This window comes from Cupressus sempervirens, chromosome 1 (assembly GCF_028749045.1).
Source record: "Cupressus sempervirens isolate cs-2001-9-10 chromosome 1, ASM2874904v1, whole genome shotgun sequence".
Taxonomy (NCBI): domain Eukaryota; kingdom Viridiplantae; phylum Streptophyta; class Pinopsida; order Cupressales; family Cupressaceae; genus Cupressus; species Cupressus sempervirens.
Genome location: NC_143118.1, coordinates 715,921,668 through 716,065,846, shown reverse-complemented (window position 1 = coordinate 716,065,846; position 144,179 = coordinate 715,921,668).

The following is a 144,179-nucleotide window of genomic DNA, read 5'->3' as shown; positions in this document are numbered from 1 at the left end:
CTGATTACACATATCATTATCTAATAAATTCAATGAAAGAGGCATGTATAGTTTGGTGTAATTTTTTATGTAAAAGAATTAGTAACAGAGAAGAATAGAAGTATATCCCACATTATGTTTTCAACAAGAAGTTGAAACTAGTGATTCATGATTTGCATTGTCACAAAGATGATCCCATGATTTTGTATCTCATTTTTTAATTTTTTAATTTGGAACTTCTTGTATTCATGTAGTTGATGCTTCAGGTGTAATGGATTGATGTTCCTTAAAATGAGTGTTCCTAAAATAGGGTGTTGGTGCTTCCTAGAGTTGTAACTCTAAAAGATTTTCCCAAGAGGCCAATAATGTTTCAGATTCAAAGTGATTTTTTACCCCAAGGGATTTTCCACTATAAACATTGTATAATTTTTTCTTTTAATTCTATTGTTCATGTTTCATAAACATATGTTATAATTGTAAACGTTTGAAAAAAAAAAGTTTCAAGTAACCACTGATACAACCCCACTCTTATTAGGGTATGTGCAAGTTCATGGTGTGCCGAAAAGTGGCGATCTAAAAAATTTGTATTTCTAAAATATCTCAAACCATTTCAAAATTTGATGAAATGAAAAGGGTTTCTTAAGAATTTTCTTATCTTTCCATAAATGTAAGGTTTGTAAAATTATGAGTTTAGTAAGTAACTATTACTTATTTTCTAATGGAGTTACATATAAAGTGCTAATTGAGATACTAATAAAGTGCTGATTGAGATACTACTTGAAAAACAACTATAACATTCAAATGGTACAAAAAAAATTTAATCCAAAAGATGCCTCACATTCTATGTTTCTTTTACTATAAGGAAAAAAAAAATGAAAAATTGAATTTTATAGAGTTTTGAATTAGTTAAGGTGGTCAGACACAAGAGTTTTTTTATTCCAAAAATTCTAAAGTCAAAAATTAATTAACTATTATTTATTTAGAATAAAAATACCCACAAATATGTGTCACATCCAGGCATGAGTCTACTTCTTATATCTAGAATATTATTAAAAAATATTATGTCATGCCCAAAACATAAGGGCATAAACACACACAATTTTTTTTTAAAATTTTTTTAAAGAAAAATGATTAGATAAGATAACAATGGTCACAAGAGATTTTATAGTTTAACTATAATGGAATCAATTGTTCGAGTAGCTTAAAATTTGGATTACCATAGATACTTTGGAGATAGATACAAGTTCCCTAGAAGGTTACAACTCAGTGAATGCTACATAAGAGGGTTATATATAGCCTGAACTAAAAGTTTCTAATAAATCAATTAATTAAATAAAACAAATAATTCCATTAAACTAAAGTCATAATCTATCAATTAATTTCAATGATACAATTTAATTATGAGAATAAAACCCCTAACCCTAAAGATGGTTTAATTGGCTAGCCCCTCTAATTAACTTAATAACTTGATCGACATTACAATCTAACCCACTAAACAAAAAAAGAATCTGAAACTAAAGAAGGCCGAATAAAATTTTACTATACCACCAAGCTAACTACGAATATAATTTTGATCAAAACCTAAACTAACTCATTATCTTATCACTTACATTTGAAAATGAAGTTTAAATTAAATTCAAAATCTATAATTTAATCTACACTTCAATTGAAACTATCATAAATGTAAATCTACATTAATAAGCCCAGTAACTCAATCTAACAATGTTCACAATGGTATAAAACTAATTAGTAACACACTTAAATTTATTTTATGTTAAAACTTTTTAAATTAGAAGCCCAAAGGACTTAACTAAATAATATAATCATCAAACATTCACATAGCTAAACTTTATTAAATCTAACCTAAAAGACATCTTTTTGATAAAACTATAATTAAATAATCAATATAATTAATTAAAATAGGAACTATAATCCTAACATTAATTTAACCAAATTTATTATCTTCGTTCTTACCACCTAAATAAATTACAAACAAAATGATGATAATATACATCAATAATATGCTAAACTTAAATTCACTAATTGATAAATAAACCAATTAACTTAGACTAAGAATCTTAGCTCATTCTACTAATACAATTAATTCTAATTGACTCAATAATAATAAAAAATATTAACTAATACTAGTTAAACAAAACTAACTAAATAATCAAAGACACTCCTAACATGAAATTCAATAAAACTAATCTTAATACAATCCTAAGCTACCTACCACCTAAATAACCTACATCCCCTTGCTAGCCAAGTGGCCTAGCCACCACTTGGCTCCCTCCCATCTAATCCCATGCTGCCCAAGGTACCTTCACGCTGACCTAGGTCTGTCAGCGTAGACCTACCCCTTCTTGGCCCTTGCATGAGTTGGGGTTTCAGCAAGGAAGATTGTGTATGGGGTGTAAGGTGTATAGTGGGGTAGGTGGAAGGGAAGAAGTAAATGCAAGTTTTTTTTTTTTTTTTAACCATATCATTTTGTCCCCTTGTTAGTGGTACGGTATGGTATAGTACCCATACACAGGTGGGTGGAAGTTACCATGCCTTGAGCTTAATGGGAAGGGTTAACAAGTTAGAAAATGGGGGGAATACAAATAGTTAATGCCAAAAAGTTAGTTTGGTGGAAGTTTTAAAAAAGAGTTATTAAATTATATATATTACTTTCCACCATAATATTCATATATATATGAACAAGAATTATGAATAAGGGTTATTTTAATGGGGAATCAAGAAGAGAATATGCTCTGTTGTCTCATGAATTAAATTTACTTGCACCTACAATTTCCAGAGAGCAATTTTGCTCCTAGGTGTGTATATTTTGTTTTGTGTCAAGTTCCATTTTTGAAGCCAATTTGACTAAGTGTTGGCATAGATCTTTTTGATATATATTCATCTTTATCTCATTAGTGCATTCTAATCTAATGACAACATGGATTGCTATAACAAGTATCATGTTCCAAGGTTATGCAAGGGGTATGTTTGTGTCTTACATCTTATAATTTATGATTTATTTGTTCATTACACCACAAGGTGAATCTTCCTTCTTTCTGAATTTAAGGAATACATGATCTCTAGATCAATTGTTTATATTCAAAATGAAACTTGGCAATGAAGGAGTTAACTTTGTGAATCTTATCAAGGAATTATGAACCTACATTCAGAATTCAAAAGGTGATGAATAATTCTTATCAAATTCAATTGTATTACTAATGGAGCTTAACAATGAATGTACTAGCTTGGTGATCACAATGTAGGATTATCATTATAACATGTTATTGTTCAAAACATTGAAATGAAACTTCAACACATCCATTTTCCTTTCATTATCATAATTGAAACTCAGAATTTCCCAATTTAAGACATTAACTATCATTCTAATTTCTCACATACATATACCAAAATTTGGAACCACATGAGAGCATTGCAAGGAAATTTCATAATCTTTTCTTTCCTCTATTATTCATCCTGGTTCAATGCTCCATCGAGAAAGAACTAGTAAGAAAGCCCGATGTCTTTGCAACTATATCAAATTCAATTACAATTTACATAATATTACAATTCATTGAATCTTCTTGAAGGATTCCACAAGATAACTTTTATCAAATGTCTTCATTGCATCAAGGGTAAACATGGAAGAGACAAGAACCAACATGGAGATAAACAACACAAGGAGATAAGCAAATTAAACATGCATTCCTACCCAGTTGCACGATAGGTCCAACAATGGACCAATATAGGGGAAAGGTGGATTCTCTCAATAGGAGAAGTCAATAACCATACCTTCACCTAGCCCTTTTGGGGCTAAAACTACAAGAATTTCCTTTCTTTCACAAGGCCCTTTTACGGCTATATCCACAAGAATTTTTATTCTTTTCCACATTCAAGAATTCTCAATAACAACAAGGTATGGGATGAAAAGTAGGGGCCCATACACCCTACCCTTTCTCCCTCCTCTCTCCATGAGAGGAGACTCTACACTATTGAGGTCCAACTAATGCCCTTTCCCCAAGCATGGCCACTTCTTCCCTATCAAAGGGTGAGTGTTGCCAAAAACATCCCCATGAAAATCTCTCAAAATCAATCAACACACCAAGAAGGCATATGAATAACATCAAAAGAAAACAAGATAAAATCCCTCCCAAATCCACCCCCAACACACAACAAGAAATGCAAAATTACATAATGTCACCAACATGATTCAAGCAAGATTCAAAATATGAACACATATGAAGAACCATTCATGGAGTGAATAACTCCTACCTTCATAAAGATTTATGGCAATGGTGGTTTGAGAAGAGCTTCCCTTTCTTCCTTCAATCTTCAAGACTTCCTCCAAAACTAGAGGATTGCGTGACAAAACTAAACTCCCCCAAAAATGCCTCTAAGTATAGTGCTTAACTCCACTAAGCTTCAAGTAACTTAAGATGGAGGTTTGGTTTCACTAACCCAGGTAAAGAGCAACCCATTTTCGAAATCAGCCTATAATAGGGTTTTTAAGAGACCCTAAGAGTCAACCTAGGAGGCTAAAGGGTTGGAAAGTACCCCCACCCATACCCTTACCCATAGGGGTACTTAAATTTAATGTTTTCTAAGCCTTTAAAGGCTTATTTGGAACAATTAAAGGTTAGGATAATAGTAAGATCAAATTACAACCCTTTAAAGAATTACAATATAAAGTTAGCACAAAATTAACAAGTAGTTTAGCTCCGCTTTTCCGTTGAGTTGTCTTAGCTAATTTTCTTGCACACTCATTGCACACATCAGTAGGTCCAAAACCACATGCATAATGTGAATTACATATTAGAGGAATTATATGAATAAAAACTTCCATTTCTTAATAAATAGTCATTTATCTAATTCTACTCATATTTCTAACCTTTCGACTTGCATAACCAAATGTGTTAGTGTTGCATATATTTTCTTCATCGTTATGCATATTTATAAGCATTAAATGACAAAATCAAATAACTGAAGTAAACATCACAAATCATAAAAATAGCTTAACAATGTTCAATGTATCCAATAATGTTCTGACATAACAAGCATGAGTATCAAAATAAAAATGTATCATTGGTGCTAGGATGGGTAGGGGCGAGGCCTCACATCCTCCCCCACTAGGCAAGAACTTCCTCTTGGAGTTCATAAAAAAGATAAGGGTACTATGCTCGCATCTGTGTTGTATCCTCCCAAGAAGCTTTAACCTCATCATAGCAATCCCACTATACTCTAACTTGGTCCAACTCTCTACCTCGAAGTACTAGGGTCCGTCGGGAAATAATACGAATGGGCTGTAGCACTAACTGGCCATTCGACTCCACCTTCAAAGCATCCCAATCTATAATATGAGACTCATCATAAATGTATCCTCTAAGTATGGAAATGTGAAACACATCGTGGATGCATGATAGGCTAGGTGGCAGGGCTAAGTGGTAGGCAATTGGTCCTATCCTCTCTAGGATCTCAAACGGTCTGACAAATCAGGGTGCCAACTTAGAGCCCTTTCCGAATTGAATCAAACTCTTATGTGGCCGCACCCTCAAGAAAACTCTATCACCAACCTGATACTCCTGATCTATCCTCTTCGCATCTGCATACTTCTTCTGTCAATCCTGTGCCTCTCTCAGGCACTGTCTAATCAGAGTCACCTGCTGCTCCATCTCATTAACCAACTGAGAGCCAATAGATACTCGGTCCTCGATCCTGTCCCAACTCAACGGCATCCTGCAAGGTCTTCCATACAAGGCCTCATAAGGCGGCATACCTATGGAAGAATGGTGCCAATTGTTATAGGAAAACTCAACAAGGTGTAGGTATTCCTCCCACTTGACCTGACAGTCCATCATGTACATACGCAACATGTCCTCCAAAACCTAATTCACTTACTCAATTTTCCCATCGGTCTGAGGATGGTACGCTATACTGAAATTGAGCTTAGTACCCAATGCCAACTGCAACTCTCTCCAAAAAGATGTGGTGAACAAAGAGTCTCTATCAGAGATGATCTTACGGGGAATGCCATGAAGTCTAACAATATCCCATAGAAATACCTGTGCTATGTTCTATGCTATATATGTAGTACACACAGGAGAGAAGTGGGAAACCTTGGTCAATGTGTCAACTGTCACCAAAATGGCATCATGGCGATGAGATGACAAGGGAAGACCAACAATAAAGTCCATAGATATAACATCCCACTTCCACTCAGCGATCTTGTGAGGTTGAAGGAGCCCACCAGGATGTCGATGCTCTGCCTTCACCCTCTGACACTTGAGGCATCTCACAACTATGTTAGCAATCTGCACTCTCATGCATGGCCAATGATATAACTACCTCAAATCTGCATGTAACTTCTTAACATCGGGGTACGCTGCATAAGGTGCTCTGTGAGCCTCAAGTATAATGAACTCACACAATCCCCAAGTGGAAGGTACATACATATGTCCTCTATGGCGCAAGAGTCCATCGGACTCCAAGGAAAACTCTAATTACTTCCCTTCTAAGGGTCTCTAAGAATGCACCACCTAACTAACCTCTAAATAAAGCTCATCGGCTCACAAGTGCTGAAGAATCCTTTCCCTCAAATCAGTACAAGTAGTCATAGATGATAACTCATGGTGCCTTCTACTTAAGGCATCTGCAACTACATTCTCCTTCCCTTTGATGTAATGAACATTAAAATCGTACTCACAAAGGAACTCCATCCACCTTCTCTACCTAGCATTAAGGTTTAGCTGTGTGAATATGTACTGTAAGCTCTGGTGGTCAGAATGGAGCTCAAATCTATGACCCAATGGAAAGTGTCACCACCTCACTAAGGCATGAACCACTGCCGCAAGCTCTAGGTCATGAGTAGGGTAGTTGATTTCATGAGTCTTCAACTTCCTAGACTCAAAGGAAATGGGTCGGCCATCCTGCATAAGGACTACCCCTATACCATCCAAAGATGCATCAATGCACACCACGAAGTCCACAGATGGGTTTGGTATTGCAAGAATCGGTGCACTCATGAGGGCTCTCTTGAGTTCTTGAAAAGCTCTATCACAGTTCTCTGTCCACTCATACTTCTTTCCCTTCCTTTGAAGAGATGTGATGGGATGTACCAATCTGGAGAATCCTGCAATGAAGCGTCGATAATACCCTGCTAGTCCCATAAAGCTCCTCACCTTAGTGACACTAGTGGGTGCCGGCCAATCCATGATGGCCCTAATCTTTGATGGGTCTACTGAGACACCATTGCCTGATATGACATGACCCAAATAATGTATCTTAGGTCTAAAGAATGCACACTTTGACAAGCTGCCAAACAACTGGTTCTCCCTCAATTTCTGCAATACCTGACTCAAGTGCTCTTCGTGCTCCTTCTCATCTCATGAATAAATCAAGATGTCATCCAAGAAAAAAACCACAAACTTATCCAAAAAGGTATGAAATACTCCATTCATGAGGCTCATGAATATAGCTGGAGCATTCGTGAGGCCAAATGGTACCATAGTGAACTCGTAGTGACCATACCTAGTACAAAATGTAGTCTTAGGAATATCACTATCCACAATCCTCAATTGATGATAACCTGACTTGAGATCAATCTTCAAAAATACTTGAGCACCCTGCAACTGATCAAAGAGGTCATCAATCCTAGGAAGAGGGTATCGGTTCTTGATGGTTACTTTGTTCAATTGCCGATAATCAATACACAACCTAAGTGATTCGTCCTTCTTCTTAATGAAGATCACTAGTGTGCCCCAAGGTGACACACTAGGTCAAATATGCCCCTTCTCTAAGAGTTCCTCCAGTTGAATCTTAAGTTCACTAAGCTCATGAGTAGTCATCCTTTACAGTGCTCTCAACACTAGTTCTGCTCTTGGCACAAGGTCAATATGGAAATCCACTACCCTAGGTGGGGGCCTACCAGGGAGCTCTGAAGGAAATAAATTTGCAAACTCCTGCAAAATAGGAAAATCATCAAGGGATGGCTCCCCCTCTAGATCTTCCTCCCTGTCACTGATGGTGATCATGAACAACTGACATCCTTTTCACATGCACCATCTAAGTTGCATAGTGGAAATCATACGAAGGGATATGGGTCTCTTAACCCCAAAGATCACTCTAGAGATACCATACTCATCCACACATTCCACTCTCTTTTGTCGACAGTCCATCTTGGCGCTGTGGGCATACAGCTAATCCATGCCAAGAATAGCATCAGAAGAACCTAGAGGGGTAATACGTAGATTAGACATCGTGGACATATCTCCAATCTGAATCGGGAAACTATGCACCATGGACTGACTGACACTCTGGCTCTTGAGGCTAACTTTACCTCCCAAATGACATCCTAACTAACTGCCACTAGCCCGCAATGCTCCACGATGAAAGGAGATATAAATGAATCAGTAGCTCTAGAATCAAATAAAATAGTAACTATGCTACCTTGTATACTACCTGTAGCCTCAATAACCATGGCCTGATGCTCGGCCTGGTGGTTGTCAACTGCTGCAAAAACTCTATGAGATCTGCCTACATCACCAACTGTTGGCTCCAAAAAAGCCCCTCTCTGACCGCTAGAGGACTGTCCCTGATAACACTCTCTAGCAATATGCCCCATGCCACCCCAAGTGTAACATGGTTCTCATTTATAGGATCGAGCACCCTGTGATCCCGACTGTTGTGGGCCTCTTGACCTGCTAGATCCACTGAATCCACCCCTAGAAGACTGTGGAGTCTTCGCTGGCTATGACTATGGGGCCTGTACTTTCTGATCCTACCTCAGACCTTGTGAATGCCATTGCTTGGGCTTGGAGCCCTGATAACCCTGTGAGGGTTTCTACTGATGCTGCTGCTGCTGGGGTTTCTACTGCTAAGGCTGTTGGCCCTTAGAGGACCCTATTGTGTAGTTTTGATTCCCTTGCCAAGGGGTTTTTTGCTAGGTAGAGTTTTGATTCTGAGACCGATCCCATGACTCCTGTCTACCTTGAGTGTCCTCTGTCACTAGTGCCATCTCAACAACCTGTCTGAAGGTGGTAGGAAAGGCCATACGAACTAGACCCTGAAGTGAGAAATTTAGGCCCATGATAAATCGATGCACTCATAGTTTCTTGTCCTCCATGTACTCGACATAAGGAAGGAGCTTGAGAAACTTGCTCTCATATTGAGCCATGATGAGACCCCTCTGATGTAGTGAATGAAATTCCTCTATCTGCTTCTACTTGAAATGCTCAAACAAGTACCTCTCCCTAAACCTATCTAGGAATGACTCCCAGGTGAGGGTATCCATGCTCACTCCTTCAATGGTCTCCTCCTGATGCCACCAATTTGAGGCATCACCTCTCAACTGATGAACTGCTAGTCATGCCTTTAGATTACTCCCATACAGACATAATCCAAAGCACTGTTGTAGGCTCTATAGCCATGCCTCTACTACTGTCCCCTTAGTGGAACTGGTAAATTCCTTGATATCATCTCCTATATGTCTAAGAGGTCTATCAAGTGGGGTTCCTCTCTGGTGTATTAACTCTTCCTCGTGCTCACCCTATCCTTCTAACTATCTCGACGGGGGACTCCTAGTCCTCTCTCTGACTCTGGGTCCGCCTCCTCTGGGTCCCTCTGCTTCCACAACTAGAATCTGTTGACCTGGCTGAATTACAGGTCATACTCTCTGCTGGACTACATCGATCAAAGTCTGAAGTGCATCTATAATGTCCTGGTTTGGGTTTGGTGGTGGTGGAGGTGGAGGTCCATCCTCCTGTCCTGCTCTACCACCTCTTGTCCTACGACCTCTACCTCGTTGGTTACTCCATGTAACAGGAGCCATCATACACAATTAAAGTTTTTAGTTAAGTTCAAAAGCATAATGGTCTGAGGTTCCTAGTGTTGAAACATAGGCTCTGATACCAAAATTTCATGCCCAAAATATAAGGGCATAAACACACACAATTTTTCTTTTTTTTTAAAGAACAATGATTAGATAAGATAACAATGGTCACAAGAGATTTTATAGTTTAACTATAATGGAATCAATTGTTCGAGTAGCTTAAAATTTGGATTACCATAGATACTTTGGAGATAGATACAAGTTCCCTAGAAGGTTACAACTCAATGAATGCTACATAAGAGGGTTATATATAGCATGAATTGAAAGTTTCTAATAAATCAATTAATTAAATAAAACAAATAATTCCATTAAACTAAAGTCATAATCCATCAATTAATTTTAATGATACAATTTAATTATGAGAATAAAACCCCTAACCCTAAAGATGGTTTAATTGGCTAGCCCCTCTAATTAACTTAATAACTTGATTGACATTACAATCTAACCCACTAAACAAAAAAAGAATTCGAAACTAAAGAAGGCTGAATAAAATTTTACTATACCACCAAGCTAACTATGAATATAATTTTGATCAAAACCTAAACTAACTCATTATCTTATCACTTACATTGGAAAATGAAGTTTAAATTAAATTCAAAATCTATAATTTAATCTACACTTCAATTGAAACTATCATAAATGTAAACCTACATTAATAAGCCCAGTAACTCAATCTAACAATGTTCACAATGGTATAAAACTAATTAGTAACACACTTAAATTTATTTTACGTTAAAACCTTTTAAATTAGAAGCCCAAAGGACTTAACTAAATAATATAATCATCAAACATTCACATAACTAAACTTTATTAAATCTAACCTAAAAGACATCTTTTTGATAAAACTATAATTAAATAATCAATATAATTAATTAAAATAGGAACTATAATCCTAACATTAATTTAACCAAATTTATTATCTTCGTTCTTACCACCTAAATAAATTACAAACAAATGATGATAATATAAATCAATAATATGCTAAACTTAAATTCACTAATTGATAAATAAACCAATTAACTTAGACTAAGAATCTTAGCTCATTCTACTAATACAATTAATTCTAATTGACTCAATAATTAAAAAAAATATTAACTAATACTAGTTAAACAAAACTAACTAAATAATCAAAGACACTCCTAACATGAAATTCACTAAAACTAATCTTAATACTATCCTAAGCTACCTACCACCTAAATAACCTACATCCCCTTGTTAGCCAAGTGGCCCAGCGACCACTTGGCTCCCTCCCATCTAATCCCATGCTGCCCAAGGTACCTTCACGCTGACCTATGTCTGTCAGCGTAGACCTGCCCCTTCTTCGCCCTTGCGTGAGTTGGGGTTTCAGCAAGGAAGATTGCATATGGGGGGGTAAGGTGTATGGTGGGGTAGGTGGAAGGGAGGAAGTAAATGCAAGTTTTTTTTTAATTTTAAACCATATCATTGTGTCGCCTTGTCAGTGGTACAGTAGGGTATAGTACCCATACGCAAGTGGATGGAAGTTTTCATGCCTTGAGTTTAATGGGAAGGGTTAACAAGTTAGAAAATGCGGGGAATACAAATAGTTAATGCCAAAAAGTTAGTTTGGTGGAAGTTTAAAAAAAGAGTTATTAAATTATATATATATTTCTTTCCACCATAATATTGATATATATATATATATATATATGAACAAGAATTATGAATAAGGGTTATTTTAAAGGGGAATCAGGAAGAGAATATGCTATGTTGTCTCATGAATTAAATTTACTTGCACATACAATTTCTAGAGAGCAATTTTGCTCCTGGGTGTGTATATTTTGTTTTGTGTCAAGTTCCATTTTTGAAGCCAATTTGACTAAGTGTTGGCATAGATCTTTTTGATATATATTCATCTTTATCTCATTAGTGCATTCTAATCTAATGACAACATGGATTGCTATAACAAGTATCATGGTCCAATGTTATGCAAGGGGTATGTTTGTGTCTTACATCTTATAATTTATGATTTATTTGTTCATTACACCACAAGGTGAATCTTCCTTCTTTCTGAATTTAAGGAATACATGATCTCTAGATCAATTGTTTATATTCAAAATGAAACTTGGCAATGAAGGAGTTAACTTTGTGAATCTTATCAAGGAATTATGAACCTACATTTAGAATTCAAAAGGTGATGAATAATTCTTATCAAATTCAATTGTATTACTAATGGAGCTTAACAATGAATGTACTAGCTTGGTGATCACAATGTAGGATTATTATTATAACATGTTATTGTTCAAAACATTGAAATGAAACTTCAACACATCCATTTGCCTTTCATTATCATAATTTAAACTTAGAATTTCCCAATTTAAGACATTAACTATCATTCTAATTTCTCACATACATATACCAAAATTTGGAACCACATAAGAGCATTGCAAGGAAATTTCATAATCTTTTCTTTTCTCAATTATTCATCCTGGTTCAAGGCTCCATCGGGAAAGAACCAGTAAGAAAACCCAATGTCTTTGCCACTCTATCAAATTCAATTACAACTTACATAATATTACAATTCATTGAATTTTCTTCAAGGATTCCACAAGAGAACTTTTATCAAATGTCTTCATTGCATCAAGGGTAAACATGGAAGAGACAAGAACCAACATGGAGATAAACAATACAAGGAGATAAGAAAATTAAACATGCATTCCCACCCAGTTGTAGGATAGGTCCAACAATGGACCAATATAGGGGAAAGGTGGATTTTCTCAATAGGAGAAGTCAATCACCATACCTTCACCTAGCCCTTTAGGGGCTAAAACTACAAGAATTTCCTTTCTTTCATAAGGCCCTTTCGAGGCTATATCCACAAGGATTTTCATTCTTTTCCACATTTAATAATTCTCAATAACACAAGGTATGTGATGACAAGTAGGGGCCAATACACCCTACCCTTTCTCCCTCCTTTCTCCATGAGAGGAGACTCTACACTATTGAGGTCCAACTAATGCCCTTTCCCCAAGCATGGCCACTTCTTCCCTATCGAAGGGTGAGTGTTGCCAAAAACATCCCCATGAAAATCTCTCAAAAATAATCAACACAGCAAGAAGGCATATGAATAACATCAAAAGAAAACAAGATAAAATCCCTCCCAAATCCACCCCCAACACACAACAATAAATGCAAAACTACATAATGTCACCAACATGATTCAAGCAAGATTCAAGATATGATCACACATGAAGAACCATTGATGGAGTGAAGAACTCCTACCTTCATAAAGATTTTTGGCAATGATGGTTTGAGAAAAGCTTCCCTTTCTTCCTTCAATCTTCAAGACTTCCTCCAAAACTAGAGGATTGGGTGAAAAAACTAAACTCCCCCAAAAATGCCTCTAAGTATGGTCCTTAACTCCACTAAGCTTCAAGTAACTCAAGATGGAGGTTTGGTTTCACTAACCCAAGTAAAGAGCAACCCATTTTGGAAATCAGCCTATAATAGGGTTTTTAAGAGACCCTAAGAGTCAACCTAGGTGGCTAAAGGGTTGGAAAGTACCCCCACCCATACCCTTACCCATAGGGGTACTTAAATTTAATATTTTCTAAGCCTTTAAAGGCTTATTTGGAACAATTAAAGGTTAGGATAATAATAAGATCAAATTACAACCCTTTAAAGAATTACAATATAAAGTTAGCACAAAATTAACAAGTAGTTTAGTTTCGCTTTTTCATTGAGTTGTCTCGGCTAATTTTCCTGCACACTCATTGCACACATTAGTAGGTCCAAAACCATATGCATAGTGTGAATTACATATTAGAGGAATTATATGAATAAAAACATTCATTTATTAATAAATAGTCATTTATCTAATTCTACTCATATTTCTAACCTTTCGACTTGCATAACCAAATGTGTTAGTTTTGCATACATTTTCTTCATCGTTATGCATATTTATAAGCATTAAATGACAAAATCAAATAACTGAAGTAAACATCACACATTGTAAAAATAGCTTAACAATGTTCAATGTGTTGAATAATGTTTTGACATAACAAGCATGAGTATCAAAATAACAATGTATCATCGGTGCTAGGATGGGTCAGGGTGAGGCCTCACATATTATCATTTGATTTTGATTAAGGTGTTCAGACATACATCTACTTCTTATTTTTGTTCTGATATTTTTGTAATATTGCACTAAAATTCAAAATTTTGACCAATCAATTTTTTATTTTTTTGAGATAAGTCCTAGTAGTTTAGAAACTAGATTCAATTTTCTAGAGATTTTTTTCTCTCAATTGCATGTCAAGTTAACATAACCCTAATTTTCTAATATTTTATTGCCACTTAAGGGCATAGTTTGGTTGACCATGATCCTGCACATACCCATTAGTATTTGTATTCATATTCCAACATATCTATATACATACATACATAAATACATACATATATGTATATGTGTGTGTATATATATACACGTATATGTTGGAAATATAAGATAGGTTAGGTTACTGAGAGGGGAGGGGTGAATTGATAACCTATAAAGCTTAATCTTAATTCACCAATTAATCCTTCATATCTATTTTGTTCCTTCATAAATTTAGCCTATTAAGGCTTACAATGATCACTTCTAATGATCTACCCTATTAGGAGAAATAAGGACAGCTAGGTACACCATACAAAAGGATATATAAACATAGAGTGAAGTATGTAAGTGATAAAGAGATTTATAAAAGAATTTTAAGTCTACTTTGTGAAAGGATTTAACTATGCCACCTATTAGGATGAATCAGTGGCTGATTTGCAATCTATAACATTGATTTTTTGAATGATATTCCTTTGGAGTGTAATGATCACATTATTGTAATGGATAAATCTTTGTTGGTCCATATACAACTTGTAGCCTTCTTACTTCACACTTCTGCTATTATATATATTTCTATCATACCATTCCATTACTACTTTAGATATGATACAATATATTACATATATAGCAATCTAATTTACAATTCATCAAAGTTAGCTACAATAGATGTTTCACCAACATACACAAAGTCAACGCAACTATAGTACTCAAGTTCTAAAGATAAAATTGGTGAGGTTTTAACACTCAACGACCATTATCAATGCTTGTAATCATCATGCACTTGATAGATATAGAAGCTTGGCTCATACTAATCACTTCCAAGTAGCCTGAACTTGGTCTACACTAGTGACTCAGTGAACACTGCAAAATTTGGCATATAAATTGAATCACTTGGTTGAGAGTACATAGGTTGGTCAACACTATCACTATTAGCTCAGTATAGATTGAATCACTTGGATGACACTACATAGCTTGATCAATACTAGATTCACATTATTGAAGCTACAAACTCAGTAAACACTAGAGGGCTCAATTTTGCACTAAGAAACTCGATAAATACTATGAATCTTAGTTTATATTAATAATCTCCAACTTGGTAGATAATGCTTGGTACAAATTGAATATTGTGCCTAGAACTTGGTAGCAATTGTAGAACTCAGCAAAACCTAAATTACTTAGTTAACATTGTAAACTACAAGATAAGCTTGGTAGCTAATCACCACCTAATTAATTGTGTGTGTTACAAATAAAAAAACTTGAATATAATGTCAACAATATCCTCACTTGGCATTAGTCACAAAAACACTTATCAATCAAAACTGAATTCTCAAAAAGTTCAAAATTATTTTTAGTCTCCATCTTGTGTCATCAAATTGACGACATACTTTCTTTTTGAGATTTTTCAAAATCACTTTTGTAAGAGATGTTTATTTGAATATTTCTACATGTATATGTATAATAGTATGGTGCTCCCTTATAAATATATATTCAACATACTTTACATGCTATATACATATGTCTCATGACTTTCTATTACATCTACTCATCTTCTCCCCTTTTATTGAATCATCACATATTCTCCCCTTTTACATATTCTCCCTATTTTTGACATAAATGCCAAAGGTGTATGCTATATGATTATGCCAAAATGTAACAAGAAGTTAGAATGTACCTTTAAAATTAGTGACATTATCTTGTCCCAATTTTCTTGCAACACCTTGTTTTTATATAATGCAATCTAAACTTATGTTGATAACTCCACCATGTGATTAGCTATGGATAAGTTATTTTCATGGATGAGAGTTTTGGCAAGTGTAGTGTATTTCTGTAATGCATCCATGTTTGAAAGAATCATGCCTTATATGTCTACAAATTTGGCCCTTATCCTAGATTCTTCCCTTAGGAATTCTTATTTCATATCAATTAAGAATCTAATCTTTGTGTAATGAGTAGAACTATAGCTCGAGTCAAGTGACAACTGGTGTACACTCACCTTCACGTCTTCATCTATCTTGGAGAGTTTATCTCTAATTTTTGAGTAAATATAGATCTATCACATAGTTTATTGAATAGAGAAGTGACAATGTTGGTGTTGGAATACTTTAGAATAATTGAGGGGGTGGTGGGTGAATAAGTTATCTAAGGTCTAGATGTATAAACAAAGCTTTTCATAGCTTAGAGAACTCATAAAACATTTATCTTCATCATGCATGCATCCATAAGATTCTCAATTAAGATGTAGCCAAAGGAACACTACAACCATTGAGTGTCTACAATTGAGGACTTGTAAGTGGACCTTAATGTTAACCTAAAACCAGTAAATTCATGGAGTTTTTACAAAAAGATGTCAACTCTTCACCAATAAGATGGTCTAGGACCATCATCATAGATCTTGTCAGTGCTAAGGTGAGTGAGTGACTTGAAAACTAATAAGAAGTAATGAGAATATGATGACATTGGTAAATGAATAGTTACACAAACAAGATAATATATATGATCAGTAGTTGCCAATAGAAAAAGAAAACCCTAAAATTGGAATAACCAAGTGAGAGAGAGGAAATCAAGTAAGTATGCCAACTAAGGTGCGACATAGGAGAATAAGTAACACTGACCTATAAAGGGTAATGACATTGATTAAACAAGTTGATTAAGGTAATAAGAATATGTCATAAAAAGAACTAATCTAAGAACCAAAGAAGTATAATTATAGAAATATTTATTGAATACATTATTCGTGATAAACCATTCTTACTGCCAAGAGACTAGGAATGCTACAATGCACCTCAACATTCTAGGTATAAATGACAACCATCCCTAGGTTCCATGTTTTATGCAAGGAGGTTTGACCAAGTTTAAAAAGGAACATTGCCTTAATTTATATCTCACCTTGCTGACATAAGCACCTCCTCTCATTTAAGGGGACAATGTGCTTCCCTAGGAAGTAGGTGACTTGGAAGGGATGTGAAGTGGTAGCAAAAATAGCACATGGAATTCTAGATGCATTAGGAGGAAGTAAATTCCATGGGATCAGATAGAATATTGGGAATTAATGATTGTTTGTAAAGGAAGGAAGGTTAGTTGTTTTATAGTGTTAAAAAAAATGTTAGGGTATAGGTATTTAGTTAGGAGTGAATAAATCATAAGTTAGCCAAGGGGTGAGTTAGTAATATCTTTAAATTTTTAGTAAATGGTAAATTATTAAATATTAATGGATGGTTAGTCACTAAATAGTGACCATATAGAAATCAAACTATGGTGTAATATAATTTTGACCTTCTCTATATTTGCTAAATAAGCATTGATAGTTACATAAATATGCTAGTAATAATAATATTATATTTTCTTAGTCTACATATTATTTTTATCTAATAAATTCTACACACACACACACACACACACACACACACACACACACACACACACACACACACACACACACACAAACACACACACATATAAAGTATATGCAATGTTGACAACCTTTATCGATATATGAAGACAAAGTTTAACAAGAAAGAACAATCATAAAGATATTTAGTGATGTTTTTATTGTAATATATAGATTTTGATTTATCCAAATAATGGTTATAATTCACCAATGATATATAAACTTAAGCTTGGAATTCTAGGTTGAATTATCCAAACTTTTATATTAGGGGTCATTGCGATATGGGATTCAACTCTACCACACTCTCATAATAGGTGTATGTGCATCTTGTAATTCTAAGAAACCTAAAAATAACCTAAAAATAAATGAATAAATAAAAGTGTCTATATTCAAGTATAGTTTCCTCATCAATTTAATTATTAATAGACTCCATGTATCAATCAAATTATTTGTTATTTTATAACACCAACTTATCATTAAATCATACATTTAAGTCAACCAACCTATACCATCAGCTCTGAGGTAGTGGTGGAAGTAGAATGTTCCCTTTGGACATGACTATTCTCTCAGCCCTAAATAGATATATGTTGACTCTTAATTAATTAGGGTCCATGTTGTAGCAAGAATGTAACAATATATGTTTTTCCAAATGTTAGTTAACATATAAAATAAGAATACATTTTTTTTAATTTTTTAAATAGTGTGTTTTTGCCCTAAGATTTTGGGCATGACATTCCTCCCCAACCAGGTATGAACTTCCTCTTGGAGTTCATAAAAAAGATATGGGTATTGTGCCTTCATTTGAGCTACATCCTCCAATGAAGCTGTGACCTCATCATAACAATCCCATTAGACCCTAACTTGGTCCAGCTCTCTACCTCGAAGTGTGAGGGTCCATCAAGCCAAAATGTGAATGGGCTCCAATGTCATCTACCCATCTGACTCCACTTGCAAAGCAACCTAATCTATGATGTGAGACTCATCATATATATACTTCCTTAATATAGATACATGAAATACATCATGAATACATGACAGGCTAGGTGGCAGGGCTAAATGATAAGCAATTGGTCTTATGTGCTCCAAAATCTCAAAGGGGCCCACAAAATGAGGTGTTAACTTAGAGACCTTTACAAAATAGATTGGAATCTTATGTGGTCACACCCTCAAAAATACTTTATCTCCAAACATGTAGTCTCTATCCATCCTCTTTGCATCTGCATATTTCTTCTATCTATCTTGGGCTTCTCTGAAGTATTGTCTAATCAAAACTACTTATTGCTCCATGTCCTTAACCAACTATGGCCCTATAGATACCCTATCTTCTATCCTATCCCAACTCATGAGTGTCCTACAAGGCCTACCATATAAGGCTTGATAAGGTGGCATGCTTATAGAAGTGTGATGCCCATTGTTATAGGAAAATTATGCTAGGTGAAGGTACTCTTCCCACTTGAACTAATGGTCCATCACATACATTCATAACATATCCTTAAGGATCTGGTTAACTCTCTTTGTTTTCCCATCTTTTTGAGAATGATAAGCAGTGCTAAACTTGAGCTTGGTACCCAGTGCTATCTACAACTCCTTCCAAAAGGATGATGTAAATAAGGAGTCTCTATTAGATATTATCTTACAAGGAATGCCATGGAGTCTAACAATATCTTGTAAGAATAATTGTACCACTGCACGTGTTGTGAAAGTGGTATAGACTGGTGAAAAGTGAGCAACTTTAGTCAAAGTGTCAACTGTCACCATAATGACATCATGATGTCGAGAAGACATTGGAAGACCCACAATAAAATCCATGGAGATAGTGTCTGACTTCCACTCGAGTATTTTTGACACTCTAGGCACCTTGCAATGATGTTAACAATCTGCATTCTCATCCCTGCCCAGTGATATAATTGCCTCAAATCTGCATGAAGCTTCTTAACAACTAGATGTGCTGCATAGGGTGCTCTGTAAGCCTCCAAAATAATGAACTCTTGTAAGTCTCCTATAGAGGGTACATAAATTCACCCCTTATGTCATAATAGACCCTCAACATCTAATGAATAATCTAGAAATTTACCCTCAGGAGGTCTCTGAGATTGGGCTATCTAAAAAAATTCTACATAGAACTCATCCTCTGGCAAGTGATGCATAATGTGCTCCCTCAAGTCCATGTTAGTAACCATTGAAGTGAGTTCATGATGCCATCTAATCAAAGCATTTGCCACCATGTTCTCCTTAAGCTTAATGTAATGTACATCAAAATCATACTCACATAGGAACTCCATCCATCTCCATTGCCTAGCATTAAGATTTGGGTGTGTGAAAATATACTACAAGCTCTAGTGATTTGAATGAATTTCAAATCATCACACTAGAAGGAAATGGTGCCACCATGCCAATGCATGGACCACTACTACAAGCTTGAGATCATGAGTAGGGTAATTAAGCTCATGCCCCTTGAGTTTTCTCAACTCATAAGCTATGACTTGACCCTCTTGCATAAGGATTGCTCCAATTCCATCCAAGAAAGCATCTGTGCATACTACAAAATCCTTTGAGGGGTTAGGTACTGCTAAAATGGGTGCACTAGTGAGTGCTCTCTTGAGCTTCTGAAAGGCTTCTTCACACTTTTCTATCCACTCAAACTTTTTCCCCTTTCTTTGAAGAGAGGTAATAGGGTGAGCTACCTTAGAGAAACTTGCCACAAACCATCTATAGTATCTTGCTAATCCCATGAAACTTCTAACCTTCAAGACATTGGTAGGGGTTGGCCAATCCATGATGGCTCTGATCTTGGATGGGTCTATCGAGATCCCATCCCTTGATATTATGTGACCCAAATAATGCACTTCCCATTTGATAAAGGCACACTCTGACAAGCTACCATAGAGATGATTATACCTCAATTGTTGCAATACCTATCGTAGGTGCTCTTCATGTTCCTTCTCATCACAAGAATAATCCAATATATCATCAAGGAACACTACTAAAAACTTTTCTAGGATGTTGAGATAATGGGTGTTGCACACATTGCATAATATTATTATTTTATTATTTTATTTTATTATGTAATGTTGTACCTAGATGGACGTGCAACATGTAAAGATTGCCATGGAATATTCTTGATGAGTTGTATTGTAACATTGTGATAATATTTGATGTAATTATTTAATATTGGGGAAAAGAATTAAATACCCAATATTAAATGTGGGGTCAGTGGGTTAGGTAGCACATGGTTTATGTAATACCACTTGGTGGTTTTGTGGGACTTGCTACTATATAAGCAGCCACAAGGGTAGTTGTTGTAGAGAAAGAGAGAAAAAAGAGTGACAAGGAGAAGACAAAAGGCAAGAGTCAAGCGAGACAAGGCTTGAAGGTTAGCCAAGGGAGCATTTGTGAAGGTTGAAAGCATGGCATGAGATGTGTGGATTCATGCTTGTTCACATAGTTTGCTCGGTTGTGGCTATGGCCATGAAGGCTTCCATGGTTGTATGGAAATGATATTTTTTGCTAAATAATACATGGTGATGGATGCTTTTGGAGCCTGGGTTTTTCCCTCAATGAGGATTTCCCAGGGTATATCTTGTGTCACAATTTTGTGGGTATGTTGTCTTTTCTCTTGCATGTGGATTTTAATTCGGTATTTATTTTTAGATCTATTATGGGTTATGTAGAAACGGTTATATTCTTTATTGCCAAGTTTCCTTACAAGTGGTATCAGAACTATGGTTTTATTATTGTAACCCTAGATTCAATCCATGGGAATGCATGAGAGAATTAAAGAAAGGGCAAGATATATGAATGATTTATTGCAAATCTAAGGGTTTTGGATTTGCTGTTATGATGGGATGTTAAAAAGATTTGGGCATGTGAAATTGTTGGACAAAAAGATTTTTTCAGATGTTTCATTTAAATGAGGGTTTTGGGGGGTAGCTTGCAAAAATGACCTCCTGGGTAAAAACAAACCTTACCATTGGATTCGGGTCGACATTTTCATAAAATTTGATATATAATATGCCCTAGTTTGGCCATGTTCAGAGGAAATGAAAGAGTTTTTTAGTTTCAGCCCATGATGGCTGTCAAATTTAATCCCGTCGGAATTTTTGTCACTAAAAAAAAAATTTAAAAAAATTAAAAATCGTACTGAAAATGGTAAAAAGACTGTCTTAGTAAAACGGCCATAACTTTCTCTTAGAATATTAGATTTTAGAGTTCTTATAGGCGTTGGAAAGCTAATTTAGAGCACTACAAGATGATGTAGGTTTGGTTCTATGATTTTGAAATTTTGTTAGGTTTTTAGAGCCCTAAAGTCAGATGTTATTTATTTTGAGCACGGATTAGGGTATAACTTGGGCATACAGAGTCAGATTTTGGACTTCAAGTAGTCAACGGAAAGCTCTTGGAGAGCTCTACAAATTGGTTCAAATTTGGTGCAGGTTTGGCATGATTTATTTGTTGATATATTGATCTGAACAATTTATGGTATATATTTTGACTATGGTAACATTATGAGTTTATGGCATTGGAGATTTAAGTTTTGATGTCATTGTATACTCAGTTCATATTTCAGTTTGGTCTCATGATGATATGGTTATCAATGTTTGGATTTGAATATGCATGATGACTTGTTGGGTCTACAAGTTGTGCAATGTTGTAAGCGGTCTATACTTACAGGTTGCATTTATGGCTTGGTTATGGGTTGTCTTTGCCCATTGATCTTTCATTATTGATGCATATTCAGATTGGTGGCTTGGATTTGGGTTGTCTATGCCCTAAGTCACATGATTTTATCTTCATGTAGAAGGGATGAGATGTTGTTACTAGGTACAGTCATGGCAGAGGATTGTGGTTGACTATGTTGATAGGTTGGACACTTTGAGAGCCAGATGCTCAGTTCATGGATGTGATCATGGTGTCATGAATTTTGGCATGACATGATTGGTTATATAGGTACATCCTTGATGTTCATTAGCTTGGATTTCTGATTCAGTTATGGTGGTATATCTTCTTGGTTGAGGATCATGGTTATTTGGTTTCTTTTGAAGAACTCCTGATGTGCACTTTGAGTTCTTTGATACTTTGATGCCTTGGTTGATTCTCATGGTTAGAGGATGGGTTTTCATCATGATGTCATGGATAGCTTGGATACACAGTTTAGTGGGAGCTTGTGACAGTGATGGGGTGATAGTGCAGGATTAGTTCCTAGTTTGGTTTATATCTTCTTGGTTTGGAGAGGATGGATTTTATGATTCCATAGGTGACTTGGTACCATGGTTGAGTGGGAGTTTTTTTGGCATTGATATATTTATTGAGTGTTTGCAAATGTTGGAGGTTTGTCTTAGATCCTGTTTCTGCAGAAGCGTCTTTGACATTTGCATGGTGCACTTGTTATCTTCATGGTGTTTGAAGATGGTTAGATCTTAAGGACTCATGGGGTTCTTGGTTATCTTCATGGTGTGTGGAGATGGTTCTTCCCTGTATGTGGAGATGGTTTTCTTCATGGTGTGTGGAGATGGTTGCATCTTGAGGACTCATAGGGTTCTTGGCAAAGGTGTGGTTTATGTTTTTATTTGGCATGTTATCCTTGGTGTGAGGATGGTTTCATTATTATGTCATGGTATACTCTTGATACGCATTTAGAGTTGTGACATGTTATGGTGTGTTCATGTGGAGCATGTTATATGTTTGGTTGAGATGGTTAGATCATGTTGTCATGTTTATATTCCTGAGGCCATGGTTGGAACTTTGACATTGATGTTGGTTTAGTTTCTTGGTATTGAGTACACTGATCATAAGCTGGATACTTCATGATATTGCTATGTTGCATTTGGAGTTGGAATGGATTGATTGGTTGCAGGTGCTCATGGATACTTAGAGATGGTGGTGATGCTGATTTCTCTTGGATTAGAGAAGTATTTGTTGGGACGGTTGATGGTTTTAGTAGGAAGTCTGAGGGGCAGTCACCTGATATGGACTTGAGAGGAGATTGTTCTTAGATGAGTCTTGGTTGGAGACTTGGGTATTTTGATGAGCATTCTCATTCCCCACTCTTAGTCTACTCTGCAGTTTGCTACTTGAGAGGTATAGCCCATTGTTTCTCTCAGTTGCATTATATTTATGCTTGTCTTTCATGGAAATGGATCTTGAGCTATGGTACATGAGTTAGTTCTGAAGGGTTCATTTGAGAGATGGTTTAGCATTGATTATCTCCATGTGCATATGTTGTTATGCTAGTTGAGTTTGGGAGATGGTTTTATATTGGGCATATTCCTTGGATTAGGAATGGTTATTCCTTGGTTTAGGAATGGTTTATTGAGTTTGATCTTCTTGTGAGAGGCTTACATCAATGATGAGTTATATGGTATGGTTTTGGGTGTTGTTGAGGCTTCTTGTTGGGGTTTTATGGAGGAGATCTAACTTGCACAGTTTACATCTAGAGGTGTGTGTAGAAGGACATAATACAGGTTATGATTTGCATGGTTTCTCTGGTCTTGGTTATCTTCCTGGATGTTTAGTTTTGCTTACATTGGATTTGAGATTGGTTAGAGATTGTAATCACTGGTTTGTGTTCATGTATGTGATGTGAGAGATGACATGGTTATTCCTTTATCTCTTTCCTTTTTTTTGGTTGTGGTGAACTTGGGAGAGCATTGGAGACTTGTTATGAGAGTTGTTCTTACAGGTTATCAGTTGATGTATTGTGGATGTCCTTGATACTACATGGATTCACTTCTTTGAGATGTGTTTAGTGGATTGGTTATAGATTTGACATTATCTTTTGCAGTGGGAGCTTCTTGGTATATATGTGGCAGGTATTTCTCTTGAGGCTTGTGATTGTAGGTTTTAGATTGGATATGTCGGTGATATAAGATTCACTTGTTATACCTTTGAGGTATGGATAGTTGGATGGGTTTGGCACTTTGTTGTGGGTGCTATTTCAGCTATGGATATTTTGACAACTACGGATACATGTGATTACCTTTGGATCAGGTTTTTGTGCTTGAATTTTAGTTGGTACAGGATTTTATGATCTTCTAATGCGACAGGTTGGGTGGTTTTCTCTTTGGATGGCTTCTATGTATGTCCAGTGGTAGTGGCATAATAGGAGGTGAGATCATTCATGTTCGAGATGCTGGATACTTTGATTTTGTTGCAGGTACCAGGATGGAGCACTTGGTGTATTTTGATCCATGATGGTGGATGTGCTGGGAGGGATTGTTCCCTTGTTCATTTATGTGGCTATGGATTGACCCTATGCAATGTATACAACAAGTGGGAGATTGTTGAGATAATGGGTGTTGCACACATTGCATAATATTATTATTTTATTATTTTAATTTATTATGTAATGTTGTACCTAGATGGATGTGCAACATGTAAAGATTGCCATGGAATATTCTTGATGAGTTGTATTGTAACATTGTGATAATATTTGATGTGATTATTTAATATTGGGGAAAAGAATTAAATACCAAATATTAAATGTGGGGTCAGTGGGTTAGGTAGCACATGTTTTATGTAATACCACTTGGTGGTTTTGTGGGACTTGCTACTATATAAGAAACCACAAGGGTAGTTGTTGTAGAGAAAGAGAGAAAAAAAAGTGACAAGGAGAAGACAAAAGGCAAGAGTCAAGCAGGACAAGGCTTGATAGGTTAGCCAAGGGAGCATTTGTGAAGGTTGAAAGCATGGCATGGGATGTGTGGATTCGTGCTTGTTCACATAGTTTTCTTGGTTGTGGCTATGGCCATGAAGGCTTCCATGGTTGTATGGCAATGGTATTTTTTGCTAAATAATACATGGTGATGGATGCTTTTGGAGGCTGGTTTTTTTCCTCAATGAGGGTTTCCCAGGGTATATCTTGTGTCACAATTTTGTGGGTATGTTGTCTTTTCTCTTGCATGTGGATTTTAATTCGGTATTTATTTTTAGATCTATTATGGGTTATGTGGAAACGGTTATATTCTTTATTGCCAAGTTTCCTTACATAGGAAGGCATGAAATACCCCATTCATGAGACTCATAAATACAACAGGGGCATTTGTTAGACCAAAAGGTACTACTGTGAACTCATAGTGACCATATCTTGTATGAAATGTAGTTTTGTGGATGTCACTTTCCACAATGCACAACTGATGATACCCTAACTTCAAGTCTATTTTAGAGAATACTCAGGCACCTTGTAACTGATCAAATAAATCATCAATCCTGGGTAATGGGTATCGTTTCTTGATATTCAACTTATTCAGCTGCCAATAATTGATGCACAACCTGAGTGATCCATCCTTCTTCTTTACAAAAATCACTGGTGCTCCCCATGGTGATACACTGGGTTGAATATGACCCTTCTCCAAAAGTTCCTCTATTTGAATTTTAAGCTCATAAGGTGTCATCCTGTAGGGTGCTCTAGATACAGGTTTAGCTCCTGGTACGAGATCAATATGAAAATCAACTAACCTTGGTGGTGGCATACTAGTAAGCTTTGATGGAAACACATCTGCATACTCTTGTAATATTGGATAATCATCAAGTGAAGGTTCCTCCCCTACATCATCCTCATTATCACTGATAGTGATGACAAACAATTGACATCCCCTTTACATGCACCACTTAAGCTACATGGCCAAAATTATATAGAGGGATATTAGCCTCTAAACTCCTAAAATCACTCTAGGTGTACCATGATTATCTACATAATCAATCCTCTTCTATCGACAATCCACCTTGGCACTATGGGTACTAAGCCAATCCATGCCAAGGAATACATCATAGGATCCCAACAGAGTAATACACAAGTCATAAGTGGGGATCACATCACCAATCTGAATCCAACACTTATGAATCAAAGAATCAACTGACACCCTAGTTCCTCAAGCTAACTCAACCTCCCAGTTAAGATCTTGTCTAGCTGCCACTAGCTTGCAACACTCCACTACAAGTGGGGAAATAAAAGAGTCTGTAGCTTTGGAGTCAAATAGTATGGTAACCTCATAACCTCCAATCATACCTGTGACCTCAACCACTATAGCCTGGTGATCATCAACTATTGCAAAGACTCTATTGGACCTACCCATGTCACCTACTATAGGCTCTGAAGTAGCCCCATGCTGACTGCCTACTGTGGAACCCTATGGACACTCTGTCACAATATGACCCATACCACAACAAGCATAACATGGTCCACAAGTCTGAAGCTGTACTCCATGTGGCCTAGATTGTTGCTAACCCCTAGTTCTGCTAGATCTACTAAAGCCTACCCTAGAGGACTGATGAGTCTTATCTGGATATATATATTAGCTCTATGGCCTCTGATCCCATCTAGGGACCTATGACTACAACTGTCTGGGCTTTGAGCCCTGGTAACCCTATGATGGTCTCTATGTAGTGTCCTGCTACCCTTTTTGATGTGTTTGTGGCCCTTTTGAGGGTCCCATTGAATGACTCTGATTACCCTTCCAATAGGGTTTCTGCTAAGCTGACTGCTGGGAGGGATTTTAGTTATGGACCTATCTCAAGATTCCTATCTAGAACGAATGTCCTTGGCAACCAATGCCACCTCAACTGCCTCTTTGAAAGTAGTAGGAAAAGCCAACCACAGTAGTCCCTAGAGTGATAAGTTAAGGCCCTTAATAAACTGATGGATGCGAAGCTTCTCATCTCTCATATACTCCACATAAGGGAGTAGCTCTAAGAACTTGCTCTCATACTGGGCCACTATGAGGCCCCTCTGCTGAAGATCATGGAACTCTTCAACTTGCCTTTGTCCAAAGTGTTCTAATAAATATCTTCCCCTAAAACAATCCACAAAAGACTCCCAAGTGAGTGTCTCTATGTTGACTCTCCTTATAGTCGCCTCCTGCTACCACTATGTGGAGGCATCATCTCATAGAAGGTGTATGGCCAATCATGCCTTCAGGTTGCTCCCATGGGTACATAGCCCAAAGAACCTCTATAAACTTGTAGATTATTATCAAATCAACTTGCACAAATGTAAACATGAAACATAATAGATACATCAACATAGTTGACATAATGATTTATGTGGAAAACCAATTTGGCAAAAATCACTAGTAACATGCTGCTCTTTTTTACTCTTCTGAAGTGATGCCCTATGAAAGGCCAACCTTGTTAAAGGTTACAATATACACTATTAAATATGACCCTGTTAAAGGATTTCAATCACTATATTATGAGTGAGCCTTGTTAGAGGACTTTAGACCATTCACTTGGAATGTCAACTAGTTAAAGGATTTACAAATGATTGTTAGGTCAACCTTAATCCAAAGGATTTACCCTAGACTGATAAATTTTTTAGAGAGTTATAGTAAGGCTTGATCTAATAACAACTAACAACTTCATTTGCAAATTACAGATCACTATTTTAGTCCTCCATTCTACTTGGCCTTCTTACATTTCAACTCTAACAACTTGTTCACCCTTTAAGCATACATATCCTTAAGCCTTCATGCTTAACATGCCAATGCAGTCTCTTCTCTTAGGTCACTTGATGAAGAAAAATCATTGACCTCTTATCTTCCTTAAGCTCTTGCATTCAACCATCTTTTCTTCTGACCAACCATTCCTATAAATAGGAAACTAAGATTCTTTCTCTCTCATTCTCCATCATCCAAAGTAGAGTTTAGGATGGATTGCATTGGATACAATGAACCTATCCTAGATTTCATATCTCTTCTAGAAACTTCTACTTGAATCCTCTTTGAATTCAACTAAAAATAGTTTACCTTGAATTATGTGACACCAACTCATCAATGTTATCTTCCACCTAGTTCAAAAATTCCAAGAAAGCAAACTTTTCAGCTCAAGTTCATTGATTTTACGATCTTTAAAATAATACAATAGCTCAACATTATCTAGCTTCTGATGCTTATCACATACTACATTGCTTGACATCTTCTATGAATTCATTTGGCATGAACCAAAGTTTAATGGTGCTCAACATCAAATAAACTTTACTTAGCAGCCATTATTTTTCTCAGCATACACTATAATGGACTTTTACTTGGCTCCAACTAATTTTCTACTTGGCTTGTAGTGACTTTTCTTGACACCTACTCTCCACTCAGTCAAACTTGGAGACAACTAATTTGTAACTTGTTCTTATAAAATTTCTTAGTGTAAATAGCTTTTTGTAACCTTAAGTAGATTATCAGTACATCATGTTATCACTTTCTTAATAGATTCCTATATTTCATTACATCATCATAACTCAGCCTTTCATCTAGGTGCTATTGTTACATCTTTAGATCAAATCCTCTTCATCAATCAACTAAGTGATAGTACTTAAATGATATAAGTAGTTGTCTTATCATCAAATAGTAGGTTTGACATTAGTGACAAAATAATGATTTAAACATATTGATCATACTTGTATGTTCTCAACAATCTACCTCTTTTATTGTTTTTAATCTATTCTCTACAATCTCCCTCTTTGGCATTGATGGCAAACCAAACTGATCAAACAAATGGCAAACACTTTGTTCAACCAAACTAACTAAGTTAAAATAGTAGGAAATTACCAAAAAGAAAAATAATAATTCCTTGTATTTGACATCTCTCCCTCTATCAGTAACTTCCATCTTTTGAATAGGTTATGAAACTCTTTCTTATAACTCCCTCTAAATATTTCATCTTATATCTCCCTCTTACTAAGTAGATTAGGATTTCTCCCTCTTTGACAACTCTTCTGCCTTTTGTATAATCTTGATCAGCAATTTTCTTTCTTAATTACTAATCTCTCCCTTACTCTGATTAGTAAATCTCTCTATCTTTCTTGGTAATTATCTCTTGATATCTTATTCTTGATTAGAAATCTCTCAACTCCCTTATTAGTAATCTCTCCCTCTTTGACAAAAATGCCAAAGACTTGTCATCTCAATATATAGATATAAGCTTTTCAATTTTTTTAGTTTCTCCCTCTATTACCTTTCTTGTGACTGATTTGAAGTTTTAGCTCTTTGATTACTTTAGGAAGCTCATAAAGTAAGATCCTCTACTTCAATTTTTTGTATTGAAACACTAATTTTTTTAACACAGGGCACTTCTTTTGTTACATAGATAGCTTTTGATAGGGGTATCACCCCTAGTTTACCTTTTAGATACTCATGATCATCATTAGGTAATGCTTCTGTGAAGATATCAATAATTTGTTCCTCTGTGTTTATAAATTCCATCTTCACTTGTTTGTCCTAAACTAATTCTCTCAAATAATGATACTTGATTGCAATGTGCTTAGTCTTTGTGTGCATTATAGGATTCTTTGATATATTGATAGCACTTTTATTATCATAATAAAGTATCACTAGTTTTGTGATTTCTTCCTTCATAACTTTGAGTAGTTGTTTGATCCATACAATGTTTGTACAATTTACAAGAGCAACAACATATTCAACTTCAATAGTAGATTGTGAGGTGCAATTTTGTTTCTTGCTAGTCCATGTAACTAGTCTCTTGCCAAAGAAAAATGCCCCTCCACTAGTGCTTTTTCTATCATTAATGTTTCCAGCCCAATCAACATTAATGTAGGATTTTAAATCAAATTTTTCATTTTTCTTATAGTATAGACCATACTCCCTTGTTCCTTTTAGATATCTCATTATTCTCTTCATAGCCATTAAATGATTTTCCCTAAAGTTAGCAAAGAATCTTACAACTATCCCTACAAATAATGCAATGCCAAGTTTTCTATGTACAACATATTGTAATTTTTCAATCATAGACCTGTACAGTGTTTGATTTACTTTAGCTGAGCTATCATTCTTTGAAAACTTAAGTCCTATCACCATAGGTGTACTAACTAGTTTTGAGTCCTCCAATCCAAAAAAAAAAAGTATTTCTTTTAAATGTTTTGACTGAGTGATGTATATACCATATTTCATCTCATATACTTGTAAACCCACACAAAATTTGATCTCTTCAAACATAGACATTTCAAATTATTCCTTCATTTCATTTGTAAAGGCTTTGCATAAGGCATCTTGACCTCCAAATATGATATCATCAACAAAATTTTCAGATAACAAAACAACCTTTCCTTTCTCTACCTTTATGTACAAATTATTGTTGTCATTAGTCCTTTCAAATCCAATCTTCCTAAGATACTTATGAAGTCTATCATACCATGCTCTTGGTTCTTGTTTCAAACCACATAGAGCTTTGTGTAATTTTCATACCATGTTCTTATTTTCAACATCAACAAAACCTTTTGGTTGTTCTATGTAAACTTTATCTTCTAATATGTCATTTAGAAATGTAGATTTAACATCCATTTGATAAATTTTGAAACCTTTGTATGCAGAATGAGCAAGTATGGTTCTTACTCCTTCCAATATAGAAATAGGGGCAAATGTCTATCCATAGTCGATTCCTTCTTCTTGTGCATATCCTTTGTAGACTAATCTTATAAATTTGTTCTATTTATTCTTTCATGGCCATACTCGAGTCTTAATCTTCTAATGCATCTTTTTCTATTTTAGGTTCCTTCATGCTCAACAAACATGTATTACTTCTTAATCTATTTCTTTTCATTGGTCTAGCATCTTTATCACCAATAATTTGTATAGTAGGATAATGTCTTTTGACATATTTAGACAATCTTGGTTTAGCTCTTGTTTCTTCATTTGATCTTTCATTTTTAGAATCATTTTGTACATCTCTATCAGGTAACTCAACATCTCTACTAATCTCATAATTTGATTGTGCTTCCACTTTATTTTTTAAAGCAACTTCTAAATGTAGCTCAGTTCTTGAGTGTAACACAACATTCATAGTAGTTGACTCAATAGTCACTAAAACTTGTTAGTTTGTAGCTTGATTTGTAGCATCTTCTTTAGTAGGCATACCTTCATAAGAGTATATAAATGATTTGTATTCTTTTGATTCTTTCATCAGTTTAGCCTCATGTATTTCCATATATTTCTCAAAATTCACATTTTCACTTTCCACAACTTTGTTAGTATTAGTATTTAAACACTTGTAAGCTTTACTTTTGTGGAATATCATAGGAATATACCTTCTTCACTTTTTGCATCAAGTTTACCATTCCTAAAATCTTTAAGAATGTAACATTTTCTTCCAAATACTTTAAAGTGTCTCACATTGGGTGAGTATCCATACCATAATTCAAAAGGTGTTGAATGGGTACCTTTATTGACTTGTACACGGTTCAAGGTATAGATAGTTGTACTTACAACTTCTCTCAAATATTTTAAAGAACCATTCTTCTACATCATGAGTGTTCTAGCACAATCCATTATAGATTTGTTGCTTCTTTCAACAATTGCATTTTTTGGAGGAGTTCTAGGGGCATATGTCTATCTTTTGATTCCTTTGTCATTGTAGAACATTTCAAACTTGGTTGATGTAAATTCTCCTTCTCTATTAGATCTCAAACACTTCATACTTTTGCCTATTTCCTTCTCACCTCTTTCCAAGTACCATTTAAACATTTGGAAGGCATCAAATTTCATTTTTAGAAACATCGTCATCATCATTCTAGAGTAATCATCAACAAAAAACATAATATATTTTTTTCCTTTGTATCTTTCCATGTCATGCCTGACCACTTCTTTGGTTTTACTGCATATTAGAAAATTGTGTTTATAAGGTTTTTTTTTGATATTATGTTCTTTTCATCTGTTGAACTTGGGGATAATGTCCATGGGACATGTGTTTTATGTTTGAACATTCAGCTTGTTTCAAGATTCTATATTTGAATTCTTTGATTTTGGATGCACTATACTTTTGGATTAATATTAGAAAGTATACTTCAGTTGTTTTGGTGAAACTAATTTGTGAACATTGCGAGCTATTTATTGGCCAATGTTAAATTCAGGTTATGTTATATGAATTTTCTTTGCCTAGGTATAATTGTTTAAAAAAAAAATAGTTCTATTTGATGTTACCAGCTTAAGGAAACATATATATATATATATATATATATATATATACTTATTCAATTTTCTCTATTACCACTGAGCAATCATTCAATTAATATTGTTTGGGGATTATAACCTTGGGTTTAAATTATTTGTGACTTATGCAAAAGGTGGGGGTATTCATCTTATATGTCTTTAATCTTATCTTAGAAGAGTATCTTGCATATATATATATTCTTTTGTTTTTATAAGGTTTTAATAAGAGACATCAATATGCATATGTGATGTTTTTTTTTTGTATAGGGCTTTAACTCGTGGCTATTAACATTCTCTAGTGGATTAGGACATATCATATTGTTTTATTGATGTTTGAAATGAGGTTTGAATAACAAAAAACCTAATGGGTTTCACATGCTTAATTATCAAAGGGATATTTGCTTTTATCATAGCCAAAATATGGTGGAGATAGTGGAACTGCCGTATACACGGCCCTATTTTGAATGAAAGTTCATTAAATGCAGAGTAGTGAGGTTTTATGGCACTGTTAGTATAGTCAGCCATTTCATGTTGTTAGTTTGGATACCTGTTGAGAAAGGGCCAAAAATTTGGCCACATTGCTCTGATTGAAGAACATTTGTAACCCTTGTTGCTGTGAAATCGGGTTCATGGAAGAATTTGTTGAAAATGATCTTGAGTTTTTGAGGCCGAGCATTGTGGTGTTGCTCTTAGCCAGTTATTTTGATAAACTTCTCTTGAATTATTTTGTTGATCATCATATCCACCGTTGCAAGCCAGTATTTAGGTCTTTGCATTTTGGAAGTGTGGTATTTATTTTGGGCTTTGGCTTTCTCAACAAGTTGCTGAAGTTCTTGGAGCTGAGCAATTAACCTCTACTATTTATCAAGTAGGGGCAATTTCTTACCCTAATCACCCTCTCTTTATAACTGCATTTGTATTTCAATATGTTTGTTTATATATAGATTATCAGCGATATGTTGAGTATCTAACACTTAAGCATGGGTATATGCAAAGTTGGGTTATATGTATCTCACAACTTTGTATGTATTCATACTTAAATGTAAGGTATGGTGCTATATTTTGAGTTTTGTTGTATGTATATTTATGCTGTATACTTGTGAATGTGTAACCTTTCTTGACCAAGGGTTAAGTTTTAATTCGAAAGGGATGTCTATGAAATTCGAGGCATAGCCTTTTGTCAAATAGTTTGCATGAAGTAAAGTATAGGATGCAACATAGAGATGTCAGATTTGGAAAATTTGAAATATCTTAAGTTTTCAATCTTTTTATTGTCATAATCCATACTTCTGATGGTTAACAGTATAGTATCAATTTTGGTTGCATTAATTCATAGAATGTTGACGGTCAGTAGTGAGGATTTGTCATTGTTATTTTGTTAAATAGTTTGCATATATTGTGAGTTCTTGGGTTTTTGATGAACAGTTCAATCTCATTCGATATATGAAGTTTTAAATTAAGATTTATAGTCTATCTCTGGAATAATGAAACTCATGATTTGGTTGTGATAGTTGCAAGAAACTATTGATTTAAATTGTTTGAACTTACTGTCGTAATAGCTTACCTACTATGTTTCTCTATTCTTGAATCATGAGCTAACAGCTGAACATTATCTATATTAGATAAGATATAAAATGGTTTCTGTTCATATATGATTGTCATATGATAATGGGAAAACCTCAAGTTGACTATGAATATTTGAGAACAAATGATAATATGTCTGATGGGGACACAACCCAAGAACAAAATGGACACAACAGAAAGGGAAAATTATATTAATTGAGAAAATAAGCTAGTACAAATAGTACAGGAAAATAAAATTTGAAGCATGCCCTAAGGGTTTACAATAGCATAAATCTGGAGATAATTTCTCCTTTCAGTACCTCCTCTCAAGCTCCACTCCGAACTGCCTTTTACAATGCCAAAAATCTCCTTAAATAGACCTCAGAGGGTTAAGGACTAGGAGTACATTCTAGAAAGTGCTAGTAGGTATCCACTAACCAAATAGAAGGTTCTAGAAGCTGCATTAGAAGTTGGTGCAAATCTAGAAGAATCTAGAAACGGTAACCGAAATTTCGGGAGGCATAACTTTTGAACTGTAGCTCCGATTGACAAACCGTTTACATTTTCAAAAAGCTCTCGAAGTGCTCTATAGCCCTATGGATAGGCTTCACTCGTCCCTCATTTTTTGGCCCTTTTTGAGGTCATTTAATGCCCCTAACCTGAATTTGAAGCATTCTTAGGAGGTCTCCAAAACCCAAAAAATTGCAATAACTTTCAAACTGTGGGGCCTTTTGACCTGATTCTTTTTCTAGAATGCTCTAAATCACAATTACATTCATCTAGCCAATTCACACCTTCTAGGTCACCAAAATGATGGCCAAATTGCATGCTCCTATTTTTTCAAGATTTTCTAGCACACTGATAGTTGAACTGTGAGAGTTGGAACCTTTATTTGACCCAAATGGGTGTCCAAAAATGAATACACATGAAACAGAAACTAAGCCTAAGTACAGTTTTTTGGGTGACATAGGATTGCCCTTATACCTTTGGATGCTCCTGCATCAGACACCCAGGGTAGATTGAAAAGTGATGTTGTCACTTTACGAATGGTAGAGGAAATCCCAAATGGGAAACCTCAGCTTCTAAAATCCAAGTTGAGTCCTCAATCGGCTGTCCTTTCCACTTCACCAAATAATCTTCATACTGCCTATTTCTAGTTCTCCTACCCACACGATGATCTAGAATGTCTTCTATCTCCTCCTTAGAAGAAGCAATTAGACATGGCTCTAACACCAGCTCCTCATCTGCACCATTATCATGATACTCTATTAAATCTGCAATGTTGAAAATGGGAGAAATGTGAATACCATCTAGCAGCTCCACTTCATATGCATTTCCTAAGTCATGTTTCTTCAAAACTTTGTAGGGGCCAAATTTCTTCATTTTTAGCTTGTTGTCAGTACTGGCTGGAAATATTTCTTTTCGTAAGTGCACCATGACTAGATCCCCTACTTGGAATTCCTTATGTCTTCTCCTTTGATCAGCCCTAGCTTTATACTCTTGATTCATCTTGGTAATGTGTGCCTGAACCTCCTCATGTAGACACTTGATATGTTCAACAAATTCCTCAGCTTTAGCACTTGTCCTCTCCCCTTGTTCTATCTTCCTCAATTCTGGTGCAATCCTTGGGCTATTCCCATATACAATTTGGAATAGTGATTTTCCAGTACTCCTATTTATAGAGTTATTGTAAGAAAACTCTGCTTGTTGTAGAATCAAATCCCATGCCTTGGGCTTATCCCCAACTAAACATCTCAGCAAATTTCCCAGACTTCTGTTTACCACTTCTGTTTGGCCATTAGTTTTTGGGTGATGCGTGGAACTAAATTTCAAGTTTGTTCTCAACTTTTTCCACAATGTCCTCCAGAAATACCCCACAAATTTAGTATCTCTATTAGAAACTATGCTCCTTGGAAGACCATGTAGTCTTACCACCTCTTTGAAAAACAAGTCTGCAATATGGACAACATCATGAGTTTTGTGGCATGGAATGAAATGTGCCATTTTGGAGAACCTATCAACCACCACGAATACTAAGTCATTACCCCTTTGTGTCCTTGGCAAGCTAAGAACAAAATCCATACTTATGTCCTCCCATGGCCTTGATGGAACAGGCAATGGCTGATATAGACTAGTATTATGACTAAACCCCTTGGCAACTTGACAAACCTGGCAACTCTGTACAAACTTCTTCACATCTTGTGAAATTTGAGGCAAAAAATAATGTTCTCTAAGAATGGCAATGGTCTTATCTTGACCAAAATGTCCTACCATCCCTCCACTGTGTTTCTCCTTAATCAGATTTTCCCTCATGGAACTCCTTGGAATGCACAATTGACTACCCTTGAACAACATGCCATCCTGAATCAAATAGTCTAACCACTTCGTTCTATCTACAACAATAGGTTCTTTACAAGCTTTCCATGCTTCAGCAAAATTAGGATCCTCAGGGTACAAATTCTTGAGTTCATCAAACCCAACTACTTCAACTTGCATTACTGTAAGCAACAACTATCTCCTACTTAGTGCATCTGGAACCCTGTTAGATTTTCCACTTCTATGCTTCAACACAAATGTATAACTCTGCAAGAAATCTACAAACTTCATATGCCTCTAATTTAATTTACCTTGGCTATTCACATACTGTAATGCCTGATGATCAGTATACAAAACAAATTCATTTAGAAATAAATAATGCCTCCATTTCTTTAAGGCCTGAACTATTGCATAGAACTCTTGATCATAAACATAATACTTCTTCTTTGCATCATTCAATTTTTCACTAAAATATGCAATAGGCTTACCTTTTTGGCTTAATACAACCCCAATAGTGCTGCCATTGGCATTACAATCCACCTGGAAAACCTTTCTAAAATCTAGAAGTGCCAACACAGGTTGTTCTATTACCTTCTTCTTCAACAATTCAAAACTTCTCACAGCTGCTGCAGTCCATTTGAACTCTTTTCTATCCCCTCTTATTGTATCAGTTAGGGGTGGACATATGCCACTGAAATTCTTAATAAACTTCCTGTAAAAACTAACCAGACAATGAAATGATGTTACCTCAGTAGTAGACCTTGGAGTAGGCCATTCCAAGATGGTTGTTACCTTCTCTGGATCCATTTTGATACCTTCAGCTGATATAACAAACCCCAAATAGACTAACTCCCTTTTTGCAAAGATACACTTCAAATTAATTAACAATTTCTCTTCCCTTAGCCTTTCAAGGACACTATGAGTATGCAGTAAATGTTCTTCCAAAGTCTTGCTGAAAATTAAAATATCATCCAAATAGACAATAACAAATTTTCCCAAGAACTTCTTAAGTACCTCATTCATGAGCCGCATGAAGGTGCTTGGGGCGTTCGTCAATCCAGAGGGCATGACTAACCACTCATAAAGACCCTCCTTGGTCTTGAAAGCTATTTTCCACTCATCTCTTTCTCGAATCCATATCTGGTGATAACCACTCTTCAGATCTATCTTTGTGAAGTACTAAGCTCCACTCAAGTAGTCCATAAGATCATCCATCCTTGGAAAAGGAAACCGGTACTTGATGGTTATCATATTTATAGCTTGATAATCTATACACATCCTCCACTCTCCATCCTTCTTTGGTGTGAGTACTGCAGGTACTGCACATGGACTCAGGCTCTCTCGAATCAAGCCCTTCCTCAACAGCTCCTGAACCTGTCTATTTAGCTCCTCTGTTTCAGTAGGAGTCATCCTGTGAGAAACCTTGTTAGGAAAACTTGCTCTTGGAATCAGATCTATCTGATGACTAATTTGCCTTACTGGTGGCAATCCATCTGGAACATTATCAGAGATAATATCTCTAAACTCCCCTAGTAAATCTAAAACTTCAAGTGGCATTTCACTACTACCTTCTTTATCTTTCCTAGGAATCAAAGCATAGCACATATGCTGATATTTCATGCCATCTAAAAACTTCCTTACATCAACAAGACAAATCCTAGCACTACTACATACCTTTTCAGCTTCCTTTTTCATGGGCTTCAATTTGTGGTGAACTCCATCCTTTGTCAAAGAGTATGTGTTTTTATGTCCATCATGCACTGCATGTCTATGAAACTGCCATGGTCTACCCAACAATAGATGGCAAACATCCATCGAAATAACATCATAGAGAACTTCATCATGGTAACTCCCAATTTTTAATTTTACTAAACATTGTTCACTTACTAGGACCTTATCATCATCTTTTACCCAAGCAATCTGATAGGGCTGGGGATGTTTCTCCTTCTTGAGCTTCAGCTTAGAGACCATCTCTTCTGATACCAAGTTATCAGTGCTACCACCATCAATGATCACATCACAACATTTATCCTCACACTTGCATCTGGTATGGAACAAACTCCTCCATTGTCCTAGTTCAATCTCACCACTTAGTAGGACTCTTTCATTTACCAAGGTCTCTCCTCTTTCTGCATCCTCTGGATGTGATGATTGTGCATCCTCATCCACATGAGCAACCATAGCTTGGCCCTCAGCTCTCCTATCTGTCCTTCCTTGTTGTTGAGGACATTCAAAGGCACGATGACCTTCTTCATTGCAATGGAAATAGGTACCATGGAAGCCTCCTCTTCCTTGTCCACATCCTCTACCTCTTCCTCTTTGATTTCCAAAGTCTTGGTCACAGGAGCAGTTGAAACCCTCATTCCTCTGGTTCTTGCTAGTACCCTCATCTTCATTTTTCTTTTGGGTTTCATTGCGGCCTCCAGATGACCTACCGCTTCCCCTTCCTCCTTGACCACACCCTCTTTGTCTTCCTTCAAACCTTTTATTTAGCTTCTCTTCAACTCATAGGGTAAACTGGTATGCCTCTTCAATGCTGGTCATTCTTACCAGACTTAATTCGTCCTAGATGCTAGGTCACAACCCACTGATATAATGAGCAACCTTCTCCTTATTTTCTTCTGCATGCCCCGCTCTAATCAAGAGTCGGTAAAATTCCTCTGTATATTCTTGGACTGATATTCCAGCTTGCTTTAACCCATGCATCTTCTTAAACAAATCAAGCTCGTAGTCCATAGGAATGAACTACTTCAATTTGTCCACCATGCGATCCCATCTTGTGATCTTCTCCTTTCCTCTTCTATTTCTTTCCAATTGAACCTCTTGCCACCAGATTTTGGCATGGCCTTTCATTTTGGCCTTTGAAAACTTAATCCTATCTAGGTCCCTTATATCTTCATACTCAAAGTATTCTTCTAGTTCATTGATCCAATCAATCAACTCATCTGGTTTCAAATTTCCTGAAAATATACCCACTTCTATTGTAGGTCTTTTCCCAAACTTAGTAATGGCCCTAAAAAGCCTTTCCTCTGCATGATAAATAACTTCCCCATCAAATTCCCCTTCTGGTTTCATTACTTCTTCTTCATTGTCATCCTCACTATCGTCACCTATGGCAACATTTGCTCCTCTATGGAGCTCCTCTTGCAATGCCTGCACCTACCTTTGGAGGGCTCTAACCTCCTCAGGATTAATAGCTCTGGCCCTTCTACTACACTCTCTTCATGGAGGCATCTTCTAACTTGATCCCAAAACCACACAGTCTTGGTGCAAACTGCCTCACAGTCGGTGCTCTGTCTACACACTCAGGAAAATTCGCTCTGATACCACTTGATGGGGACACAACCCAAGAACAAAATGGACACAACAAAAAGGGAAAATTATATTAACTAAGAAAATAAGCTAGTACAAATAGTACAGGGAAATAAACTTTGAAACATGCCCTAAGGGCTTACAATAGCATAAATCTGGAGATAATTTCTCCTTTTAGTACCTCCTCTCAAACTCCACTCCGAATTGCCTTTTACAATGCCAAAAATCTCCTTAAATAGACCCCGGAGGGTTAAGGACTAGGAGTAAATTCTAGAAAGTGCTAGTAGGCATCCATCGACCAAATAGAAGGTTCCAAAAGTTGCGTTAGAAGTCGGTGCAAATCTAGAAGAGTCCAAAAATGGTAACCAAACTTTCGGGAGGCATAACTTTTGAACCGTAGGTCCGATTGACGAACCATTTACATTTTTGGAAAGCTCTCAAAGTGATCTATAGCCCTATGGACAAGCTCCACTTGTCCCCCATTTTTTGGCCCTTTTCAAGATCATTTAATTCCCCTAACCTGACTTTGAAGCATTCTTAGGAGGTCTCCAAAACCCAAAAAATTGCAATAACTTTCAAACCATGGGGCCTTTTGACCTGGTTCTTTTTTTGGAATGCTCTAAATCACAATTACATTCATCTGGCCAATTCAAACCTTCTAGGTCACCAAAATGATGGCCAAATTGCATGCTCCTATTTTTTTAAGATTTTCTAGCACACTGATAGTTGAATTGTGAGAGTTGGAACCTTTATTTGACCCAAATGGGTGTCCAAAAATGAAAACACATGAAACCGAAACTAAGTCTAAGTACATTTTTTTGGGTGACACAGGATTGCCCTTATACCTCTGGATGCTCCTGCATCAATGTCCATAATCGATTCACTTTGATATAACAGTTGATTTTGTTTAATTGAGTATTAGCAATTCTTTTGATATTTTTATTTTATTATTTTATCCACAATTGATTTGATAGTATTGTAAAAGATAGAAAAAAATATATAAATTAGTTTTTAAGAAACAGTAGGTATTGTTGAATAATGGAGTTGTAAATGTCAAAAGAGATCATTCTTATATTTGGAAAATATGGTCTGAGTTGACAATTGCATAGAATAGTGCAATAACAATTTTTATAAACTTAGAAATTTGACTATGATTAGAAAATAAGTCATATTGTTTTGATTGTATAGCCAAAAACGTAATGACAACATTGTTATTGGTCATCTGTTCAAACAATGATGCGATCTGAACTTGTAAGAAAAATGTCAATGGTATTAGAATGTTATATTACAATTCAATCATAATGTTGAAACAAAAAGGAATTTATTTATATTAAAGGTTATACTCTCTTTTAATTAGAGTCAGAGCTGTTTTTTGGATTTTATTGAAATGGAAAGTTGATTTCATTTTAAGTTTCAATTATGAAATATGTTGATGGAATTCATTTTCAAAGCAAAGGTATCTTTTGTACTTGATATGACTATTTAGCTATTTCAAAGGATAAGTAAAGATTGTTATGACAGTGGGGATGAATAGTATAGTACTAAGATCAGTAAATATCATTAAGTTAAGATGTTAATTTAATTGTATTTACGGGTTCTATTATTATAATATTTTTTTCTATTGTTGTAGTAGTCTAAATTTACCTTGGAAATAGGCAATGTTAAGATATGTTCGAATAGATTAAAAGATTTAGTATCATGTTGAATACTGAATTATATTTGTAGCATGAACATTCTTAGAAAATCTATTTGATGTGTATTTTAAGAATAGCTGTGATGAACGTATATCAGGGTGGCTGAATTTGGTTTATCTTATTTAGTTAATTAATTCAGTGATAACTATAAAATGAATTGGGTGAGTTAATTACATATATAAAAGATAGTTGGCCTTACCTATGACTTAGACCTATATGGTTAAGTACGGAGAACAAGGCATATCTCTATTCTGTCATTGACAAGTATAATAGAGAAACTCCTTATGTGTTGACTATGAGCATACCATACAAGGATGCAATATCTTAGTGCCATAACGTTGACACCTCAGTATATATATGTTTCATTTATGTTTTATTCTTAGTGTGAGTTTAATTTTGCAATAATGAGTAAAGGTTTACTTCTTGCATATTAATTTTGGAACTGCACTATGTTGTAGTGAAATGGATATCTGCATTATGGTTATGTATATGTTTGGTCTAACATGCATGCAGGTGGATTACGCTTTTCAACTCAGTGTGTACTGAGCCCTCTTTTGTTTTGTGTTGCATCCTATGTGTTTCTAGGTGCTTCGAGTTTACAAGTAGCTAAAGATGCTTATTGAAGTTCTTCCTGAATCATTATTCATTTGCTTGTAGGGTCCTTATTTTGGGACATAGGCATTTAAGGATGAGATTGTACTTCATTATAGTACTAAACTCAATATGTTTTAGAATCTTTATGGAATCATATTTTGATGATGTTTACTTGTATTTTGAGGTTTTCAGATTGAGAATGGTTCAATTTGTGTACTTGTACTTTTATTAAGAGGAGTTAAAAAAAAATATTGTGTACCTTGTACTTGTTATTGGATTCTTATTTATTGGTATTGTGAGTAGTAGTAGTGTTACATTCCACTTCAATTGGTCCACAAAAGTCAATATGAAAAATCTCTAGTATTTCTTTAGAGGTATAATTTTTACTCTTAAAACATGACTTTGTCATCTTGCCCAATTGACATTGTTTGCATATTACATTGTCAGGATTCTTTAGCTTAGGCAATCCTATAACCTTTCACATGTTGCTAATACTAACCAAGTTGTAAAAATTGGCATGATATAACCTTTTGTGTCACAACTATACATCATTAGATTTTATAATTAGACAAGTAGCATCATCTATATCAAGATAGAATAGATTACTTCTAGTCTGGTCACCTTTTCCAATTAGTCTTCCATTTGTGTCATATATATTAGTAACCTTGTTTTCAAATTCAACCTTACATCCTTGATTGTTTAATTCTAAAAAACTCAAGAGATTATAGTTAAGTCCTTCAACATAATAAGCATTGTCACATAAAATCTTTTCTATAAGTTTGATAGAACCTTTTCCTTTTATTAAGCATGGTGCATCATTACCAAATCTTACACTATTTCCATCATAACAATTCAAGGAGATGAAATTACTTTTGTCTCCATTCATGTGATCTAAACACTCACTATCAATGATCCACCTATCATTCTCATTTACACAGATCACATGTAGTTGCCTCATCTTCATCATATTTTCCATTCATTGCAACATATACCACTTCCTCATCATGTTCATTAGATGTTTCCTCTTTAGCAATGTAGCATGAATTTTTGCCTTTATCTTTGTAGTCCTTGTTGTCTTCATCTCTTCTACTCTTTTACTTTTCAAGACCTTTGTTATTTTTCTTTTCTAGAAATCTCGTAGCAATATGACCAACCTCATTGCAATTGAAACAAATGGTAGGCAATTTACCTTTGAAGTTACCTCTACCTTTTGTGGAATCTTCTTGCTACTAGTGCTTGAAGCTTCTTAACATCCTCCTCATCTATATCACTATCATTGGATACATATTTTATCTTTTTCTTTTTCTTTTCATTTGTTTCTTTCAATGACACTTTGGATATGAAAGAAGATTCAATACTCTAAGGTTTGTATTTATCAATGTTAGATAACTCAAAAGCAATAAGTCTACCTACCAATCCTTCAAGTGAAAGATAATTCCCTGGTATGCATCTTAGTTCTTGAATTGTAGAGACTCTAATAGCATATGCATGTAGTATTTTTCTTAAAAATTTTCTTAACATAGTATCATCATATAATTTTCCATTAGCTTCTCTTATTTCATTAACTAATTCTTTTATCCTTGCAACATATTGAGAAATATTTTCACATTCTTCCATTCTCATATCATCAAACTTACCTCTAAGAATTTCAGCTTTGGCTATAAGAACATTGGTGTCTCCTCCATAGATAGTGGCTAAAGGATCCCCCATTTTATTTGCACTATCAAGACCTTTGATATCATCAAATTCAACATAGCTTAGGGCAGAGGCAATCTCCAACATTGCCTTGTTATGTTCTTTCTTCTTTCTCATATCCTTAGTAGTTGGGGCTCCAATAGGGTCAACATGTTCGATGGTAATGGTAGATTTTGCATGATCTCTAAGTCCTCCAAGGTGTAGCTTCATCAAAATTTTCCATTTAGGAAAGTTTTTTTTTTTGAGCTTTGGTATTTCTCTTTTTGACATCATGATCTTTGTGCTTCTAGTGCCTTCAAACTAGTCCTCTTAAGTTGATGGCTTTGATACCAATTGTTGTAATAGTTCAGAATAACTTGGGGGGGTGGGGGGGGGGGGGGGGGTCAATCAGTTATCCAAGGTCTAGATGTATAAACAAAACTTTTCATAGTGAACCCATAAAACATTTATCTTCATCATGCATGCATCCATAAGATTATGCAATCACTTATAACTTGTAGATTACTATCAAATCAACTTGTAGAAATGTAAACATGAAACATAATAGATTCATCAACATGCTTGACACAATTATTTATGTGGAAACCCAATTTAAGAAAAACCATTAGTAACATGCTACTATTTTTCACTATTTTGAAGTGATGTCCTATGAAAGGCCAACCTAGTTAAAGCTTACAATACACATTGTTAAATGTGACCCTGTTAAAGGATTTCAATTGCCCTATTAGAAGTGAGCCTTGTTAGAAGACTTTAGACCATTCACTTGGAATGTCACCCAGTTAGAGGATTTACAAATGACTGTTAATTCAACCTTAATCCAAAGGATTTACCCTAGACTGATACAATTGTTAGAGAGTAATAGTAAGGCTTCATCTGATAACAACTTACAACTTCATTTTTAGATTATAGATCACTATTTTAGTCCTCCATTTGGATTGGCCTTCTTACTTTTCAACTTTGACAACTCATTCACCCTTCAAACATACATATCCTTAAACCTTCATTCTTAACATGCCAATATAGTCTCTTCTCTTAGATCACTTGATCAAGCAAAACTCTTGACTGCTTGTCTTCCTTAGGCTCTTGCATTCAACCACCTTTGCTTCTAACCAACCCTTCTTATAAATAGGAAATTGAGATCTTTTACTACTCATTCTCCATCATCCAAATCAAGGTTAAGGATGGATTAAGTAGGATACAATGAACCTATACCACATTTCATATCTCTTCTAGAATCTTCCACTTGAATCCTATTTGAATTTACCTAAAAATGGTTTACCTTGAATTCTATGCCACCAGTTCATCAATGTTATCTTCCACCTAGTTCACAAATTCTAAGAAAAAAAACTTGTGAGCTCAAATTCATCAATTTTACAATCTTTAAAATAATGTAGTAGTTTGGAATTATCTAGCTTTTGATGCTCAACACATACTACATTGCTCAACATCCACTGTGAATTCACTCGGTGTGAACTAAAGTTTACTGGTGCTCAAAATCATCTAAACTTTACTCAGCATCCACTATTCTACTTAGCATAGACTAGAATGGACTTTTACTTGGCTCCAACTGATTCTCTACTCATCTTGAACTAAATTTACTTGGTACCTACTCTCCACTTTGTCAAGCTTGGAAGAAAACTTTTGTGTAACTTGTATTTCTAAACTTTCTTAGTGTAACCAGCCTTTTGTAACCTTAACTACATTATCAGTACATCATGTTATAACTACCTTAATGGATTCTTGTGCTTCATTACATCATCATAACTCAACCTTTCCTCTAGCTGCTATTGCTACATATTTTGATCAAATCCTGTTCATCAATCAACTAAGTGATAGAACTTAAATCATATAAGAAGTTGTCTTATCATCAAATAGGAGGTTTGACATAAGTGACAAAACAATGATTGAAACATATTGATCATATTTTTATGTTCTCAACAATCTCCCTCTTTTATTATTTTCAATCTATTCTCAATAGTTGGCAAAGGTTTCTAATGAACTGAGAATAGTAGAGAAGTCTACCTAATATAGTGAAATCTTCTATGCAACTAGGTCCATTACTTTGGTTTCAAATTTCTTCTCTACTCTTTGCATCAAGTTTTCTTTCCCATTTAGATATTTATTAAATTTCTAAACAACTTTTGCTAATTGGTTTATAATAGGTTGAGAAGTATTAACCTTGGTTGCTTAGCTTTCTTCTACAAAATCTCACCTATGATATGTAGTTGAACAGGATTCAGAGTAGAGATATCCCATTTTAGGATAACTATATCTTCATCAAGATTAATGTCCTCTTCTTTATCTTTTCCTTTGCTAGAAGCCTTAGTACTTAGTTTAGGTATATGCTCAACTATCTTTGTAGTAACTACTTGTGCACTGGGAATAGTAACAATAGTGTAAATAGAAGGATTAGAAACAAAAGTAGATATTGCACTCATTGTAGAAATACCTAGTTGATGAGTAGCTAAACCTAATGAAGGAGGAAGCACTAACTACTTAGTAGATGAAGTGCTGATCATTTTAGTCAATGAAGTACTTAGCTTAACAAGTGAAAATATTGGTTGAGTGCTTGGATTTCTAGTGTTTTCCACAACCAACTTGATAGAAGCTTTCTTTGAGCCTAATTTCTTTAAACCTTTGCTGGGAGAGTGAGGAAATGAGGCCATAACCACTACTACAATCTTCTAATGGTCAATTTCCTCAATATTCTAAATCTTATGGAGATTATCCTTAGTAGCTTCTTGTTCTTACTCCTCATCATATTTATTATCATCATTTGTTTCTTTTTCATCATCATTTTCCTTTTATTCATTGTCACCTTCAGTATTATCTTTATCATTATTATGAACAAAATAATCACTTGTTTGATTTATATTGAAGATGTTCTTCCATGTAGTAGTGGCATTCTTCACCACATATTCAATTTTATTGATCATTATCAAGCAAGTGCTAAATTTCAAAGTGAATTTTTCTTCACTCTTCTTCATGGACCATTTTACTTCTTTTCATTAAGACTCAACATAAGTTGCCTCAGACTCTACTCATACATATTATTTGCAATTTTCTTGGCATGTTACTAGCTTGGCTTGATTCTTTCCATCAATTCTTTGGAAATTTATTGTGCAAGTTGATTAGGTGAATATTTCCATTTGCCTAGCTTATACATAATCATGTCTTCAACTTGCTTCTTCTCCTCTACATTTTTGGTCTAATATCTTAATGATTTAAAATTTTCCATGCCAGCTCCATAATCAACTTCTTTTAATTTTTTCTTGAAATGTACGTGGAGGTCATTCAAAAATAACATCCTCTACTTCTTCACCTAATTTCAATTTCTTTCTAGATGATCTTCTTGTGAATACTATAGTAGATGACTTGATAGGTTTGGTTACAATAACCTTACTTTTCTTCTTGATTAGCTCTTCATCTTCTAATTTTGTTTCATCAGACTCATCTTCTACATCATCTTCTATCACATCATCTCCTTTACCTTCTATGAATATGAGAGTAGAACTAGTTCATCTTAGTTTTGTTATCCTCTTCTTTCCTTTGCTGATAGCCTAATGGAAGTTTATTTCTAGTTCAAGTCTAGCTTTGGATTCATCATATGTACTGAAATATGTTGCCTTGGGATCCATAGGTTCATTCAACAATGCCTTCATGATGTCCTTGGTGTCATCAATGCTAACCTCATAGCGTAGAGGCTAAACCCACAACACTCTAGGTTTGGCTATTTGTATGTATACCTTGTCATAGTCTACCAAAAAAAAAACACCATCTGTGTAATCTTCTACAAGTTTCTTGGGAAATCTAAATCTATTATTCATCTTTTCTTTGAATGAACCAAAATAATTATCCATGATACTAAAATAGTTCTCACCCATTTCTACTATATACTCATTGATTTGATATAGTGCAGGCATATCCTTTCTCCATACAAATATACCTTTTGAAGGGAAAAAAATTTGTACAAAGAAGAATAAATAGGTTAAAAGAGAACCAAACTTACACAAGTTATTCTTTAAGCTTCTAATACTCGCCATGTTCTTTTTGAATTGGTTCCATATTAACTTAGCAAGGTTGAAGGCCATGTTTTTCTTCACCACCTTGAGAGAAAGATCAACTACCTCACATGATACACTATTGAGACAATTAGAGCTATATATTTTGTGTGCTATTACATGAATTATAAACTTCAACTCATTTCAGTTACATAGCTGATCTTCATACCTCTTCCATCCCATTTGGCAAGGGTTTCCTTTCTAGTTCTACCTAACTTATGGTTTTGGTAGTCTTTGCCTTCGTCAACATTGGGAACCCTATTATTCAATGAATAATTTTCTCTGTTATGAGAATAGGTTTTTCCAACCATACTTGCATGTTGTGTACATAGATAAGGATTTTTCTTATCCATTTTATATGAAATTCTTGGGACATGTGTGGAACGTGGTTTAAACCATTGGTTTCCAAGTGTTAATGCTTGGGTTTCAACACACCATGCACACACAAATTTTCCAAATTTTCATCCATTTATAGGGTTCTAATGTCTTGAATTAAACAAAAAAAATGTGAGTGAGTATCACTAACTAGTAGTACCTTTGGTGGAATCTACGACTGAGCTCTAGTTGGATCAAGCATTTCTATAACTGCTAGACTCAGCTTGAAGTCTAGTGCTTTCCATTCAACTCCTCAAACCAACATCTCAAGCCCCTTCTTAGTTTTGTTACCAAAGGATGCCATGCTTGATAGGGTTTATGAAAGCATGTAAAACTTTAACAACAAATTGCACAAATTTATTAGATGTATAGAAATTACTCTTCCCATGTAGCTCTTTGAAAATTCATAGTGGAAAATGAATTTGATTTCATCCTTTTTAACAAATTTCACTTTCTAGTCACCACAAATGCATGGTATGTTTTCTTGCTTGGTGATAGACTATCTTCCACTTAGTTTGATCTCATTTCTTGATAGATTCATACATGAATCAATGTCCACACAATGATTTAGTTACTTCTGACCTTGCTCAGTAGGCTCTTGCATCCTGACGTAGCTTGGTAAGGTCTAGAATTTCCTTAGACACTTGGTAATCCCTTTGCATCTTGAATGCTAAAATGGATGTTTTCCTTCTAGCTAATTGAAACTGATGTAATATATCTACTTTAAAATCTTTATTCTAGTCATCCCTTTGGAAGGTCAAGTAGAAATGTTTGAGTCTCCCAATTCTTGAGTGACATGTGCTTCATTTCTTAGACTTGCATTCTCAGAAGATTTTAAAATCCATTATTGTCTCATCTACTTTCTAATGTTGTTAGTCTCGGCTTTCTTTTCATCTTCAATTCTTCTAGTATAGTTCTTGGCAAGGTGTCCAAGTTTTGTACAAATGAAACATCTTCTATTGGTGTCTCTTATCTTCATGTGATGTTTCACATAGTTTTCTCTAATGTGTCCAAATTCTCCATAGTAGTGACATTTACACCATGTGTTGTACTCCCAACCAAATATAGCTTTTATAAACTATTCTGCTAGTTTCAATATCTTGGTTTTGCTTTTAGAAGATTTGTGCCCATTTTTCTTGCATTTGTGACATTTTCCTTCAAATTTAGGTTTCTCCTTGCATTCATTAGCTCTATGACCATGCTGATTAAAATTGTAACATTTTTCATTAAATTTAGCTTTGCCATTATTCTAACACTTGTTTGATGTATGACCTAACTTGCCATAGTGATTGCAAGTAGGTATTTAATTCTTTTGAGCTCCTTTCTTTGATGATTCATTGTCTTCTATATATCCAATTCCTACTTTTTCTTTCTTTCTATATTAGATTTTCTCATTTAATCAATTCATGTTTGCTTGAGATTTCATCATCCTCTCATTGGTTTGCTTTTTAAATGTTTAGATCATTTTGTAAGCTTTCATTTTTTGATCTTAGATCCATGATTTCTTCATTTGTAGTAGTAAGTTGATCAATGAAGTCTGGTTGTTGAAGGGAAAGATGTTGAATTTCATTGTTCTTTCCTTCTATCTCTTCTTTTATCTTATTTTTCTCTTCCATGACTTCACACAATCTTACTGGTTGAATTTCTTATTCTCTTTTAGGCTTCCTCACTTCTTCTTGAAATTTACCATTATTTTCTAATAGTTCTTTGATTGCTTCATTAGCTTCATCTAAATTACTTTCTAAATGGATATCATTCATCTTTACTACAAGATCTTTTCTTCTTTTTAGGGATTGAGAGAGTTTCTCCTTTTCTTTCTTAAGTTTCCCAATAGCCAATTTCAAATCTAGCATTGTCATTATCAATAGCCTTGTCATGTCTGAACACTTTCATTGCCTATGATCTTTGCTCAATTTTTTAAATTTCTTCATTGAGAACCACAAAGCTTTGATACTGATTGTTGGAAATACAAGATAGCCTAGGTTACTAAGAGGGGAAGTGTGAATCAGTAACCTATAAAACTTAATCTTAATTCACTAATTAATCCTTTATATGTATTCTAATCTAATTGCATGTATGGAAAACTAAAAGTATTAAAACATTCATAACACCTTGACACACAATATGGTAACCCAGAAACCATACAAATAGAAAGTAAAATTGGGGTGGGGATGATACCCACAAGCTTTAGTACTATAGTATAATGTTGCACTATTAAGGCTTACAATGATCACTTTTGATGATCTTCTCTATTAGAAGCAATAAGGACTACTAGGTCCACCTTTCAAAAAGATTTATAAACATATAGTGAAGTATGTACTTCATAAAGAGATTTACAAAAGATTGTTAAGTCTACCCTATGAAAGGATTTAAGTGTTCCACCTATTAGGATGAACCATTGACTAATCTTTGATCTACAAGTTTGATTTTCTGAATGAGATTCCTTTGGAGTATAATTATTACCTTGCTATGATGGATAAATCTTTGTTGCTCCTTATACTACTTGTAGCCTTCTTACTTCACACTTCTACTACTATTATATATATATATATATGTATGTATGTATGTATGTATGTATGTATGTATGTATGTATTAATATACATACATATATGTATATGTATATATATATAGATATATATATATAGATATATATATATATATGTATATATATGTATATGTATATATACATATACATATATATAATATATATATGTATATGTATATATATACACATGTATACATATATATATATATATATATATATATATATATATATATATATATATATATATATATACACATTACTACCTTGGATGTGATACAATATATTATATATATACCAATCTAATTTACAATTCATCAAAACTAGCTACAATACAAGTACTCAGGTTCTGAAGACAAACTTGATGAGGTTCTGACACTCGGCAACTATTGTCAATTCTTGAAATCATCATGACCTCAGTAGATGTAGAAGCTTGACTCATACTAATCACTTCTAAGTAGTCTGAACTCAGTTTGCATAGGTGACTTGGTGAACATTGTGAAATTTGCCATATAAACTAAATGACTTGGTTGACACTGCATAGCTCGGTCAATACTATCATTGCAAGCTTGGTATAGAATGAATTATTTGGTTGACACTACATAGCATGATCAACACTAGATTCACATTATTGAGCCTACAAATTTTCTAAACACTAGAGGGCTCATTTTTGCACTAAGAAACTCAATAAAAACTATGAAGATCAATTTCCACTGATAATCATCGACTTGGTAGATTTTTCTCAGTGAGAACTAAATTATATTATTCCTAGAACTCGATAGTAACTATGCAACTCAGTAGAGCCTAAATTAATTGGTTAACACTAATAAACAAAATTGACTATAATGTCAACAATACACACAAAGACACACACATATATATGTATATGTGTGTATATGTACATAAAAATACACACACACACACACATATATATACATACATGTATGTAGATATACATAGATAGATACACATATTTATACACATACATACATAAATATATCTATATACACACACACAAATATATATATATATATATATATATATATATCATATTTCCCAATTTCTAATTTCTTATTTTTCTAACTTCCAATTTCGCATTTTCTTATTTTCTAATTCCTAACTTTCTTGATTTCTAATTTCCATTTTAGAGGGAATTATGATTTTTTGAATTTATATAGTCAAACTCTTACGGCCTCCTACTTTTAGCTTCCATTCTCTTACACCTTCTATGCATTGATCTTACACTTTCTTCTTCCATTTTTCTTCAACATTTCTATATCACTTTCTTACACATCATCATAACTTTCCATCCCATGACATAGTTTCAAAGTTTCACACCACATGACTATGAAATATTTTGAAGTGCACACTTTCCTTCTAATTCTTGTATTTGGCTCTCAAATTCTATAAATTGATCCTCTTTCCACTCCTTTTGTTAACAACATTCTCCTAGTATTCTTACTATCATGTCATTTTGTCATTATCATATCATTGTCATCTTTCTATTATTTCGTAGGTGTATTTCCTCAATTCAAGAGCTACATCAAAACTTATTATGGAGAAGAAAGGGAAGCATCGAAGACTAATTTGAAGGGGATTTCATAGCTTAAATATTCTTTCTTTAACTTTCTTTATGTTTAGACTAGGATTGTATACATATGTTATATGAGATTGGATAATAACATGATTAGAGACTAGAGGACTTGAAAATGTCAATGATCAGATTGATAGGATAGGTTGGAAAGGTTTTGAGGGACATGTGTCATGCCCAAAAATAAGGGGCAAAAACACATGATTTTTTTCTTTTCTTTTAAATTTGATATCACTAAGCTGATATGATTGTTTCCATAAGTTAAAGTGGTAGGTACAATGTAGACAGAAACATGTTCCTAAATCAACACCTTGACATACCATTTAGGCTTATAATCATAAGTGAGAATAAATCATTAAATTAAAACTTTCATTATTTAATTGATTAATTAATTTAAATAATCCAAATTAAATTAATTAAAGGATTTAGCCCATTATTACTTTTAATTGTCCTAAGAATATTACCATAGAACAATAGTACCTAAGCTTACTAGCAACATAATTTACAATTAATTTAAATCCTATTAAAATTAATCAATAAAATATCTTTCAAGCAAAAATATCAATTAACAATATAATTCATTGATTCAAATGACCATTTAAGTAATATAAATCTAATTATTCAGAACATTAGATTGAACAAACTTGCTAATTAAAATAACATCTATCATACAATTAAACAAACTTAATTAAATCTTTATTCTAATAACAATTAACAATATTTAAATTCAAATATACTAACATCTAATTGTAACACAATACTAACTACCTTTATCTAATACTAAAATAAATTCTAACATTAAAAAAAAAAAATATATATATATATATATATGTATGTATATATATATATATATATATATATATATATGTATATATATATATGTATATGTATATGTATATGTATATATATGTATATGTATATGTATATATATATATGTACATATATATATGTACATATATATATATACATATATATATACATATACATATACATATACATATACATATACATATATCTATATATATATATATACATATATATAAATATATATACATATATAACAACTAAAATTTAAAACACATATATTAACAACTAACTACATTCAACTAATCAATTAAATAAAAATCTAATATCAACATATACTAACACACCTTATTAATAACTAATTCTATTTAAAACTTAAACTAACTCAAATTTAAAAAACTAAAAAAAAATACTGGAACTTAATACTACACAAACCTATACTAACTCTAAACTAAACTACCCACCAACTATCTATCCCATCCACCCTTTCCATAATCCACCCCACAACTTGGCACTAAAACAAGAGGCACCTACAAAAGCAAAACTAGCTACTAGACACCCCACTTAGCCAATCCATGTGTCATCTTCCCAAACCCCAACAAAAAAGTATGCCTAGGAAAAAAATTTGTAGGCCTTAAGGGAGAAAGGAATGTGATAAGTCTTTTTGTCAGACTTCATATAAGATTCCCCACACCCCCCCCCCCCCCCCCCCCCCCCCCTACTGCTCCCCCACCACTTAAATTTTATAAGTGAAATCATGCGGTATATTTGAAGGCATTCACAACATGCCTAGCAGATCAAATCACGTGGAAGGAGGATAAATGATAAAAAAAATTGATTGGCCATAGTTTATCACCTCATTTATTTATTTGACTTTGGTTTGAACTCCAACCTATCCCTTTTTTCAAAACTGGCACCTATGAATAAGAGGGGTAGTTAAGACTTAGGATACAAAGCAGGGAAATTTATTGCTAAAAGTTTATTTTGTAAGACTTATAGGATATTTAGGATATTTGCAAAAGTATTAATAATATATATATTTTGAATTAAAGATTTAAAAATAAAGAATCCATGAAGAATATTCTCTGTCACCACATGGGAAAAAAATTTATTTGCCCATGCAAAACCTAAAGAATTTTTACTCTTTAGAGGAAAATTTGTTTTCTAATTGTTAGAATTTTTTTCTAGCTTATATACTTTGTCAAGAGAAATATATATATATTGTAGTGCCTACCCTGGTTCACATTTTGCTATTGTTGTCGAACTCTTTTAAGATAGTTTTATGATGATGATAATTAGTAACATATGATGAGATCATTTGGTATTCTATATTTCATGTATGGATGATGATTATTGCAGTGTTTGCAGTTATTAATGATGACTAGTTAGTTGATTTATTATCATATGTGTCTTCTTATGGATACTGACCCCATACTTGCATGTGTGTGGTGTGCATGTTTGTTTCCTTGTTGTATGGCATTTTTTATGTGGTTAAGGAATGGAGTCATAGTCACTTGCTAGTCAAGATCTACACAATGCACCACTTCCTTCCATTGCCTATTTAGCTTAGTATATATTGTGCTTGTACATGCATAGATTTTATGTAGGTTGCAAGTACTAGGTATCAACTTTCTTGAATTGCTAGAATGAGCATACCCTATCGCATTATCTCAATGGTAAGAGAGGGGAGATAAATTCTCAAGTCCAAATCCCAACCCTTTAAGCCATTTGTCCTAATTGAAAATTAGGACAAACTTATCTGAGTTGAGTACCTTTTGAATGCATCGGTAATGCAATTCGTGATATTAACCCTTGGTTTGATTTTGTATGTGTTTTTCTATGACGAGTTTTTGTATTTTACTTTATTAGTATTTAGTGTATTTTCTATTATTTAAGCCTAATTAATGATTTAATTTAATGGAAAATTAATATGATATTTTAATATTTATTTTATTTAATTAATTGGGAAATTAATTAAATAAAATAATTAAATTTGAAGATATAAGTTATAATTTTAAAGTTGGAATGTGATAATATTTATTTAATTTAATAATAATATATTTAGAGTTCATTTTTAAATAAATGCTAAATAATATTACTATTTAAGTTAATAAATATTTTATCAATTAAATTTCAAAAATAAATTTAAAAAAGTGGAAAGGATATTAGAATTATTAAAAGATTCTAGATTGCATGATGTGTGCATGTGATATATATATATATATATATATATATATATATATAACAAGTGGATCTATTAAAGTGAGTGCATGAGATTTAAGAATTAATAAATTAATTTGAAAAGAGAAAAGTGAATATTAAATAAATTAATGTGCATTATTTTAATATTTATTCACATAGGAGTATGCAAGCTCTTGGGAGTTGTCATGTAGAGAACACAAGAGTTTGCACTTTAATTATGCACGTGGTGTCTACACTTAGGAGTTAGCATATTATTTAAGCACATATTGTCTACAACATTCTAGACACTCCATCATGTTTATCTTCTTATCATGGAAGTTGTGTGCTTAGTTGTCATGCTTATCTCCTAGATCTTTCTAGAGACATTCTAGGTGCATCTTAGAGGCCTTTATATAAAGGCTCTCTTAGTGTGTATGGACCAACTCATATGCTTCTACAAGCACTCCTAGTCACTTGGGAGTTTGGTTCTTGGAGGAATTGTGAATGTTGGAGAATGAAGGAATTTTCAGATAGAAGAAGGTTCTGAGAGGAGGAGCTTCTCAACAATCTTCTAAGGTGTAGCGAATTAGCATCAGTGTTGAGGTAGGCACTTGTGATTATTTTGCATATTCTATTACGCTATTTCCTTTCCTATCTTCATTGTGTCTGTTATGCATGTCTAAATAATTCTCTATGAATGAATCTTCAATTTTGTAATTTGGAAATGCATATTGTTTCATCCAGTTATGGGAATTAAAAATATTATTGTAACCTTCCCTTAGTAGAATCAAGATTTGGAAATTGATTCAAGTTTGGGTTTGAATTAAAATAGAATCTTATTATTATGCATTAGTTTTACATGATTTATTAACTAATCTAATTTAATTTAATTTAATTAAGATTAGTTAATAGTAGAAGAAGTGTAATTAATTATTAGTCAATTTAAGTAAATGGATTTTTAAATTAGGGCGAATTAAAAGAAAAGAGATATTAATAAGTGTTTAGTGGAATTAAATAATTGAATTATTAATGAGATTGATTTTACTTAAAATCAATGAAGATTATTTTGAATAGATGATTGTCCTTGAAGTGTTTTAAGGATATTGTAAACTAATTATTTGGAAGTTGATAAGTATTATTCTTATGATTTCAATAATGGGAGATGCTATTGAAATTAAGGGAGTTTCATTTAATTATCAGTAACAATGATTTTAGCAAACCAAAACATGTGCTTGCATTGTATTTTCTCTATGCTTCTATTTTGGGTTTTGGGTTGACTAGTTGTTGACTAGTTATAGGACGTCTACCAAAGGCTTGGGAGTTATGCAAATGTGATGGCATGTTGATGTTATTTGGTCTCAATTCTTTAAAAATCAACCATGGTAATGTGATGGCATGCTCTATGAGATGTTTGTATTTACTAATTATTATTGCTTTCTAGTCTTCTTGTGTGAAGTTGAGGTGTATGTATTTAAGACAATTGACTTAACTCTTTTTGAGTCATCGATTAGTTAACCTTTGAATACTTTTCAGTTGCCATGATGGGACTGAAGTGTTGATTTATTTCTTGATGTTGTCATGTTGTGACATGTTTTGACCTTACCATTTTGGAGCCTTTAATCAGTATTACTTTGAGATACTTTTTGGTTGCTTGTTGAGAACCAATGAATATTGTGATTATTAGTGATACCTTTAGTTTCCAATAGAGAGTTGTTGTGGTCATGATTATCTATGGATTCTTTTTATTTGCTCATGGAGATTTGATGCTCTTATTATGGATTATCTTTTGATATTTTTCCAGTCGCTTGTATAGGACTGTGGTGATTTTGTGATTTAAGATTTCATGAGCCTAGGGTAGGTTATCTACTTGTAGTTTTGGGAAGTGGCTTGCAATGGGGGCCGGGGCCCTGAGAGGCTGCCAGGGTAACTCATTGTAAGTTGTTTTAGTAAGTGAAAACATTACACCTAATACTAACTTAAATGAACCTAATAAGATAATTGTTTTATTCTCACCCATGCCTCGAGTGCTAGTATAGACTAGGATAGGAGTAGAGAGAATGCTTGGTTGCGACCTTGCATTCTATAGTATGCCTTGTCAATACGAGAGGATACTAGTGGCCACATAGGGATCACTAGGGGTCTGGGGTCTATTGGGAGACTACCAGGGTAACTCTAGCATGATTCGTGTGATGACACTTTTCCACTTGCATAGTAAGTTTCCTACATGTCTTTGTTGTGCCTCTAGGATTAGATGTCAATTTGTGTCAGAACCCTTGAGTTAGTATACTTTTAGGATTTGTGAACTTAGAGAGTATTTTTGCTATGTGATTTGATAACTTTTTGAGACTTGAGATTATCTCCTCAGTACAATGGGAGTGGACCATTTAGGTTCCATGTGATCAGGTGGTAGTGCTTTTTCACTCTTACCATTTGAGATCCATCTGAGACACTGTGACTGATGAATTCTTTATTAGCATCTATCTTCATTCTATTCATGGATTATGATGGTGGACACATATCCTTACATTGATGATTTTCATATGTTAGATGACGTTATCTTATGCTTTACTTTGCATGTTAGATTTCTTTTCTACATATGATGTAGTGTGTTTTAGGAGTGACATTCCTACCTTGGTAATACTAATGATCTCTTCGATAGCTTGGGATGTTATGCATGGAGGGATGGAAAGGGCTCACGATAGTCTAATGATGCTATTTATGGTTGGGAGGAACTGTGCATTTATATAATTATGTGTTGTGTTTATAATTTATGGCTATCTTTTATGAGAGATGTTTATATCTTCTATGATGATGTATCATGTATGGAATTTGGTTTCATTTACTTTATTGCACTTGCATCATGGATTAGAGTAGGATGATGTAATTCATTTTCAAACATGTATATTCTTTTAATCCTTTCATACCTTGTGGTGTGTACAGTGGATGATTGAGAAATTGGAAATGTAATTTAAGAATGTTAGACTTTTCATTATTATTTTATGTTAAATGGAATTAGATAGAATTAATATTAGTTTATTTAATTGTGATTCAATGTTAAGGGATCCTTAAGGAATGTAACTTGTTATGAACTTTTTTTTTGTATGTATGTTTATCTTTCTTATTTAAAAAAAAAAAATTGTTTGGCAAACTTAGTAAAATTTTAGGTTAATTCTTTGGATCCCTTGGTGGGGTGTTATATATATATATATATATATATATATATATATCAATTCTTATTGAATTTGCTAAATACCTAGCTAAATGAAGGGTTGAATAATTTATTTTAACAACAATGTAAGATTAATCTTATCTCCTCATAATCACAAAATTTAAGTTGAAGTTCTAACCATGAAATAATTTTTTAACATAATTGAACACAAAATTGGATAAATTGCATGTCACCATTTTATCTATTTTGTCAATACACATGCATAAACTAAAATACTATAAGACTCAAATGCAAGAATATTGCTCAATCTCTTTTTCTATTAAACCACTTGATTCAAAGGCTCTATTGGGAAAGACCAATAAGAAAGACCAAAATCGTTGTCACTTCAATAATAAGTTTAAATGTAAATTTTTACACAACATATTATCCAGACGAAAAAATCTCAACATATTTAAAATCCAATACAATTATGAATTTCGTTCTTGGCACTTAACAAGGGATCCATTATGAATTTTTCAATACATCATAGTGATCATGGAGAGAATAAAAATTGACCAGGAGACAACTAATCAAAACATGAAGACAAAATCAGACATTCACTCCCATCTTGGGTTTACACAATAGGTTCGACATTGAACTAGACTAGGGAGAAGGTGGATTTTTCCAAAAGGAGATGTCAGACACAACACCAAAATAGGTGCCCTTTCGGGGCTATAACTCAAGAACTTTCATTATTCCATTCTTACATTCTAATACACATACGTGGTGCTGATGAGTAGGGTCCCATAACACCCTATCCTCTTTCCCTCTTCTTGTCCTAAGAAGAGACTCTACATTGTCAAAGTCCAACTAGAGACCTCTCCTTGTACATGGTCACTTCTACCCTATCTAAGGGTGAGTAATGCCAATACAACCCATAAAATCCCTTCAAAATTCAAGTAAAAACACAAAGAAAAGGCATTTAAGAAAAATAGTTTCAATCCCTCCCCAAACATACTCAATACACACACAAACATACATATGCAATAAAACTAAAACATGAAACACAACATAAAAAAGATGAGGTGAAGTATTCCTACCTTCAAAAAATTAGGTTATGGTAAATGAAAAAGTTTGAGATGAGCTTTCTTTCCTCTCCTTCTCCTTCAATTCTAAATTCCACTCTAAAACTAGAGGTCAGGTGAACACACAAACCCTCTCAAATTTTCTTCTAAATAAGATCCTAAACTCAACCACCTCTAAAATGCAATAACTCCCCCACTTGTCCAAAATTTCTAGAGTATTCTAACTCAACTAGACATAAGGTTGACCTCAAGGTGGAGTTAAAGTTATCCAACTCATTATGAAACACTCAATCTTCGCAATAAATCAAAAATGGGGTTTTTGAGTGACTAAAAATGTCAACAAAAGGGGCTAGGGGGGTGGAAAATGCCCCCAACCCATACCCATACCCCTTGGGTACTTAGATTTAATGATTTTAAGCCTTAAGGATAAATTAGGGACCTATCAAAAGCTTAGGAAGTTTTAGGACTATCTAACAACCTTCAAAATGCAAATTAATGACTAATCTAGATTAGGGGTAATTAATCTCAATTACTAACTGATTAGCAAAAAGGTCGCTAATCTAGTCTAACTTAGATCTTTAAGTTAGTTGGTTAACCCTAACTATCATGTTGGAATGCATATACACTTCACGAGTGTCAAGCGACACTATAAAAATACTATTATGAAACATTAACATTTACTAATTACACAATGATACATTCATTTAATGCACAATACAAATAAAATATGAACAATGGTGTTTTGTATCCTTCATTAGATTTAACCTTGGTTTCCACAAATAGTACATAGAGTTCAATTTCATTTTTCCATTAGATTTCTTGGCTAACATATCCTACACACTCATTGCACAAATTAGTAGTTCAAAAAAATCACATGCATATATGAATATAACCTATCAAGGAAATCACATAAATTAAAACATCCATCTTTCAAATAATTAGTTTTTTATCTTGTTCTACTCATATTCTCAATCTCTTTAAAATTGCATAATCAAAATGTTAATTTTTCATTCACTTTCTATACTACTTCATCAGTATATATGTTCATAAACTTTAAATAATGAAATCAAATATCTGAAAGTAAAACATCACAGAACATGAAATAATATAATATGTTTAGTGTATCTAATAGTGTCTTGACATATCGAGTCATAAGTATGAAAATAATAATGTATCAACTATGCTACAACAGGTCGGGGCAAGGCCTCACATCACCCCCCACTAGGCATGAACTTTTTGCTAGAGTTGATAAAGAAGATAAGGGTACTAAGATTGCATCTATGTTATATCCTCCCATGAAGTTGGGACCTCATCATAACAATCACACTGGACCCTAACCTGGTCCAACTCTTAGCCTCAAAGAGCTAGAGTCCATTGGGCAATAATATGGATAGGCTCTAATGCTAACTACCCATCCAGCTCCACCTGAAAAGCATCCTAATCGATAATATGAGACTCATAATAAATGTATCCTCTAAGTACTCAAATGCGAAACACATCATGGATGCATAAAAGACTAGGTGGCAAAGCTAAATGGTATGCAACTAGTCCTATCCTTTCTAGGATCTTGAATGGTCCAATGAACCAGGGTGCCAACTTAGAGCCCTCTCTAAATTGAATTAGACTCTTGTACAATCACAGCCTCAAGAAAACTTGGTCACCAACCTGATACTCTCAATCTATCCTCTTTACATCATCATAATTCTTTTGTCTATCATGTGCCTCTCTTAGGCACTGTTTAATCAAGGTCACTTGCTGCTCCATATCCTTTACTAACTAAGGCCCAATATATACTTGATCCTCGATCCTATCCCAACTCAAGTGCATTCTGTATGGTCTTCCATATAAGGCCTCATAAGGTGGCATACCTATGGAGGAATGGTGCCAATTTTTATAGGCAAACTTGACAAGATGTAGGTATTCCTCCCATTTGACCTGGTGGTCCATCACGTATATATGTAACATGTCCTCCAAAACCTGATTCACTCACTTGGTTTGACTGCTAGTTTGAGGATGGTACATTGTACTAAAATTGAGCCTGGTGCCCTATGCTACTTGCAACTCTCTCCAAAAGGATGAAGTGAACAAAGAGTCTCTATCAGAGATGATCTTACAAGGAATGCCATGAAGTATGACAATGTCTCGCAAGAACACTTGAGCTATTTCTCATGCTATGTATATATTACACATGGGTGAGAAATGGGAAACCTTGGTCAACATGTCAACTGTCACCAAAATAGAATAATGGTGGCGAGTTGACATGGGGAGACCAACAATAAAATCCATAGATATAGCATCCCACTTCCACTCTACAATCTCATGAGGCTGAAGAAGCCCATCAGAATTACAATGCTCTACCTTTACCCTCTGACACTTGAGGCATCTCACAACTATGTTAGCAATCTACACTCTCATGCTCGGCCAGTGATACAATTACCTTAGATAGATATGTAACTTCTAAACACTAGGGTGTGCTGCATAAGGTGCTTTGTGAGCCTCGAGTACAATGAGCTCACACAAACCCCCAATGCAAGGTACATAGATATGTCCTCTATGATGCAAAAGTCCATTGGACTCCAAAGAATACTTTGAATACTTCCCTTCTAAGGGTCTTTGAGAATGCACCATCTGACTAACTTTTGCATAAAGTTCATCTATTAGCAAGTGTTGTAGGATCTACTCTCTCAAATTAGTGCAAGTAGTCATAGATGAAAGCTCATGGTGCCTTCTACTTAAGGCATTTGCAACCACATTCTCTTTTCCCTTGATGTAATGAACATCAAAATCATACTCACAAAGGAACTCCATCCACCTTCTTTGCCTAGCATTAAGGTTCGACTACATAAATATGTACTGCAAGCTCTGGTGATTAGAATGAAGTTTGAATCTATGACCTAGAAGGAAGTGTCACTACCTTACCAAGGCATGAACAACTTCTGCAAGTTCTAGGTCATGAGTAGCGTAATTGAGTTCATGAGTCTTCAAATTTCTAGACTCAAAGGAAATAGGTCATCCATCTTGCATAAGGACTACCCCTATACCATCCAAAGATGCATCAATGCACAGAAGGATCTGGTATTGCAAGAATCGATGCACTCGTGAGGGCTCTCTTGAGCTCTTGAAAAGCTCTATCACACTTCTCTGTCCACTCATACATCTTCCCCTTCTTCTAAAGAGATGTGATTGGGTGAGCCAATTCAGAGAATCCTATAATGAAGCATCAGTAATATCCTTCAAGTCCCATAAAGCTCCTCACTTTAGTGACACTGGTGGGTGTTAGCCAATCCATGATGGCCCTTATCTTTGATGGGTCTATTGAGACACCATTTCCTAAAATGACATGACCCAAATAATGTATCTCAAGTCTATAGAATGCACACTTTGATAAGCTGCCAAACAACTAATTCTCTCTCAACTTCTGCAATACTTGTCTTAGGTGCTCTTCATGCTCCTTCTCATCACGAGAATAAATCAGAATGTCATCAAGGAAAATGAACAAAAAATTATCCAAGAAGGTATAAAATACTCCATTCATGATGCCCATGAATATAGCTGGAGCATTTATGAGGCCAAATGGTACCATAGTGAACTTGTAGTGACCATACCTCGTACAAAATGTAGTCTTTGGGATATCACTATCCACAATCCTCAACTGATGATAGCCTAACTTTAGATCAATCTTTGAAAATACTTGGGCACCCTATAAATGATTGAAGAGATAATCAATTTTAGGAAGAGGATATTGGTTCTTGATGGTTACTTTGTTCAACTGTTGATAATCAATATACAACCTTAGTGATCTGTCTTTCTTCTTTACAAAGATCACTGGTGCACCCCAAGGTGACACACTAGGTCACATATGCCTCTTCTCTAAGAGTTCCTCCAACTAAGTCTTTAGTTCACTAAGCTCATAAGTAGTCATCTTATATGGTGCTCTTGATACTGGCTTAGCTCCTGGAACAAGATCAATATGAAAATCCACTGCTCTAGATGGAGGCATACTAGGAAGCTCTGAAGGAAATACACCTGCAAACTCTTGAAAGATTGGAAAATCATTGAGGGATGGCTCTCCCTCTAAATATTCCTCTTTGTCACTAATGGTGATAGCAAACATCTAACATCCCTTTCATATGTACTATCTAAGTGACATAGTAAAAATCATATGAAGGGATGCTAGTCTCTTCACTCTTAAGATCACTTTAGAGATCCTATCTTCATCAACACATTCCACCCTCTTCTATCAACAATCCATCTTGGCACTGTGGGGATAAATCCAATCCATAACAAGAACAACATCATAAGAACCTAAAGGGGTAATGTGTAGATCATACATCATGGACATGTCTCCAATCTAAATTGGGCAATTATGCACCATGGAACTAACACACACTCTAGCTCCTAAGGCTAACTCTACTTCCCAACTAACATTATGTCTAACTACCACTAGCCCACAATGCTCCACTACATATGGAGATATAAAAGAGTTAGTAGCTCTAAAATCAAATAAAATAACAATCATACTACCCTATATAATACCTGTAGACTCAATAACTATGTCTTGATGCTCAACCTAGCAGTTGTCAACCACTACAAAAACTATGTGAGATCTGCCAATCTCACCAACTATTGGCTCTAAAAAAAACCCTCTTTGACCACCAGGTGATTGTCATTGTGGAAACTCTCTATCTATATGACCCATGCCACCACATGTGTAGCATGGTTCTTGGGTATAAGACTATACACCCTATGATCTAGATTTCTATGGGCCTCTTGACCTACTAGATCCACTATATCCACTCCTGGAAGACTATTGAGTCTTTATTGATTATGATTGTGGGGCTTGTACCTTCTAATCCAATTTGGGACCTTATGACTGCCACTACTTGGGCTTGGAGCACTGATAACCCTATGAGGGTTTCTGCTGCTAAGACTGTTGGCCCTTACAGGACCCTATTGTATAGTTCAAATTCCCTTTTGAAGGGGGTTTCTATTGGGTAGAATTTTAGTTCTGAGACTGATCCTGTGACTCCTATCTACCCCAAGTATCCTCAGTAACTAGTGGCATCTCAACTACCTGTCTAAAGGTGGTAGGGAAGGCTAAATGGACTGGACCCTGGAGAGAGAAATTTAGGCCCATGATAAAGTGATGAACTCACAGTTTCTTGTCCTTAATGTACTTAGCATATGGAAGGATCTTGAGAAACTTTCTCTCATATTGAGCTACTATGAGACCCCTCTAATATAGAGAATGAAATTCTTCTATCTACTTCTATCTAAAGTGCTTGAATAGGTACCTCTCCTAGAATCTCTACAAGAATGACTCCCATGTGAGGGTATCCATCCTCACTCCTCCTATAGTCTCCTCCTAATGCCACCAATTGGAGGCATCTCCACTCAGCTAATGGATTGCTAGATGTGCCTTTAGATTACTCCCATAAGGATTTAATCCAAAGCACCATTGTAGACTCTCTAACTAGGCTTCTGCTACTATTCCCTCTATAGAATTAGTATAGAATGGTGGCCCAAGTCATATCAACTCCCTGATATCATCTCCTACATGTCTAGGAGGTCTATCAAGTGGTTGTCCTCTCTAATGTTTCAACTCACCCTCCTGCTCACCTTATCCCTCTACTTGCCTCGGTGGGGGACTTCTACTCCTCTCTCTACCATCGGTCCCACCTCCTCTAGGTCCCTCTGCTTCCACTTCAATAATCTGATGCCTTGGTTGTACTATAGGTGTTATCTTCTACTAGACTACACCAATCAATGTTTGAAGGGCATCCAAAATATCCTAATTTAGGTTTGGTGGTGGTGGTCCATCCTCCTATTTTTCTCTACCACCTCTCACCCTATGACCTCTACCTCATCAGTTGCTTCATGTAATGGGAGGCATCCTTCAAAATTTGAACTTTAGGTTATGTTTAGAAGCATAATGGTTCTAGGTTCCCAGTGTTGAAACATGGACTTTGATACCAAAATTTCATGCCAAAAAATATGGGGCAAAACCAAACATAATTTTTAAATTTTTTTTTTAAAGTTAATTCAACAAAGCTAATATGATTGTTTCCATGGATGCTAGGTCACAACCCACTAATATAATGAGCAACCTTCTCCTTATTTTCTTTTGCATGCCCCACTCTAATCAGAAGTTGATAAAACTCCTCTGTACATTCTTGGACTAATTTTCCTATTTGCTTTAACCCATACATCTTCTTAAATAAATCAAGCTCGTAATCAATAGGAATGAACCTCTTCTTTAGTTGTCCACCATGTGATCCCACCTTGTGATCTTATCCTTTCCTCTTCTATTTCTTTCCAATTGAACCTCTTGCCACTAGATTTTGGCATGTCCTTTCAATTTGGTCTTTGCAAACTTAACCCTATCTGGGTCCTTGATATCCTCATACTCAAAGTATTCTTTCAGTTCATTAATCCTGTTGATCAACTCATCTGATTTCATATTTCCTAAAAATACACCCACATTAATTGTAGGTCTTTTCCCAAACTTAGTAATTGCTCTAAAAATCCTTTCCTCTGCTTGATTCAGAACTTCCCATCAAATTCCCCTTCTGGTCCAATTTCTTCTTCTTCATTATCATCCTCACTTTCATCACCTCCAACAACATTTGTTTCCCTATGGAGCTCCTCTTGCAATACTTGGACCTGCCTTTGGAGGGCTCTAACCTCCTCAAGATTAATAGCTCCAACCCTTTTGCCATTCTTTCTTCATGGAGGTATCTTCTTAACTCAAACCCACAACCACAATATCCTGGTGCAAACTACCTCACAGTCAACTCTCTTTCTACACACTCAGGAAAACTTGCTTTGATACCACTTGATGGGGACATAACCCAAGCATAGAATGGACACAATAGGAAAGGGGAAAATTTTATTAAATAAAAAAATATGCTAGTACACTTAGTGTAGAGAAATAGACTCCAAATATGCCCTATGGGCTTACAATAGCATAAATCTGGAGATAAATTCTTCTCCCAGTACCTTCTCTAAAACTCCACTTTGAACTGCCTTTTACAATGCCATAAATATTCTTAAATAGACCCCAAAGGGTTAAGGATTAGAAATACATTTTAGAAAGTGCTAGTTGGCATCCACCGACCAAATAGAAGGCTCTAGAAGCTACATTAGAAGTTGGCACAAAATTAGAAGAATCCAGAAATGGTAACCGAACTTTTAGGAGGCATAACTTTTGAACTGTAGCTTTGATTGATGAACCATTTACATTTCTAAAAAGCTGTCAAAGTTCTTTATAGCCCTATAGACAAGCTCTAGTCATCCCCCATTTTTTGGCCCAGTTCAAGGTCATTTAATGCCCCTAACCTGACTTTGAAGCATTCTTAGGAGGTCTCTAGAAACTAAAAAACTACAATAACTTTCAAACTATGGGGCCTTTTGACCTGATTTTTTTTTTGGAATGCTCTAAATTAAAATTACATTCATCTGGCCAATTTATACCCTCTAATCTACCAAAATTATGGCTTAATTACATACTCCTATTTCTTTTGCATTTACATGTATCCCAAGGTGTTCAAATACACTAACCTAGAAGACCGATAGTGGAACTGTGAGAGTTGGAACCTTTATTTGACCCAAATGGGTATCCAAAAATGAAAACACATAAAATAGAAACTAAATCTAGGTACTTTTTTTTTTGGGTGACATAGGATTGCCCTTATACCTCTGGATGCTCCTGCATCAACGATCCTATCCCAACTCAAGGGCATCCTGCAAGGTCTTCCATACAAGGCCTCATAAGGCATCATACCTATGGAGGAATGGTGCCCATTATTATAGGAAAACTAGACAAGATGTAGGTATTCCTCCCATTTTACTTGATAATCCATCATGTACATAGGTAGGATTTCCTCAAAAACTTGATTCACTCACTCAATTTGACCATTATTCTGAGGATGGTATGTTGTACTAAAATTGAACCTAGTGCCCAATGCTGCCTACAACTCCCTCCAAAAATATGAAGCAAACACAGAGTCCCTATTAGAGATGTTCTTACGGGGAACACCATGAAGTTTGACAATGTCCTGCAAAAACACCTAAGCTATGTTTCGTGCTATGTGTGTAGTATGCATGGGGGAGAAATAGGAAACCTTGGTCAACATGTCAACTATCACATAAATGGCATCATGGGAATGAGATGACAAGGGAAGACCAACAATCAAGTCCATAGATATAGCATCCCACTTCCACTCTACAATCTCATGAGTCTAAAGTAGCCCATCAAGATGATGATGCTCTGCCTTCATCCTCTGACACTCAAGGCATCTCATAACTATGTTAGCAATCTGCACTCTTAGGCCTTCCCAATGATACAACTACCTCAAATCTGCTTGTAACTTCTTAACACCAAGGTGCATTGCATAAGGTGCTCTGTGAGCCTCAAGTATAATGAGCTTGCCCAATCCACCAATGGAAGGTACATACATATGTCCTCTATGATGCAAGATCCCATCGAACTCCAAAGAATACTTTGAATACTTCCCTTCCAAGGGTCTCTTAGAATGCACCACCTGACTAACCTCTGCATAAAGCTCATCTGCTAGCGAGTGTTGAAGAATTCACTCTCTCAAATCAGTACTAGTAGTCATAGATGATAGCTCATGGCACCTTCTACTTAAAGAATCTACAACTACATTCTCCTTTCCCTTGATGTAATGGACATCAAAATCATACTCACAATGGAATTGCATCCACCTTCTATGCTTAGCATTAAGGCTCGGCTACATGAATATGTACAACAAGCTCTAGTGATCGAAATGAAGCTCAAATCTATGACCTAGTAGGAAGTGTTGCCACCTCACTAAAGCATGAATCACTACTGCAAGATCTAGGTCATGAGTAGGGTAATTGAGTTCATGAGGTTTCAAATTTTTAGACTCAAAGGAAATAGGTCAGCCAACCTGCATAAGCACTTCTCCTATACCATCCAAGGATGCATCAGTGGACACCATAAAATTTGCAGATGGATCTGGTTTTGCAAGAATTGGTGCACTCATGAGGGCTCTCTTGAGCTTTTGAAAAGCTTTGTCACACTTCTCTATCCACTCATAATTCTTTCCCTTCCTCTGAAGAGATGTGATTGGGTGTACCAACCTAGAGAATCCTACAATGAAGCATCGATAAGAGCTTGCTAGCCCTATAAAGATCCTCACTTTAGTGACACTGGTGGGTACTAGCCAATCCATGATGACCCTAATCTTTGATGGGTCTACTAAGAAAGCATTTCCTGATATGACATCAACCAAATAACATATCTCAAGTCTAAAGAATGCACACTTCACCAAGCTACCGAACAACTAATTCTCCCTCAACTTCTGCAATACCTGTCTCAGGTGCTCTTTGTGCTCCTTCTCATCATGAGAATATATCAAGATGTCATCTAGGAAAACAACCACAAAATTATCCAAAAAGGTACCAAATACTCCATTCATGAGGCTCATGAATATTGCTAGAGCATTCATGAGGCCAAATGGTACCACGATGAACTCATAGTGACCATACTTAGTACAGAATGCAGTCTTAGGGATGTCACTGTCCACAATCCTCAACTGATGATAAGTTGACTTATGATCAATCTTTGAAAATACTCGGGCACCCTACAACTAATCGAAGAGGTCATCAATCCTGGGAAGAGGGTATCGTTTCTTGATGGTTACTTTGTTCAATTGGCGATAATCAATACACAACCTAAGTGATGTGTCCTTCTTCTTAATAAAGATCACTAGTGCACCCCAAGGTGACACACTAGGTCAAATATGCTCCTTCTCTAAGAGTTCCTCCAACTAAATCTTTAGTTCACTAAGCTCATGAGTAGTCATTCTATATGGTGCTCTTGTTACTAGCTCCGCTCCTAGCACAAGATCAATGTGAAAATCCACTGCTCTAGGTGGAGGTCTACCAGGGAGCTCTAAAGGAAAAAAAATTGCAAACTCTTGAAATATTGGAAAATCATCGAGGGATGGCTCCCCCTCTAAATCTTCATCCCTATTGCTGATGGTGATAGTGAACAACTGACGTCCCTTTCGCATGCACCATCTAAGATGCATAGCAAAAATCATATGAAGGGATATGGGTCTCTTAACCCCAAGGATCACTCTAGAGATACCATCCCCATTCATACATTCTACCCTCTTCTATCGATAATCCATCTTGGTGCTATGGGCATAAAGCCAATCCATGCCAAGAACAAGATCATAAAAACCTAGATGGGTAATGCATAGATTAGACATCATGGACATGTCTCTAATTTGAATCAGGCAATTATGTACCATGGAACTAACTGACACTCTAGTTCCCGAGGCTAACTCTACCTCCCAACTAACATCCTACCTAACTACCACCAGCCTGCAATGCTCCACAACATAAGGAGATATAAATGAATCAGTAGCTCTAGAATAAAATAAAATCATAACCAAGCTACCCTGTATAATACCTATAGCCTCGATAACTTTAGCCTAATGCTCAGCATGGTAGTTCTTAACCACTGCAAAAACTCTATGGGATCTACCAACATCGCTAACTATCGGCTCTGAAAATGCCCCCCTCTGACCCCTCGAAGACTATCCCTGAGGACACTCTCTAGCAATATGACCCATGCCACCACAAGTATAACATGGTCCTCATGAATAAGATCATGCACCCTAAGATCCAAACTGTTGTAGGCCTCCTAACCTACTAGATCTACTAAAACCACCCTGACATGACTGCTGAGTCTCAACTAACTGTGACTATGGGGCCTATCCTTTTTTATCCTGCCTTAGACACTATGACTGCCACTGCTTGGGCTTGGAGCCCTAATAACCATATGATGGTTTTTGCTACTACTACTGCTGACGTTTTTGTTGCTGAGACTATTGGCCCTTAGAGGACCCTTCTATGTAGTTCTGATTCCCCTTCCAAGGGGGTTTTTTTGGGTGGAGTTTTGGTTCTAAGATCGATCCTATGACTCCTGCCTACTCCGAGTATCCTTTGCGACTAGTGCTACCTCAACTACCTACCTAAAGGTAGTAAGAAAGGCCATATGAATTGGACCCTGAAGTGAGAGATTTAGGTCCATGATGAATCAATGCACTCACTATTTCTCATCCTTCATGTATTCAACATACGGAAGGAGCTCGAGAAATATACTCTCATACTAAGCTATGGTGAGGCCCCTCTAATATAAAGAATGAAACTCCTCAATCTACTTCTGTCTGAAGTGCTCGAATAGGTAACTCTCTCTAAATCTCTCTAAGAATGACTCCCAAGTGAGGGTATCCATCCTCACTCCTCCTATAGTCTCCTCCTAATGCCACCAATTGAAGGCATCTCCTCTCAGTTGATGAACTACAAGACATGCCTTCAGATGACTCCCATAAGGGCATAAACCAAAGCACTACTAAAGACTCGGTAACCAGGCCTTTGCTACTATCCCATCTATCGAATCAATAAAGACTGCTGGTCCAAGTCATATCAAATCTTTGATATCATCTCCTATATGCCTAGGAGGCCTATCAAGTGGTGGTCATCTCTAATGTATTGACTCACCCTCATGCTCACCTTGTCCCTCAACTTGCCTCGGTGGGGGACTCCTACTTCTATCTCTATCTCTGGCTCCACCTCTTTTGAGAACTTGTTCTTCCCTTTCATGAATCTACTATCCTGGTTGTACTATAGGTGCTATCCTCGGTTGGACTATGCCAATCAATGTCTGGAGGGCATCCAAAATGTCTTGATTTGGCTTCGATGGTGGAGGTGGTGGTCCATCCCCCTATCCCACTCTACCACCTCTCACCCTATGACCTCTGCCTTGATAGTTGTTGCGTGTAACAGGAGGCATCCTACACAATTAAAGTTTTAGTTAAGTTCAGAAGCATAATGGTTTAAGGTTCCTAGTATTGAAACACGAGCTTTGGTACCAAAATGTCATGCCCAAACTATAGGTGCAAAACACAATTTTTTATTTATTTTTCACTAAGATGATAAGTTAAAAACAACTAGTTAAATAAAATAAACCAAATTCAATTAATTAAAGACCTAACACTTGATATACTTAGCTGCTCCCAAAACATTACATTCATATAACACTAAGACTCAGCTTACTAGTTAACATATTTCACCCTTGATTTAGCTACAACACATAAATCAATAAAATTATCTATTAAGAAAATGTCAATTAACATTATGAAGAATTTATCCCAACTAACATTTAAATAATATAAGCTAATTGTGCAATGAACTCACAACTTAAAATAGCGTCTATCATGAAATCAACGAACTTTATTATATCTTAAATTTATGATCTACAAAAAGGATAGAAACTATTAACATAACAAAATTTAAAATAAACTAAATTGTACAAAAATAATTTATGTAAAATATAACATATCGATCAACCTCCTAACAAATTAACTAAATTTCCATTAACCGCATTTTGCTAACATTAACCATAGATCTAACATTCATTGATACTGAATTTTATATCAGTAACCACCTTTTTATAATCAAATCCTAAACTAAATTTGATTTAAACCCTTGGAAAATTATCTTAATTAATATCCCAAAGGAATATACAATTAAATACTAGAAACTTTATCTTGAAAAGAAAGAGATATTTTTATACCACTAAACAATCAAACATACTAAAACAAAATTTAATTAAAACAAAAGAATTTGTAAGAAATTCTAACCACTATTTTAATAGTACTCAATGAATCTAATACTAAAACTAAAATAAATTTAACATGAATTTAACTAACCTTAAACTACCACTAACTTAAATTTAACACTATATATGTCTCACCTAAAGAATTACCACCACCGTATAGCTTCTAACTTAATATAACCCTAGGACTACACTTAACAATTTAACCAACCCATTAACAACTAATCTAAACCTATCCTATACTTACCTAGACTAATCCCCTACACCATGTGACACATGTCACATCTCACCTTCCCAACTCTTTAGCACCATCCAAGTCATCTTCCACACTGCCCAAGACAAGGAAGGAGCATAGGTTTAAAGGGATTATGCAAGAATGATATGCCAAGTCTATAGGGGGGTCATAAAGGTGAAAAGGACACTCCAAAACTTTTTCCAAACAAGACTTTCTCCCATCTCAAGCATTATCAAGGCTATAATGATGGTTCTATCCATGGCACAAGAACCCGTGCTATTTGGTGGAAAGAATTCACTTGGCATGCACAGGATTTTTTTTGGAACCAAGGACAAGCTACCACTTCCATTAATTGTTAATTTCCTTGGTAGCCCAAACATAAGTTGTAAAAAAAGAAGAGCAAGGATATTCCAAACTGCCCCCAACTAGCATGCACAGGTACTGACAGAAGGATTTGGATGTGTGGGGGCTTGATTTGCTTAAGAAATGAAGGGAGCCCTGACCATTCCTGGGTAGGTTGAGTGGGGTGGGGTTAAGAGCAAGGGTAAGGGTAGAGTAGAAATGAATTAAAGTTTATTAGGTGAGCTCAAGGAACAAGGTGGTGTGGGGGGGTATTATTAAACTACAAGTAATGCATTAAAATAAACAACATTATTCATTTTTATTAATGAGGGATTTGGTGAAAGGTCCTTTTTTAAAAATTAAAAAAAAAATTATTTATTGCCAAGAATCAAAGGGAATATGCTATGTTGCTTAGGGAATTAAATCTCCCCTTCATACAAATTCCAGAGAGCATTTTGCTCCTGGGAGTATACTTTTGTTTTTTTTTCTTTGCAATGATTTTCTAGGTGTTGGTCCACTTCCCCTTTTTTTTTAAAGAAACTAAATTTTTAACAAAGGGTGTATATTTTATTTCCAAATTTGATTTTACCAATTACCTAGTTTAACAAGAGTGATTGAATAATTTAATTTATCAACAATGTAGGATGTGTTTTTTCCAATAATCACAATAAGTATCAAATTTTCAACATAACATACTTTCTTCCTTAGCATAATTGAACTTGGAAATTTTATAATTTATCATCACCATTTAATCTATTTTTTCACAACATACACAAGAGTCAAAATAACATAAGATACAATGCAAGGAGGCTTTCTCAATCCTTTCTCTCTATTAATTGACCTGGTTCAAAGCTCCATTGGGAAAGAACCAGTAAGAAAACCTAACATCTTTGCCAAATACATCAAAATTTAAATACATTTTTACATAATTTTACAATTCAACTAAATTCTCTCCTAGGTCTTTCACAAGAGGTCTTTTCAATAACTTCAATGCACCAAGGGAACCATGGGAGAGACAAGAACCAAAACGGAGGTAAAACAACATAATATGATGAACAATTCGAGCATGCATTCCCAACCCAGTTTTGCAAAATAGGTTCAACATTGAATCAAAATAGGGGGAAGGTGGATTTTCTGAATAGGAGACATCAATCACCATACCATAACATAGCCCTTTCGGCGCTAAAATTTAAGAACTTCCATTCTTCTACAAATGCCCTTTCGAGGTCAATATAACAAGGGTTTTTTCATTCCTTCCCTTCTTCAAGAATTCAAATCTTCATACAAGGTATGTGATGACAAGTAGGAGCTCATACACCCTACCCTCTTTCCCTCTTCTCACCATGAAAGGAGACTTTACACTATTGAGGTCCAACTAAGGCCCTTCCCCCATACTTGGTAGCTTCTACCCTATCCAAGGGTGAGTAATGCCAAAACAATCCCCATGAAAACTCCTCAAAATTTCAAATCAAAGCATAAGAACAACATCCAAGAATAAGTTAAGATCCCTCCCATAACACCTTCAACACACACACAAGCAATACAAGGATCATCACAATTCCTTATGCATGAATCAGGCATGAACAATAAGTAGAAAACATAATCAAAAGAGTGAAGAACCCTACCTTCACAAAAAAGTTATGTTAAAATGACGAGTTGAGAAGAGCTTATCTGTCTTTACCTTAAATCTTCAAACTTCTCTCAAAAAACTAGAGATTGGGTAACAACCCCAAAACTTCTCCAAAATGCTTCTAAATATGATCCTAACTCAACTAGACTTTAGGTAACCCCAAGGTGGAGCTTTAGTCACCAACTCATGAGACAGAAAAATCAATTTTCGCAATCAATCAAAAGTAGGATTTTTGAGTGACCCTAAAAGTCAATCAAAGAGGCTAAGGGGGTGGAAAGTACTCCCAACCCATACCCTTACACCTAGGACACTTAAATTTAATTTTGTTAGGCCTTAAAGACTTATTAGAACTCAAACAAAAGCTAGGAGAATTTTAAGACTATATAAAAACCTTCAAATAAAGAAAATGCAAATTATCACAAATAGCAAGGCATTCAATCTCATCTTTCCATTAGATTTCTTGGTTAAATATCCTGCACACTAATTGCACACATTAGTAGTTCAAGAAATCACATGCATATATGTAAATTACGTATCAGAAAAATCATGTAAATTTAAAACATCCATCTTTCTAATAATCAAACGTTTATCTCAATAGACTCATATTTTTTACCATTAAAATTGCATAATTAAATTGTTAGTTTTACATTCATTTACTTCATCATTATATGTGTTCGTAAAGCATTAAATGATGAAATCAAACATCTAAAAGTAAAGCATCAAACATCATAAAATAGCATAATAATGTTTAGTGCATCAAATAATGTCCCAACATATCAAGGCATAAGTATTAAAATAGTAATATATCAGCTATGCTATGATTGGTCAGAGTGAGGCCTCACACAAATGAAAAAGTTTGAGATGAGCTTGCTTTCCTCTCCTTCTGCTTCAATTTTGAATTCCACTCTAAAACTAGAGGTTGGATGAATACACAAACCCTCTAAAATTTTCCTCTAAATAAGATCCTAAACTCAACCACCTATAAAATACAATAACACCCCCACTTGCCCAAAAGCTCTAAAGTCTTCTAACTCAACTAGACATAAGGCTAACCTCAAGGTGGAGATAAAGTTATCCAACTCATGATGAAACACTCAATTTTCACAATAAAGAAAAAATAGTATTTTTGAGTGAACATAAAAGTCAACAAAAGGGGCTAGGGGGTGGAAAATGCCCCCAACTCATACCCATACCCCTTGGGTACTTAGATTTCATGATTTTAAGCCTTAAGGATAAATTAGGGACCTATTAAAAGCTTAGGAAGTTTTAAGACTTTCTAACAACCTTCAAAATGCAAATTAAACACTAGTTTGGATTAAGGGTAATTAATCTTGATTACTAACTGATTAGAAAAAAGGTCACTAACCTAGTCTGACTTAGATCTTTTGGTTACTCGGTTAACCCTAACTATCATGCTGGAATGCATATATAGTTCACGAGTGTCAAGAGACACTATAAAAACACTATTACAAAATATTAACATTTACTAGTTACAGAATGATACATTCATTCAATGCACGATACAAATAAAATATGAATAATATGGTTTGCATCCTACATAAGATTTAACCCTGGTTTCCACAAATGGTATGTAGAGTTGAGTTTCATTTTTCATTAGATTTCTTGGCTAACATATCCTACACACTCATTGCACACATCAGTAGCTCAAAAAAATCACATGCATATATGTATATAACATATCAGGGAAATCACATAAATTAAAACATTCATCTTTCAAATAATTAATTGTTTATCTCGTTCTACTCATATTCTCAATCTCTTTAAACTTTCATAATCAAAATGTTAATTCTGCATTCACTTTCTACACTACTTCATCGATATAAATGTTCATAAACTTTAAATAACAAAATGAAATATATGAAAGTAAAAAATCACACAACATGAAATAAAATAATATGTTTAGTGTATCTAATAGTGTCTTGACATATTGAGTCATGAGTATCAAAATAATAATGTATGAACTATGTATAATCAAATGATGATGAAATAATGACATGCCAAGGAAACAAAACATGTTTAATGATAGATGAATTGTTGATAATGCATTAAAGGATGTAACAATGCCTAAAGTGATGATGATGTTAAGGAGATCAGCATTGACTTCATGTAATTTCAATGACATTGGAATGTGTTTGAATTGGTTTCAAAAGGTTTAGATTGTATATGAATTGATTCAAAGATGATCTATATTTGATTGAAAAAGGTTGAAGATGATGAAAAACATGTCAAAAGATTTTCAAAGAATATTGTGAAATAAATCAAAATAATGATCAAGTTGGCTAAACTATGAAAGCTAGAAAATTTAGAAAATAGGAGAGATTAGCATGTAAAAGTGATGAAGAGTAGGCACAAACTATTTTTCAACATCTACAAACACATATGTACATACAAACATATTTATATATGTGCATATGTATATGTATATTCATGTATATGTTTACACACACACACACACACACACACACACACACACACACACACACACACACAAAGGTTATAGCCGATGGCATTTTCATGATTATGGATAATATTTATAGTGTATATTTTTGGAATAAGGTAAAATATGGGTAAGTGCACCAAGTTGTGGCACTAAAAGTGGGGTATAAGTGACCACATTTTTTATGAAATCAATAAATTATTAGCTTAGAAAATAATTTGAAGATAGTTACTCTCAAAATTTTAAGAAATGATTACAAAAAAGTAGGAGTCCTTTGAATGTAGTTTCTAAAATACTATTTTTTTTCAAAATGGTTTATTTTTAGGTCCTCAAAAAAGGGGTCGACAAAAAGTGGTACTATTTTTTCACAAAAAATACAACATAGTGCAAAGTGTGCCCCCCATAAATTTTAACATATTTTTTTAAAAATTATTTAATTTCTCTAGTTAAAAGTTACCCAACACCATGTAGTTTAACCTAAATTTTTCAAATAATTTTATTATGCGTATATTTTTTTTAATGAATTTTGTAATTGAACACATCCAAAAAATATGAGATATCTATGTGCTCCCCCTATGAATGATTGAAAACTAATCTAAAATCAAAACTTATTTTTTTCAAAGTGTGTAAAATGGAGTCTAGTTTCTAAAAAACTAAGTAGTTACAAAATTCGATGAGAAAGCTAAAATCTACATCCCAATTAGTACATTTTAGTATTTGAGAGAAAATGACATACATTTAAAATACATTATAATTGAAAGGCTTGAAATAGTTCAAATTCTAAATAAATTATATGTAGCTAAAAAACAGATCTACAATATTATGTAACCTTTTTTATTGATGCTCAACCATGAGGAAACTTGAAGGAGAGCACACAAGAAAAATCAATCATATTTTGTATGCTTCCTGCAAAACACGTCTCATACCAGCTTAGAGACTATAACACTTTGGGTTGGATCCCCAAGAAAATCCAATTCTTTAAATAGAATATGCACATTGTAGCATGCATGCACTATTCGAAACATTTTTAAATTCAGGCTTACATGGCATGTATGTGCTATAGTCCACACACACTTTGTAAGCCTGAATTTGAATAGAGAGGGAAGGAGAGAGGGAGATAGGGTAGATAGTGAGAGAGAGTAGAGGATGGAATGAGAGTAGGGGGAGAGAGAGAGAGAGAGAGAGAGAGAGAGAGAGAGAGAGAGAGAGAGAGAGAGAGGGTAGGATATATATATATATAGAGAGAGAGAAGGGGATGGGAGAGGGTGGGATGTAGAGAGAGAGTATGGGATGGGAGAGAGTGAGAGAGAGGGGTTGTGGGTTAGGGGGAGAGAGAGAGAGAGAGAGAGAGAGAGAGAGTAGGGGGTGGGAGAGGGACTGGCAAAGATGAGAAGGAGTCTCAGATGTCAACAATTACAAATCATATAATATAACTTACACATTTTTTATAGAATTTAATATAATCAAATGAATTAAATTAATTTGAAAGAAATGTACCTCTATGAAGCTTGTATCATGCTTAGGTTTAGAGTCCCTTATGAATGTCAATGGTCCAATAGAGAACTAATGCACATGGATAAAAAAAATTGTCAATCCTTCATAGAATTACATAATAAATATAATTATTAATATCAATGATTAAATCAATACATACCTCTCAACTCATTGAAGAGACATAAAATGGGGTTGGAGAATCTGTACTACGGCCATCAACACTCTTACCCTAAATTTTGAACAATCTCAAGGCATCATAATTAATTAGTCATTCATTATACATATGAAATGTGATCAAATTAGTTTATTATAATTGTAATTTACCTATGTGTCAATGCCAAATATGTAATGCTACACTAAGCAAAAATCGATAGATATGAAACAAAGAACAAGAAACCATAAACATAACAATTTTTTTTTTATTAAATCAACTTATTACAAGTACAAATACACAGATTGAATCACTCTCAATCTAAAAACCTCAAAATGAAAGATGATATCATCAAAGTACATATATGTTATAATGTGAATACATATAGATTTCAGTACAATAATGAATTACAATAACATTTCTAAACACCTATATCCAACATAGGGACCCTAAATGCTATTTTCAAGAAGTAACTACAACAATCATCTTTAGCTACCTGCTAAACAACTTGGAGCACCTGGAAAACACACAGAAATGCAACACACCACAGAAAGAGGGCTTAGTACACACTGAGTTGAAAAGAATAATCCACCTACATACATGTTAGAATAAACACATACATAACCATATTGCAGATATCTGATTCACTTAACATAGTGCAGTTCCAAAATTAATATGCAAGAAGTAAACATTTACTTAACAATGCAAAATTAAACTCGCACTAAGAATAACTCGTAAATGAATCATATATATACTGAGGTGTCATTTTTATGGCACTAAGATTCTGCATCCATGTTTGGTATGCTCATAGTCAACACATAACGATATTCTCTATTATACTTGTCAATGATAGAATAGAGATTTTCCTTATTCTCCGTACTTAACCTTGTAGGTTTAAGTCATAGGTAAGGCCAATTATCTTTTTATATGAAATTAACCCACCCTATTCAATTTTAAGTTATCACTAAATTAATTAACTGAATAGGATAGACCAAATTCAGCCACCTCGATATATGTTCATTACAGCTATTCTTAAAATACACATCAAACAGATATACTAGGAATGTACATGCAACAGATATAAAATCAATATACAACATGATACTACATCCTTTAATCCATTTGTAACAAATCTTATTCTACCAATTTCAAAGCTAAATATAGATAATTATAACAACATAAACAAAATCTATAATATTGAGTTCATGCAAATACAATTGAACTGTTGTCTCAACTCAACGATACTTACTTAATCTTCATACTATACATTCAATTTCCTGCTGACCTAATCATCTACACTTAACTTCAAAATGACCAAGATAAAAAATCATATTGCACATGATATTCTTGCTTAAAATGACATATCATCAATCATAATCTACCTCAATTCTTGAAATAACTTTCATTGCAATTATGAACTGAATTACATCTTTATAATAAAGAATTTTGTTTTAGACATCTTATTTTAAAAAAAAATCCATAAATGCTATTAAGACATTTCATAACATAATTAAACATAATAGAAAATAAGCATATATCCATATTTTCTTATTGAAAACAATTTTAATTTTAATAATAATAAATTATGCTATCGCAACTAAATTTTTATTTGAGACGAGCTTTCTCTTAACTGTCTGATATAATGTCACGACTGGTGTCAGCAATTGACTAAGTTCCAAATGTCATATGATTACCATAACAGTTGATTAGAAACTTGAACCACATTACATTTCAAAAAGTATCAGTAGTCAACAACATATTAATGACCAAACAACACTATAACACACTATCGATAATTGCTTGTTCAAACATTATTTAGGTTTCATGCTAACTATTTGATGTAATGTCTACTCTCATTTTTAAACAGTTGCTTGATAGTTTGTCTATGTTATAGGTTTCATATAACTCACATACCATTTAAGACTATTTTAATACCTGTGTTTTAATAGAATCACTATGGGTCGAACATAACTTCGCACCCGTGTTTTATATTTTCATAAGTCAAGCTCGAGTTTTACATCTCCATCCTCATGCAAACTGTATAACAATGACAGTACCTCCATCATCAAGTAAGTTATTTTATGTTACAACTAAACCCTTAGTCCATGCAACTATATAAAATTGTAAGCACATATTACTTACTGGTTCAACTCGGTGATACCACATATAAATTCAAACAACGATACATGAATAATTCTAAACTGTTTTACATAAAAACTAAGCCCAAACCAAAACCATTTCATAATTTAACTATGTTCTATGTTGTATTTCATCTATATGAAAAAATGCCAACATCATAGATGGAGGTAAAACACACAAAAGAGAGCCTCAGATTTATATAACTGAATGTGGAAAAACTTGATTTAAAACAACATCTAAATTCAAATGCAAACACAATGCTTGTAAACACATAATACCCATAATGCAAATATGGATATATACAGGACTCAACACTATTTGCCCAATTCTGCATACACCCATACTTGGGTATCGATATACTTTTGAAAACTGTAGCATTTCCTATTTCCTTCAAACCAATCAACACCCAAATAATAGTAAAGAAATAGGTTAGAGAATGCCCCCTACCTCAAATCACAGTAGGTGGAAAAGCCCCAAATATAATCCAACTAGAAGCCCTCAAACCAGCTCGAGTCCAACACCAAGGCTTCTCAATACTTGACCAAAACAACAATGAACACCGATATGCAACTATGAGATATTGATTGATAGAGAGAAACCCAACATTGCCCAGCTTCATAAGCATGAATGCCCTTTCAACCAATTCCTCCATGACGCTGATTCTTAGCAATAAGCATCATAGATGTATAATAGAACAGAGCAAGGCGTCCAAGATTTCGGCCTAACCTCAACAAAAACTAAACCAAAATGAAATGGTCGACTGGTGATAAATGACTCATTAATGCCTTCAAAAAATGCATTAAAAGAAACTGAAACCATATACAGAATCGGGCATACAACAATTCCAATGCCACCACCATGTATTTTTCTTTTAAAACAATGAACATAAAGCTTTTGAGACCCATTTAGGGTTATATGTATTAAGAGATAATTAGCCCTATTAGAAAATGTTTTTGGCAATCTAAACTTAGGGTATTTAAACCCTTTCAAAAAACAAGTATATCCATATGCAATGCCTACTGAAGTTATAATGCCAAATTAATATAAGTTAATATAAGTTATGTAATCCAAAACCATCTAAGGGTTATATATACTTAGAAGAATTTAAATCCCTTCTCAGTCACCCATATTTGAATAAAATAACAAGTTTCGTAGACCTACAACACATAAACATACAAATTTAACACTTTCTTTTCAATACATTCAAACACAGAATGCAGTTTACATCACATTTGAAACTTACTAAACACAATTGTAACCAAACAACATGCAATTATAAATATATAAAAGTGTTCTAGTTTCAAATCATGAGATCTTAAGTATCATTCAGCATATCTCGAGATCCAAAATGACACATAATATAACCAAGTTTTGCAATGAAAGACAACATATCTACTCAAATGAACTCTAAACGGAAAGGTCTAAAATGTTGATGAATAGAAGTAGTGGTTAGGCATGAAAAAATATGTCACCCAAGAACTCATTAGGGATTAGCCCATTACCCATAGTATCTCTAAAATGATTGCCAAATGTGCATAAGGATCCACATGATGTGCACATGTAACTACAACACAGAGAAGGATCCTCCTCAACTAATGGATTGATGCAATGAATAAGGGTTAGTGTCAAAGAATTGATAGTCCCTAGAGTACTAGTCTCTAGATGTTTCCCCACAACTGAAGGAATAATGACATGCTCACCCTATGGCTTGACAATAGGTGCCCTAATTGAATTAGGGTCATGACGTGCCCCCAACCTCTCAAATGAAAACCCCCCACCTCTACCCTGAGAGTCTAACTTGTCAAAATAATTGGGGATCTTCTTGACAAAAAATTCACAATATAATTTCCTTAAGAAATACATTGGAACCTTGTGATTATTGTAGAGAAGGGCATCCAAGACCATCCACCATCTATTCCAAAAGTTATTTCCAATATCATCATGCATACACCAATGGATGGGGAACCTTTTAGTTGTATGTTTAACAATTTCTTTTTCTCTAGGATTTTTAAACAATGCACAAATGCTACCTTTCACTATGTGGGATAATTTGTTTGCATAATATATTCTTTGTTCTTCTCTCTTAACAAGCCAAACATCCAACTAACCACTAACAAAAGCTATATGGATTATAATGGACTCAAGGGAGGTCTCATAAGATTGGTTTTCCAACAAGATTTCAACCTACCAATGATTGTTGCGTAAGTGCAAGAAGTTGGGTCTCACTTTTGGGAAAAAAAAAAAAAAAAAAAAGTCGAAGTTCTTTTCCTATTTTTGAAATTTCTTGTCATTTGATGTCAAAATTTGATGCATTCAGAGATTGAATATAAAAAAATTTAGATATAAAGATTGTAGTGTTCAGAATCTACTTTTTCAATATGTAATTTATTTGTGTACCCATATGACAGATTTTTTTTGGTATGGATCTTTAAAAACCACTTTTTCAAAGTGCTTATTTGAGGACCATACCACACTCATGTATGGACACCATAATTTGACATAAATGAATGAAAATTTTTAAATCCTTTTAAATGAAGTTACCTAACACACCAAAGATTGATGATAATATTTTTTCTTAATTTTTTATTTAATGATTTATTTTTATTAATTATTAATGGGCTATAAACGTGAATTTAAAAACCTCTCATGTACAAACACCATAATTTGATCAAAAAATTTGAACTTTAAAAGAATTGTATGTAGATTGATGACATATAAATTAACTTTAGAAAAATCATAAAATAAAAAAGTTGTTAAAGTTTTGGTGAACCTCATTATTTTATATTTAGGTACCACCTTTGGTTTAAAAAAATTTAAAAATAGTAAATTAAATTATAACACTATAAAATTTATATTTCTGAAATTAGGATAGTGAGAGCTCTAATTTATTTTTGTTTCATTAAAAAATTTGATTGGGAAGACCCTCTAAAAATTATGACAAGGTATGAATTTATTAGTTCAATGCCTTAGCCAAATCTTGAGAGGTCAAGGCATAGGCTTGGTATGACCAAGCCTATCTTGAACCAAAATCCAAGGCAAGAAAAAAAAATCCTACACCATGTTGTAAGAAATGAGCACCTGTTATTTGAAATTCAAAAAATGGGTGCCCATTTTTAAAAGTAGAAAATGCGTAACCATTTCTAAATAAAATAATTTTTTATTTTTTCAAAAATGGGTACCATTTTTTTGAAAATAAATATGGGCATCCAATTTTTTTTAAAAATGGGAGCCCATTTTTTAAATTTAGGATCAAGCACCCGAGCCTGATTCGGGTGCCCATTTTTTAAAAACAAGTACCCACTTATAAAAGAGAATTATCTCAATCCATGGACTTCCATGGAAAATAAACCCACTTCTTGCTTCTTTGATTCTTCTAGTTCATTTTTCCCTCTTTTTATTTCATTCATTATATCATCTTGGGTGCTAGGAGAAAGTATTTCAATCAGTCAAGGTCGCAAAAGTTCTTGATCTTCTTGTGGAGGGTTTCCATTTTGATTTTGGTAAATTTTCTAGAGATTTGGTGGTTGATTGTTCACATTTCACAATAAGAAACCAATTTAATTTTAAATAAATAAATAAATTTGAAGAAAAACTAAAAAAAATGCAAAACAATGCAAAAACAAGAGTAAACCACATACTTGATGATCCTATTCTTGATCTTTGGTAATGAGGAGGAATTTTGAGAAGGAGAGTGAGAAAATTCTTCAACTTCTGCAAACTATGTGAATGCTATTCAGGGGAAAGAAGGCACCATAAAAAAGAAACAAGAGAATATGGAATGGGCCTCATGTTTGCAGCCCATATATAGAATTTTTAAAAAGTGTGCATGCGCTATAGTGCATGCACTCTGACTCAGGGTCCACACATGCACTTTGTCTTGTGGAGCCCAAGCCAAAGCATGTGTGTGCTTTTAGAATTTTTAAATTTTTAGTTTTGTGTCATCTTTTTGGTACCACAACTTGGTGAATTCACCCATATAATATGTTTGAGTTAAATATTCCTTAATGCAAGATATGATATTTATAATTCATAACCACTGATAATATGAACATGTGACATATTATTGGTGTACGAGCACCATGAGGCTTATATACATATCAAGGGTCTCTTAAATATTTGAAGATGAATGAGACAATTAAGGTCATTAACTATTGTAATGAGGCCATTAGAGAAATTTATTTTCAGTTTGAAGTCATAGTCATGTTATTATAATCAATATACTAGGATTGGCTAATAAGGTCTCTAACACTAATGTATGGTCATGGTTGGGTATAGTAATAAATTGGAAGATTTTTGTTCTTGAAAAGTTCTTTAAATGACCATTTTTCTATAATAAGGGAGTCTTATATGTCTCAAAGTTAGTGAAAGGGTTAAATGTTGTTAAAAGAACAAATCATGTAATAATTTTCCATAAGACAAACTAACCCAAAGTTGGTTAAATAGTTAAAGGAGGTTGTTATTAGTTCCCAATTATGGGATTTATTTATATATTCTTTGAGTGGTCTATATTGGAGGGAGGAGTGGATGTATCCCATTCAAAAATAAATAAAATAAATAGTTTCATGCAAACTAGGTATTGTGGCCTGTGGTAACAATATCATTTCTTGTAATTTTAATGGTTTCAAAATGTTATTAGTTTTTGAAGGACTAATGCTTGGGGAATTTACTACATTAAATCAAAAAATGTTTTTAACTTATGAAATTTGATTCTATTTCCATTCATGAAAGTTATTTGAGTTTGAATAAAACTGATAAAAACCCCCCACCTAGGGTAACGATCACAATAAAATATAGTTATCTTACCACTATAACATGTAATAAGGCCATAAAATTGGTCAATATAATGAAGATGAAATTAATTCTATATTTTTAACAAGTTTAGGAATCTATACAAGTGGTGGCAGATGTTTTGGATGGAGAAAGATAGTAGTTTGATTAAGGTTTGTAAAAATCTATCACAAAAAATTCAGTGCTATTTTGAGGGCCATATCTTAGAACCCCACGAATGGATTGACCTAAGTTTTCAATAGTTTGTGGAGGGTAAATTTTTCTAAAGATTCAATGGTGATACTAAGGATTTTTGATCCATGCAAAGGTTATGAACCTTGTGTATAGGTTTATCAAAGTGGACAAAGAGAAAGTATCATTTGGATTATTTGTTTGAATAAATGTCGATAAGAAAGTTTATGGTTGTATGGAAATGTGAAAAAAAATAATGAAGAATATAAAGAAATGAATTATCCTAAAAATTTGTTGGTAAGGGAACCACTAATTGAATGGTTTAAGGAGAATTGATCATGTAAGCTTTTGCCCAAGGTGTGACAGGAACATAATGTGAACAATTTGTGTTATGGGTATATGTGAGAGTAATTAAGATTGATGTTGTGAAATGTTGGGGAATGAAGTTTTTGATATAGGATCCTCAATAAGAGAGGTAAATTGAAATTTTTGAATGATAACCAATAAGGGTCATAGGTTATTTTCATTTAAACGTTGATATGCAAGTATACATGATGATTAGTGAGTTGGGTATCTAGAGAAAATGGAGTAAAGTGGATTTGAGATGTGAAGTGGTATTTAGGGTATTGTGATTACATGTAGTAGGAGAGTGGTTGAGAGAGTACAAAAGTTGTTTCTTGTTGTGTTGAAAATAAGTTTAGAGCCTTGGAATGACACTCAAATGTGAGAAGTTGTTGATTTGACATTGGATTAATCTACCTTGAAAAACATAATAATTATATACCAAATATTATAAATATGTATAATAACTATTATGAAAGTACTCATTATAGTTAGATTTATATACTATAGATTTGTGAGTTTATAATTAGATTGATTACTTAATTATGCCCTTTAGTTAAGAGTTAGTTGGAGGTTGGTTACATTTGGGAAATCTATTTATATAGGTTTTTTTTTTTAAATTTTGGGGAGAAGGGGGTAAAACCTTGAGCATAATTTTTTTAACATGTCATGGATATTTTTAGAGGAAAATATATATTCTGAGGGAGGGTTTTTGATAATAATTTTTATGGAGCTAGAAGTTTCTTTATTTTGGGGGAGAGAGTTGTGGATGAGATTTTTTTGGGCTAAAAGAGGTATTTTTTTTTAGTGTAATTGGTCCTTCTTTTTGTAGGGACATTTTTGAAATTAAAAAAGATTTGAATGACACATCTCAAGTTAGATTTATCTTCCTCTCTTTTTCTCCTTCCTCCTTTAATTAAACAATGGTATTTTTATCCTTCACAAACTACCTTTGTAGGAATTTTATTTATGAAATAGACCATTGCATCCAAATCCTCTCCACAATTTTGAGTTGAAAGAACTTTTATTTTCATTATACTTATTGTTATCTCAATGATATTTATATTATTTCTTTCATCGATGCCCTTTTGTTGTGGGGAGTAAATGGTAGTAAGTGCCTTCATTGTTCTTTTCTATCTACAAAATTTTACAAAAATATTTGATGTATATTCTCCTTATCTATCTAATCTTGGGATTTTCATATAAAGTCCTCTTTATTTTTCAACTTGGGCTTTAAACTCTAAAAACATATCAAAAGTATCAAATTTATTTTTCACAAAAAACCCTTAAGTTCTACACCTAAAATTATCAACAAAGATCATAAAACAAATAATCCCTTGAATCAAAGACTTGCATAAGGCCAACTAAATCAATATGCACCAGCTCTAGAGTTTCTCTTTCCCTTCTAAAATTACCATATTTATAGGAAAACCTATGTTTCCTAACCAAAATAAAAGTGTCACACTTGCTACTAGACTCTACAATATGTGGAAAACCATTTACCGTTTATTTCTTGGACAAAACATTTATGCCAGTATTAACGAAATGTCCCTTGGATTTTATAGCTTGTAGGGTCTTCAATTATGCTTGTTAAAGCTAATTTTTGATGTACTACTATACATGCATTCTTAGAAGGCAAAACAATAGATTGAGATGAGAAGCACATCTCAATCTTAAATGGAAACATCTAGTTCTATATCATTTGAACTATTATAATAACTTTCTTACAAAGATATATTTCTCATTAATGACACACTTATCATTTTTTAATAACACTTTATATATATTTAGAATGAGTTTTCCTCTCATCATATTGTAATTAATACAAAGGAAACAATAGGAATTCTAAAACTCCTTCTCATCTTTCCCAGTGCAGATCATAACAAATCCTATGCCTACATCTAGAATAGTATCATTATTTTTCATGTTAATTTAAGTCTTATTTATCAATTTAAAAAAATGAAATTTCATTACCACTCATATGGTTATTACAATAGTTGTCCAAATATCAAAATTTAGGGATACCTTCTTCACTAATATTGTAAATCATGAAGGTTGTGGAGTAATTTTCTGATACCACATTTACACCAGCCACATTATCACTTTCTTTTGATTTATTATTTTGTTTCTTATAGAAACCACTTATGTAATGCTCAAACTTATTATAATAATATAATTCAATATCACTCTTATTAGAGATTCTATTTTTCCTTCCTCCTTAGGAGCTACTCTAAGAGGTGCTTTCTCTTATATGCTAGCTTCTCATATTAAACTTTCTTCTCTAAAATTTCTTTACCCATAATTTCCATTTCTTCATCTAAAACCATATTTAAATTTATTACTTTCTCTCTCCCTACCACTTACATTGGCTTGAGCTCCAAAATATTTCTCCAAGAAAGGTTTTACAGACCTATTAAGGTATTTCTCAAGAGTACGAAAATAATCAGTTAACTTATCTACTATCAATTTGGGAAAATCTTTTGCCTCAACAATGAAAATCCTAAGTGTTAGGATTAACCTTAGACAAAAATAATGATTACATGCAAATATACCCCATACCAAAATATAGTAGATCACATAAAAGAGAACATAAGACATCAGGATTTAACATGGTTCACCCAAACTCTTGGCTACATCCAACAACAACAAGTCAAATATTATTATGATCCAGTGATTACAACCTAATTACAATCCATAATCCCTTATAACTCAATACCACTACAAGAACCAATGTTTACATCACACAATCATTATGAAATCCATAACCCTAAGTCTTTTTATACAAGTTTTTGCTATTTACAAAAGTAGGGATAGAATAATAGAAAAATACTAGTTAATGCTTTTTACAATATAAGGTCATTTTTGGCTTTAGCGGTGCTGCCCTCGAAAACCCCTATTGGGGCATTTCCCCTCGACCTCACCCTGTATTGCGATAGGGAGTGCACCTGGGGTGCTGCCCTAGGACCTCATCTTGTGGGCATTGCCCCCAAAACCCCATAGAGGTAATCTAGAGGGAAACTACACCAAGTAAACCTTTGAGTCTAATTAGGCTCCACATCTCAACAATAAGTATACAAAATCTTTAAGGTAAACTCCTCTAGATTTTCTCTACTTTTATTTGTCTCTTCAATATATTATCCATTAGTTCTCAAATAATTTATAACACATAAAATTTTAGAGCTGAATTCTAGAATGGACTCACTATACTTCATGAGAAGAAACTCAAAATTTAATAGTCCCTTTGAAATTAGTTTTAAGAATATCACATGATTCTTTAGAATAATTAGCTTTTGTTACCCTTAGACATAATGCCTTAATCAAGGCTACTCTAATCATACTTAATATCTTTAAATATTTCCTTTTTGACTCTCTCAACTTAGTCTTTTGATTGTTTATCAGGATGAAAAACTAAACCAAGTCAATAGTATCTATGAAGTAATTTTTAACACGATGCTACAAATCATTTGTTTTCATAATAGTCATCATTTTTATTTTCCAAATATCACAATTTTGTCTATTAAAGGATAATTATTTATGCCAAACTTTTTCTTCATCATCTACACAAAAAAATCAATACCTAGAAGATATAAATGCCTCACTATAATTGAGGTCCAAATAGCTCTCATACTATGTGGATATTTTAGAAATGAAATAATGATATGAGAACTTAAACTTATGTACCTTAAATAAGAAATATATATTCCCCAATAAAAGGGTAGAGTGTAAAGACAAAGAAATTGTAATTATTGTTATTAAACCATGGAGCATAAAAAAACTCAATGGAAAAAATAAAAAATAGAGAGCTAGAGACATGTAAGTCATCTTCTTTATTTATTTTGAAATATAAAATAACATTAAATTGTTGATCTGTATGCTGAAGTTGTCGTTTAGTGATCAAACACTTAGCCATTTACTAGGAAATCTTGAATGGTCATCACTATGACTGAGTCATCTAGCAAAGGCCAAGTTTACTTTTGATTTAGACTAAGAAAGTCAAAGATTTCCAAGCATGCTAGTTGAGACTGAGCACACAGATATATGCCAAGATAATATAGTTGAGACTGAGTACAATAGTAAGATAATTTTTCCAAGACAATAATGAGAAAAACGTTTATAGAAGTTGAGTGCTTGTATGAATGTTCATTAGATCCAAGTCTTAGAAAATTCAAATGATAAGAAAACTAGCTTTTCATATGAGTTTCTAATTGCACAAACAACTATGTAAATAATTATGGCCGACTTCTATATGACATTTAATAATTGTAGAGAAAAGTAACATATAGATATATGCTAGGATAATATAGTTGAGGCCATCTACAATTGTAAGATAATTTTTCCAAGAAAATAGTGAGAAGCATATTTATAGAAGTCAAGCACAACTATAAATGTTCATTATGACTGAGCATCAGAATATTTAGATGCCAAGAAACCTAGTTTTGTCATATGAGTTTGTAATTGCACAAACAACTATGTAAATCATTTTGGCCAACTTATATATGCCATTTAATAATTGTAGAGACAATTAGGATATAGACTACATGTCATTAAAGATGGTGATGATACAAGGAAAATCTAAGTAACCAATTAGAATTTTAGAGAGAAAATGACATAAGAAATGTAATGTAAACCATTGATTAAGATCTAGAACTTTTGAAGATCATCTATTTAACAAGGGTTATAACCCTAGAACCATAGAGAGTGTATGATGAGGTAAGAAAAGTGAACAAAATATAGTGTGAATTTGAAGTACATGAAGGGAAGCAAGGAGTAAAACCAAAGAAAATGATAAGTTTGAAAGAAGATAAAACATGGGCAATCCAAGAAGTGAAGGATATAACATAGATACTAGATTAAGAAATTAGATCAAGACATTGTATAAAGGAGATCCAATATCAGCTTACAAAGTAAACCAAGGGAAAAGTACTAAATCAATTTAATTGATTGAATTAGGGAAAATATCTTAACCAAGTGGCCCAAAAAAATCTCTATAAATCTCCTAATGGAGTCCTTACTTTATTGTACGTGTGAAATCCCTTCACAATGTGAGATCTAGTAGTCTTGAAAGATTTTAATAGGATAGACCCTTCATAGGGTATATCATACATCATGGTCAAAAATTGTAACCCTAATAAGTTAAATTTTTTGTTGCACTTTAGTGAAGATTTGTGGGTTTCATCCCCACCCTAGTTTTTCCTTCACATTGAAGTGTTTCTGGGTTACTAAATCATTGTGTTATGTGTTGAATCTTTCATGGATTTAATATTTTCAAAGTTTTAGTTTGATGTTACATTTAAGATATGAAATGGTTTATGTTCAAAATTAGGAATTTTTTTTTTCAAGTAAAATTTTAAGACCCTAATCCACCCACCTCTTAGTATCTTGTTTCCCATTAAATCCTTTCAACAATTGGTATCAATGCTTAGTTCCCTCAAAATGAGTTTAATAGCTTGAGAAGATTAAATCTTGGAAATGGAGGAATGAAAGATGGAAAAAATCATTGAGGACTAGATGATTGAAATATAGATCATATTGCAAAAAATAGAAGGAGAAAGAGAAGAGTTAAGGAAATCATTGAAAAGAAGGGAAGAAATGACAATTCAGCAAAATGACAAACTATATAAGGAGATTGATACAAAAGGAATATTTGGTAGTAGGAGGGATGGAGATACTAATGAATAAATAACACAACTACTAGAGAAGAATAGTATTCTAAGTAAAGAAGAAAGAGGATTCAAAAGAGAACAAGAAACTCAATTAGTAAGACTCTGTGGCATTATGGAGAAAATGATTAAAGTTGAAGAAGACAAACTCATGGTTGAAGAAGATAAAAGAAGATGACTACAGACTTGAAGAGAGATTTTTTGAAGTACAAAATAACAAAAATAATCAACTAGATATGATGAACCAATTGATAATAGCTACTTAGGAAGGAAACATAAAATACATGGAATTAAAAGGTTGAGTTTACAAAACGAATAACTGAGAGATGAGTTGAGGAGTGAAAATGAACTTCTTGAAAGAATGAAAAACCCAAGTGAGGCTATGAAACATTTTGAAGAGATGATGAGGTTACCTAGGTCAACAAAAGATACTTTTGGATTAGGGTATGACAACCACTTTTCTTCTACTGAAAAAGGTGAATAATCAAAGAGTGGAGAACAAAGAAATGAAAAATCCAGACCTACATGTCATCATTATGGAAAACTTGGACACACAACCAACATCTGCAATAGAAAAAATGATATGCAAACTTCAAAACCTAATTGTTCTAAATGCAAGAAGGTGGGACACCAAGCACATGAATTCATATCAAAGAAAAGTGATTCACCTACTACATCTAGATTTAGAGGACATTGCTATAATTTTTAGAATTATGAACATAGAGTTCATTAGTGAAAATTCAAGATAAAATATAATTAGACACCTGAGAAATAAATACATACACCAAGATAAGATACTTCCTACAACTAGGATCAGAAAAAATGGTATACTTGTCACTATTGTGGAGAATATGGAAACATTCTAGAGAATTGCATTAAGACACATTTTAGGGGAAATTGCAAGAAGTGGCTAAATAGAAGAATAGTTTGTTTAAGTTGTCTACAAGTAGAGACAAGGAAAACATGGATAGATAGTAATATCTAGGAGTAGTGGAGCAAGTGAAGTTGAGGTCACCCAATCTAATGGATTAGGTGATCACACCAGAACCAACTAAATAAAGAAGGTATGTATGAACTATACATTTAATGACATATCATACATCAGTTCCTAAAGTAACATGGACTTATTCCTAAAGTAACTTTTACTTAAAGTTCATAGCTATATAAGAAAAGATGCATTTAGAATATATCAAGAGGAAAAGAGAATTAGTTACAAAATGAAGTATCGAGCATCAATAATGTAACATGTATCAATTGAGCATTTCAATACAGGCTAAGAAATACATGTGTTGATTGAATAAAGTGATATTGACCAAGAAAAGAAATAGGAACTAAGTCTTTCTAGAAGACCAAGCTAGCTATCATACAACAAGTATGAGCACATTTATTGTAGACCTAAAATGGTGAACTGAGGGTATTTATTAAATTTGAACATTCATTTTTATTTACCAAGTTATTTTTGGTGTCAAGTTAATTATTTTTTGAAGTTATCAAAGAAGAAAATTCTCAAAAACCCTAGACTATAATGGCAAATGCAAGTGAAATATTAAAGGACAATTGTGCTCAAATTGTGAGGAATGATCAATTCCCTCCACCAAATTTTAGGAATAGTGCAAATCTTGAAAAGACCAAAGATTATATTGGTGCTCTATCATCAATTCCATCAAGGGTATTGACCATTTAGGATGTAGGATCCCATTATCTATGAAAAATTGGAGAAATTGGAGACTTTGATATTAGGGAAGATTATGAGAAGTTGTGCAACAATAGAGCATTAAAGGATAAAAACCAAATCATTGCTAAGAAAGGGATTACTTGTTCCTGAGGGTTCCCAAAGGTTTTTAAATTCAAATAGCTACAAGTCATGCTGAGTCACATCCATGACATAAAGGTATGGCTAGAAGGAAGACCAATCAAAATCAACAATTTTTTGACAAACACAAGAAAACCCCAGTAGCCCCAAGTCATCAGTGACAAGAAAAGGGGGAAATACATAGAGAAGACAAGTCAAGGAAAAAAAATAAGAATAAGGATTCCAATTAAAGGGGAAATACAAGGAAAATTATATAGAAAAAAGATAATAAACTGATAGAGTTATAGTCTCAGTGGAAGCATCATTTTTGTATGCAAGGATAATTCATGATAAAGTAGTTTTGAAACTAATGTCAAAGAGGTAGATTATTGATCTCTATGCCAAAGTTTTGTATTAGTGTTCAAATACTTACTCATTTACTAGGAAAAATTTAATGATCATAAATATGAAAAAATCATCTAGGAAAGGTTGAGTTTACTTTTGATTTATAGCGAGCAAGTCAAAGATTTCCAAGCACCCCAATTAAGACCAAGCACACAAATATATTCTAAGCTAATAGAGTTGAGATCAAGTATAATCATAAGATAGTTTTTGAGAAGAAAATAGTGAGAAGCATGTTTATAGAAGCTGAGTTTCAGTATGAATGTTCATTATGAATGAGTGTTAGAACATTCAGATTGTAGTGCCTGCCCTCATTCACATTTTTCTAGACACATTGTTGCTATTTTTGTCAGACTATGTTAGACTAGTTTTATGTTGATGGAATAATAGCATTGTTTCGAGACTATCAGGTATTGTGCTATGGATTCAGTTGATGTATGATGAGATTACTTAGACTCTAAATTTCATGTATGCATGATGATTATTACATTATTTCAAGTTATTGATGATGAGTAGTTAGATGGTTTATTACAACATGTGTTATATTATGGATACTTACCCCATACTTGCATGTGTATGGTGTGCATGTTTGTTCTTATGTATGGAATTTCTGATGTGGTTAAGGAAGGGAGTTGTAGTCACCTGCTAGTCGGGATCTACATAATACACTACTTCTTGTCATTCCCTATTTAGATTAGCATATGTATATTGTATGTACATGTATGGTTTTTATGCAAGTTGTAGGTACCAGATATTGACTTCCCTGAATTGCCAGGATGAGCATACCCTATCACACTATCTCAATGGTAAGAGAAGGGAGATAAATTCTCAGGTCCAAATCCTAAACCCCTAAACCACTTGTCCTAGTGAGGTAGGACAAGTATCTAGATATTTTACCTTCTGAATGTGTCGGATGACATAATTTGTGATTTTTAACCCTTTAGACTGATTTTGTATGGATTGTTCTATGATGGGTTTTCATATTTTATCTTGGAGGCCTATGGTGAATTTTCTATTAATTAAGTTTTAAATAAATAGATTTAATTAATAAATTAATTATTTGGGAAAATTAATATAATATCATGATCTTTTGATATTTTGATTTTAATTAATTAAATGGAAATTAATTGAGAAAAGAATTAAATAAAAGAAATTATAAATTAAAATTAATAATAATAACAATAAAATAATAAATAAATAATAATAATAGAAATAATAAAAGAATTAAAATAAAAGTTATAAGCTTGCCTAGGAGTAAATGCACCTTTTGATTGCACATATGTCAACAACACAGGAGTTAGTGCACTAATTAAGCACATGGTGTCTACAACTTTGTGACTCATCTAGAAGGTTAGAAAAGACTTGTTCTTAGTTGTCAACACCTTCTGGTTGTTTCTAGAGACATTCTAGGTGCTTCCTGAGAGTTCTTTATATTCAGGCATTCCTAAAAGCTTAGAGAGTGCATTTGGAGGACTCGAGAACATTGGAGAAGGAAGGAGCTTGCTCTGCGGATTTTGAGGAGAAGTGATTTAACATCAGTGTCCAGGTAGAGACTTGTGATTTCAGCCTATGTTATTTCTGCTTCTTGCGCTTCCTATCTTCTTCGTGTCTTCTAAATGCTTTCTAAGGACTTCATGTGTTGAAAATCTTGGTTATATGAATTCTTGTTATGGGTAGTTAAATTCTATATGAGAAAATCCCTCATGCATAGATCTGAGAATTCTATGGACTAGCATTTAAAAGTTTATAGACAAATGTATTAGAAGGATTAATAGGTAAATCTAGAGATCAATCAATATAGGGAGAATTCTTAATTTATAAAATTGAAAAGCCCTATTTGTTTAAAAAAAATTATGTTATATTTGCAAGCGTTATTGTAAATATTTTCCTTGTTTAAAATATACATAAATGGTTATTAATCTGTATACATATGTACATATATATATATATATATATATATATATATATATATATATATATATATATATATATATATATATATATATATATATATATATATACATACATATGTATATATATATACATACATATGTATATATATATACATACATATATACATACATATGTATATATATATATATATGTATTATATATACAAAAATATATTTATACATATACATATGTATATATATATACATACATATATATATATATATATACATGTATATATAGATATATATATATATTGAAACATTGATCTTTTAAAAGTCACAGTGGAAAACATTATAACATAAATCCTAATTGCACATTTGATAAATGTTATATGAAAAAAATGTTATTAAGAAAATAGATTTAAAATGAAATGGGGAGGGGCAGGCAGTCACATCCCACCCCCACCCCCGACGATGACTGTCCACGATAGTGGATCCGCTGGTAGCCATTAAAGGCTGCACAGTAGCCACTACCATGGCAGTGCTGTGGCAACTTCCCATATGGAAAAACTACGGTCACAGTCTGTGGATTGACAGTACCGCATACTGAGTATAATTTGGTTTTTTTTTTAAACATTGACATATGTGTTATGCGATGGGTGCGAAATCAAACTTTTCACATTTCAATTTTAATAACATTTTAAAATATTATTATTATCATTAAAAATTAATAATTATATATATATATTTATTTATGTATGTATGTATGTGTGTGTGTGTGTGTCCTTGTATGTATAAGTTATTAATAATTAATAATTATTATATTTGTTAATTGAATTATAGTTTATTTATTTAATAATTAATTATTTAGTAATATTATAGTCAAATGATGTAATTTAAATATTGACTTGAATTATGAAGGAAAGTTATTATAGAGAATTGGTATTTACTCATGTTAAAAGCTACAGGTGTTTTATTAGAGAATCGTTTTCCTATAATATTTGTGTAAACAATACATCATTTAGAAAAAAATTGGAAAATCAATTCTAGAGTTATGGGAAAATTTAAACTATACATGGGTTAGGAAAAACGCACAAATGTTCCTCCATCTAAATTGAAAATGAGAATTGAGACCTCCACACTTAATTCAATTATACAATTTTAAACAAAGCCAAACATGTGCTTGTATTTGTGTTTTCTCTATGCTTCTGTTTTGGGTTCTTGGGTTGACTAGTGTTGACTAGTTATAGGACGTCTACCAGAGGCTCAAGGATTATGATTGTGATGTCATGATGATGTCTTTTGATTACTATCTTTATAAACCCAACCATGGTTATGTGATGGTATGCTCTATGAGATGTTTGTATTTACTAATTGTTATTGCTTTCCAAACTTCTTGTGTGAAGTTGAGATTCATAGGTATGAGACACTTGACTTAACCATTTTGAGTCATTGATCAATTATACTTGGGTTACTTTTTAGTCATTTGATGGAATTGAAATTGTTTATCTGATCTTGATGATGTCATGTTGTGACATGTTTTGACTCAACTATTTTGGAGTCTTCGATCAGTATTACTTTGAGATGCTCTTTGGTTGCTTATTAAGAACCAATGGTTATTGTGATTATCATAGATACCTTCAGTTTCCAATAGAGAACTATTGTGGTCATGATTATCTATGGATGCTTTTTTTTTTCTCATGGAGATTTGATGATTATATTGTGGATTATCTTTTGGTATTTGTGATTTATGATTCCATGAGCTTAGGGTAGGTTGTCTACTTGTAGTGATGGGAAGTGGCTTGCAATGGGGGTCAGGGCCGTAAGAGGCTGTCAGGGTAACTCATTGTAAGTTGTCTTAATAAGTGAAAACATTCACACCTAATACTGACTTAATGAACCTAATAAGATAATTTTTTTGTTCTTGCTCATGCCTCAAGCACTAGTATAGACTAGGATGGGAGTAGAGAGAGTGCTCAGTTGTGATCTTGCATTCCATAGTATGCCTCTTCTATATGAGAGGATACTAGTGGCCACACAGGGATCACTAGAGGGCTGGGGTCTATTGGGAGACTACCAGGGTAACTCTAGCATGATCTTTCTTGTCTTTGTTGTGCCTTTGGGTTTAGATTGGAACCCTTGAGTTAGTATACTTTTAGGATTACTAGACTTAGAGTGCATTTATGCTATGTGGTTTTGATAACCTATTTGGGACTTGAGATTATCTCCTTAGCATGGTGGGAGTGGACCATTTAGGTTCCATGCAGTCTGGTGGTAGTGCTTTATCAATCTTATCATTTGAGATCCGTTTGAGACATTGTGGTTGATGCATTCTTTATGATGGTGGACATGTATCCTTACATTGATTATTTGCATATGTTAGATGATGTTATCTTATGCTTTATCTTGCATGTTAGATTTATTTTCTGCATATGATGTAGTATGATTTAGGAGTGGCATTCCTACTATGTTAATACCGATGATCTCTTTGGTGATTTGGGATGTTACGCATGGAGGGATGGCTAGGGCCCACAATGGTCTAATGATGCTATTTATAGTTGGGAGGAACTGTGCACTTAGTTAATTATGTTTTTGATAAATGGTTATCTTTTATGATGATGTATCATGTATGACATGCGATTACCTTTACTTTGTTGCATCATGGATTAGATTTTTCTTTTAAGCCTTTCATACCCTATAGCATGTACAGTGGATGATTGAGCAATCAAAAATTTAATTTATGAACATTGGACTTTTCAATATTATTTCATGTGAATGTTTTATTAGATGGATTTATTAATAGTTAATTTAGATGTGATTCAATGATAAGGGATCCTTAAAGAATGTAACCTGTTATGTATGTTTATGTCAGTTGGATATTGTTATTGCTTCCGTTATTATGTATAAACTGTAAATGGTTTTTACTTTCATGATTAATTTTTTTTTTTGCCAAAGTTAGTGAAAATTTATGTTAATTCTTTAGATCCCTTGACGCAGTGCTACATTTGGTATCAGAGCTAGAGTTTCTACATTGGGAGCTCTAGGTATTTTGGAACAAACTAGGACTTTGAACTATTATGTGTATCTCTTGAAAACTTGAAACTAGGTGAACTAAAATAGAACTTAAACTGTTACTTGCATATGCAACACTTAGTTCTCAAAACTCAAAATTATACTCAAATCTAAACATAGGCAAAACTGAAATTGAACTTAGTCTTTTGTAGAACATGTGCCTTTTATACAGTAGCATGCATTATGTGGTAATATTGCATAGTATCTTGGATATTGTTGTAGGATGGTATCTGGGACTAGGCCTTCTATTAGAGGCCATGGTAGAAGCCATGGACATGGCAAAGCTATTAGTGTCCATGAGTCTGTCCATAGTGGATTTGCTCATGAAGCGAGTAGGGGAGAGCACACTAGTAAGCAGTAGGAAGAGAGCCATAGAGAGGACCAAGCTGAGTCTAAAGAGGTTAACTTGAGACAAATGATACAGATCATTCTTGACCATCTACCTCCTATTCAATATTAGTATAGAGCACATTAGACAGAACAAGAGCATAGACCTAGGTCTAGGAGCCCTTGGAAGGATCGACAAAGATCCATTGTATCTACTCAGATGAAGGACCTTTCAAGATCCAAGGTCAAGCACTTTAATGTGCAAGGTTCTAGATATGTGGCTGAATAGTGGATTATTACCCTTGATAGGATTTTTTCCATGCAGGACTTTGACAATAATGTTAAGGCAAGATTTGCCATTACCAATCTGGAGAATTTTGGGGCCACTTGGTGGATAATTGAGGAAAAGAAGCTGGGTATTGATATGAGTAGTCTCACATGGGAGCTATTCTTAGAGAGTTTTCACAAAAGATTCCTAGTAGAGGAATGGAAGCAACAAAGGGTAGATGAGTTCCATAACCTTAGGTAGCATTCTATGACTATAATAGAGTATGGTACAAATTCTACAAGCTCATGTCCTTTTCAAGATTCGATGACAACTCAGCTTAGTTGACACAACACTTTATTAGAGGATTGAACAACCGTATAATTTGGGGTGTCAAGGTATTTGAGCCAAAAACCCTCAAGGATGTAGTACAACCAGCCATCCTTTTTGAACAAAGTGTCAACCTTGGTTAGGGAGGTTTTGTGAGAGCACCTACGGCATCAGGATCTAAAGGCAACTACAATTTAGGTGGTAATAAGAAGCCTCCTTTTTCTAAGGGGAAACAATACCGGCAGGAGTCTCAGTAGACACAATAGTAGAAGGGATCAAACTCTCATGTTCAAGGTGGTGGTGGAGGTTATAACTCCAAGAAAAATTGCAATGCTCAATGCAATAAAAAAAATTAGCCCAATCAGCTAGCTCAGAGTAGTTAGTCTTTTGTTAGTAGGAATAGTCGTCAACAGTCAAATGCACCACCTATGGGTGAGGATTTGGCAGAAATACAAGATTTTTTACATGTGGGAAGATTAGAAATTTCATAGCTCACTATCCGTAGTGAGCACCTTAGTATTTAGGCCTTAGGCCAATAGCATCTGAGCCTACAGTTGGAGATGTAGGTAGAGCTCATAGAGTGTTTATAGCAGTAGATCACTTTCAAGAAAATCATCAGGGAATAGTGGTTGAAACCATAGGAGCTATTCAAGGTACATCTCTTTTAGTTTTTTTTGATTCAGGAGCTACAGATTCCTTTATTTTTCCATCTATAGTTGCTAAGTGTAAGCTAGATGCGGTCAAGCAAGATCATGGTTGGCAAGTGGAACTAGCCTCGAGCATTAAGGTCTCCGCAGATTTTGTAGTTCATAAGTGTGGGCTTAGCATAAGAGGATTTGATACTATAGTTGACCTTTAGGTTGTATCCCTTGGTTCCTACAATGTGGTTTTGGGTGTGGACTGGCTTGGATCTCATACAACTAGTATAGATTACAGGAAGAAGATTATATCATGTCAGGATGACCAAGGGAATGATGTGAAGATTTTTGCAATACTGAGGCCTATATTTCTATGGATGATTTTTTCTCTGCAATTGAAGTGGATTTTCTACAAAGGATGCCAGATATTTTTTGTTATACTAAATGATCTTGATGAGGAAGATCCTATGAGGAAGACTTTAGATCACCCAATTTTACAGGATTATGTAGATGTCTTTCCAAGTGAGATTCCAGGTATGCCTCCAATGAGGGACATTGACTTAAGCATTGATCTTATTTGAGGAGTGGAGCCTATCTCTAAAACTCCTTATCATATGACTACACAAGAATTGAATGAGTTGTGTCTTCAGCTAGAGGAACTTTTGGCAAAAGGGAGCATTCGACCTAGTGTGTCATCATGGGGAGCTCTAGTGCTCTTTGTGAAAAAGAAATATGGTTCTTTGCGCCTTTGTATTGATTATAGATAGTTGAATAAGGTGACAATTAAGAATAGGTATCATCTTCCTAGGATCGATGACTTATTTGATCAGATCAAAGGAACTATAGTATTCTCCAAGATTGACCTTAAGTCAGGATACCACCAGCTTTTCATTAAGGAAGCCGACATTCACAAAACCACTTTTCAAACTTGCTATGGTCATTATGAGTTCACAGTGGTACCTTTTGGGCTACCTAATGCTCAATTAGTTTTCATGAGTTTGATGAATGGGGTGCTTCGATCTTATCTTGACAGGTTTATACTTGTGTTTCTTGATGATATATTGATATATTCTAAGACCCAGAAGGAGCATGAGGAACACCTGTGATTGGTTTTACAATGCTTAAGAGATAATCAACTTTATGCCAATGCAGCTAAGTGTGAATTCTTCAAATCATAGATTCAGTATTTAGGACATGTCATTTCAGGTGATGGTATTTTAGTACACCTTGCAAAGATTCAGGCAATAGTAGATTGACCTACACTGATTAATGTGTTAGAGATTTGTAGTTTCATGGGTCTAGCTAGTTATTATCGCAAATTTGTCCAAAACTTCTCTAGAATAGCGCATCCTATCACTTCCCTTCAGAGAAAAGGAAAGAAGTTTATATGGATGGAGAAATACAAGGAAGCATTTCGAAAGATCAAAGATCTTTTGACCAGTGCACTGATCTTGGCAGTACCTGATCTAGAAGGTGATTTTATGGTGTGTACAGATGCTTCCCTGGAAGGGAATGGAGTGGTTTTGATGCATAATGGACAAGTGATTGTGTATGAATCATGCAAACTCAAGGATCACGAGCTAAATTATCCTACACATGATCTTGAGTTAGCAGCAGTAGTTCATGCTTTGAGAAGGTGGAGACATTTCTTGTTGGGGCACATATTTGAGCTACATAGTGATCATTGCAGTCTTCAGTATATTTTCATGCAGCCTAATTTGAATGCTCACCAAAGGTGATGGATGGAATTTGTTTGCGAGTATGATTTTGAGGTAAAGTACATTCAAGGAAAGGAGAATGTGGTGGCAAATGCTTTGAGTTGTAGGAGACATGTTATATCATCTATGACTCTTAGTATTGATTTGAGGAGTTAGATTCTTTGGGCACTTCCTACAAATTCCTGGTACCAAGAAGTGTGCAGAGAGATAGATTTAGGAAGACCTTTGGAGGGTAAGTTTGTAGGCTACATTTAAGAGTCATATGGTCTTTTGAGACATTTAGGAAGGATTTATGTGTCGTTACTAGATAAGCTTCACACCTTGATCCTAGTAGAATCCCATCATGTACCTTACTTGGTACATCCAGGTGTCAAGAAGATGCATGCTGATTTGAAGCATTTATTCTATTGGTCTAGGATGAAGTGAGACATTGCAAATTATGTTCCTAGGTGTCTTGAGTATTAGAGAGTCAAGGAAAAACACCAACACCTAGCAGGACTTTTGCAACCGAATCTCATTCCTTCATGGAAGTGGGACATCATCTCTATGGATTTCATTGTAGGATTACCTATGATTGTTCATCATCATGATGCTATCATGGTCACTATTGATCAGTTTTCTAAGGTGGCACAATTTTCACCAATAAAGTCTTCCTACACAGTAGCTTCTGTAGCTAATGTCTTCATGTGTGACATTGTGAGACTACATGGTATTCCCCAAAAGATCATTTTAGATAGGGATCCTGTATTCACATCCACATTTTGGACATCACTACAACATGAGCTTGGAGCACAATTGAATTTTAGTTTGGCATATCACCCTATGACAGATGGTCAGATAGAGAGGGTGAATCAGGTTTTGAAAGATATGTTAAGGATGTATGTGATGGATAGGCAGACACATTGGGAGGATTATTTCTACCTAGTGGAGTTTTCTTACAACAATGGATATCATAGTTCTATTGGCATGGCACCATTTTAGGCTTTATATGGACGTCCTTGTTGTATACCTTTGAGTTGGGATAGTCTTGAGGATTGCATCTTGTTGGGTCCTGAGATGCTTCATGATATGGAGCAGTGGGTAGTATGAATCCATGAGCACTTGACTACAACACAGGATAGGTAGAAAAAATATGTTGATGCTCATAGGACAGATAAGCAATTTTTTGTGGGAGATAAGGTATTCTTGAGAGTAAGTCCACGAAAGAGTTTGATCCAATACGGAAAGGGCTCAAAGCTAGAACCTCACTTTGTGGGACCATTCAAGATTCTTGAGAGGATTTGCCAAGTTGCTTACTGCCTTGCTCTACCACCTAGCCTAGCTCGCATTCATGATGTTTTCCATGTTTTAGTACTTAGACACTATATCCCTAATGTTGTACATGTTCTTGATTGGAATATGTTGTAGGTAGAGGATGGGCAGTTGGCTTTGGAGCCAGTTTGTATTTTGGAGTAGCAAGAGTTGACCCTCAGGGGCCAAACCATAGAGTAGGTAAGGGCCCAATGGGACCCTACTGATGACTCTTTAGCTACATGGGAGGATGTAGCTAGATTATGGGAGTTATGTCACTACTTGTTTGTAGGCTTCTGGGAGTAGGCCTAATCCAAAGGGGGTGGATGTAGTGCCTACCCTTGTTCACATTTTTTTAGACACATTGTTGCTATTTTTTTTAGACTCTATTAGAAAAGTTTTATGTTGATCGATCAGTAGCATTGTTTCAAGACTATCAGATATTGTGTTATGGATTCACTTGATGTATGATGAGATTACTTAGACCCTACATTCCATGTATGTATGATGATTATTACATTATTTTTAGTTATTGATGATGAGTAGTTAGATGGTTTATTATCACATGTGTTTTATTATGGATACTTACCCCATACTTGCATGTGTATGGTGTGAGTGTTTGTTATTATGTATGGTGTTTCTGAAGTGGTTAAGGAAGGGAGTTGTAGTCACCTGCTAGTCAAGATCCACACGATGCACCACTTCCTATCATTGCCTATTTAGCTTAGCATATGTATATTATGTGTACATGCATGGTTTTTATGCAAGTTGCAGGTACCAGGTATTGACTTCCCTGAATTTCTAGGATGAGTGTACCCTATCACGCTATCTCAATGGTAAGAGAAGGGAGATAAATTCTCAAGTCCAAATCCTAAACCCCTAAACCATTTGTCCTAGTGAGGTAGGAAAAGTATCTGGATATTTTACCTTCTGAATGTGCCAGATGACATAATTCATGATTTTTAACCCTTTAGACAGATTTTGTATGGATTGTTCTATGATGGGTTTTCATATTTTATCTTGGAGGTCTATGGTGAATTTTTTATTAATTAAGTCTTAAATAAATAGATTTAATTAATAAATTAATTATTTGGGAAAAATTAATATAATATCATGATCTTTTGATATTTTGATTTTAATTAATTAAATGGAAATTAATTGAGAAAAGAATTAAATAAAAGAAATTAGAAATTAAAATTAATAATAATAATAAATAAATAATAATAATAGAAATAATAAAATAATTAAAATAAAAGTTATAAGCTTGCCTGGGAGTAAACACACCTTTTGATTGCACATATGTCAACAACATAGGAGTTAGCACACTAATTAAGCACATGGTGTCTACAACCTTGTGACTCATCTAGAAGGTTGGAAAAGACTCATGCTTAGTTGTCAACACCTTCTGGTTGTTTCTAGAGACATTCTAGGTTCTTCTTGAGAGTTCTTTATATTTAGGCACTCCTAGAAGCTTAGAGAGTGCGTTTGGAGGACTCGGGAATGTTGGAGAAAGAAGGAGCATGCTCTGCAAATTTTGAGGAGAAGTGATTTAGCATCAGTGTCCAGGTAGACACTTGTGATTTTGGCCTATGTTATTTCCACTTCTTGCACTTCCTGTCTTCTTCGTGTCTTCTGAATGCTTTATGAGGATTTCATGTGTTGAAAATATTAGTTATATGAATTCTTGTTATGGGTAGTTAATTCTATATGAGAAAATCCCTCATGCATAGATCTGAGAATTCTATGGGCTAGGGTTTAAAAGTTTATAGACAAACCTATTAGAAGGATTAATAGGTAAATCTTGAGATAAAAAATTATAGGGAGAATTCTTAATTTATAAAATTGAAAAGCCCTATTTTATAAAAAAAATTTATGTTATATTTGCAAGCGTTATTGTAAATATTTTCCTTGTTTAAAATATACATATATGGTTATTAATCTGCACGCACACACACACACACACACACACACATTGAAACACCGATCTTTTAAAATTTGCAGTGGAAAACATTATAACATAAATCCAAATCACACATTTGGGTAAATTTTATATGAAAAATGTTATAAAAAAAAAATTAAAATGAAATGGGGAGGGGCAGGTAGTCACATCCCACCCCCACCCCTAGCAATTACTGTCCATGATAGTGGATCCACCGATAGCCATTAAAGGTTGTACAATGGCCACTGTCATGGAAACTTCCCATATAGGAACGCTGCAGTCGTAGTCTATGGACTGAAAGTACCACATACCGCAAATAATTTGGTTTGTTTTTTCTTTAAACATTGATATATGTGTTATGTGATGGGTGCAAAATCAAACTTTTCACATTTTGATTTTAGTAACATTTTAAAATATCATTATTTTCATTAAAAATTAAAAATTATATAGAACTATTGTGGTCATGATTATCTATGGATGGTTTTCTTTTGCTCATGGAGATTTGATGATTATATTGTGGATTATCTTTTGGTATTTTAAATTTATGATTCCATGAGCTTAGGGTATGTTATCTACTTGTAGTGATAGGAAGTGGCTTGCAATGGGGATTGGGGGCCTAAGAGGCTACCAGGGTAACTCATTGCAAGTTGTCTTAATAAGTCAAAACATTCACACCTAATACTGACTTAATGAATCTAATAAGATAAAAAAAAATTCTTGCCCATGCCTCAAGTGCTAGTACATACTAGGATGGGAATAGAGAAAATTCTTGGTTGCGACCTTGCATTCCATAGTATGACTCATCCGTATGAGAGGATACTAGTGGCTGCACAGGGATCACTAGGGGGCCGAGATCTATTGGGAGACTACCAGGATAACTCTAGCATGATCTATGTGATGAAACTTTCTTGCTTGCATAGTAAGTATCCTATATGTCTTTGTTGTGCCTCTGGGTTTAGATGTCAGTTTTTTATTAGAATCCTTGATGTAGTATACTTTTAGGATTCCTAGACTTAGAGTGCATTTATGCTATGTGGTTTTGATAACCTATTTGGGACTTGAGATTATCTCCTTAGTGTTGTGGGAGTGGACCATTTAGGCTCCACACAATCAGGTGGTAGTGCTTTATCACTCTTGTCATTTGAGATCTGTCTGAGACACTATGGATGATGCATTCTTTATGATGGTGGACACATATCCTTACACTGATGATTTGCATATGTTAGATGATGTTATCTTATGCTTTATCTTGCATGTTAGATCTCTTTTCTGCATATGATGTAGTATGATTTAGGAGTGACATTCCTACTATGTTAATACCGATGATCTCTTTAGTGATTTGGGATGTTACGCACGTAGGGATAGCTAGGGCCCACAATGGTCTAATGATGCTATTTATAGTTGGGAGGAACCGTGCACTTAGTTAATTATGTTTGTGATAAATGGTTATCTTTTATGATGATGTATCATGTATGACATGTGATTACCTTTACTTTGTTGCATCATGGATTAGATTTAGAATGATGATATACTTTATTTCTCACATGTATATTCTTTTAAGCCTTTCATACCTTGTGGCATGTACAGTGGATGATTGAGAAATCGGAAATGTAATTTAAGAACATTGGACTTTTCATTATTATTTCATGTGAATGTTGTATTAGATGGATTCATTAATAGTTAATTTAGATTTGATTCAATGTTAAGGGATCCTTAAAGAATGTAACCTGTTATGTATGTTTATGTTAGTTGGATATTGTTATTGCTTCCATTACTATGTATAAACTGTAAATGGTTTTTACTTTCATGATTAAAAAAAAAATGTTGCCAAACTTAGTGAAACTTTAGGTTAATTCTTTGGATCCCTTGGCAGGGTGTTACACAAATGCTAAGCAAACCAATTTTGTCATATGAGTTTGTAATTGGACAAACAACTATGTAAATCATTTTGGCTGACTTTTATATGATATTTAATAATTGTAGAGATGTGTAAGATAGATAGTATGCATCATGAAAAATGGTGATGATCCCAATAAAAGCCAAGTAACCAATCATAAATTTATAGGGAAGATGATATAAGAGATGTAATGTAAACCATTGATGAAGATCTAAATCTTTTGAAGATCATCTGTTTAACAAGGCTTTTAACCCTAGAATCATAGAGAGTGTGTGATGAGGTGAGAAAAGAGAACAAAAGATAGTGTGAATGCAAACTACATGAATAGAAGAAAGGAATAAAACTAGAGCAAGAAATGCTAAGTTTGAAAGAAGATCAGATAAGGGAAATCCAAGAAGTGAAGGATAAAATGAAGATATTAGATTAAGAGATCAAATCTAGACATTGTATAGAGAAGATCCAAAATTAACTTACAAAGAAAATAGAGGTACAAGTATTGAATCAATTTAATTGATTGAATTAGGGAAAATCTCTTAACCAAGTCATTATAACATATCTATGTAAATCTCCTAACATAGACCTTACTTATTTTGTAAGTGTGAAATCCATTCATAGGGTGAGATATAATAGTCTCAAAATATTTTAATAAGGTAGACCCCTCATAGGGTAGATCATAGATTATGGTCAAACATTATAACCCTAACAGTTTAACTTTATTATTGCAACAATAAAGATTTGTGGAATTCATCCTCACCCTAGTTTTACCTTCACATTGAAGTATTTTTGGGATACCAAATCATTGTGTTATATGTTAAATTTTTCATGGATGTTATGTTTTCAACATTTCAATTTTATGTTACATTTAAGATATGATATGGTTTAGGTGTTAAATCAAAATTTTGTTTTTGCAAGTAAAAATTGAAGATCCTTATTCACCCCTCCTCCCCCTGACCCCTTCTTAGTATTTTTTTCCCATTTAATCCTTCCAACAAAAATATGAAAATGAACTTCCACACACTAAAAACTATGGCTCTGTTTACCAAAAAAACTTTCATCACTTTAGGACTACATAAAAAAAATATTTTACCTAGAGAAATTAATGCTCTGTAGTGTAATACAATAAATCAACTTACTATTTCAAATACTACATTGAAACAAAGAATAAGACTTTCCTATTTTCTGTTGGAGATATGAAATAAAAAATAACACAAATTTTGTCATAAGAAAATGATTATTTCATGCCCTAATAGATAAGATACATTATTTCATCCAATGAATATTTCAAACAATTTATTTCAATCTAGATGAGTGACAACTCTTTAAAAATAGATCCAAAATATGAATTTAAAAAAATTAGCAAAATAGTAAACTTTTTATGGGTGCATTATTTTATTATATCAACTTTTAATAATTCAAGCAACCATTACTAAAAAAATCATATGAACCCAAAAAAAAGTATAATACCATATAACAAATGAAGTTGGAAGAACTTTAATAGGAGGAAACCAACAAGTAGATGCAAAAATGATCTATGCTCATATGCAAAAAGGTCCATGACACTAGCATGGTCAAGCTTCAACTATATGTAGGAAGTCAATCAACTTAACTTCAATTAATTAATATATCTTTTAGAGGAATAATTACAAGTTAGGATATTCACAAAACCATTATTAATATTGGGAAGGGATTTCAGACCATTTTTAATAGTTTTTTTTGATAGATGCATATTCAACTTTTATTTTATTCTTCCTCTACACATTAATAACATATTTGACCAACCAATATTTATTTTCATCAAAACAATTTATATTTATTGGTCTTATAAATACATGTATCATACATAATGATTAAAGTTAGAAAATAATTTTTCCTTAAATAGTCAATTTCTAACATTTCACTAAGAATACATTTACAAATATGTTAGTTTCTTGCATATACAATAATGTATGTTGGAAAAATAACGCATGAGATCATAATAATGGAAGAGTAAGGATGGTTGACTGAGTTATTGACTTAAAGATTTTAGTGATATATTATTTATTTATTATTATCTTGTGCTCTTCTCTCTTTATATATCATAGGGAAAATTGATTTCCATATGAATAGAGACAAATGGTTAGAGAATGAGGGGGCATCTATTCATTAACTTTTCATGAATTTAGCATTATCACAATAATTTTTTCTTGAATAATTTAATAACATAATCTTTTCTATTCAACAAGCACAACTTAATTTAAATAATTTAAGGTGAGAATTTGTAATATATTTATTAGTACTTGTACTTGATATAGAATTATGTAGATTGTTAAATCACATAAATTTAGTTTAAAATACAACATATGTTTTTAAAGTTTCATAAGATTAAAGTGTTAGAATCAGCTACAAGTGAGTTTTAAAGAACAGGTTGTAGGGGAATTTGTATTATATTAAAAAATTAGTAAAAACTAGCACTTGCACCAAAAATGCAAGGTTTTAGCTGACATCAATTATAAAGTTTCTATGTCCATTATGAGTTTCTATCTGTAGCAGATTACCACGATCACTAGTAGAGTAGTACTATGTTGTAATGATAAACATGTTAAGATTTTTCTAAAGCTGTTAGACATGGAGGATACATAGTAGAGATCAGATATCATGAAACCTACAAATGTTAGAGGATCAATGGTCAAAATATTGAGTGGCTTTGGATCTTAGCAATATCATAAATAGACAAATTTGAACTTATCAACAATAATTTGATAACTAAAATCTTAAAAATATTCAACATAATCAATACCAAATGGAATAATAAAATAGCTTTAACTTGCAAATAATTTCAAATTTCAAGATTAAATATGAGTTATGGTTGTATGAGAGAGTATGGACTTCGAACTACTTTGAAAAGTAATGAACTACTAACTTAAATTTAGATGTGTGAACAACAAATCGATATGAAAAAAGGTAATTATGGATTTTATAAGGAATAAACTTTCCAAGACATATACAAACCTAGAGGAAAATATTGTAGCCATCAATGAAGTTGAGGCCTACACATAGCTAGAGCATAAATGGTCATCAACAAGTCAATGGAAAAACCCTCATTTCTGAGAGGCACACATTGGAATTCCTAGCATCCGCTGCTTGATCAAATAAATTCTCATTCTCATAATGAAAAAAACATTTGTCAAAAATAATCTATGTCCCAAGCTTGATGCAACAATACCTAATAATCTATATTTTGGTCCCTATCTACTCTAGGCAAGTAAATAGATGTCATTTATGCCTTTCCTAGATGATGACATAACAAAGGTTGTGGAAGAAATTTTTTTGGTGAGAAGGGCAGAAATGATGTTGAGGTTTTCATTGAAAATAGAGGCATTTGCTTTAACTACATCCATGGCCAACCTCTATACTTTTGGGATCTCCTTCTAAATGAAGAAGGGCATTGAATATAATTGAAATTAAAAGTACATACAAGAAAATCCATGAATGTATGATGGTTGTATTTTTTCCTTGCATGATGAAAGTGTGGAGTTAGGATTTCATATAGATTGATCACCCTTATAATATGTAGAAACAAAGGCATATTCCTTAAAATTTAGAGACCTTGTACCATTTTGTTCTTGTCAATTATTTAGAGCCTAAAGAATATAACCATAAATGTCATTGTATATTGTCATCATCATTTTCCACCATTTTAAAAGTTTGGTAGACCTTCATGAAAATACATTCAAAAGATTTTATTGTTCCATTTTTTGCAAAACAAAGATCCTGATATTCATACAATTTTTTTTTTTTTTTTTTCTAAGAACCATTTCCTACTCTACCATTACCACATCACACAAATTCAAGGAAAGAGGATTCACAATTCGTTAATCAATATTTACCAATAAAATTTAGTTTTTCTAACAAATATAATACAACATAATGATTAAGATGTTGATCTACACATGGAACATCCATTATATGGCTATATTAAACATGATCAACTATTACATCATGATCTCTATAATACATTATCCATTTACATAATTACATCAAAATGTTCATCTTTAAGATAAATATACATTCAATAAATAGGCTTCATAAAAACCTTTTCATGTGTCCTTATGTGTGATCTGGTCTCCAAAGCCATTATATGTCGTCATTTTTCTATTTGAGATGGTAGTGTAGTCCTAACATTGTTACCTTGTTAAGCACAAAGTATTTACTTCCCTAGGTTCTTCTTGACATGAAGAATTCCTCAAGCTTGGAACGAGAAGCCTTGGATCCTAAAATAATATGTTAGATGGATCTGGTGCAACTGTGAAATATATTACATAAAACCATGTGCCTAGTAGCCTAATCACATAATGTGATAGGGGAAAGAAAACTCCACTACACATCTACTCATATGTAGTGAAAGAAATAACTAACAACATATATACCCATATGTAGCATTTTAAGCATGTATACTCATATGTGAGATAAAAGTAAACATAGTCTCACACATGCATTACATTTAAAAATAAAAAATAAACGCAAAACGATAAATCGCTTGTCCAAGCACTGAATTTTCCAACATTAGTGAAAGGAGAGATAAAAATATAAAGAATCTTGCATGTTAGAGTCTAATGTGTTGAGAGAAGAAAAATAAAATTCATTCATTCCCACTCTTTCTTATGCCACATTACATCCATCCATAAAAGAGAAAAACACATACAATTACAATGGCAGGAATCTTCCATCACAAATGACCATATAGAAAGAAGCTTCAATAATATGCAAGACTAGATATTGATGAAAGAAAATTATATATTTTCCATTTTTATACCATATTTTATCCTATTTCATGCACCTTCACACCATTCCTATATTCCATTTCCATTCCAAATCTTAGTTTTTTACCAATTTATGTGCCATATGATTAGATATATATAAGTGGTATTTAATATAGTTTTTGATAAAATATGAAACTTAATTATTGATTTTATTTATTAATAAGATTTGTTATTTCATTTTTGGAAAACAATATACAACATGTGCTATGGATAAGGAGAAATTAGAATTCATACATCCTGTGAATATACTTGGCAACAAATAATTCCAATCATTAATTATTTGTTTTGCTAAATATTAGCTATTTGGATGTAACAACAAATAATTTATTTTTGTACTCAAATGACATAAAATAGTTTCAATTATTTTTTTTGTTAACTAATAATATTATGTTGTATGTAGGCCAAAAGAATGACTAGTTTCCATCCTTCTTGATGGTGTATATATATATATATTGAGTTATCCATCATGTTGTGCCTGCAAATCATACTACCAGGGCCTACCAAATAATAGATGGCATGCATCCATGTCAACTTATCACACAAAATTCTGTTGTTACACTTTCCAATCTGAAAATCAACCGATGCTTGCTCATTTACAAGAGTTTGGTGACGCCTTGTTAGCCACAAAACCCTTGAAAGAAAAGGATGAGTTATTCTCCTAAGTTTTAACTTCTACACCATCTCAAGAGAAACTAAATTCTCTATAGATCTTGAGTGAGTCATGACTTTACATACCTTACCTTTGTATTTGAAAGCAGTCCTAAAGATAGTTTTTCTTTGTGGTGGTTCCATGGTAGTAGGCACTTTCAAAAGTATTCTTTTGATGATAAAACTTTCTCCTCTTTTAGGTACACTATCTGAGTCAGCCATCTCCTTCTCTTGGTATTCATCATCTTGTACCAAATTTTTTCTTCTTTCACCTTGTGAACTTGAACTAGCTCTATCTGGGCACCTAGATGCATAATTTCCCTCCTTATTGCAATTGAAACAAATGACTACACTTGCCCTTCTACCACCAAATCCACCTCTTGAATTGCCTCTTCTACCTCTAAAATTACCTCTAACATTTCCTTTGCTTTGACTAGTTTCTTTCTTTATCTCCTTATGATCTTCATGGTTTTGTCCTCTTCCTTGGAAATTTCTTCTTCCCCTTTGGTTTCTTCCTCTTCCTCTACTATTTTTTTCTTGCCTTCTTTTTAGTTTGGCTTCCACCTTCAATACTAGTTGATAACATTTTTGTACTATATTAGGACACAATAAATTAAGTTCTTCTTGAATGTTCAAACTCAATCCATTGAGATATCTACCAACTTTTACACTTTCACATTCACTCTACTTTTCCCTTAGGCCTAATTTTTGGAATTGTTTAGTATAGGCTATGACATCTAGCTCCTTTTGTCTTAAACTTTGTTTCCTTTGATGAAGTTGGATTTCATAATCCTTAGGTAAGTATGTTTCTCTCACCTTGGCACATATCCTTTCCCATGAAATTATCATGTTCTTACCTTCTTTGACCCTTTTTCCTTGGGTGAAATTCCACCAAGTGAGGGTTGATCCCTTCAACTTTGGCTTGGCAATTTATTTATTTTTTTGGTGAAAGGTGGCAAGCCATTGGAAATATAAATATATTAATAAATCTATTTCAAGGGCTCGCAAAGGGAAGAACCCAAAAAAAAACCCTTTAGTCTTTACCCAAATTACAAAACTTCCTTTGCCAAAAGTTACATTTGTGAATAATATAAATTCACACATTTACAATAAGCATCATACTAAGAACAAAATGATGAAAATGATAATTGTTCACTCCAAAAGCCTTGGCCTTGAATTGGTATGCAAGAAAAGTATTAGATAAACAAATAAAAGAAAAATGAATCATGAGACCATAAACTAGTAGAAGGCATATTTTATCCATGATTGTGAACACCAAAAAACTAGCTAAACAAGTATGAAGTTGGTCAATATAGTTCCCACTCCATCTCAGAAGGTTCCAAATCTATCAAGATGTCTAACCTACCCAATGGGTTATCAATTTGCATAATACTAATAGGTTGTCATGCTAAAGACCCCACCATTTCAATTTGTGCCAATACCTCATGATCATGCATTATAAGTTCATCAACTGCTCTTGCCTTCCCTTTTAACTATTTACAATCCTATTGGGATAAATAACCTTTATAGCACTAGATTAATTTCTCCACTTGTCCTAAATTACCACCTCCCAAAGTTTTGGAAAAGGATGCCACAAAATCTAAGAAGTCTAGATTACCCTTACCTTGCAAAAAATCACTCACCCCTGCATAAGGTAGCACACCCACTACTAAGATATACTTACAAAGAGCACTCCTAAGACCTTCCATTCCAAGAAAATTACAAAAACCAAGCTTATCTACAATACCCTCCACCAAAGTCAATTCTTGAAGGAGGTTAATAACATCTGTAAAGAATTAAGATAAGATATGAGATGGGAAAAAAACTTGTAGCTGCATTGAAGAGAATGGAACTGACCCCAAAATTTGTCTAAAGAAATGCATGCAAACATCACAATTAATATACAAAACTTCCTTTAACTCATTTATTGGCACACTACCAAACCATGGGAATTCACATTCTCTCCCCAAGATGACCACTCTAAAGTATCTATGCTCACTCCCCTAAATCACCATGACCCCAAATTTAGAAAACACCAAGGAAAATAATGACAAAGTTGCATATTTGACAAGCTTCATTATGCAAGAAATTGATGAACACTAATACTAAAAGCCACCTTTCAAATGTTGTGAAATTCTCTCAAACTCCCATATTCATACATGTTATGTACCATTCCTATCAACTTGAGATTCATAAATCTCAAAATCCATTATCAAATCTTCAATGAACTTGTGCCAAACTTAAAATTACAAGTTAACATAAACACATCAAATTTATACTAACCATATTAAACATTGGCATGAACAACCAATTAATATTCTCTACCCAATTATAACTAGACTCAAGCAATTCAACTAGCATTAACTGACTCACTCGATAAATACAAGAGGAAATTAATTGGACAATAATTGTTCCCATTCACACTTAGGCAAATTTACCTTAGGTATATACTGATTCACTCAGTAAACAATGAATCCTAACCTAAGTTGGTCAACTCTTCTAGCTCTGTACCAAGTCAGGTAATTAGTAAAGGCAACCTTACCTCAGGTATTAATCGAGTCACTTAGTAAACAATGAATCCTAACCTAACTAGGTGTACTCTTCCAGATCTATACTGAGACACTTGGTAATCAATAAACCTGGCCAAATTTTGTCAACTCATCATTCGTCCAACTCTGTACCAAGACACTCGGTAATCACTAACCTTGACCCAACTCTGTCAACTTTGAGTTGGGTCACTCAGCAAAAGGTAAACTCGAGCATCTCCAACAACTCTAAACCAAATCAATTGGAAGACACTAAGGCACATCATAGTCACTCAGTAGACACTTGAGATCCAACAATATTTGTACACCCTTGAATTTCTCAAATCTACTTGTTAAATAGAGGCAACCAAATATCCAAGATTTAATTTTACCAAGCATGTCCCCTCCTGATCAGGAATCCATATTACCTCATCATTATTCTCTATGTGCAACCATCATAAATGATAAATGGAACAAGTTAGTATTAAAAGGTATCCTCTTGATGGATTAAGGAAAATAAAGTGGGAAAGTTGACAGGTATAAACTTTACAATATTTACTTCAGTAGTCTTCAAATCACAACCAATATTAGATAATTTATCTACAACCTAATTTCCCTTCTTTAGGGTATGAGAGAAGGAAATGACTTTAAATTTATCAATCATTTCCCAAGCTTTTTCTAGAATATAAACAAACTTCCAATTCTCTAATTTTTTCTTTACACATGAATTAATAACCATTGAAAAATTGCCCTCAATGTGAATATTAACTATGTTTAGTTGAAGTGCCAGTTCTAAACCAAGTAAGAGTCTCATGGCTTCAACCTTGTTATTTGTACCAACCAAAAAATTTTGAGCCAACATACCCAACAGTCACCCATTAAGGTCTCTTAAACACACTCCAACTCCCAATTCACCAGGATTACCTCTCAAACAACCATCAAAGTTTAACTTACAAACTCCACCATCAGAAGGAATCTATTTAACCAACTTTCTATTAAATTTCTCACAAGGACCACCAGACATAATGAATTGATAAGATGGAGAGGGTAAAGAATCCCATCTATTAACCAAAGAAATATCCCAACCTGTGATAATAAGATGTTCAAAAGTTATTTTGATATAGGCTACCACAACTTCCCCTACTATAACTTATAATGCTGACAAGATAGATTATAATGTTGAAGACTGATTTTGAAAAATCCTTTTATTCCTCTCTCAACAAATTTCCCAAATAACTATTGCTGGGATACACTTCCAAATACATGAATAAAAAGAATGATTAATTGGAGTTGGCCAATCTTGGAACATATCCCATAAGGTGCTTGGGAGGTGCATACTAAAATTTAATTTTTGAAGAACAAAGATTCAGAATTGATATGCCAATTTACACTGAACAAAAAGGTTATCAACATTCTCCTCTACCTTAATGCATAATACACATTTCATTTTATGAACAATAATCAATTTTGATAGCTTTTCTCCTATCAAAATTCTCTTTTCTAGAGCTAATCAATAAAAAATTTCTACCTTTGGTAAGACTACCGGGTTCCAACAAAATTTGAATTCCGGAAATGACTTATAGCCAGTTTCTTGGTTCTTTATAGCTAAGAAACCCAATTTTACTGAATATCTTCCTTCTTGGTGTGGGGCCCAAATCAGTGTATCTAGGAGATTAGTCACTAAAATAGTCCTTGATTTACAAATACTAATAAATTCTTTCTTGATATGATTAGGAATTGGTAACTTATCTAGGTTTTTCCAAGTAACTCTACCTAACATTGGATCAATGGACTAAAAATAATTAGCTACATATGGACCCCATTCAGTGCAAAAAATTTCAATCCAACTATCAAAGGATTGAGAATTACAAAATGGAGGAAGGCCATTCCATGAATCCTACCAAAAAAGTGCCTTACAACCATTGTTAATTTTCCAAGTCAAATATCTGGCAACTAAATCTTGAGATTCCACCAAGAAGTTCCAAATAGCTGACCCTTTAGGCAAGTAATCCTTATTAAAAATTATGGAGGGCTCAAAAGAATCTAAATATTTTCTCTAAAAGATCTTGCACCATTTAGCCTGTGCTTTCTCATACAAAGACCAAACTAATTTTCCTCCAAAAGCAATATTTCTTAAAGCTAGACGAGGAAGATTAACCCCACCTTGATACTTCTCTAAAGACATTTCCTTTAATGAGATAAGAGGGATTTTGCTATTACTTGAAATATTTTTTGTCCATAAAAAGTCCTGAATAATGTCTTCAATCTACTTAATAATAAACTTGGGATCTGATAATATAGAGAAATAATAATTTGAAATAGCTGATAAGACATACTTAACTAAAAGAATTTTTCTAGATAGAGAGAGCCATCTTACCTTCCAAGCCATTATTCTGGCTTTAATTCTATCTACTATATTTTTCCAATAAGAAGCTTTATTACTGCCCATGAAAAAGGGAACACCCAAATATGTAGATGGTAAATTTTGCTCCTCAAAATCAAGAATCTTTTTTATCCTTAGTGCAATAGGTGGAGCTATGTTGAAAAAGAAACTTTCAGATTTAACCATGCTAATCTTCTAACCTGAGAATTATGAATATTGATCCAAGAAATACTTAATATGTTTGGTTTCATTAATGTTTGCAGATCCAAACAATAAAGTATCATTTGCAAAGAGGGAGTGAGTGACTACTAGATCGTTTCCTCCAAATTGGATACCTTTCCAAAGCTCCAACTATTGAGATTGAATTATGACCCTCCTAAAAGCTTTTTCCATCAGAATAAATAAGGCAGGTGAAAGAGGATCACTTTGTTTGATTCCTTGATAAGATTTGAAGTATCCTTCTAGCAACCCATTAATAAGAACTGAAAAGAATCCCCCAAAATACAAGCTTTGATCCATTTGCACCAAAGTTTACTAGATCCAAATTTCTCCAATACTTTGATAACAAAGGAATAATTAACTCTATCATATGCCTTCATCATTTTGAGTTTAATAACAAAGGAAGGGATTTGGTTTTCTTTAATGTGATGAAGAGTTTCATGAGAAACAATTTCCCCTTCCAAAGTCTCTTTGCTTGGCACAAAACCACCTTATTCTAGAGAAATGATTTTGAGCAACAAAACTTGAAGTCTAGAGTAAATTGCCTTTGTGAAAATTTTATATATAGTGTTACACAATGAAATTGGTTTGAAATTAAAACAAGTTTGGGGACCACCAAACTTAAGAATGAGGGAAATATTAGTAGAATTAAAATTTCCACACATGTAACCCTTGCAATATGAGGATTCTAGGGCCATAAGTAGATCCCAACCAAAAACATCCAAACATTTATAAAAGAAGAGAGTTGTAAAACCATTTGGACTAGGTGCTTTATATGGGGGGCAAAGATTGGACTATGTTTTGAATTTCCTCCAAAATGAAGGGTTTCATTAGAGCATCATTATCTTGATTTGATATAATTCTTGGGACTGCCTCTAAGAAAGAGTTAAGTTGATAATTTTCTATATCTATTTTCATTGATGGATCAAGAAGTTCTTTGAAGAATCTGACCCCTTCCCTTTTGATACTTACCTCCTCTAATAATTTTTTACCCATATGTTGTTCCATGATTGAGAAAATGGATTTACTTGCCTTTTCTTGACTTGTTGAAGCATGAAAGAATTTTGTGTTATGGTCACCATCACTTAACCATAATTCTATAAATTTTTGCTACCAATATTCTTCCTCCCTATGACACAACTCCACCCATTGAGATTTCTTATCTTTCTGACGAGAATATGAAATTGAATTCAAACCAATACTGATGATTTCTTCATTAATTTCTTGAATTTCCTTCTAGACCTTGTTTTTCTCCTCAAAAATAATTTTAAAAAACTATTTATTCCAAACTCTAATTTTTTCTTTAAGATATTGGAGTTTCTTATAGAATCAAAACATCCTATTACCTTTTTTGTATGGAGCACTGACCCACCATTGTCTAATTAGAGGAAGGAACATTGGATGTCTGAACAACATGTTAGGATTAAATAATAGACAGAAATAAAAATTACATGCAAATATAACCAATAATAGAAAATAATTGATCATACAAAAAATAACACAAGGCACCAAGATTTAATGTGGTTCATCCAATCCCTAGGGTATGTCCACCAAATAGCAAGTTTGATATTATTATGATCTAGTGATTACAACCTGATTACAATCTATAATCCCTTCAGCTCAGTACTACTCCAAGAACCAATTTTGCATCACAACTTAATGAAGATATTAACCGTAAGCCCTTTTATACAAGTATTTTATGCCATTTTAGGGTTACAACATGTTGGTTGTATGTTGACCATATGTCAGCTACAATGTCGGCCATGGCACAAATTTTTTTTTTGGGGTGTTGCCTCGAACCTTGAAGAATTTATGAAGTATGTATAGTACTTTCCTGATCAGTCACCACAACTTAACACCACATTTATTCAAATTTCAATGAAGATGTATAACGTAATGTTGACTAGTCCATTTTATTATCTAAGGATAATGAAATAGGAAAGTGATCTAACCCTAGAAAAGGAAGAATTTCTATTGAGAATAGGATAGATGTTATTTTCCATGCCTGTGAAACTAAAATCTATCGAGTTTCTCAGCAATTTGCAAGAAACCAACTCTTCTATTATGCCAAGTGAAGCATCCATTAGATGTTTCAATTTCAAAAAAATCATTAATAGTGATAAAGTTATCAAATTCCTCCCTATTTCTCCTTATTATTTTGAATTGCATTGAAGTCACCACCTATGATACAATTTTGTTGTGGAAAAGATCTAATTTTTTTTGAAATAACATTCCATAGATTAGCCTTATCTAAAATACTTGAAGGACCATAAATATTGAAGATAACCATCAAAATTTCAAAATATTGAAACTTAAAACATTGCCATTCTAAATCTTGATCTATTAAGCTTCCAGTAATAATTTTTGGATTCTACAAGGTGGTTAGACCTCCTGATGCCCCAACACTAGGATAATGGAAAAATTTACATTATTTTAATTTGGCAATTGATTCCTCATACTTTTCATTTGATAACTTTATTTCTTGAAGCAATATAATGTGACCTCTCAACTCATCAAGAAATTTTTAATCTTGATTCTTTTGTCAGGGGCATTAATACTTCTGACATTCCATGTTATGATCTTCATCCTTCTACTAGAGGACATTTAGTCCTTCCAGTGACTCTTTTTACTAATTTAAATATCTCTTCCAAAGTGGATTGAATCCTTGGTACAACTTATTTGTTACCTTTATTACTTTTACTTTTCCTACCTTTAGTCTTTGGTATAGAGGATACCATAATGGTATCTCCAAGTGACTTCATAATTGAGAGGTTTTGTGAGAAATCAAAAGTAGACCCATAGGCAATGTTGTCATTGATCATTTTTTTGCATTGGAAATCTCCTAATTGACTTTGACCTTCTTCAAAGTTTTTTTCTAATATCCAGGACATTTCTTCTTACATAACTTCATCTACAATTAATTGAAATTGTTCTGATACCACAAACGCTAAAATCCCATTAGCTAATTGATGTAACTTTGAATCCACATTACTAGCCAACCTAATGCCTTGCATGGTCTATTTACATTTCAGAACAAACATCTCTAGAGAGAATTAATTAAACATAACATAATGTGTGATTAAATTTGCTATAGACCAACTTTGCTTGTTCCAATCAGACAAACTAAAATCTTGGTAATTCAACTACCTATAAATTGTTTGATGATATGAGATGTTATGAAATTTTTGAACATGTTCCATCAAAAAAAATTGATTTTCAAAAATTACTCCAATAAAATATATCGAAAACTATTTCGCAAAATGACATTTGATGAAACCCCTTCTTTCCATAATCTTATGACAATTCTCTGAAGTATTGACAATCTAAAATTCCAACCAAGGACTAATTTGATTATCTTTATAGACCTCCATAGTAGGATTTAGACAAGAGTAGTGACCTGAAAAAGATAAGGATCAATGATATGAATGAATAGTACCCTCAATTTTAAAATTTGATGTAGGGATCTTATCTTGTGAAAGTTCCTTTGATACTTCCAAGACTAAATGAGAAATAGGAAAGGTAACATCATTATTACAAGTAATTTGATGGGTATCTAAACTATTTACATCAGCAACCTGCCTAAACTTGCACTTCTCTGGCATTGATGAATGATCCTTACATACCATTATTTGTTCTAAAACAATGCTTTGGCAATCAACATTAAAATGGACCAAAATCAAGGAATGTTGATCAATAACCTTCGACTCTTGAATATGAACAATTTGTTTCCAATCTCCCCATTTTGAGTGGCAAATTATATATTGTGGAATTGGTTTCTAATTCTTTAGAAGTAAACAAACCCTAACTAGGTGAAAGACTTGTTCAAAAGTGATAATATCATGTCTAATAAAGATACCCACATTGTTTGCTATCAATTCAACAATTTATGTGTCTTGGTATTCCAAGGGCAAATCTAGTAATTCTATCTAGTGGGGAAAAAGGATAACATTCAAAATGGTTATTCAAGGCTTCTATCAACTCTACAATAGCATCAACATCCATTTTATCAGAGAAGATGGGTACATCACCTTTAGCATCCTTCTTGCCAACTCTTTCAATGGCTTCTATGAAGTATCTCTAGTCTACAGGTAAGTTAACCACCTCCTACTAAAGGTTATCCTCTTCTTCCCCTTCTTCCTCTTGCTTTGAGGAAACCTTTTCTCTCTTTTCCATCTAGCCCTTTAGCTTCTCAAGTTCATCAATTAACCACTTATTGGTTTTCTCATGTTCTTGCATCTTCTTTGCCAATTTAGCATTGGTGACCATGTTTTATGTTTTAGCTTCTAACTTTGATCTAGACAAAAATTTAATTGAATTAGGAGCTTTCCCCAAGCTCTAATACCAAAAATGATGCTGAGATAAACATAGCATAAGAAAAAACAAAAAGGAACCATAAGAAAAAAGAGATAGATAACAATATTCTTCTATTGTATTAATTTCTGGGAAATATTGTGTAAGAGTTTTTTGATCAACATTTCGGATCATACTACATGATCCATCATCAAGATGCCAAAGATTCAATGAGAGAAAAAATATGATCATATTTTTTCTCTCATTGACTCTTTGGCATCCTAATGATGGACCATGTAGTATGATCTGAAATGTTGATGAAAAAACTCTTACACAATATTTCCCAGAAATTAATACAATATTCATGGATTGTGGAAATCTGATAGCTTTGAATATTCTTCTAATTGATTCATCAAATGAATAGTATATTTTTGGAAATATTCAAGATATTACAAGTTACTAAGAGGGGAGGGGTGAATTAGTAACATTAAAAACTTTCCTTTATATTTACCACACATACATCTATGCTACTGCATTCATCAGTACTAAAAACATAAAACATTCATTTCACAAGAGAACACAGTATTTTGTTGACATAGAAACCTTCCAAATAGAATGTAAAACTAGGGTGGGGATGATACCCACAAAAATTCAATACTACAGCATAAAGTTGGCCTATTAAGGCTTACATTGACCACTTTTGGTGATCTGCCCTATTAGGAGCACAAAGGATTGCTAGGTCCACCTTGTTAGAGGATTTACAAACATACAATGAAGTATGCACTTAGTTAGGAGATTTATACAAAGACTACTAAGTCTACCTTGTTAGAGGATTTAGAGGACTGATTCACCAGTTAAGATGAAATAGTGGATCTAATTACAATAGATTTCTGATAAGATCCTTTATGCACTAATCACCTTATGTGATGAATATAATGTTTCTACCTCTATATTGACCTTGTTGTATTCCTTGAACTACTGTTGAAAATCCTTCATAGATACTCTTCAAAATCACTTCACATTACTTCATTGTTCCTTAAAAAAATAAAAATTGATATCTTACAACACATTTTACATATATACCTTTCAAATTTACAAAATTGCAAGGTTGGCCAAAACACAAGTGAACAAATATATTACAAAGTCGGCCCAATAGTAAATAACTCAAGTTCACTGAACTGACTTGGTGACCTTCTAATACACAACGTTTACTACATTACTCGACATCGTCATGCACTCAATAGAAGTGAAGGCTCAGTTCATACTAATCACTCGATGCAGTTCTAAAATTGGTAACCATTGGGTACTCGGTAGATGTAGTGTCACTCATTAGATACTACACACTGAGTTTACCTTGCTTTACTTAGAAAACACTATTTCTTCCAATGCTTGGTTTGCTCTGAATCTTCATGACACAAACTTACTATTCGGTAGATAGTGTGAAGCATGGTAGATATTAAGAAACTCAATAGATACTGCTAGTCTTCATATTGTCTGTATTTACTCAGTAGCTTCAGGAATGCTCGATGTAAACTATATAATTCTTAAGCTTACAAGTTAACCATTGGATGCTCGGTAAGCATTCAAAATTGAGTAAGTGTTGTCACTAATGGAAAATATAATTTAATGCCAATGATCTCCCCCTTTGGAATTAGTGACAAAAACACTTATGAACCAAAACTATTGACTGACATTCTAATTTTGATTTACAAAAATTGATCTTTGTAAATCTGTTATCTATACATATCTTACATGTCTCCCCCATACATATGTCATACATAGCTTTTATTTGTACACATGTCAATTTATTTTACAAGTCTCTTTTACTCCCCTTTCTCTCTTGTTCATCTCATACTCCCCCTTTTTGATAATAATTCCAAAGAATATATACAATAAATTTAAATAGAGACACTAAAATGAGAGAGAAATTTGGAGTGTACCTTGAGAATAAGAGACAATGTCTAATCCCAATTATCTTGCAAAATTTTGTAGGTGGAGAGAGTCACTTGAACTTCTACAAAAAGTTCAATCATATGATATGCTATAGAAAAATTGCTATCATGAATCAATGTTTTGGAATAGGCAATATGTTTCTACATTTGGTCCATGACTGGAAGGATCATATTCGAGATGTCAATCAGTGTAGATCTGATCCTAGCTTCTTCTCTAAGTAACTCTGCCTACTTTTTTGACAAAAAATTCACCTTCATGTGATGTGAAGAGCTTGAACTATGGTCAAGCTACAACTTTTGAGCACTCGCCTTCATTTCCACATCTATCTTATTTAATTTTTCTTTAATATCCTTGGTGTACTCGGTAACATCATAGAGCTTGCCAAAAAGTAATTTTACATTTGAAAGGATTGCTCAAGGTTACTCAAAATTGTAGTTAATTCTACCTGCTTTATTGCAATGTGCTGAGCAATGTGCTCAAGCACCTTATTGTCAAATTTATTCATTGCCTTTTCAATCAGCTTCTCTTTCCCAGATTTGTCCTCATTGAACTTATTTACAACCTCTTCTAATTGTAAAAAAATGTGTTGAGATGGATCAACATCAACATCAATAGCTTCAGTAGTTATATTTTTGGCATTCTCTATTATTGTGTATTCTTTGTGCCTCTCTTCTCTTAGTTGCTTCTGCCTTTCCTTTTTCTCTAAAAGATGACTGATCATTCTCATTTCATTGGCCGAGGTAGTGTCCAAATCTATCTTGGGAATAATAACTTCTTTATCCAAGTCTAAATCTTCATCAATTACCTTACTAGTAAGTAGAATTTTTTGAGGAGTCTTAGGTTTTACTTTAGTGCTTACTTCCTTGGATTTAGAAATAGAAACAATAGTTGATATAGATGGACTAGCAGAAAAGGCTTAAATTGGAGGAACACTAAGAGAACAACCAACTATATCAAAAATTGATGTGCTTCCCAAAAATGATGTACCAATGGGTAATGTATAGGCTGAAATATTTATAATTGAAGTACTAATAAAGATTGGTGTAGTTAGAGCTATTGTAGACAAAATTGTAGAATGGGCTGACACACTTACTATACATGGAGAAGAAGAAGTTAGCATAGTTGATGATGCTGTGATTGATTGCTCGGTTGTTGTTGAAGAGGGCTATATTTTCATAGATGAGGTAACGGATACTTCCATAGGAGATGCTTGGAGCTGAGGAATGGAAAGAGCAGATGATATTTCTGATGCAGATGCAATCAATCCTAGCAAAGTTGTTTCCAATCCTGATGATGTTGCCAGCTTCGGTGGAGAGTGAGGAAGGGAAGCAATGACTTTTGCTACAATCTTCATTGGGTCTTCTTCTTCATTTGCTTCCTCCTTCTCTTCCTCTTCATCTTCTTCCCCTTTCCCTTTATCATCAACCCTTAGTGCCTTATAATCTTCAATATCAATGGTAGCACATGGAGTTTTGTCATCTTCTTCATTATCACTATCATCATCACCATCCTTGATCACAACTAGATCATAACTAGGCTTATGTAGATGATAGATATTCTTCCACATGTTTGTTGAATCTCTTACAACATGCTCAATGTCCTTAATTAGAATCAAACATGTGTGAAATCTAATCATCATTTTACCTTCATTATTCTTCACGGCTGCCTTTACTTCTACCTTAGTGAGATTTGGTAATAGATTCTTCAAGGATTGTTCATAAATATCTTTTTTTGTTTGAGTGGTTGATTCCCATCTTGGTTACAGTCTTACTAATAATTCTTTTAAGATCTGAGGAGTAATCTAGTCTGGGGAATACTTCCATTTTCCCATTTTGGTGAGTACCAGCTCCTCAATCTGCATCTTCTCTACATCAGTTCTAGTTTCAAACTTTAAAGCTTTGAAGTTTTTGATGCCAACTCCTTCTTCCATCTTTTTAAACCTTTCTTGGAAGGTAAGTTGGGGCTTGTTGAATACTACTTCATCTTTATTTTTTCCTTTGCCTCTCCTGGTGAAGATAGTTGTGGAGGCTTTTGGAGGTTTAGTAATGGTAACCATCCCTTTCTTCTTTGCTAGCTCTGCCTCTTTCTTTGATTCTTGCTCTTCTTCTTCTCCTTGTTCTTGATCCTCTTCTTGATCCTCTCCTTTTCCTCTAGTAAGCATTAAGGGACCAGTGACAATTTTCATCTTATCAATCTTTCTCTTACTTTTGCTGATTGCTTGAGGTAGCTTAATTTCTTGTTCAATTCCGGCTTTTGCCTCATCATAAGCACTAAATACTAGTTTCTTGGGATCTATAGGCTCATTTACCAGTATTTCAATGATGTCCCTAGTTTCATCAATATTGACCTGATAAGGGAGAGGTTTCACCCATGCAACTCATAGCCTAACTGCCTGAATGTATACTCTATTGCAATCTACCATGAAACATACATCATCTTTGTAGTCCTCAACAAGTTTAGGAGGAATCTTGAACCTATTGTTCATTCTTTCTTTAAAGTCTTCAAAACAATTATCTAGTATACTATCAAAGTTTACACCCATTTCTGCTATAAACTCATTTATCTGATACAAAATGGGAACATCTTTTCTCCATACGATAGAACCTTTAGATGGAAAGAATTTTTGCACATAAAAGAAGAGAATTGTTTTAAAAGAATTGAATTTGCAGGGATTGTTCTTTGATGACTTGATGCTATCCATATTCTTGTTTAGTTGCCTTAGTAGAAATTCTGATAGGTCAAATTCAAAAAATTTCTTCACAACTTTGAATGCCAAGTCCACTACCTCACATGGCATGCTATTGAAATGAATGGAACTATAAATCTTGTGAGCAATTACATGAATTCTAAATCTTAGTTGTACATCAATAATGTTGCTAATTTTCAAGCCTCTACCATCCCACTCAGCTAGGGTTTTCTTTTGGAGTTCATCCTGACCTAGGGTTTTGGTGGTTTTAGCTTTGCTCAAAATGGGAAGGCCAGTAATCTTGTAAATCATCCTTTTGGTGATCAATATGGGTTGTTCCAACCATAGCTAACCATTGTGAACATGGCTAAGAATATACCTGATCCATTTTATCTAAAACCTTCTTGGCAGATGGGATATGTGTGTCAACCCTTTTGTTTCCAAATGCTTGTGCTCGGGTTTTAGTGAGCCATCAATACACATTTCTTCTAAAGCACTATCCATTTCTAGGGTTCCTATCTCTTGAATTAAAAGTTTAAAATGAGTGTGAATATCATTAATCAAAAGTACCTTTGGTGGGATTTGTGATTGCATACCATTAGGGTCGAGTGCCTCCACCACTGTAGGAACTAACTTCAAATTTAGTGCTTTCCATTCTACACCCTTGACCAGCATTGATGATCCCCTTTTTGCCTTGCTACTATTGGTTCTTTTGAATTCCATTGCTACTTGGTAAGTGATCAAAATCTTTGAACAAATTCCCTAACTGCAAATTCACTCAGAATCACTTGGAATCGCTTGAGATGCACCTGGAGAATTCTTTGCTCTAAGGATACAATGAAAATTGAAGTTGAATTTTGCCCATTTTGATGAAAAAAATTCCATTAATGCTAGGTACCATACCATCATAGTGTGTGATAGACTGTCATCCACTAACCTAACTCAGCAAGAGTATCAATTCGACAGACAAACCAAATTCCTTTTACTCCTGACCTTCGTCGGTAAGGTCTTTGATTACTTTCCTATGTAGAGTCTGATGCAACTTGGTGAAAGATAACCTTTCTATGATTGGAATACTGATTGGATCATTTACATTCCTCATATTTCTTAGAACTACTTATGATTTTCTTGTTGAGTACAACTCCAACACATTCTTAGAAATTTAGTTTGAGGAGATGGAATCACCCAATCCTTGAGTGACTTCATGATTTGAGCTAGTGTCCTTAGTAGATTTAGGAATCTATTGTTGTCTCATTTGTTCCCTTATATTGTCAACCCTTGCTTTCTTTTCATCTTCAACTTTGCCTAAATTCATGCAGTTTTTAGCTATATGACCAAGTTCAATGCAAGTGTAACACCTTATAGTAGTATCTTTCTTTCTTAGGTGGCGCCTTGCACAATTTATGCCAGTGTGTCCATATTCTCCACAATAATGACATCTGCACCAGGCATTGTAGTCCCATCAAAATATTGCCTTTACAAGTTGTTCAGTTGGATTAAATGATTTGGATCTGCATTGAGATACCTTGTGACCATGCTTTTTGCATTTGTGACAATTACCTTCAAATTTTGGTTTCTCCTTGCATTCATTGGCTTTGTGACCATGCTGATTATAGTTATAGCATTTTCCATTGAAATTTCTTTTTCCATTGCTTCAACATTTATTTGATGTATGACCAATTTTCCCACAATGATTGCATGAGGGTTTTAGATTCTTTTTTGCACCTTTCTTGGAAGATTCACCTTGCTCTTCATTGTATCCAAGTCCCACTTTACCTTTTTGCTTATAATGGTTCTGCTCATTTTGCTGAATTAGTTGATTCATGTCTTCTTGTGATTTCAACATTCTTTCATCGATTTTTTTTTTAGTATTTAGGTCATTTTTTAATTTTTCAACAATTTTCTTTTCACATCTTAGTTCTCTCAATATTCTTTCATTAATTTCCCTTTAATAATTTAGATCATTTCTTATTCTTTCATTTTGTGCTTTGAGAATCTTGATTTCTTCATTTGCTCTAGTGATTTGATCTATAAGGTCTTCATGCTAATTGGATTGATTTTTTTCTTCATTGTTTCTTGCCTCCAAATCTTCATTTTCCTTATTCCTTTGTTCCAAAATTTTGCATAGCCTGATTGATTAGACTTCTTGCTCTCTTTTGAGTTTTCTTACTTCTTCCTATAGAGATCCATTCTTTGCTAGGAGTTCCTTGATTGCCTCATTAGCTTCATCCAAGTTGCTTGATAGGAAAAAGTCTTTAATCTTCTCTGCAACATACTAATGGTCATCCATTTGTCTTGCAAGTTCCTTCCTTCTTTTCAGGGGTTGGGAAAGGTGCTCCTTTGCTTCTTTGAGTTGAGTTAAGGCCATTTCCAAATTGAGCTTTTCATTTTCAATTGCTTTATCAAGTTTGAATATCTCCATTTGTCCTTATATCTTTTCTCAAGCTGTCAATCTTTTATCCTGGGAAACAAAAATCTCTAATACCAATTGTTGGAATTATTCAAGATATGACAAGTTACTGAGAGGGGAGGGGTGAATTAGTAACTTAAAAAAATTTCCTTTATATTTACCATACATAGATCTATGCTACTACATTCATCAGTACTAAAACATGAAACATTCATTTCACAAGAGAACACAATATTTTGGTGACCCAAAAACCTTCCAAATATAAATTAAAACTGGGGTGGGGATGATACCCACAAAACTTCAATACTGTAGCATAAAGTTGGCCTGTTAAGGCTTACATTGACCACTTCTAGTGATCTACCCTATTAGGAGCACAAAGGACTGCTAGGTCCACCTTGTTAGAGGATTTACAAACATACAATGAAGTATGCACCTGGTTAGGAGATTCATACAAAGACTATTAAGTCTACCTTGTTAGAGGATTTAGAGGACTAATTCACCAGTTAAGATGAAATAGTGGATCTACTTAAAATAGATTGCTGATAAGATCCTTTATGCATTGATCACCTTATGTGATGAATATAATGTTTTTACCTCTGTATTGACCTTTCTATATTCCTTGAACTGATGTTGAAAATCCTTCATAGATACTCTTCAAAATTACTTCACATTAGTTCGTTGTTCCTTAAAAAAAAATTATTTGATATCTTACAACACATTTTACATATATACCTTTCAAATTTTAAAAATTGCAACCAAAATACAAGTGAACAAATATATTACAAAGTCGGCCCAATAGTAAATGACTCAGGTTCACTGAACTGACTCAGTGACCTTTTGATACATGGTGTTCACTGCATTACTTGGCATCATCATGCACTTGGTAGAAGTGAAGGCTTAGTCCATACTAATCACTTGATGTAGTTCTGAATTTGGTAACCATTGGTGACTTGGTAGATGTAGTGTCACTCGGTAGATACTGCACACTGAGTTTACCTTGCTTTACTCAGCAAACATTATTTCTTCCAATGCTTAGTTTACTCTGAATCTTCATGACAGAAACTTACTACTCGGTAGACACTATGAAGCATAGTAGATACTGAGAAACTTGGTAGATAGTGTTGGTGTTCACATTGTCTATATTTACTTAGTAGCTTCAGGAAGGCTTGGTGTAAACTGTATAATTGCTAAGCTTACAAGGTAACCATTGGATGCACAGTAAGCATTCAAAATTTAGTAAGTTTTGTCACTAATGACAAATATAATATAATGCCAACACATATACGCTTGTTCTCCTAAATATTTCTTCTCTACATAACTTTGTATCCAAAAAATTGACTAAACCTAAACCTAAAAACTCTATTTATACTTTCTAGGATAGTCTATGGAACATTCTTGTCTATTACAAAATAGGAAACTAACCTAAAGAGACTTCCCATCAAAACAACTTATAGAATATTCTAGATCAATATAGAAAATGAAAGAATAACCCCACTATGCTTTGAACAAATCCCAAGAAAATATCTTATCCTAAACAATTTTTGGTGATCGATAACTTTTGCAACTCGGTAGAGTTTGAAATGCGGCAACATGTATAATTTTTATGTGGGTGATCTTGCACCATTATTATTGTAAATACTCTATTGAAAAAAAGTATAAGACTTTCCTATTTTCTATTGTAGATGTGAAATTAAAAGTTACACAAATTTTTTCATAAGAAAAAGATTATTTCACATCCTAATAGATAAGATATATTATTTTATGCAATCAGCATTTCAATCAATTTATTTCAATCTAGATGAGTGACAACTATTAAAAAATAGATCCAAAATATTAATTTGAAAAATTTAGCAAAATAGTAAACTTTTTATTGGTGGATTATTTTATTATATCAACTTTTAAGAAATCAAGAAACAATTATTGACAAAATCATATAGACCAAAAAAAGGTATAAAACTAGATAAAAAATAAAGTTGGAAAAACTTTGATAGGAGGAAACCAACAAGTAGATGCAAAAATGATCTATGCTCATATGCAACAAGGTCTACAACAATAGCATGGTCAAGCTTCAACTACATGTGAGAAATCAATCAACCTAACTTTTAAGTTCAATTAATTAATTTATCTTTTAAATGAAATAGCTATGAGTTTGGATATTTACAAAACTATTATTAATATTGGGAAGGGATTTTAGACCATCTTGAATATTTTTTTTGTTAGATTCATATTCAATTTTTATTTTATTCTTCCTCTACAAATTAATAACATATTTGACCAACCAATATTTATTTTCACTAAATCAATTTATATTTATTGTTCTTATAAATACATGTATCATACATAATTTTTAAAGTTAGAAAAATATTTTTCCTTAAATAGTCAATTTCTAATGTTTCACTTAGAACACATTCACAAATATGTAAGTTTTTTGCATATACATCAATGATATTGCCTCTTGAATCATTATATTCGTTACTACATATGCATAGCTTATAATACAAATTACTAAAATTATCTCATTCGTATGAATTGGATTTATAAGATCACATAAATGGCATCTACATTCAGCTCTCGGAATGTACATATATAGATGTTAACTCTATTTCTTTAATAGGGAATCGATGTCACATTGATATGAAGGTTATAATGGGTTTAGTTAATGATTTCTCTAATAATTTCTCTTCTCAAATCCCAAGTGCAATCAAATATGCTGGAAAAATAGTGCATGAGATCATAATAATGGAAGAGTAAGGATGGTTGATTGAGTTATTGACTTAAATAGTTCAGTGATATATTATTCAATTATTTATTCATTATTATTATCTTGTGCTCTTGTCTCTTTATATATCATAGGGAAAATCAATTTCAATATGAATAGAGACAAATGTTTGGAGAATGAGGGAGCATCTATTCACTAACTTTTAATGAATTTAGCATCATCACAATAATTTTTTTTGAATAATGTAATAACATAATCTTGTCCATTTAACAAGCACAACTTAATTTAAATAATTTAAGTTGAGAATTTGTAATATATTTATTAGCAAGTATACTTGATATAGAATTATGTAGATTGTTAAATTGTATACATTTAGTTTAACATACAAAATATGTTTTAAAAGTTTAATAGGATTAAAGTGTTAGAATCAGCTACAAGTGAGATTTAAAGAACAAGTTTCATGAGAATTTGTGTTATATTAAAAAAATTAGTAAAACTTAGCACTTGCACCAAAAGTATGAGGTTCTAGTTGATATCGATTATAAAGTTTCTATGTCCTTTATGAGTTTCTATGTGTACTAGATTTTCACCATCACTAGTAGAGTAGTATTATGTTGCAATGATAAACATATTAAGATTTTTCTAAAGTTTGTGAACATGGAGAATATATAGTAGATATTGGATATGGTGGCACCGACAAATGTTAGAGGATGAATGGTGAAAATATTGAATGGTTTTGGATCTTAGCGATATCATATATAGACAAATTCAAACTTATCAACAATAATTTTAAACTAAAATCTTGCAAATATTCAACATAATTAATACCAAATGGAATAATAATATAGCTTTAACTTGCACATGATTTCAATTTTCAAGATTAAATATGAGTTGTGCTTGTAAGGGAGAATATGGACTTCGAACTGCTTTGAAAAGTAATGAACTAATAACTTAAATTTAGATGCGTGGACAACAAATTGGGATGAAAAAAGGTAATTATGGATTTTATAAGGAATAAACTTTCCCAGATTACGTAAAATTTAAATAAAATCATATACAAACCCGAAGGAAAATATTGTAGCTATTAATGAAATTGAGGCCTACGCATAGCTAGAGTATAAATGTTCATCAACAAATCAATGGAAAAACCCTCATTTCTGAGAGGCACACATTGGAATTCCTAGCATCCACTTCTTGATCAATTAAAGTCTCATTCTCGTAATGAAAAAACCATTTGTCAAAAAAAATCTATGTCGCTAGCTTGATGCGACAATACTTAATAATCTATATTTTGGTCCCTGTCTACACTTGGCAAGTCAATAGATGTCATTTATGCCATTCCTAGATGAAGGCATAGTGAAGGTTGTGGATGAAATATTTTTGGTGAGAAGGATGGAAATGATGTTGAGGTTTTCATTGAAAATAGAGGCATTTTATTTGACTACAACCATGGCCAACCCCTATACTTTGGAGATCACCATCTAAATGAAGAAGGGCATTGCATATGATTGAAATTAAAAGTACATACAAGAAAATCCATTAACGTATGATGGTTGTATTTTTTCCTAGGATGATGAAATTGCGGAGTTAAGATTTCATATAGATTGATCACCCTTATAATATGTAGAAACGAAGGAATATTCTGTAAAATTTAGAGTCCCTGCACCATTTTGTTCTTGTTAATGATTTAGATCCTAAAGCTTATAACCATAAATGTCATTTTATATTGTCATCATCCTTTTCCACCATTTTAAAAGTTTCGTAGACCTTCATGGAAAGACATTCAAAAGATTTAATTGTTCCATTTTTTTGTAAAACGAAGATCCTAACATTCATACAAAATCTTTTTAATTTTTTTTTGTAAGAACCATGTCCTACTCTACAATTGCCACATCACAAAAATTCAAGAAAAGAGGAAATAAATAAATAAAATTGAGTTTAAAAGTCAATAGTCATGTTAGTATGATTTTTTACATTTGCAAAAGTTATGAGATTTTTCTAGAAATTCTGGTGAAAAATCATTTAGGTCTTTTGTTTTAAGCAGATTAGGGTTTTCCCTCCTCATATTTTTGAAAGTTTTAAGGTTGCCATAGTTGTGTCTTGCTTCATGTGATGGTAGATACTATTAACTTTTGAAGGTTGGTCTCTTAACTCAACCATGAAAATGCCCTAAATCTAAAAACCCTAGGTTCCCCTTTGAATTTTTGAAGAGGAGTTATAAAATGCTTTAAGTTCATCCTTTACGATCTTATGGTGTAAGGTTTCACGTAAGAGTGGAATGCCTTTCTCTTTTGTTTCTGTGGTCGCATTTTACAGCGCATTGAAGAAGCATAAAGGGTTTCATGTCTACGGGGATATGCTCTTGTTTTTTGTAGTAGCGAAATCGCTTGGCCAGAGGCTTCCCGATCATACGATTGGTTTTGTAAGCGAAGAAGCATAAAGGTTTTTTGCACTTTGAATGATCTTGTTATGGGGCTACGAGTAAGTAGTTTTACTGAAGGGGTAGAGAGGTATTGAGTTGTGATCTGCACATATACATTTCAATGAATAACATAAAGGCATAATACCCCAAGATGGCGTAAAGCTTTATTTAAAAGGTGCATGAAAAAGTTTTACAGTTTTACGAGTAAAAGGGTAAATGTAAGAGCAAAAGTAAGGTTCAAATGTGATTACATGCATACATTCTTTAGTTTACAGACAACCATAAAGCCTTGTTGTAGCAGTAAAGGTGTCGAGTGGGACCTGTTGAAGTGTTAGAAGGGCCCAGTTGCAGCGAATAAGATGAAGGCATGACATTTATGTCAGATGGGCCTAGCCCACGTGGCATATGACTTAAAGTATGAATTTTGCATGTGCACAAAATCAATGGCAATGTTTTTTTTAAAAATTTCTAAGATCAAATCTAGGTCATTGATGTTTGAGAGGGGTATTTTTTGTCATTACACCCTTACGCTTGACAGGAAAGTGTATGAATGAAGGGTTATTTTATCTTCTCTCCATAGTCACGAGTTCAGTCTCACTGTATAGGCGTAAAATGGTAAGTGGGAGATAAGAGAAGGCTTTACATTTTTACAATGAAAGGTAAATGTAAGAGCAAGATCTCAGTTTGGGAGGCTCTCCGAGCATACGACATAAGTGGATTTCATAGAGGCATAAAGGATTGTTCAAATAGAGCCATAAGGTATTTTGATGCTACGGGAAAAGCTAAGTCATAAGAATGGAAGATAAGTTTTGAAGTCTTATGGTGTCCTGAGAAATGAAGTAAGCAGAGCGACAAAGAAGAGATTTTCAAGTTTTTCACTGATACAAGGATGTGTGAGCATAAAAGGAAAAAAGGAAAGAAGAGGTAAGAGCTTTACACTCATATGAAGAATTATTGAATCATGAGATCGAAGATGTATAGTCAAAGGGATTTTGATCCTATAGTGTGAAGGGTTGCGTATAAGCAAAAAAGGTGAAGAAGGACTAAGATAATTGTTTTACGCTTATACGATGAAGGTCTAAGTCATAAAAATGAAAGAATGTAGTGAATAGGTTTGAGATCCTCTGGGGTAAAAGGCATCGTAAGAACGTAAAAGGGTTTTTTAAAAAGTGCCAAGGCATCATTACATTCTTACGATTAGGGCATATTGAAGCGTCTCCATGTGAACATAGAGATCCATCAAGGGCACTTCTGACATTACGAAGATTGAAGGTTTGAATCAGTGTAAGAATGGAAGATAGTCATTTAAAGAGAAAATAATTGATGTGTCATGACAGATAAGCAAAAAAGACAAAACTACTATAGCCAAGTAAAATTAAGCTTTGAAAAGTACATCAAAATCAAATTTTGTGACTGATATACCCTGATGGCAACTTGCATTCATAGTTTTAAAGCTCATGCATGCTAAATTTATTGAAAAGGTTGATAGATGTATGATTAAAAAATTGAAGATTGATTAACTGTCAGTGTATTTACTACTGTGAAGTAGATTGTTTTCTGTCGCATTCTGGAATTTGAAAGTTGTAGAGCTTTGTGTATTTTGTGCTACTATCAAATAATCCAAAATATAGTTTGAAGGCAAACATGGCTGACAAAGAAGTTGAAGAGATACCTAAAGAAGAAGTTGAAGTCGAAGATGAGGGTGATGATGTTGTAGAAGTCACACACGAAGGAAAATGAAAGAAATTTATTGTTAAGATAGAAAAGAGGACAAGGATCAGAAAACTTAAAAAGCATGCATAAGATTGGCTAAAACTCCTTCTAGGGTCGTCAAACACAATTTTTGCAAATGATCATATATTCAGAGACCCTTATGTTTTTGTTCGAGATGCTGAATGCCCTAGAATGACTGGTTATGATCTTTTTATGTACTTCTATCAGAATAGAACATAAAATGTACCAGTGTGTAACCCCTGGAACAAGAATATGGAAAAATTGATTTTTCTAGAAGTATACATTGATGTTGATTTGATAAAAGCCCTAATAAACTCCTACAATCCAGTAACTAGGACTTTCCACAGACATAATGGGAGTGTATTATGTACATTGGATAGAACTTCTTTTGTTGAGGCTTTTGGATTGATGGGACAAATGGATGTACCTATAGACATTGTGGATTTATAGGGAAAATTTGCCAGGAATAAAACCTATTTTGTAAACAATGTCATGTTGCCACATATTCCTTACAGAGTTAAGAAGGCAGGGTTAATTCCAAGAAAGGTAGGAGACATTTTACCTTTGAGTAGGTTCAAGAATTATTTCAAAAATACAGTGTATGGGTTGCACAAAGTGTTGGGAAGTGATGGTGCAAAGGATTGTGTATATGGTTCTCTTTTTCTAATGGCATGTGATATAGAGGATCCTTTTCATCATAAGGAGTATGATTATGTGGCCTTTATCATCGACAGTATGCACATGCAGATTTGTGATGCTAAGAAAGGAGAGCTAAAAGACTTCAAGTTCCACCATTATTCATTATTGATGCACCTTATCCTATATATCAATATTGGGTACATCAATGGAGACTTCATTGATCAAACTTCTGATGAATTTGGTGAGCTACTTGTGCAACTTTGGACTCATATTTGGTATAAGGATTTCTTTTATTCAAATGCCCTAGTGTTTTTTAATTTGTTCAATTCTATTATCATGAGGCAACTAGATCATACTTTCTTTAGGGCACCTAATGTTTTGAAGACTCTACTTAGGCCCTCTTTCTTAGATGAAAAAAAAAAATTAGATCATAACTGGGGGAGTATATTTTTGTTTAAAAAATGTATGTTAATCAAAGTATTTGCATGCCCATAGCCTCCTCATCTATTGCCAAAATATTTACCCCCCAGACTGGCTATTATTGAATTCTTTTGGCAATTCTTATTGATGAATAGAGAAATGATCCCTCCCTCTTTGCATAAGCCTACTTTTGTGTGTAGAACTTTTAAAGTAGGAGATTTTGAGATAGGAAAAAATGCATTTGAGGAATTACGTGAGTTTTTAGTTCAATACAAATTTGCTACTGGGCCCTATAGGATGTATGACCCTGACAATTATATTGCAAATGAGGTTAAGGCCATTAGGGGTTTTATTCTGCCTCCAAGCAAGCCAATCCCTGCAGAGGACCTAATTGCAAACATAGTAGGAACAGGGGAAGTAGATGAGTTATTAAGGAAATATGAGGAAATACAGAGTGGAGAATGCTTTGAAGAGGACCAAACCTGATTTTAAGGGTTTCTATATAGAATTTCCATATCCTAATAATCTAAGAAAGATGGTTGAAAATTCTCACCATATCATGTCACAAATGCCTCATGAGCTAGAGAAAGAGGAAGCCACTATAAATAGAGAATCCCTTGAGCTAGATACACAATTGGAAATTGAGTTAGAAGAGGAGAAACCATCAACTTCAACCTGGGTACCACAAGGAAATAAGAGACAAAAGACAATGCACATCCCTGAAAAGGTGGTAAGCAGAGCTATATAAGTTATGTCTGGAAATAGTGAGTATTGTGCTGATATTAGGCAAAATTATTTTCACCAAAGGGCTACTGAAGTAGGGAAAGCTTCTACTGATTTACAAATTATAGCATCAAGATTGGATGACAGGCTCATTTAATCTTAAAAGTTCATGGAAGATGATGATTTCATTAAATCATTAGAATTTAAAAGTTTTTCTATAATATCAAATAAAATGAACTCACATTCAGTCTCATGCCAGGAGAAGATCCAAAGAAAAATAAGGAGTTAGTTGAAAAATTATTGGCTTATGATCCTGAGAGTGAAACATTGACTGCTGTAGAAGCCAGATAATTGGTACATAGGAGTGGTATGATTCTAATACCACATTGGGATATTGAGAAGGCCTTTGTGTTGGATCAAATGAGAAGATAAGATAATGCCATCAGCTATGAAGCCACTAGCAGTGAAGGCTTTAAAAGAGGGTCGGGTTTTATTGTGGACACAAAAACCTTAGCAGTATGGAGTGTGGCCCTTGACACTAAGAAGCCCAAGATGATGGATATAGAATAAATTGCTCAGGGCAATATGATTGTGTGGACATTGGAGAGCACTACTGGGAAGGAGATCTCCAGCTTGGTCAAACATTTTTCTCTCATGAATGAAGAAAAGGTTGATGAAATTGAGGATAAGTTAGCTACAATGTTCAGTGAATGCCTTGATATTAGAAGAACATATGAAGAAGAGCTCAAAATGAGCCATGTACAGAAACAAAGAATAGAAGAGTTGGAGGAAAAAATTAAAATTCTGGAAACATAAACAAAATCCCTCAAAGAACAACTCAAGGTAGCAGCAGAGGTAGAACATGCACCAAGGCAAGAGGAAGAAAGAAGGCACATGGTAGAAGCAGAAGCCCAAATAGAAGAAATACCGATAGGGGTATCAGTGCCAGTGCCTTTGATTAGTGTGGAAATAGAAGTGTCCCAATCTGACAGTGACACCAAGGAAAATGCCTTGATGAATGTATTAAATCATAGAATAAGCATTCTAAAAAGCATATCTCAAGATTCTTATAATAAATTCATCAATCTTCAATTTATAGAACACATATGCAAGGATGCAATCAAATGGCTTGAGCCTATCTTTCAACAATGGGGGCCATATATGCAATTCTTTGACAGGTTGATACCCTTGTTAGCTAAAAAGCCAGATCTCCTAGATAAAGTTATTAATGTGAAGGAAGGCATGGATAAAGTGAAATACTTATTACAAACCTTAACAGGGAAGCTGGAAATAATTCAAAGCAAATTGAAATTGCTGACAAATGGTTTCTATTCTTTAATTCTTTCTGTTATTAATTCTGATGGTAGGCTAAAAGATTTTAATGATTGGTCTAGTTCTTTTGATCACATTATAGACTTGCCACAATTGGTATCTATTTTCCAAGATGGTATTGATGAATGTCTCTTCAATAAACTAATTGATACCCTTTTCAAGATTGAAACTGAAATGAATAGGTTTATCATAGAAGGAAGGGTGATTACTGATGCCAGGTGGCAAAAAACTGTTGATGAACTAATGACGGTTAAGGAATGTGAATGGCCCACCAAAAGAGAACTATTTGTTTGGGAAGAAATCGTAGAGATTAAAGCATTACCAACAAGGAGCAGTTAGAGAAAAGGACAAAATTGAAGATTTTATGCTCCAGCTATCATATGCTACTATTTTATTTGTTCCTTTTTGAGTTAAGGTGTTCGGTTTTCTTTTGAAAAAGGGTTATATACCCAATTTTGTAAAAGGACACCTATCACTTTCCTTTCGCCTAAAGCTTGTTGCATCTCACACTATTTAAGTGAGATTCCAAGGCTAAAGAATGGTTCAAATTCTATTTTTCTAAGTAATATGCTTAGTCTATTTTTGGTCCAAACTTTGAAAGCAAGTTTATGATGTATTTTCTCTGTCAATTCTCTGAGAATACATGAATATAGAATGAGCTATGTTTCTTTCTAAAGATCATTCTGAGTCTATTGTAAATGATATACCATTTTTAAAGAAAATGAATACAAATTGTGAATTGTGCCCATATCAGTTCTTTCTAGATTTTTTCTCCTTCCAATTACTTGGTTGTGTTGATATTGTGTAAGTAAAGGCTTGTGCAATTGAATGCAATCTAGTTAGGTTGTATATCTATTTATCACTTTTGTTAATTCAATGGATTAAATAAAAGCTTTGATGAATGTGATAAGGTTTCTTTAGTAGTAGAAAGGGTTTTGAATGATGAATTCTGATAAGAATTGCTGATAGAATTTGTTGTAAAGCAACAAACTAGATCTAAGAACTTACTATAGACTCTGAACCCCAATGGATTAGGCACTAATCAAATTGATTCAGCTGAAGGAGAAATATATCATAAATGATTATCAAAATGCAGCATCAAATCAAATTTTACTTTTATTTCTTGTAGATCTTCAAAGCTAGCCAGCACTTGTCTGCATGGAATGTTTTAGCTTCAGTTAGCCACTATTGTTAAGAACATTTGTAGATCTATAGAAGAATTCTTGGCCATATCTATTTTATGGGATGTGTTTATCAAGTTAGTAAGAATTATGTATATGTTTGAGGATTTTGAAATGAGAATCAAAATGAAACTAAGAATAATCCTCATACAATTGTTCGAATTTTCAATCATCCCTGGGTATACCCACCCTAGTTTTGCAAAGCCAAAAGAGTAGAAAACCACCTTCAATTTTGTAAAATTTGGATCCAAATGTTTTACACATGCAATCGTTAACAAGATTTGGCTGACCTTTAGATTGTATGAGTATTATCATCTTGGTATTAAGGATTTTGTTGCTTAGTAGTTTTAGTGCATTTTAAAACTCCAACAAGTCATTCATTATCCATTAATCAATATTTAACAATAAAATTTAGTTTTTCCAACCAAATAGAATACAAATATTGATTAAGATATTGATCTACACATGGAGCATCCATTATATGGCTATATTAAACATGATCAACTATTACATCATGATTTCTATAATACATTATCCATTTACATAGTTACATCAAAATGTTCATCTTTAATATGAATGTACAATCAATAAATAGGCTTCATAAAAACCTTTTCATGTATCCTTAGGTGTGATCTGGTCTCCAAAGCCTTTAGATGTCGTAATTCTACTATTTGGGATGAGAGTGTAGTCCAAGTGTTTTTACCTTGCCAACAACAAAATATTTACTCCCCTAGGTTCTTCTTGACATGAAGAACACCTCGACCTTGGAATGAAGAAGCCTAGATTCCTAGAACAAGATAGATCAGATGGATCTGGTGCAACTATGAAATATATTACATACAACCATGTGCCTAGTAGCCTAAACACATAATGTGATAGGGGAAATAAAACTCCACTACACATCTACTCATATGTAGTGAAAGAAATGATTGAAAACATATATACCCATATGTAATATTTTAAGCATGTATACTCATACGTAAGATAAAAGTAAAAATAGTCTCACACATATGCATTACATTAAAAAACCTAATTAAATGCAAATAGATAAATGGCTTGGTCAAGCACTCAATTTTCTAACATTACTGAAAGGAGAGATAAAAATATAAAGAATCTTGCCTGTTAGAATCTAGTGGGTTAAAAGAAGCAAAACAAAATGCATTCATCCCTACCCTCCCTTTTGCCACATTACATCCATCCATAAAAGAGAAAAACACATCCAATTGCAATGGGAGGTATCTTCCATCACAAATGAATGTATAGAAAGAAGCTTCAATAATATACAATACTAGATATTGATAAGAGCCAATTATGGTCCATTTTTATACCATATGTTATCATATTTCATGCACCTTCACACCCATTCCTATATTCCATTTTCATTCCAAATCTTAATTTTTTTTCACCATTTTATGTGTCATGTGACTAGATATATGTAAGTGGTATTTAATATAGCTTTTTGATAAAATATGAAACTTAATTATTGATTGTATTTACTAATAAGCTTTGTTATTTCATTTTTTGAAAACAATATACAACATGTGCTATGGAGAAGGAGAAAATAAATTTCCTACATCTTCTGAATATACTTGGCAACAAATAATTTCAACCATTAATTATTTGTTTTGCTCAATATTAGCTATTTGGTTGTAACAAAAAATAATTTATTTAATTTTGTAATCATACAACATAAAATAGTTTAAATTATTTTTTGTTGTAACTAATAACATTATGTTGTATGTAGGCCAAAAGAATGACTAGTTTTATGGCACAACAAATTCCTATATTTTTGTGGCTTATTTTATTCCAACCCACAAGCTACAAATAATTCTAAAAGAAGTGGCAAGAGAATAGAATCATGTGCTACAAATTATGGCTTGAAAAATAGGAGAGAAAGTTATTAAATAGGGATATAAAAATAAATTATTGGCGAAGAAAAGTATTGGAGTTATAATGCTACAAAACAATATCTATGAATAGAATATTGTTTAGAATTTTTTATATGCCTTTTCATTATATAAAGGCAATATCAAGGGGAGAAGCATATAGGATTTTGTAACAAAGAATTTTATTGGATTGTTGATGAATACACTATTAATTTGCATGATCAGGACAACAATATAAAAAAGCTTTCATCTCATCTACAAATTATGGATCAAGGACCCACTCCCTAGTGAAGTATGGTGATATTTATTTATTTTAAGTGTTAATATCTGTGTGTTTTATCTATACAATTATTGGATGTAATTTTAAAACTTTGATAGTTATGTTATTTTGCTTGATGAAAATAGTTCTAGTTTCTTTTTAATAATTGAATGATTTTGTTTAGTTTGATTTTATTTATGATAGTTCTAATTTACTTTAATCATTGTCAGATTTAGATTCCATTAAATTAGTTTGATAAATTATTTACAGTTTGAGTTTGGTTTGAATTTTTTATTATCAAAGTTTGGTTTTAATATTATTAATTTAGTGAGAGGTTTTATTTAAATAAATTATTATTGTTCAAAATTCTTTGTGTGTAGTTCCAACAGCTAGTAAGTAATAGTTTCTTGTTTTCTTTATTGTAGGTTTCCTTCTATGTTTTCTATGTGCACCCATAATCACTAATCTCACAACTAGCACTCTTAATGACATATGGTCTAGACACCTTTCACAAGATTACACCCCCAGATTGACATGATTAGACCAAGCTGCATTTTAAAGTATTAAATATTTCAAATTTATTTACCCCAAGTATTGGCCTATCAAATTAGTTTGGTTTCAGTTCTAACTCAAGAGATTCATGTGCTCAACAAGGCATTAATTTAAATGGAAGGTAACATCTTTAACCCTTTTATAACATTACATCTTGGAATTCTTCCACATCTAAATACCATCTTACAACAAAAAAAATGTTGAATGTACTAAGGACACCGTTCATATGATTAAAAGCGTAACTTAGAAATTGTATGTATCTATGTTGGTAAGAAAAATTTACATAATTTGAAGAATGTATTCAATTTAAGACATAATTAGTAACATCTTAAGTTCATGAATAAACTAAATTTAAATATTCTATCCATTCAAAAAAAATCCACAACTATTATAAATTTAGTCACTACAACATTATGGTTTCATAGCACTTCCATTCTCAAAAATTTAGGTGCTCTCAAGAACATAATGATCAATATGGAAGAGGATCAATTCAACATAAAATATTCTATAGGAAAATATGAACAAAATATTAACATATAGAACTATTTAATTCATTACATTCAAATTAGGTTTTTAATTTCCTTCAACACTCATAGCCTTTCACTAAGTCCTTGTGGTTCAATAATGCTTCAATACAATGCCCCTAAAAGTATCCATATAGAACATCAATTGTATTAGCAAAAAAAAATCATTGTGAAACTCCCAACTACATTATCAATTCTATAAACTATGAATCATTCTACCATATTGGTCCTAAATTAAACAAACCTTACATAATAACATAGTTCATCCATTTAGATCAACTAAATACATCTTGTTTTTTTTTTTTAAATGATCATGCACAACTATTAGAATCTTTTCTGGCTCATAAGCTTTTTATTTGTTAGTTAGTTTTGTCAAAGAAACTATTTTAAATTTAGAAGCCATGGATATATTTTTTTGAATTAAAAGAAGTCAAACATAGGGGGTTGGCCCATAACAGATGAACTAGTCAACTACTAATAGATTACCATTAAAAAAACTAACCCCTACCACTGAGTAAGACAAAACAAGGTTTAGAACCATAATTAGTAAAGTATCAGTAGTTTTAAACATATTTCCTATTTTAAAACTAAAGAAACTATAGTAAAATATAAACAAAGGCTTATCAACCTTACAACCATTCAAGTTTCGCAACTAGTAGATAAACAACATAAAAATAAAACAAAGGGAGCCCTTAAGATTTCTTGGCCTCCTTCCTTCCTAGGAGGATGTTTTCCCAATTTTTTGTGAGGAAGTTAAA